This window comes from Manacus vitellinus, unplaced genomic scaffold, assembly GCF_001715985.3.
Source record: "Manacus vitellinus isolate BGI_N305 unplaced genomic scaffold, ASM171598v3 scaffold_19_pilon, whole genome shotgun sequence".
Classification (NCBI taxonomy): domain Eukaryota; kingdom Metazoa; phylum Chordata; class Aves; order Passeriformes; family Pipridae; genus Manacus; species Manacus vitellinus.
Genome location: NW_021939395.1, coordinates 5,688,092 through 5,832,270, shown reverse-complemented (window position 1 = coordinate 5,832,270; position 144,179 = coordinate 5,688,092). Strand labels below are relative to the sequence as shown.

Genomic DNA, 144,179 nt, shown 5'->3' with positions numbered 1-144,179 from the left:
GTATGGTGACCTTTTCCTCATCCCAAACATCAATTGCACTTGTGGTGGGGAGAAGGAAGGGCACTTGGGTCAGGCACAACGCTGCCACCTGTAAGCACAGCACAGCCAGGTGACGCAGCAGCTTCCCCGGCAGCCAGAGCACTGCTGGCACTGCTGCTGTGCTGCTGGGACTGTTTGCTTAGAGCTCACGTCTCTGCTTCAGGCAACACCCAACAATTAGGAGCCCTTTTCCGTCTGGAGATGTATTGGGGCTTATTTAGTTTCACCTTAATTTTCCCCATTTAAAAAGACTCAAAAATAGAATTCAGGTTCGCGCCACAGTCATGTGAGGAGATGGGTAAAATCCCATTCTCATTTAAGTTCAGAAAAAGGAACGGAAACTCCATTAAAAGCAGAGCAAAAACCACATTTACTCCACTGTGAACAGGATTTCCCCCTTAGCACAAAATCTTGCATTCCAGTGGGCTAGAAGGAGCTACTTACTCTCCCACCCAGCATCTTCGAGGGCCACTTGGAATCTTTATGCAACTGCTTTAAAGGATTAGGAACATATATGAGTTAATCACCATTTAGGACAAAATTCCACCTAAGCCTTTGAGAACCAGCTAGAATATTTGCATTTCCATCAACCAGCACCTTATTTTGTAGAAAATAAATGGTTTAAATGGTTCTTAGAGAAGCAAGAGTGGTATCCAAACTTTGGGTGTGTTTAAGGCCCTGTATTTCCTTGTGCGGGAGTAATACCATGGCCAGATAAACGAATGTATTTATTTGAAAACCTGAGAGGTGCCCAAGTCAGTTTTTTTGCCTGGAAAAAGATTAAAGAATACTTTTAATGTGGCTGATCATACTCCCAATGATAATTATTATTTTTGTAATAGAAAAAGCGTTCTCTCTTAACTACAGTACAATATTTTCTGATAAGTATGCCTGTGATCTGTTATTCTACCTAACTCAAACAAGGGAGGGGGGAAAACTTGCACAAACAAGAGCATGTCTGCCGCCTTCTGCCCACATCCTTTCATGAGAGCATACAAGCTAAAGCTAAAGCTCTTTGACCACATTTTAACTTGATCCCCTAGGATAACGTACCTAAGAATTAATTTTCTTTGATGCTGGGTTCATATCTTCTGGAGGCTGTGCTGAAGACAAATTCAGGCTGCTGCATTTAAATATGGGTTAAGTCACCTCTGATTGGTATAATCAGCTACGGAGGGGCCTCTTGAACGGGGATATAAAATAGAAACTTAATAATAATTATGTTAAAGGCCCAAATCCCCCTGAATTCAGCAGGCAGAGGACAAATGGCAGAGGGAGCATTAGGCAACAGCAACAGCTGTAGTAGTGCCCATGGGTGAAGCGCAGAGGAAGAACAGACAAGTCAGTACAGAATTACTGTCCCTCATCTGCAGGTGCATCCTTCCTAGTAAATCACAGTGGTTACCACTTAGCACATTAAATCCACGTTGATAAACATGGATATTTCCTATTAATACTTATGCTGATGCTAAGCTTTATTCATACAAGATGGTAATGCTTCAAAGCTTCTCTCTACTACTTGTCCATTCTGAGTTATTCTGTACACAGGAGTCGGGAATTATGAAGGTCAACTGTTCCTTGCACTGAAAGTTTCCACTTCTCCTCTTGGGCTTTACCCAGAGCAGATGCAATGGTAACATCATCACCTTATGGAGTTTTCAACATCCTGAGTTAGAGCAGCAATGACTGACTCCTGAACAAGACCCAGTGAGCTCCTGACCAAACACGGCAGAGGGAAAGCTGTCCTTGTCACCTTAACTTCCCACTATAACCCAGGGTGTGACCAGACCCCCAGGTTGGACATTTGGGTGACAAAGAACACACAGGTTGGGAAGGCTGTGCTGGGACAGGAGCTGCCTCCATCCATACTTTCCCATCTACTCCCAGCTACTGCCACTCACCTCCACTGTTCTGCCTGGACTGGGCTGCAGCCAGAGGGCTCCCAACTGCATCCTAATCTCCAGCCAAAATTGGGTAACAGGGTTGGAGAGTGGCATTTGGATGGCTGTGACTTGCAGGCACAAAGTAGGGCAGTTCCAGTGGCCCCACTCGCCCCCTGTGCAGCCTTGCTGGTGGGGAGACCTCCCTCAGCACTACGACCTGAAACAAGGGGCTGGGAGAAGCTACTGCCTGATTTCACTTTGTAAGGAAGGTAACATCTTCCTTTCCAAGACAAAGACCAGGAATAGTTTGACAGTTGGATTATAAATGTCAAGCTGTGGCTTTTCAAGCACAGGCTGTGCAGGTGGTTCTTTAGAAGAACTAAGCATCCTGATTGTCTTGAGGGACCACTGACAACACAACTCAGACACTGAAAAGGACAGAAGCCTGAAGCACAAGCCCCAGGGCAGAGCTCTCCAAACACCTCCCTTAATGGTCTTTTAGGATAAACAGGAAAGAAAATGTGTGTCCTTTATCCCAAGTGCACCAAAGTCAACAGGGTTCTTGGGTAACTTCCACTGTTTTCCACTGGTTTTTTTCTGCCTTTTTTTGAAAACACAGAAATCTCAATAAGTTCATGAATGCATAAAACAAGTGACCTGATATTCAACAGAGATTTTACCCAGGGAGCAGGATGGATTGAAAGCATCACATGTTGCTGAGGCTGTGCCACTCTGCTCATACCTAAACAAAAGCAAGTTAAACCGTAAGTCTGTGAGACTTTATCACTGTGTTTCTATCACAAAATGATACTGAAATGTGTCAAAAAATATTCAGAACTGCGTGGGATATTATTGCACTCTCTACTCACAGAAAAGCACATGGTTTTTCTGGGCATAGGGGAGGTGCTGAACACCATCAATGAATTGACTATGATTCTGGAAACTAGTATTATGTGTCAGATTTCGTCTACAAGCAGTGTTGCAAAAAGTCAGTCCTAATAAGTAAAAATGAACCTGTGACTAACCTGGTGAAATCAGGTTCTATTATGCAGCTCTAAGTGCATTTTTGTGTGTCTACAGAAAATGATTATACAAGACAGTTGAAGTTTTCTCATCTAAACAGGAATATCAAGATCAGTTTTGGTCAGGGCTTGTGAATGAAGGGCTGGGATTGGAGAGAGGAGCTGCCTAATGACCAAGCTTGTCATGAAACTCAGGAAATGTTTTGCAGAAGTTAGACCTGGGAAATGGATTGCAGTTTTTTCCTTTGGACAGCTTGTCTCTTTACTTGGCCCAGATATGATGGTGACCATGTGGGCGGTTATGTACTGCCACACTTCTCATCCTGACCCCAAACCTTTCATTGCACCCCTGAATGTCTTAGGATCAAATTCTTCTGGTCTTCTCCTCATCAAGAAACCCCCTTTGCCTTCTTACTCCAGGGGATCATCCATTTTCTCTGGTGAGCCAAGCAGCACCTTCCTGGCACATTTACAGGCAGCCAGATGAGCCTGAAGAGGTGAGTTTTGTTTTTTGTTTTGTTTGTTTTGTTTTGTTTTGTTTTGTGTGGATTTGGGCTTTTTGTTGGTTTTTTTTGCATTTAGCACAGGATACAAACAATATGGTCCTGCAAAGCAGAGCCCAGGGGTTCTCAGAGCACTGAAAAACACTATTTAGGAAAATGCTAGCTTACAACAAATTACTTTTCATTAAAGGAAAAGACTGTTTTTCTTTGGAGCATCATTGCTGTCGTAGTGATATCTAGTTCCCCTGAGTTTTCATCCTTCTCTTGTCCATGCAATACTTCTGCCTGCCCTTAACGCTGCTGGCGGTGCTAGTTTGCAGAATAAATCAATTCAACCAAGGAAAAAAACAAGAGCAAGAGACTTGGAAAACAAATTTTAAGAAGTTTTCTTGTAGAGCTTCAGTCCTTTCACTTGCAGAACACAAGTGACCTGCATTAGGCAGCACTCGCACAAAGCTCTACAAAAGCAGCACTCGCTGCGGGTTTGCTGCCCTGTCATCATCTCCTTCAGTTAATTCAGACACCACGCAGCACTACGTACATGGCACAGATAGTGTCACTAGCACAGCAACTGGTGGGTGAATCATAATGAAACTATGAAGAGGAAACATGTCACAAGCCGAAGGAAACACTTGCCTTTCAGTGTTTCATCTCCAGCAGAGTGCTGAAGTTAAGGATGCTGATGAGAGAAATAACTTGTGCCCTGGTCACTAGACAAAGCTTTTTATGCAGTTATTTACTGGTTCTGTTGCCATGGGAAATACGAATACTTGCCATGACAACTGAAGCACTGTGGCACACATTCCACTTCACACAGAGCATCTTCCTAATGACTCGCTCCCATTCATACATCCTACAAAATTCTGTGTCCAATTAAGTATAGGTTTTTCAGGCACAGTGATTAATTCTTCTGCATTTTATGGTGGGATATTTCCTGGTGTACAATATTATCTATTATTTGGTACTTACACGCCCCTTTCAGTATTACATCTGAAAATGCCTTGCAAAGGTAATCCTTACAAAAAACCTCTGTTTATTTTACAATGAGCAATTCAGGTAAAAAAATTTCCTGTGAGGTCCCACAGCACAGCAGGGTTAAGACTAGCATTTGCACCCACACCTCCTGGGCCAGTACCTTAGCATGGCTCTCACTGCAGGAAGATGGAATGAACTCTGCAGCCAAAAGCTGCCCCATCAGGGCAGACCAGCTGCTGGGGAAAACTTCAGCAAGCTCAGTGCATCTCTACCTCTGATCAAACAGGAACAACTCACCATAGTCCTCTCCTTGAACCCTTGTTTGTGGTGTACCTGGGTGGCTGCATGACTGCTGGACACCGTAGGCAGTTTGGGGATGGAGGGCACTCCCTGTGCCAGCCAGCCCACTGCAGGGAAAGGATTACATGCCCTGTAGCACTTGTTCCAGAAGAGGCTTCTGAAAACACCTTTCCCCATTCACATGGAGCAGTTGTGGCATGCTGCCACTGATCAGAGCTATGCACTAAAACAAAGCACACACAGTCCTTGCTGTGTTCATCCTGGTCAACCTGCAGCTCTAAACAACCTGCAAGCCCACACTTCCCTTTGGCAGATGTGCTTCCTCATGCTAAACCTTGTGTGGCTCAACAGGCACAGCCTGTGACACAGGGTGAGCAAACGCCACCAAGTTGGATGTAGGTTGCATTTACTTTATCATAAGAACTTACTGAAGCTCTGCCCTGCCTGGGCCAACTAGTGGAGCGTGGAGTTTTCTAAAGTTATTTGCCTTAAAATAATTTCTGGAGGTCAAAAAAAAGCCCAACGAATTGTGATCAAGAGTTATGAGTAACCTGAAACACCAAGAATGTGCTCAGAGTAAATATGTGGCTGAGAAAACCATTACCAACATAGATGATAATTATTCTGGCTATTTACCTCTTAACCTTGCCAGACATGTTCAAAAGTGCATAACAAGTGACATCTCTCCTTTATCACAAGGTTTAGCCCAGAGGGAAATTCTCTTCCTTTTAGTTACCGACGTTAATGATGTTGCTTTTGGCTTTGGATCTATTTCCCTACTTTAAAAAACAGCATTGACAACTTTTTTCCACTGTTTAATTCGTGTAGTCACAGTAATTAAATATGAATCTTCAAATATTCCTTGACATATTGTAGATTTATCATCAGTGAAACAGTCTTCTGCCCATTTCCATAATTGCTGCTGTTCAGAACAAAATGGTTATGTGCTGAAAGACTGACAATTTTCTCCTTTTGGTGAAGTTCTCAGTTGTTTGCCCTTTTGGCAGTGCTGTATAGGAATTTCATTTCATAATTAAATTAGTTTCCACTCACATATGGAAGCAATAGTTTACTTTACAATTATTTTTTTTTTCATTTTAAAGTGTTTCTTAAGATGTGGAATCCAATATGCACTGCAAGGAACCAACATATCCTTTAACAGCATCTTAGGAAATGCTGCTCATGTGCGGCCCCAAGTGAATAACAGAACCATATAAAGCACTTAGATACTTCAGTTGAATACAGTGGCCTTGATGGCCAAGAAAGAGTTTTGCCTGATCTGTGCCTTTAACCCTTCCTGCTTCTGTGGGTGGTAAATTTTGCAAAGAATTAACAGTGACTTCAGGCCTTTGTTCAGATTGAAAGGTTGGGGTTTTTCCACACTGAACACTTTTATGTAATCACTGCCCACCAGCTCCACGTGTTTGTTTTGACTTGTATTCCCTGGACAGACCAGTTTTGCACTAAAGAGGAAAGATGAAAGGAGAAGTATTTTGGGGCACTCATAAGTCCTGACAGGAGCAGCCCGTGTGATTTCCGTGCCTCAAAAAGTGCTGGGGTGACATGCTCTCCATCCCAACTCCCCGAGCAGGTGGCTGACTAAATGTTACCTACCCATCAATCATGCTGTTACACAAGCTGATCTAATAGTCTCTGCTTAACTGTTCACACATTTGTATCTGCTTAGAAACCTTTCTGGCTGTCTTCCCTTCAGTAAGTAAATATGTAGCTTCTTGTGAATAAAGTCATATCAGATCAAAGAAACCTCTTAAGAATGGCTGAAGTATGAGAACCAGTACAAAAAACTGCAGACAGGTCGAAATACTGAAAGTGATAAGAAGACCCAATTAGTTTTTTCACTGAAAATCAGTGTTTCATTCTAGGGGCCAGGTTACCCTTTCATCTATAAGGATGAGAAAGAAACAGGCTGTTCCTGTTGCAGGTACTTTCATAAATCCTCAGCAAGCACAGCCCTCTGTGTCTTACCACCCCACTGTTTCTGAGTGGCATGGGCACTGCAGTCACTCCTCAACACATCTGGTGTCAGTGCTGAGAACACAGTGCCTCCAGTGACAGTGGTGGAGAGGGAGAACAGAGGTCAAAAAAGTGACCATTGTGTTAGGAGGAAGTAAAGAGTTTTTCAAGACATGATTAAACCCAAACTTTTTACTGCCTGCCTGTTTATGCCCAGGACACACTGCTGGTGCCTGGGCTAGACCAACAGCCCTCCTGATTCAACCAGGCCTGCAGCTCCTGCCCTCCTGGCGGAGGATGCAGCATGTGGTCCCATGCAGATCCTGCATTCCTCATCACGTCTCAGTGTTTCATCACAGTCCCTGTGTGCTTGGAGAGCATCTCTTAATTTCACAAAATCAGTCCTCTTTGAAAAGCAGCTTCCATCACAGATTAGTGAGCATGAGACTACAGCTTTGGGGGTTTTTTGAACCTTCATACTTCAGTACAGAAGGTTTGAGCCACAGCTGGTGGTGAGGATGGGCAAGACACGTTTTCCTCTAAAAGAAGGACTTAGAGTTTGAGGTGCTGAACTGATTGACTTTGTTATTTCCTACTTGCCACAGGCAAAACCCACTGTCCACATGAACATCAGGTGCCTTTACTATCACTGACCAAAACAGTCTGGGGCCAGGAAGCAACCAAATGATCTCTGGGGAAGGTGTCCTCCTCCTCCCTCGGTGAGGACATGGAGATCTCCCTGGGCATGGCCAACATTCAGCTGCGCGTTTCTATTTCAGGTCTCGGCTGCTGGAGCTGGCTGGAGCAGTTGATCGGCTTACCTACTGTCCTGCCAGGATCAGGGCTTGAATGAGGGCAAGCTGGCTGTGACCCAACCCAGATAAGTCTAAGGGTGTGCTGACAGGCTAGGGAAGAGAGGGAGCTGGGAGAACTTCTGCTCTCTGTGACAATTGCTTGCTTTTTATTGTTCAGATTTTCAGACCCGGGGATCTCAGTGTACTGGCTTCTGCCCATCAATTAATTATGAAAAGAATGAAAGATGGTCTGTTTGCTTTTTTGGGGCTGCTTTTCTGGATCAGAACACTCTTCTGAACATGGGTCTTTCGAGTCATCTTTCCAAGTCATCTAGACAGTGCACTTCAAAAATCTAGGCTACTCTCATCACTGTGCCTGACCAGGAGCAATGTGAGCTTTCCTCCGCCCAGGCCAAAGCAGAGATTTGAATGTGCAGCTTCCCCTGCTCACAACAGCTGCAGCACTAACACACTGCACAGTAAATGGAAATAAGATGCAAAAGCATTTGAATCCTGTGCAGTGGGTGCTGGAAATCTGGTTATCCACAGGGCAGACTTCATCCCGAGTCTGACTGGCAGAGCTAAGGCATCCCAGATAGTAATTATTTGTCATCCTTGAAAGAAACATTTCCTCCTTTGTGTAGCTTTTCTGCTGCTCACAGCTACAAAGGGACAGCCCTTTTAGCCAGGCCTGTTGTCAGGGCACAAAGGGTAAGGGCTTTTAAACTAAAAAAAACATCAATTTAGACTACAAGTTTTTTATAATGAGGATGGTAAAACACTGGCAGAAGTTACCCAGAGAGGTTGTAGGTGCCCCATCCCCAGAAACATTCAAGGTCAGGTTGGAGGGGGCTCTGAGCAACCTGATCTACTTGAAGATGCCCCCGCTCAGTGCAGGGGGGTTGGACAAAATGACCTTTAAAGGTCCTTTCCAACCCAAACTATTCTATGAGTCAATGATCCTATGACTTAATGTCTCTGTATCGTGACCTTTCCTCATTCAAATGAGTGGAAGCAAATGAACATTTTGCTTGATCTAACAAACAAGAGCCCGGATGCAAATGCTAGAAACAAATACTGAAATTTTTCACAGAGCAAAACTGCCTGGGTGGGACTTGTGGCCTCCTTGCAGTGGCCTATTTAAGCATGACCTCTAAGGCTGAAAAGAGTTGTCTTGGAGAGTGTTTTGGAATAATATACACTGTTGATCAGTCAAGGTGAGACACTGAACTTTGCACAAGTCGGACACTTGTAAAAATAAGGCTTCACAATGAGGCAATACTTTTTTATTACCAAATTAGTATTGCTTACACTTCCCAGAGGGAGAGAAGAGGTATCCCTTCCCTCATGAGGTCTGATGGGGAGAGAATTTACCTGCATTCTCTTAAAATCCTCTCAGAATGGTAATAGAAGGGACCTTTGCTTCTGTGTCCTCATAAAACTTATAATGGGCAAAATTTTAAAGGGAACTAAGCCTTTGTGAAAATCAACTCTCTTTTGTAACGAGAGGAGAGAACAGTGCCATGAAGAAGCTCACTCTCTTAGGCTCCCCTGCATGTTGGAGCACTGGATTTAATTTTTTGGGACTGCAGGGCCTGAGCTGTATTTTTAGATTAGCTTGGAAGGTATAACCAAGATTTCCAGCCAGGCGTACGACTGCATTTTGTGTGCAATTCAAAATGGGAGAAATTAATGCTATATCCTTTGACTGAACAAAAAGACAACAGAAATCTTCAGGCAGAATTCTCTTTTTAGATCTACCTACGCTGTGCACAGTGATGGCAAAGAACAGCATCTTCTGTGCTGCTTGCAGGAAGAATGCAGCTTGAAAACAGATGCCCAAAGCATGTATCTTAGAAGAATATATTTAGCCTAGAAGTATTTCAGACTGAGAAGTGATCGTGCAAAATACATTTTCCTTGCCAGTATAATTTTAGTAAATAAGGAGGAAAATTTTATCCTACTTACTATCATAATCTGGTTAAAGTGGGAATGAAGGAGTAGCTTTGGGTGTGCATTAATAAGAAGTACTGTGACATTCAGTATACTCAAGCTCATAGATCTTAATTTCTGATTCGATGGAGCAGAGCTTTCAGTTTTAAGACATTTTGGGGGAAAGGAAGAGGTAAAGCCCAGGAGTTTGAATTTTTCTCAGTTAGTTTATCAGGTAGAATTTTCAACTAAAATTATCAGGTGCCAGTTTTCAGTGAAACATGATACATACAGCTTCAGAGGGCTGACTGTTCTGTTTGAAGGAACTAGGCGAGTGTGTGAAACATTGCATGCAAGAGATAGAGCTCTGGAGATTTTAGAAGACCCATCCTAAGGAGGGAAGGGAGAGACCCCTGAGGTTCATGCCAGCAGATACACAGGGTGCAGAGTGTTGCCTTCAATGCTGTCAGGACGTTGGGGTGTGCCCATCAATACCTTAAGTCTCTTCCCATGTACCACACTATTGTGACCTGCTCTTACCACCGTTCCAAATGGAGTGTTTTTTTCAAGAAGGGACTTCCAGATGTTGCTACAGCACCATAAGTTTGCAAAGTATGTAGTTCATTGCTAATGCAGGAACATATTTCAGGCACTGTCAAAATTAATCAATATCCTTCAATATGGGACGCAACCGGCCCAGACTGAGAAGTCTAATGTGGGCAGCCTAGAGCAGCCTGTCACTATCCTTCTCTAAAAGGACAAGTTGAGACCTAAATGCATCAGATGAAAAGTGACAACGTGCAGAGGATACTAGAGCAGAGTAAATCACAGAATCACAGAGTGGTTGGGGGAAGAAGGGACCTTTGGATATCATATAGTCCAAACCCCTTGCTAAAGCAAGTTCACCGAGAATAGGTTTCACAGGACCACATCCAGGAGGGTTTTGAGTATCCCTGCAGAAGGAGACTCCACAACCTCTCTGGCCAGCATAGCATATATTCAGAACAGTCTTTTCCTTGTGGTATCAATGCAAAGAGCTTTCTGTCTATCATATGCTTTGTTAAAGTCAGTTTTTCACTGGAAATAGCCACTGGCAGGATGACAGCCTACACTTCGCTCCTTAATCTTATTGGCACATATAGTTGGCCAGAGTTTAATTAATACTAGATTGATTCATGAGTGCAATCATAAATTATGAGAAAGTTCTAAGAAGGACTTGCATAGTCTAGACCCCTGAGATTTCTTATTTTTTGCTGTCCAAAATTTCTTTCTAAGTCTTCAAATATCTCTGACCTCACTGGGCTGAAATTTGGAGGCAGGATGACTCCATAAATGCATTGGGAAATAGTACTTAGTAATGGACAAACCTGAATCAATGTGTCCTCTCAGCTCCTTTGGGATGTGGGTTAGCCAGCAGAGCCAGAAATTGTGCAATGCCCTGGTTTGCCTGGCTGCAACACTGCCCAAGCCCAGCATGCAGGAAGGTGGCCATTTGTGCCTGTGCAATGGGGAGAAGTGTCCATTCTGAATCAAATTAAAAAACTCCCTCTCAGCACTCCCAGGGTACACTTGGTGATGACTGTGCCTGGAGGCTTCTGCACAGCTTGGGGAGCGGGTGGGACAAGCCTGGGAAGGATCTGACCCACAAGTGGCCTTGCATCAGGAGCGGTGCAAGTGAAACCCCAATGACAGCACCATCCTCTCTGTTCCACATCTGTGAGTGACGATACCACCAATGGACAGCACAGGTACAGACCTAAAACACAACCACTCTCTTCCTACCCATTCCCCTGACTGTGCATCCTAATGTCTGGTGGCAACTGTTTTTTCAATATTAAAGTGCATGCAAATATCCTGTTGAAGATGGATGAGACTGACTGGGGCCCAAGTACACCAGTCTTATGCACAGAAAAAAAATAAAGCCGGTTCTACCAACCAGCAGAGGTGATGGTCTGAATAATTCATTTAACTACAGCACAACTCTACAGTGACATGGATTTCAAGACAATAGTCAGTAATGTTTTGAAGGGCCTCCACGGCAGGGGAACTTGGGTTCTCTCTGTAAATCACAAGGGGCTGCATCCCTCAGAGGGCAGGGATGTACACTCTTCTGAGAGAAAAATCACTGCTTTTTGGAAATGTCACACATTACTTTTGCTTTTTCAAGCACACAAAGATATAGCCAGAGAAAGCACTGTCTAGGAGGCAAATTATGACTATGTTGAATAACTGTCTAGCCAATGAGATCTCCATAAACAGTTATTCAGATATGCCCTGTTCACACCTATCACCAACTAATTGCAACATGACTATAAGATCACCAGGACCGTATTGACATGTGAGGAAGTGATTATGAACACAGAGCTTCCTAAGAAGCAAGAGCTGTCCCACTTTTCACAATGATGTTGGAGAACAGAAATCTCTGCGGAGCTCTAATGGGCTACAGGGGTGAGCTGACAATAAGCACTCTTTAATTAAGCTCTTTGAGAAAGTCAGGCTCCCACTGGGCTTGTTGTGAGAGCAGCAAAGCTCCTGATTTATAGCAATTCAATGCCCAAGCTTCCTAATACTGATGTAGGACACCAAATCACCAAGACCTCTTCAGTATAATTAAAGGCAGGATGTGCTCCCGGCTGGTGTATCGCAGCTCTGAACGGGAATGCAGTCAGGTGTATTCTTGAGGTTTGTCCTGTAGCTTATATGGTCTGTGCTATATAATAGATTGCATTGATGATGGTAAAAGCTCACTTAATTACAAAGGGGGAAGAAGTAGTGATGGGGAGATTAATCAGGATCTTCTGAGTTCTGACTATGCCACAAACTTGATGCAAAGTTTTGAGAAGCCTGAAGTTTCTCGTTTCCTCTTTTAAGTCAAGTGGAAAAAAATAATTAGGCACACAGACATGCAGGGGTTAATTAGTTATGGCTTGATTTTCAGAAATGCTAAGGAAATTTCAACTCATTGCTGCTCTTTATCTTTGAAAATCAGGCCAAACAGTGTTATATTTCTTGCAGCATTTCTTTATAAAGGGTAATATTGCTCCTATAACCTATATCTATCTTGGCCATCTCACCAGTGCTCTAGGCATTGATGCAGCACATGCGATGTCTGGATTAACTGCTGCCTAAACTAGTGCTCAAGCACACAAAGAGTGTTAGATATGCCACCAACCTGCGTGGCCTGTGACCACCAGCCACTCTCTGCTGTCCTTACATGTGGGTACATGAGGTAGTGCTGCCAGTGTCCATGGCTGGGAGCACCTTTGAGCCAACCAGTGGCATGTAAGAAAGTCTGTCTGCCTTGAAACTGCCCTGCACTGTTCTGATCTCTGATGAGCCATAACGACCTGTGCAAATTGAATTGATTTAGGAATTCTAACTTCAACTTCCAGCCACTGACTCTCATTATGTCTTCATGTGCTAAACTGGAGGGCTTCCTGCTCTTAAGTGTTTCTTCTTAGGAATATTAGCTCTTTCTAGACTGCAGCCAAGTCAGCCCTAAACCTTTTCTTTGGTAAGCCAAGCTGATGGAACTTGTGGACACCTTCACCAAAACACACATTTTCCAGTCCCTCTGTCACTCTTGTTCCTCTGCAGCTTTTCATCCCCCTTCTTGAATTAAAGGAAGGCTTGCACCAACAGAAGTAATGTAACTTCATATCCCTGACTGTAGTCCTTCTAACTAATGCACTGTGACTATTTAACTGTGACTCAAAGTCTTGTTCAGAGTCATTACTTTCAATCCTGTGAGCCTGCCTTCCCATCTGTGTGCTCTGATGCATTACTCTCCATCAGTCCATAGCAAAGCAAAAGCAATGTGCTTGCCATAGGTAGTTATTCCCTATGTATTACCATACATAGGGAAGAAGAAGAAAGTAACTGCACAATTTGAATCACTATTATTCTTACTTTTTCATGAGAAAAACTGTGTCAATATTAAAAAAAAAAAAAAAGATTTCCAGTTTTCTACTTCATTGCAAAAATACTATAGGAAAGAGAATGACAACAACAGAAATATCTAAACACAATTACAACTCTCAGGGTCACTATTGTGCTGTGGACAGTGGGACTCCTTTGTGGGTGAAGTTACTCCCTCTGCGGAGGCCAATTTGAGGCCTTTGTCCCCAAAATTCTTCAAAAATAGGTTCCCTGCAGCAGGTAGGTCACTCTTTTACTCAGGATGGAATTTTAGTCTGTGTGCATATCAGATGAATAAGATTTGATTCAATGAAAGAGTCTGAAGGGAAATTTTTTTCAAGCTGTGTGATGTGCAAAAACACCCAACCCATCAAGAAGAAAGACATGAAAAAAACAATAGAGACACCAAAAGCATAAAGGAGGAATAAAGACATCCTTCGGGATAAGGCAATGGAACATGTGTGGGTGGAAAAGCACACCGGAGAGATATGGAAAGTATTCAAAGAGAAATTACTGTATGCCCAATGGTTATGTGTGCCATTGAGCTATAAATACTTCAGGACTGGAGACAAGGGTAAAATTTATACAAGGAAGTGGAAAAAGTCATCTGATGCAAGGAAAAGCTCTCTAAAAGCAAAGGAAAAATGACAAAATTGAGGTGGAGAATGGAAAAAAAAAAGACCTGTTATTGATGGGAAGAGAGCAGGACCAAAGACATGTTTAGTTTTTCCACCTACGAGTGTGTGTTTATTAAAATCTGACTGTTTGTAACCCTGGTGTCACTGTGAAGGAGAATATTTTGGAAGAAGCTTATTGCAAAGGCTTAGCAAGGTCCTTCAGAGCCACCCTGGCCAAACCTCCTGGTCATCCTGCCTTTCTCCCATTGCTCACTGGATTCACCACTGCCTCCAGCACCATCTTACACTTGGCATTCCTGTGAGCCCTGACTGCTGCTCTCCTCTGTGTTTGTTCAGCATCAAAGGGGCCCAGTGTCTCCATGTGCCTGAGACCAAGCAGAGCTTCAGATCACACCCCCAGTGCCCAGGCTGGCTCTTAGTACCTCCATCACTGATGTACACTCATTTCTGTTTGTCCAGCAGCATACCTGTCTATTGACACTTATAAGCAGGAATTTGATGTCCTCAGGTGATGGATGTGAGTGTACAAATAAAATGTTGCAAACCCTGTAACTACCAGTACACACTGAGAACCACGTACAAGACCTATGCCCAGAGGTGTGAGTAACTTCCAGCAAGGGTAATTATGCATTACCTCAAGTAACTCAGGTTCTCCAGGGCAGGATTCATTTCTCAACAAGTTCAGTTATTTAAGAGCTCAGTGCTGACTCCCAGCTAATTGTGCTGGCTTGTTTCTAGAAACAGTGGAGGGTGAGAGGCTCCTTCAAAGACTCTGGCTCCAACATGATGATGGTTGCCTGGAAGGGCCCATCTCTTGCCATGGACAAGCAGTTTGTTGGGCATGGCATGGGAGGCTGCCGGGTGACTCCAACCTCAGCGCAGAAAATTCTGTTTTCCAGAAATGGTTGGGCTGTTGTAATATTTTGGGGCTGTGTGTCAAGAGCTGAAAAGGAGTATTTTATAGAAGGGGTCGAAGTATACCTCCCAAACCCCCTCTGACCTACCACAAGCAGCTGTACACCGAAGCCCTGTGAGAGTTCATCCCAACAGGAGATGCTTTCCCACTGCTCTCATTTCACGATGGGCAAAGTACATCTGCACTCTGTTCCATCTTACAGACTCTGCTGGGTGAGATCAGCCCCCCACACAGAAGGGACATGAGCCACACGTGCAGTTGTGCTTTGAGAAGCGGGCACGCGAACGCCGAGCGCGACTGGCCGCTCCCTCCTCTGTCCTACTTGCTCTGCCGTGATTACATAAGCAGCATTTGCCTCGCTCCTACTTTCCCGTTTCCTCCACTTGTTTTCTGATTTTTAGGACACTCTTTTGCTCGAGTTACACTGACCTCTTTTGCGAGAGAGGGTACCATATTTTCTGACTAAAGCCTCATCTTTAATAATCCGGAACATTTACTGCCCAAGTCAATAGTTAGACTTAGGAATTCTTTTAATTAGAAAAGCAACCACTCTAATCAATAGTGAAATCTGAAAGCCCCATGTAACAGAGAAGCAGCTATGCAGAAATCTAGACCATCCACAGGCAAGGCAGAGACCTACAACAAGTATCATGCTCTTTTTCTCCTTTTCATTCAGCAGTGGAAAATATGTGAACATATTGCGGGGCATCCAAACAACCCTAAACGCAGAAGTTCTGCTTTAGTTATAGCGGAATAAAAAAATGGCAGCACCACTAAAAAAACTGAGTGAGTACCAGTTAATAAATTCCACAATGCTCCCTCCACTCTGGCCACTGTGGTTTAACCCTGTGGCTGTGGGAGACCGGCAGCAGCACAGTGGCTTATCTGCCTTGGCTATAGGAGCTTACCAAACCTTGAGGGTTTCCTTCTCAGGGCTCCTCAGACATGTGGCACAAGCAGCAGCTGATGCAACGGCACAGATAGCCAAACTCCTGCCCCAGCCAGCCAGCATGGTGATGGATTTTCTCTTTAATCCATGTCAGAGCCAAGGTAATTCAAAAACTATTTTATCAAGGATATAAGAAAACTTACCATGTGGAGGGCAGGGGTGAACAAGGGAGCAGAAGACGTGGTGAGGGGAGACAGGAGAGAAATGGATTAAACTAGAAGGTATCAAAGTACAGAAGATACAACTCAGTCCAGAGGTACTCTCCTCACCCCACTACCTATCAGGCAGCAGCACAGAGACCCAATGCATACAGGGCGTGTGGGTTGTGCTCTGTGTGCATCCTAGGTACGTGTTAGGATGCCAGAGGACTGCTTTAAAATCTACTTGTCACAGGCTCCTATGGAACAAAATCTGTTCCCCCAAGTTTAGGCAGAGCAGCTGCCAACCTCTCGACCGTCAAAGCTGAACACCAACACCAGGGATTTTGCCTGCAAGCCTTTACAGAGGGTGATGCTGGTTAGGGAGTGCTGAGTGCCTTTACACCTAGCCCAGCATGACAGTGCTTCTCTGCTCAAACAGAATGGAAGATTAATCAGATGTTAAAAATTACTATTCAAAAGATATTCTGTGACATAAATACCCAGACTCAGAGCAGAGCATTCAGCAGCATGTCCAAATCCCCTTCCTCTTCACGAGAGGAACAGAAACTGCTTCTCAAACAAATAAGAACAGGACTTTTGTTTTGCTTTGTTATGAATCAACTGATAATAGCAGACATTAAAAAAACCAACCCTGCTCTTAATTATAATCTTTCTGGAGCAACCAGGATGGCTTCAGATTATTTTACATAACTGTGTTAAATCCCCCCTGAGAGTTATTTGCCTCCTACACTCCAGGGTGCCGAGCTTAAAAGATGGCCAGTTATTTAACAGGCTTGTCAGTAGCTTAAAAATGTACCAGCACTTGCTGCAAAAGAACAATTGTGAGCGGGTTACTTCATTATCTTCACAGACCCTCTACAATGGGCAGCAGAGTGTTCTTTGATGTTGCATTTTATTTTGAAATGTGTATTGCACTTGTGTATTCAAATTGTGATGAACATAAAATATATACCTATATGGCCAAGGCTTGGAGTCTCTTATCAAGCAGTATTTGCAGTAGCAGCCTTGCAACAATTCACTAGTCAGCTTGCATAAAGACACCATTTTTTGCTTCTGTAATTTGGAAAAGGAAGGAACATCTTATTTTCCTGCGTCACCTTCCTAGAAAAAGAGAAACCATCTGACTAATGAATAGGCCAGTATTTTGTTGGGGACTTAAAAATGCAACTGGGAAAAAATGGCATGATTCATCCTCCACTGTGCTGGGATTTTTCCTTCCTTCCTTAATAAATTTATTTCTTTTGATTTTTGGTGTTTAAGGTGTGTTTTAACCACGATTCTCTATGTTCACCTAACATTAATGATGAAGATACATAAAGTGAGAAGAGAGCTGAATTTTTGTTCGTGGACTTTTAAGCCCAGTAACTTGCAAAAGTACACAGGTACAGAAGTAGCTGCAATCATGAAGATGGAAGAATTGCAGTGAGATGCAGCAGCTCTTTCTCAAGAGACTTAAACGTGAGATGAAGCCATTCCTCAGCCACCTCCAGCACCCTTGGGACTGCACCTATGGAGGCTGCAGTAGTCTTTTCTATTATTATTTTTGATGGTTAATCTGTCTGAGGGTTGGATGAGTGGCATCATGCTAATGGCAGGCAGCCAGCCCCAAGAGCAGAGAAAACTCTCCCAGCATTGACTCTCAGCTCAGGAATCTTTTAGTTATAACCATGACCCTGACTTCTTCCAGCAATGGGAGAGCTGTAAGGACTGGAGTTATTGCTGCTGGGCTTAGGGTTAAATCTCACACTGAGAGGTTCAGAGAAAGGTCTCTCTGTCTGTGCCTGATAGTTTCAGTCCCTTCTGCCAGGCCCCTCCACCTAGTAACCCCGATCCTGCTCTTGCACAGGGGAGTCACTTTGTGGAATCAGTGTCACTCCTCTTCAAGCCCTGGTGCTGGATTTCCTGTACTCATGGCAGGGTGGAAGGGAAAATACAGCCCTGAGCATGATGGTTGTAATTCTTACAACTGGAGACTGATGTGCAACCTTCAGCACTGAAATCAAAACCAAGCAAGAGGGTCCATAAGCTGGGCACTATGTGGAAAAACAATCTCCTGCAAACTGGCCAGAAAGGAGTGTAGACCTCAGACACTCATTCAAAACCAGTTGAGAAGGACAGAAGTTCATCATGTACGAGGCAAGACTAGACTACACGCAGTCAGCATCCCCGAGCAGCAGATGGACTCGGATGCTTAGCAAAAGGGTGAGTTGAACCTTGATGCAAACCCAACTGTATGGGAAACTGCAGGGTCACGTCTGCTGCCAGGAATCCCTTGGCACTGCAGCACTGCAGATCAGCACCATGCCTCCCTTCACGCTTGGTTGAAGCTGTTCAAGAGGATGTGCCAAAACATGGATCTCTAAGCTCAGAAGGAAAAAAAGTACAAGCAGAGTTCAAGCTGACAGAGAGACTATGCCACAAGAGCCAAGATGAACACCAGGACAAATGGAGGATGGGATGGAGTGAGGGCAGCCCTGTGGTGGCCAGAGGACCAGGCAGTGGCTAAAAGACAGCCCGTTTCTCATGAAAACTCTTTGCAGAGCTGGAGATGGCAGCAGTGGGCAGCACACTGTGCTGGCTTAGATGAATGGAAGAGCAGCACAGAGGGGCTGATAAACACACACTGGGACTTGCATCGTGATCTTGGACCATGCCAGTGTCTAGTCCCCACATCTCTCTGCATCCTGACCCTTTCCACGTACTGTGGACTGTGTCCGACTCTGGGCCCCTACTTGCCCAGGCTCTTGGGGCTGTGGGGTAGGAAAGAGGAACTCTCCTTCCCTCTCTCTATTTCTCTGCATTTGTAAAAATTTTCTTCTGAAATCATGTAAGTGAACTCATCTAGAAACATGAAACTCAAGTTTTCCGAGAACTCTTTGGAGAGACTGATTTCATGTTTCTGAGGGTGTAAATTTGGGCTTTGTGACTTCAGCGGAACTATTCTGAATTTGCCCCATATAGTGAAGCTGGCCATTTTTGAATACAAATAGAAAATATAACTATATTAGATACCTTCAATCCTATTTTAATGAGCTCTGTATTTCAGAGCTAGGATCAGTGCCTTCACTCTCTGCTGTTAGTATAAAACCTACATGACTATCCAGTATTACTATATGACAGACCTGACAGGGAGGTACAAAACTTCATCATAATTGGTGGAAAGAAAGTTAAAAGTATATAGCTGATGAACTTATCTGATTCACCCTCTGGGTTTGCCACTTATTCGGTTCAGGGGAATAAACATACACCCTTTACACTTTTAAGTACTTTATGCCCTTTCTTCCCCTTACATCAGTCCCAGCAGGGAGCACTGCAATTGAGCTGCCAAAAAGGAAACTTTGGAAAAAGTCAAAACAGACGATTTTAAAGCTTGAGCACATTAAAAAATCTACATTGTCAGTGTGACAGATTTGTATTTTTTAAATACAGCCTCTAACCAGTTTTTTAAAATATAATGGAGGAGTCCCAATTGCTAGTGGCAGCTCAGTGAGCAGGGAGTGGGGCTGTAGGAGGTACCACACAAGAGCACCTCCAAAAGCAGCCCCAACCAGCTGCCCCATGCTAGAACAACCTCACTGCCACAGCACCTGTGTCACCCACCACAGGGAGAAACCTGCAACTGGGGAAGTGATAAAGTGCCTGAGGAAATTTTTAATCTATTCTGCGACTTCTCCCAAGGAGTTCTAGCAGCATTTCAAAAATCAGGTCCATCTCTGAAACACGCTGCCCCTCTGTGTGGTTCAGCTGAGGCTTGGGTTTGAAATAGAGGAATCAATCCATCCCTCAGTGGGAAAGGACAAGTGGCCAGGTTGTCTCCCCTTTTGTCTGTGGTCACCAGGCAGGGATGGCCCAGGGAAGCCTGCAAAGGGACCCTCCCCAGGACACTGGCCCAGATCCAGAGTGCAGGTCCTGGGCAGCTGCTGTGCCAACCCAGAGAGGATCATCAGCCCAGGGCTGCATGCTCTTACTCCCCTGCTCATAAACAATGAGGCGGGATACACTCAAAGCACATACTTCATATGCTAATTTAGGCATTCACCTACAGTTCATGGGCCGCAAAGTATCTCCATTGACCAGACCTTGAAACCCTGAAACTGAGTCCATAGTAGGGGCTGAAGTTGATCTCTGGTAGCATGAAGGCTGTTTAAAAGTGCCAAGGAGAAAGAACTTCCAAAGGATGTCCCAAAATTATTCCCAGGGGAACCAGCTGAGATGAACCAACCAGCCTGAGGTGATTTCCATAGCACAGAAGGACTGCCATCTCTTCCCCAGCAACCAAATGCTACACCAGAAAATTAAGCTGAAATGTTCCTGAGCACTAGGCAAGTAGTGAAAGGTTAGGCAAGCAGGTGCAATTTCCATTGAAAATAATATATTTAATATTTATGTAACTTAAACTTTGCTGCTGTTCAATGGACTGCAGAAATTAAAGAGTTTAAAAAAAACCAAACCCAAACCTGCATCAAGCCATCTGTGCCTCCTGTCTGTTCAGCGTGGGGTAGAGTCTTAAAGAAAGATTAACGTGTGGAAATGGAAAGAACCATGTACAGAAAAATGCAAATAAGTGGCAGGACTGCAGAGCCAGAGCAGGGGCTGAGCTGTACTCTCAAGACAAATGGATGGGGCAGCTTTTTCCTGGATTGTCAGGAATCAACTTGTGTGTCAACTAAGTCTTTTCAGTTGCAAGTAGAGAATTAAGGGAGGGAGGGAATGTTGTTCTGCACAGAAGAACTGCACCTCACAGGCTGCAAACATCTCAGGGCTGGGTTATGGCAAACATTAGGAAGGATGCAGAGAAATATATATAAGGAATATATGTATAAGAAAGGTTTCCCTATAGCATCTTACAGTACCTAAACAGGGACACCACAGAGCTGGAGAGGGACTTTTGACAAGGGCATGGAATGATAGGACAAGGGGGAATGGCTTTAAACTGATAGAGGACAGGGTTAGATTAGATATTAGGAAGAAATTCTTCCCTGTGAGGGTGGTGAGCACCTAGCACAGGTTGCCCAGAGAAGTTGTGGCTGCCCCATCCCTGGAAGTGTTCAAGGCCAGGTTGGATGGAGCCCTGAGCAACATGGTCTAGTGGAAGGTGTCCCTGCATGGCAGGGGATTGGAACTGGATGATCTTTAAGGTTCCCTTCTAACTCAAGCCACTCTATGATTGCCTGAAAGTGTCAGGAAAACAACAGCAAGAAGGAAAACTCCCTGCTCTGAGCCTGAGCCTCATGGAAAGGCAAAAGGGGCAAATGACCCACAGGCACCGTGGGGCCACAGGGTGCTCACAACAGCCCCTTGCCAGTGTGGGGCTGATATGTCCGTGTGAATCACACCTCCTGCAGAGCTGGTCCTCCCTGCATCATCCATGCATTGCTATTTGTATTAACCATCCAAGGCAAGCCTCACTGTCCAGGCTACAAGAACCTGCCCTTAGTTTTTAATGGGGCATGTGTGGAAATAACAAAAGAACATTTTTACTTGAAACCTAAAGTAAAACTACATGAAATCTTTTGGTTGCATTTATCACTGAAAAGTAACAACTGCATTTGCAAATGGCACTGATGCTTAATTTGTCCCCTTTCCCAGGGAAGCTCTGACCTCAAAAATCCCCGAGGGTTTTAGAATCGATCAGGATCCGTATTTTCCAGGAGAATGCCTTATTTAAAAAGCATCTGAAAGCTGACTCTCAGCTAATCCTTTTGCAGCAAAAAGGCACCTTATTTCCATGCTTTCTTCTCTCTGCTGCTTTTTCTCTCTCCCTGCTATTTCCTACTCTATACTGTATATCCAAATTTTCTGATTCCTCTCTGTCCCCTTCTCTGTGGTCAGTTCTTAGTAAAAGGGTAAGTAAAGACATGGTTTTTTGTGCTCCTTGGGGAAGAGCAGACCACAGGAAAGAAAGAACTGGGTGAGTGAGCCATGCACCCCCTTTCCATCAGCAAGTGTTTGAACAGGATGGCAGCTCTGATCTCAGAGTACAGAAATACCAACAGCCACTGTCTGGAAAAAGTGAATTTTCCTAAACGCTTGGGCAAACCAAAGGTTTTGGAGCTGTTATTAATAGACTGGGATAGCTGGGAGAAAGCTCACTGTATACACTAATGAAAATGTGTCTAAGTACTTCGGGGCTGTAAATTTCTATTTTTAGAGGATGTGGGTAGTTAAGTAACCCCTGCTTGCTTCTGTCAGAGCAACAGTGGCAAATGCCCTGCCTACAGAAAACCCCAAGCCACAGAGGAATGAAATAATGTCCTAAAAGACTGAAACAGAGCCTTTAAGCTGAAGGAGACCCAGAGTGCAGTGAAAAATCCAGACAGGACAGGCACACATGGCTATGGAAAGTCCATCCAAGCCTATGGTAAAAGGCAGCAGTGAAGCAGCAGAAGTGCAGGATGCACTGACCTGGGGCAGGAGGTGTGGGGGAACTGCTTTCCTGCCAAAATCACAGCGGGCTTCTCTGGTGGGCACTGTGCAATTATTCCCATTGGGATTCAGACATGGAGCTGGAATTAATGGCCCTTCCTCAGCCAGCAAATGCCACAAGCAGTCAGAGCCCTTCAGTCCAAGAAGAGAAGGGCTCCAGCAGTCCTGAGCTGCTGCACATCTGCTTGGCCACAGCCCCCTGACCCGCACAGTCCCCCCCGAGCATGCCCCCTGCAATGCCAGACCCATTTCAAACCTTGTTATCAAGTAACACAAAATTGAAAGGGGTGACCAGCAGGAGCAGAAAAGAGAGTGATTTCTGTAATTTCAGGTGAAATATAGATAAAGTTGGCTTTTGTTGCCTCACAGCCCTGGAAAGAGGCTGTTCAGGGCTCACTGTGCTCACTCACCTGCAGAGAGCTCAGAGTTCACTGCTCCTTCACTGTGGGCTTTGGCAAGTCTGGGGTCAAGGCAACTACATTCTCCAAGCATTTTCAAACCCTCCTGAAAATGGTTGATTTGCCCAGTTCCCAGCTAACCTTCCTAACTTGGAGCTTCATGGGGGACAATCAAATAGCCATAAGCAACAGGCATGAAGATAGCCTGCTGTGGGCTCTCAAGACTTTTCTAGTATTTAAAAGGTAAGCACTCGCTGTCATGACCAAAACTCACCAAAAAAGTCTACTCTAGAATTCATTTGCCTCAATCACTTCCTATTCATAAGAACAACAAAAAAAACACCAAATGTATTTTGCTGCAATTGAGAAAATGTAGCTCATGCTCAAGCTTGGCTTTATTCACTTAATTCACCTAAGTAATACCATCGAGCATCTGGGGAGCTGCAGAGAGATGAGCAGACCAAGAGCTGACAAGAATCTGAGGATTTGATCTGTGTCACAGCTCTCTTCAGTCTTTAAAAAAGAGCCAAACATTTTATTAAGGGTGTCCAAGAGGATGCTTGTGATCCTTCTGTGTATAGTACAGGTGCTTTATCTTAATGGCATCTCTGTCCATCATCAGCTCAGACTGTTAAACACAAAAAGGGAAAAACACAAAAGCAGCCTGAGAAGTGTCTGTATGGATGGGTGGATAGCAAACCCAGAAAGGAAGAAAATTCAAATCTCTAGTTCATTCAAAGCAGAGATTCTCAATCTCCTCTCCTTTGGCACCTCCCAAAATCTGAAACAAAAGTATCCAGTGAGGAATTCTCCCTGTAGATATATTCATTATATTCTGATGTAAATTCTGCAAATCGCCTCCCATGCCATAGACAGATACTCCAGGCTGACTTGCATTTCAAACACCAGAGAGGAAATGGACATAGTGGGACCACTGACACCTCTGGACTCTGAGCAATGAGGTCTGACAGCATCATTCCTGTCTCCAGGAGCGTTGCTCAGCATCACCTCAGGTACCAGCAGGCAGGTTTGGGATTGGCCATGCTGTGGTGATGGAGGCAACAGGGCTCATGTCTCCCTGGGATATTTGGATCAGGCTCAACTTAGCTTCTTTAAAGAGTTTTACTACTCCAAGTGCTGGGGAGCAGATGGAGAGATGGAACAGGTCCAGTGAGTGGGTGCAGCACAAAGATAATTGAGGTGCTGAGCATAGAAGCAGCACGGATTTGGCATGTCCACCATTGAGCTTAGCAAGCAAGGCTGGATCCAAGCTTGATTTCTGCAAAAGTTCCCCAATGAGTCCATTATTCCTCTTGAAAGTCTAAGGTAGAGCAGGGTTTCTTCACGTGAGAACAGCTCACATAGCTCCAGCAGCCACCCTGCTCTGCACACAAGCTAATCTTTCTCCCTGAATCTGGGAGCTCAGGCAGGTACACCAGGCCAGTGCTCTCATAAAGAAATGACCCAAAGGAATTTGTTAGAAACTGCCCTCTACAAACTTCAGTTGTATTACCTATTGCCTTCCCTTGTTATAACAGGGGTCCTCCTTACTAACACAGAAGGAAAACACTTGCCAATTTTTGGAATATCACAATGTATTATAAATTTCTATGAAAGGGAGAAATCCCCAGCTCTCATGCCAGGCTCTCACGAAGCTAATGATTCTGGGCCAAAATTTTAGATCCTGAGGTAACATCTCAATAACTGTGGAGCTTACTGGAGCACAGGGACTGCTGTACCATGATTTTAATCAGTGTGAACTGCCACGAGCAGACCAACAGTGACGCCAATCAGTCAGCGACCTGGCTCACAGGTTCTGTTTGCATTTCCTTCCCGCTAGATAAAGGCTCTGCTGATGGATATGCTGGTGGTTGTCTGAGAGGATGTAAACTCTGATGAAAGAATTCAAAGCTCTCACAGATACTGAGAAAAGGGAAGTGGGAGATTCCTAGTCTTGCTGTTCTGGCATGCCATTGCGCAAATGTTCCTTAGGACCTCTATCTGGGAGTAGGTGCACCTTTGGAAACAGAGGAAAGAAGAGCAATGTCTTGCCACACTACAATATTTCCAGTTGGAGGGACTGAGATCTCTACCATGGAAAACATTGTTCAAGAGCTGCTTGGAAGTGGCAGTCTTGGCTAAAACATTCCAAGCAATTGGGGTTCAGTTGCGTCCTCTCCTTCCCTGCTTTCCATTTCCCCCCAAAACTGGTGATGTTTCACAAGAGCCTGAAGGTGTGGGAGGTGGGACCTTTCTCTAGAGCTGGGTGAGGACTGTGGCAGCAGGCTGGCTCCTGGGTGCCTGTGGTCTGGGGAGGTCAGTGCCAGGCTCACCATCCTACAGGGAAGGGCAGCCATGAATCCTCCTTGGTGGTCCCAGTGGGGTGGAGGTGGTGGCAGAGGAACCAGCCAGTTTCACTGAGTCACACATGACTACCAAGATGGGGCTGCCCAGCCCCTGAGAAGCCCCAGTTCCCATTGCTTAGAGGTGACTGCTCAAAGCACAGCTGCAAGTCACAGACCTGGGTTCAGCTCGCAGAGAATTTGAATTCTGTGCTTGACCAGCCATTGATAACAATGGTCTTTGCTGCTATAAAACTCTCTCAAACACAAACATCTGTGTGTGAACATTAGCATGGCCCGGTTTTGAGGACAGAAAAAGAAAATACCTCCTTCCTCACAGCACTTGTCACAGTGAATGGTAACTATGGAGCCTTTCACACTCACCGGCTGTTTTCAGACGGAAAAAAAAATAGATCTTAGCAGGTATAAATAAATGGGAAAGATATATATAATATAAAGGCTCACCATAAATTAATAGAACACAAACATGTCTGTGCCTGAATGAAAATGCAGCAATAAGTAAAGGTTTTCTTCGTTCTCTCCCATTTTTCAAATAATTATTGAAAATAAATATTTGGGGTATTTTTTCATGTGAGAAACAGAAAGAGAGGAAACCCATGCATCATACTTTATGAGCTATTATTTTTATATGCCTAAATAGCTGCTGTATTAAGAAGCCAAGAGAAAACAACTGTGTATTTAGTCCCCAAACAAACTCAGTATGAGTAGAGCCAGTGCTGGCTGCTCTCCCAAGGGTCTTGCTCCAACGTACTTCAGCTTTGCTTTGGAAAACCATCTTTAGGCAAGGAAAACACCACAGCCCCATGTCTGCCTGGCTGCTTGCCTGCCTAGAGACAGCTGGCCATGGTGCTAAAGACAGCAGGGAAGGGATTGCAAAAGACAGTTTCCTCCCTTCAAAAGCAAAAAGGAAAAGAGAGGAAAAAAATCCAGCGACCTAAAACCTGAAATGTTTAGGCACTGGTTGCTGAGTCGAGGCTCCTTTTGCACGGGTCACTGGACAGACATCAGATGGTAAGACCTTTTAATTGCTAAAGGCCTGGTCTGGATTTCAACACATGACACAGAGATAAAGGACTCTATATCCTATTATCAGTCCCCTGAGTGACTGTGGCATCTTGTTAAGTGTAACTATAGATTCATAGATCAGTATCCTGTGCATGGAGAGTATCATGAAACCACAGAACTTGGGTTGGGTTGGAAGGGACCTTAAAGATCAGCTAGTTCCAGTCCCCCTGCCATGGGCAGGGACACCTCCCACTAGACCAGGTTACTCCAAGCCCCATCCAACCTGGCCTTGGACACTTGCAGGGATGGGGCAGCCACAGCCTCTCTGGGCAACCTGTGCCAGGGCCTCATCACCTTCACAGGGAAGAATTTCTTCCTAACACCTAATGTAACCCTGCCCTCTGTCAGTTTAAAGCTATTTCCCCTTGTCCTATTACTCCATGCCCCAGCTCTCTCAGCCGGCCTCCATCTGAGAGGTGCTCCAGCCCTCTGAGCACCTTTGCAGCCTCCTTTGGACCTGCTCCAACAGGTCCATGTCCTTCTTACATTGGATGCAATACTCAAGGTGGGGTGCTACATGAGCAGAGTAGAGGGGCAGAATCCCCTCCCTTGACCTGCTGGCCTTACTGCTTTTGATGCAGCCCAGGACACAATTGGCTTTCTGGGCTGCCAGCACGCATGGCTGGCTCTTGTCCAGCTTCTCATCTACAAGCACCCCCGAGTCCTTTTTGCTAGGGCTGTTCTCAATCCAGTCTCTGCCCAGCCTGTGTTTGTGCTTGAGATTTCCCTGAACCAGGTGCAGGACGTTGCACTAGGCTTTGTTGAGCTTAATTAGGTTCTCACAGCCCACTTCTCAAGCCTGTCCAGGTCCCCATGGATGGCATCCCTTCCCACCAACGTGTCAACTGCTCCACACAGCTCAGTGTTTTCAGCAAACTTGCACTTGATCCCACTCCCCATGTCACCGACAAAGATGTTAAAAGCACTGGTCCCAATACTGAGCCTTGAGAAATGCCACAAGTCACTGGTCTCCATTGGACATGGAGTCATTGACCACAACTGAGCCATCGACCACAACTCTTGAGTGGGATCATCCAGCCAATTCCTTACCACTGGTCCATCTATCAAGTCCATGTCTCTCCATTCCAGAGAGCATGTATCTTCCTTGACTGGAAGCAGAGTATTATTAGGGCACTTCTTTGCTGTAATAATGGTTTGGAAGTTCCAAAGCAGAACTCTTATATATCAGGCTTTGATATTTTTACTTTCATGTTGCAGCTGTTGAAGTGGGCTGGGAAGCTATTTGTGCAGCAGGGATGAAGAGCAGACGCAGATTTCTGCTCTTTTATGTCAATTTCCACCTCCCCCAAAGAAAAGGATAGGTAAAAGAACTCACGTAGTGCTGTCGTCATTGTTTTTCAGAGAGAGAAATCAAGGCCAGGCACAGCTACGGGCTTTGCATAAGATCACATCCCAAAGCAGTGCAAGGGCAGAAGCAGAAGTGAGCATGTGTGCTGTGGCAGCACTCTCTAACCAGCAGACCATCACTTCCTTCACTAACCCTGCAATAGGATGGGGGAAGGCAGGATCAAGCTTCACAGTGCCTGCAAACTCACCAAGGACTTGGAGCACAAGAGAAAGCTGTGGATCTTCATACGGGTCAACTTCCAGGACAAGTTTGCTCTAACACGATCCCCTAAGAAATGAGGCCAGCAAGGACTAACGGTGGCTATTTTGCATTTTAAATGCATGTCTCTCAAAGCTTTAGAGCTTCTGCTTCTAAATAGACACCAGATTCTGCACCAGCATACATCAGCACAGCCCTGCTGAAGGCAACAGAGCCATGTCTACTTTTATCAGCTAAGAATCTGATCCAGCCTTCTAAGAAAGAGGGTGCACACAGGGGGTGAGCTGTTCATCTCCTAGCTGCCTCTTGTAACACTGCTTCCCACACCAAACACTTGGCACCTCACAGGACTGGGGTCTTTGGGGTGAGGCTTAACATATATTCTCTGGTAGTGGCTGAACTGATTGCCAGCAGAGAGGGAACTGTAAGTCAGCTGTGATAACCAGGGCCCTGCTGAGCTGTCGCCAGTGGGGAACCTTTGCTGCTCTGAGAGGTTGATAGTCTCATAAATAACAGGTCTTCTAAGAGGTGCTGCAGTTTGACTGCATTTCATTAAATGGTGAGAAAATGAGCTGATCCCTGCTTTGAAATACGGACATTTGTGAATTTATTAGCTGCATTACTCACCTCGCCCTTCTTTGAGCAACACAGTTCTCCTCCAGTTGCAGAAAGTCAGATATTCTCAAGTTGTGGACAAGAAACATGAAGAGGCCAGTGCAAACCTCAGTGCTGAGGGTGGCCTTTGCAGGTTGCACGGACCATTTTCTGGGAGTGCTGCTGATGCGTTGTGATGAGATGCCATTTTAGCTCCGCAATGAGCACTAAGTGATGTTGTTCCTTCTCTGTCCTGCTGCATCTGGTCTGGCAGCAGAAAGCTCTCTCTGATTGAAGACAGAGATTTTCAGAGGTGCAATCTCTCTGAATCCTGCCTTTTTTTTTTTTTCTCTCTTTAATTTCTTTTAGATGAGTTTTCAGGAGCACTGAAAGCTCGATGAATCACTTGACTGAATGGCCCACATAGTTTCCTCTTAAGTCAGCTTTGGCAGTGAGCCACTGAGCGTATTTTGAGGCTTTGCTTTGAATAATATTTTTGTTGGTGAGATTATTCAAATATTTGAAGCCAGGCCACCCATCCCACTCTTTGCACTTCACCAGAAGGAGGAGGGCTGCAGTATCAGGATTAGAAATCTGGGCACAAAGGCACTGAGCAAGAGGAAAACTTGCCTCCAACTCAAAGGAATTTCCCTTTGGATATAAGATTTTATGTCCAGCTGCAAGGCTGGGCAGTCCAGCTGTGTGCCACTGGTGTTAATGGCAGCCAGAAAGGCAGGCCCAGAAAGGGCTTGTGCCAGCCCTGTGGATAGAGCAGCCTTTGCTCATGTCTTCACACTCCAGTCATGGGGTGAAGGAGCCCATGGCAGCAATGGGACAAGCAATCTGTTCCCAGGTTGCCATCACCCAGCACACAGAGACCATGGGGTCTGATGCTTGGGGCAGGTACAAACCCATATACAGTCTGAGTCAGCTTCACCTCTGCAGTCATAGAAACATACAGTCATAGCAGCATTTAGGATTCGGCTTTAGATCTTTAAGATTATTGAGTCCAATCGTCATCCTCCTGCCCCTGTGCTCCTGCTGGGAAGGAGACTGTAATTCTTTGTCAGGTTTTCCACCCTCAGCCTGGCACTTTGCTCCCTTTCAGGGATTCAACGCTGTCAGCAGCTGCCCTCTGTCCTCATGCCCTGCAGCACAGTGTTGAGCTCTGGCTTTCAGGAGGCTAAAAAGGACAGAATGCCCGCAGGGGGAGGAACTAGTCTTGGACAAAACAGTGCAAGCAGCTGGGGGTCATTTCAAATTGGTGATAGCCAGAATCAAAACATCATTACTCCAAAATTCCCTGTTCTGAGCTAGATTCAAATTCTGCAGATATCTCAAGGGATGTTCTTCAACACAACTCTGGATCTGGGAGTAAATTCTCCTAGTACTGAATTCTGTGTGAGCCCATGTCTTCACTCTCCAGTGAGTTTAGAAAGTTTTTTGGATTCAAGTTAATAATTTAAAAAGGATGGCCTTTTTTTTTAGCCACTGGATTCCAATTAGCTTTACTTTTCATTTCAAAAAAGGAAGCCACCATACAGCAAGCATCCTGTGAACTGATAATCTGATGCAAGTATAGAAGGACAAGTTCAATCAAACCCATCTCGCTGGTTTGAAGCACTGCTCGCATTCATTTTAGACTCATTTCAGCGTGGCAGGTCACAGCAGTATAAACATCACGGGAAAAAAAAAAAAAGGCCGAGCTGGCAAACAGTCAGAACTTGCTGTTCCTGACCCAGTAACCTACTTTTTGAGCACCACGTAACATGAAAGCCACCCCTAGCTCAGACTGCGACGTCACCTCTTACTTAACTTTTTAGAGGGAAATAGTGGGTCCAGTTGGGAAGAGTTAGACCAGATATGGTTATCATTTACTTCATGCTGACCATAAAATCTGTTTAGGTTAGACAGGAGTACAGAGACTGGTTTCTAACATCAAGTCCTTGACAGCCACCATCTGAACCTGCATGTTCCACGCAGCAGAGTTTGGACCTGAGAGTCCATCGTGCTGACACATGGAGCAACCTTGAATTTTGTCCACAGAACCAGTGCCACCGTCAACATCACAGCCACAGGCAAAGAAACTGTCCAAGGGAACACTTAATGAGGGACACCTGTTTTACCTCTGCAGCACTGCTTTAGCTGTTTTCAATCCAGCTCCCTCAGCCTGCCCTGATGTGGTGTTCAGAGAGCAGCCTTTAAAGACAGGGAAGACTTAAAGACATCTGTGACCAGCAAAAGCTGCTCTCCATGCCTGTTCTCCCTTCAACAGGGCAACAGCAACAGCCATCAACACCTAAAAGTCTGGTAAAACCAAAGAAGACTTCTGTGAGTGCCAGGGTTATCTCAGCACAGCCCTGACATTTCAGAGCTTAATGAAGCCCCAGTCCAGAAAAACATCTACAACTTCAAAGCATTTTGTTTGCCTAAAGCCATCAGGAGTTTTCCCATCAAAACAAAAATGGAGATGGACTAGGGTAAAGTTTTCAGGCAGTTTTCTACTAGAAATTAAAGAGGTACAGAAACAGAAATTATATTTATCCAGTGCTCTTTGCAACTAAATCTGCTGCAGTGAACATCCTTAGAAATCAGTGTTTAATACTTGCCATTAAGAAGCAAAAGTTAAACTCAGGCTTAACTTTTGAAAGGATTAATATTTTACTGCACATCAGGGAAAAGAAATAAGAGTAGTAAGACAGAGTGAGCGACATTAGAAAGTGAGCTTCTAAGAGAAATTATGGGAAATGACTCTGCTGGAATATGCCCATTTTTGCAGGCAATTACTTCCACTGTATCTCTCAGCTGAAACACACACACACAAAATAGGAAGAGGTGGAAATGAAATTACTTTTGGTTGAACATTCCAGCTACATCCAAAAAGAAGTGGTTGAAATAACCAGAACAAAATGTCTTGGAGTTATTCCACCTTCCAGCTGGCTCAAACTGACTAAGATTTTATTTCTTTTGACACTTGGACTTCCCCATTGCAGAGCAGGAGGGGACAGAGCACTGCAGTATCTTAAAAATTCTAGCTACATTTTCTTGCATCATCACAAAGAATTTTCCCACCATTTTTTTTTCACCAGCAGTTTTAACTTAACCTAAGATTAAAAACATATGGATGTATTTCACTTTGGCTGGTATAAGAACAACACAAAAGTAAATGTTCTAATAGACATAAAAAGTAATTTTTCTTTACTACAATGTCTAATTTAGATCTCTGAAATTGTAAAATTAAAATCTATTCTGATCCATACTTAGAAAAAATGCATCTCTAGCAAATTATAATATCTAACCGCTTATTACACAAAAAACTCAAATGACTGTATTGTAAAAAAAATAAGTGCCTAATTATGAAATCCCAATGATAAAGACACCATTGTCATGAAAACATCTGGGCTACCAGCCCCCCAGAATGCATGAAATTTCAATAGGCAGAGCAAAATCAGGAGGCAGATGAAAGAAGAGTTTTAAAGAGGTCCAGAGAAAAACCATCACCCACTGCAATTTCTCTGTCCGAGTGCAGGGGATGGCTACAAACAAACCAACCAGTAACAACCTATTCACAGTGGCAGAGCAGCAAACACGTACGGGGAGATGAGGGACAATTAGCAAACACCATGCCTATTCTTGCATAACCTTGGAAAAAATACACATCTACTCTACTCTACTCCTCTATAATGACAACCTGGAAAAATATTCATTGTATCAGGGTGTTAGAAAACCATTTATCAATCTGATGCCTTAGAATAACAGAGTTGACAACACGAGCATAACAGCAATCAGAAGCATTTCTTTAGCATTTAATTCACACCAAACATCATTTAAATTATACTTGAAGAACAAAACTGGAAGAGGAATAGGAATGAAGGAGGAGGAAAGGTCAGCTACATGCAAATGGAAGTATTGAGAAAGGTAAGAGAAGTTTGACTGTTTAAATGGCTGATCTTGAACAAGAAATCTGTTCCTTGTTGTTAAGCCTGTTGTAAATGTTATGTTAATAGAGAAGTTAGTGGCTATGCACATTTTAGCTGCTTATAAAATGATGAAAACTCTTCTTGGAAAAAAAGAGAGTTACAAACACAGTGTTATCTCAGATGTGAGATGCTACACCAAAAGGACCAGAGAAAGCATGAGAACATCTCCAGTGGACTTGGGGATGCAGTCTAGGGAGAACAGACTTTGCCTGTGAGCCACATGTGGGAGGGACCTCTCTCAAAGGAGGGCTTTTCTCCTTCCCTGCTGATCCCAAGCCCTCAAGATGTGTACACCTATCCCTGACACTCAAGATGCAGGTGATTCCAGGGAAGCTAATGAGGACTCCTTGTTCAGATAGTGAAAAGTTCACAGGGCAGCATTCATAGGGCTGACAGCTCCAGTAAGGTGTGATTTCTTGTCTCTAACTAGAGCTCCCATTGCTGGCAGTGACTTTTCACCATGGATCAGGCTGTACCTTGGAATCCCCAATGGAAACCTCATGTGTCAATAATGTGCAAGGCCCCAGAACCAGACTTTGTGGATGAGACATCAGAGGATAATGCATCCCTTATAGGATACGACGCACTGGTTATGGGAGCGATTATAGCGCAAACGGCACCAAAAGCACAGTAGCCTTCTCACATGGTTGCCATCTGTGGTTCTCTGCTAAAGGTTATATCAGGACTCTATTGTAAAATGCTGCTGGCTGAGATTTATAATTCAGTGGACAGCCAAGTTGTCAGCCAAGGAGTCCTTCCAAATGAAAACAGCTCAGTTGTGGGTATTCTGCTCATGTTGGATATTTTTGATCACTGACATGGTAAAATCCACAAAGCAGCGCCAGCCTGTGCATCTGATATGTTTTCCATAAACAGCTCTGCACAACAGCCAAACTGATGGAGTTATTCATCTCCTTCAGTCTCAGGTCTGACTGTCTGCACAGTATTCAGATGAAACTCACTCCCTGTGCAAAGGCTCACCATGAATCTGTACAGCACTTAATTCTCCCCTAAGCCTGATATTTGGGCTTACAGGGGATTTAAGAAGCGTGTGTGCTGCAGAATGGCCTGCATGATACCAGTGAATAGAGTCGCATGTGCTAGGAAAAGCTTTCACATCTCCTTCCAGAGAAGCATTACTCTTCTGCCAGGTAAATAAAGATATGCCTGCTATTTACTTTCCAACACATATTGCAAAGCTCATGTTAATTAAACTTCTAAAACACACAGCAGGATGAATCTTCATTGACGTAATGCCAACAAATTGTATACGAACTCTCCCCTGCTATTTACTTAGTAAATATTTGCTTGGAAAGAATAACTTGCGCTGCCCTAGACAAAGGACAAGCCAGTTAGGGTGCTGGAGCCAAGAGCATCCTTTCTGCTCTCCTGGGCTCCAGAGCTGAAACTCTAGGATGCCCTGGGTCAACTTACACAGAGTTCAAACATCAGGCAAACACACCAGGAAGGAGAGAGCCAGGATAAGGCAGAACAAAGACCTCAGGGTTTTCCCTAGGTTGTTTATAGGTTGTAGCATGGGGGTATGTCTGTGGTTGAAAGGATGGTCCATCTCCAAAGCTCAACGTAAATCACAACAAAAAAGCCTCCTTTTCTTTGCAGACACCAGCCCTTTAAAATACTCTGCAGCTCTCAAAATCCAAGCACTAGAACCTAGGAATGTTCGGTCTGTTACTTATTTACGTTTAGGTGAATTTCTAAAGTATTCCACATACGGATAGATTTCTAAAATCTAGTTTCCAAGCCCTAGTTACTCACAAAATAAGGCACAAGAAATCCCAGTTGACCCTTGTTTGACATTTACATGATGCCCTTTAAATAACTCTGGTCTATTAAGGCACTTGCACTGTTAGACTATGCAGTGACTAAATACCCTTTTTAATGGCAAAGCTGCCTCTGACTTCAGCATACAGAGGTTCATCCCTAAAATCCCATGAAATGTCAATCTGTTAGTATCCTTCTCATTATTAATATACATATATTTATCTTTAAAGTAGATGGACTGATTGCACAAGTTGTCCAAAAGAGAAGTGTCTTCTATTAGGGAACAGAGCATGAGGCACAAACACTCCCAAAATACGTGACTCATGCTGGCAGGCTATCACAGCCCTTTTCTGACTTGGAACCAACACAATCTGAGATCTTTTTTCTTGGTGTCAAATCATTTTATTTCTTTCCAATTCTCACTGGCCAGCTACAACTCAGTTCAGACAAATTTCAAGAAAACTGCAACTATACTAACAAAGCCTCTTAACTTTCGCATCGACTCCCTGCTGAAGCATGTGCAGAGATACATACCAGCAAAAAAAAAAAAAAAAAGGAAGCTTACTTTAAACTGAGATGTTGTTCAGACTGTCATACCTGTCTTTCAAATACGGATTAGATAGCACTGCCATCCTGGACTAGAGGGTCTGTGACTTTGTTAAAGTTTCCAAGTAACAGTCACGGTGAATTGCTTTTAGTTGGTTTCTTGCCTTCTGTGATCCACAGGGAAAATGGACATATGTAATGATGCTTATCAAAACACTATACTCTATACCTACATCTGAAAGACAGAGGCATTACTATTGCTTCCTCTACATGAATAAGATAAATACGGCTTATAAGAAGGCATATTTACATAAGTTTTGGTGACTCATACAACAGAGAAGCCTTAATGCACGTTTTTCTTCTCCTACACGCTGCTGTGTGCTTAGTGCTTTGTCTGGAACTATTTCACAGAACAATCTCTTAATGGCCCTTTTTTCTTCCATACAAGAGCTGTTTCCAAATACCAGTGGTAGCTTCTGTTCCAACAGCACTGTCACCCAGTGCACTGTGACTGAGCCTTTTTTCAATGCAAATCCATTGCAACCCACCAAATTTCAGCACTGGTGAATGCAAAGTGAATTCTTCATTTTGGTGCTGCAATGAAAAAAGAAAATACAGTCCTGTATTTCCTACACAGCTGAAGGCAGTTCTTGCACCAACTATTACTTGATGTTATTAATTTAGCCCCTTATTCAGCAAGTGCTGTAGTGAAACCTGAGCTCATGCTGAGGTCCATCACTGTTCAACAAAGTGCTGCTGCACAAGTTAAAAATTCAGTCACAGCTTTTCACAGCTTTTGTGTTTCAGTAGTTTTCCTTCAGCAGAGGCAAGGTTGTAAATGGTACCCATGTTATTTCTAATATGGCTCAGTTTCTTTGGTTAGAACATTTAAGAAGGAGCCTTAACCACAGCACCCAGCTTAAAAGGATCAAACCCAACCCAGCTCTCCTCCCCCAAAACAACCAAATGAAAACACCCAAAATAAAATTAACAGCTTTAGCATGCATTTATGGGTAGCTGGGGGATGTCAGACTGTGAGAACTGCTGCAGAATACCCTCTTGTAGAGCCCAAAGAGAACTTACAGTTAAGCAATCAAGACGAAGCCAAGCTGCAGAACTGTCCCCCACAACACACCAGCGGGAGCAGTGCCCACCTTCCCCACTTTCCAGGAACAAATCCTGGCTTGTGTAAACACAGCCGTGCTTGTGAGAGCCAGCAGTAGCTTACATGAAATCAGAGTAAGTTCCCTTCTAATGATGATAAAGATCTAGACAGGGGAAATGTCATTTAAAACTAAATTCCTCAAAAAAACCCAACGCCCACGGCCAGATTCACTTGAGATAAATAGTATTAAACTTCCAAAAAGTGGCTCAGGACATCCAAACTGAAATGCCTGAAAAGGGCCCAGTTCCCAAGAAATCTCTTGTTTGGAGTGCTCTCCATCACTGTTCATGCATGGTTCCCAGAAAGGCCTTCAAGGTGGATCTCCTGTCTGGTAGGTGGGCTAATTTGGGGAGTATTTTTTAGGCATAAATGCGTCATTGGATCTCTCCAGTGGCAATGCAACATAACCTCATAGGCCTCATAGTAAAGAGTCATCTAAAGAGTATTCAAAACCTTAGACTGTCCATCATCTCCTAAGTAATTGCTAAAGCCATCGAAAAATCCCCACCCAGTTCTATGGAGGTGAAGACTGCAGAGAACTCACAAACAAAGTGTATAACTCTACCAGAAAACACTTTCCTACCTTTAAAAAAAGTTACATGTATTCATAGATACCATTCCAGTTAGAAACGTCTTCGTCTTTGGGAAACCAAAAGGTAATTTCAACATGTACTTCCTCCTGAAGATAAAAATAAGAGTGCTGTGATGGTAACAGAGTATTTTTCAACAGCCTCTATAATACAGCTGGTTAAAGCTATCAATGACGAAGCTTGATTTCCAGTAAGACACAACAAACTTTCTGAAATTCAGTAGGGTGATAATGCAGGTCCAGTTTTGCTATGTTTAGTGGTCAGTAACCAAAACATATCCCAAGGTAAGCACCAGAGGAGCCGGGCATGTGCTTTCCCAGGCCTCCACTCTGTGACCCTGTTTCCCTGATGCTATCGCTGTATCCTCATTATAACACTTCAAGAAAGAACATAAACATCTTCTACATTAAAATGCTCTTGACTTTTACTAGCAACCTGATTCAGCAGCCCTCAGGGCGCACTTTCATGACCAACTCAAGCAAATCCTGCCCTTGAAAAGGCACTTCTGCCACTCCCAACCTCCTTTGTGTGAAAAATCACGCTTGCATGGTTGAAGGATTATGCTTGGAGAGACATATTAAAAAGATCAGCTTTCAGCTACTTTGCCATTACTGTGCCAATGGAGCAGAGATTGAAAGGAGCAGAATATAGAACTCCCTTCTTTGGTCTTAAACCAGTTTCTCCTGAACTGTTATTCTTGGCAGCAAAGCCCGTTGTCTATGATGGTCATCAATGAGCCTCATGTGCTCCCTGCTATCTGTAGGAAACGGAGGGACCTCAGCTCTGTATCTTGGAGGCATGTGATTGTTGTTGGCGTTGGTGGGCTGACTGCCAGGGATTCCACACTGAACCTACAGCCCTGCCACTAAGTGATTTTAATAAGGCATTTAATTTGTCTCCCATCTCCATTTCCTGATAGCATTTAAAACCACTTTCTTGTCTTTTTTTCTTAGGCTTTAATTCTTGGAGTCGTGTAGGCACATCTCTACCTTTGACTGTTGGGGATCTCCTTGTGGGGAGCCACAAAGCTGAAGGTCTCCTGAAGCTCATTCCAAGCATATTTTGTACAGCCCCATCACTTCAAAATGCATATTGTAAGTTACAGCCTTCAAACTTTATGCACAATCTACAGTCCCAGCTTAATACAGCGTCCCGATCTCACGTGGAGCTTCTCCTGCAACCCCAGGAAAGACCACAGTACCATCAAACAACCTCCACATGTGAAGCACTGCACAGGGGACAGGACAATTTGAGGGTAATGAAGATATTTTTAAAAACTATTAAATGCCACTGAAGATTAGTTGTTAAAAGCAGATATAAAGACCTGTGAAGAGGAAACTATTCACAGCCTTCAGCACTGAGTTTTATTGCCCCATAAAGTTCAGCCCTGTGCCCCATATGCTGCAGCATTATCTGAAGAAACTATATCTACAATCTAATGTTTACATGTATAAATACTTCTGTAGCACGAAGGTTGCCAAAGCTCAAGGAGCTGATTCAGCAACAGACTTAGTTTAATATTAAGCAGCACTTCCATCAACATGATTATTTATCTACTCAAACTCAAGGAAGTGCTACGCACTTTGGCCAAATGAGGCCAAAATGGGGGATCGTTTCTGAAAAACATGTTGTGTCTTGTGATGCACGGGTGTAGTTTCACCTGTAAAAAGGGAGGGAGAAACCTGGGAAAAATACGGTGTTTTCCTACCACAGAGGCATGAAGGGACAGTCACACCTAACATAGCAACAAGGAAGAATGACCTAGGGCTGAACGTCAGCGGGAGGTGGCGCAGGAAGGTGTCAGCAGAAGTTGGTACCCACACCTTTCTTCCTCCCTCCCCAAACCCATCACACAGCAATCGCAGAGCCCACAGGTTGCACTTGAACTGGTGCAGGTGAGGTCACAGTGGGGTCTCTAGGTCAGGAAATGGCATCTTGCTGCACTGGAAACAGAAAGAGATCACCAAGATCCTCTTTGTGTGCTACTTCCCCAGCTCCCACCTGTGAAAGCTTTGCTGAGAGTCCAGTTCTGCTGACAGGGTCTCACAGTGTTCTCCTTTTCTGTATAAGGAAATCCTCAGATTTGGTTGCAAATCTGTGCTGCATTGCTAAGAAATGTACAAAGATATGTTTTCTGACAAATTCAGTGTCACTTCTGTTCCTCAGCAGTCCTATTTTATCATTACTCAGGGATGAGGGTCTAGAAGCCCTTTAGCAGACACACAGATGGACTTTATTCAGCAAAGCTGATGCCTGTTCTGCTTCTTAGCTTTCTTTGTGCCTCTGAGACAACAGTTTCCAAGGTACAACTGCGTTCTTGAGAAAAGCAGACTCCACATTTCACTTTGGGTAGAGCCCTAAGGTGGATTAGACTGTCATTCTGCCCACCTCCACTGCATGCTTTAAGCAGCTTACTTGCAATATGACAGATTTAGCAAAAGTGACAGTTGCTTGCTGTCCAATATCATTAGCTAGCCCTGCCACGAGAGCTCAGACATGGTGCTCCATCTCCTTGTAAAATCAGCTTATTAATAAACATACAGCCTGGCACAGTATTTTCTGAAGCAGTGCTTTGAGCAGGGGGCTGCCCAATCCACCCAAAGACTCAAAATCAAATTCTAGCTAAGATGAGGTCAGAACAGAAAATAGGTTCAATGGACTGCCATGTCAGAGGGACTGGGATAGCTAAGCATCTATGCTTACCTTGGTTACTCATCTATGCTTACCTTGATTACTATGGTCCTTGAGTCTGTGAAGGGAATGGCAATCTAATAAAAAGGCTACCAGAGTCAATGAAAACAATGCAATTTATTGGTCTGCCTCAGGCTTAGCTGCCCAAGGTATCAGACAACATCAGCACGTCTTTTCCCAGTTGACAGGGCTCAGCACCTTCCCCAAGGTAACAGTTAAGAGCTGGACTACTCTTTCAGGTAGGCAGAGAAGGATACATGCAGAGGAAGACCTCTGCTTCCTAAGTATAGGTGTTTGTGTTACAATATTACAATGTTCAAACAAGTTTGGTATTAATAAACTATGTTAATTCTTGCAAAAAATACTTCAACTAGGAAGAAAATTGAGTCAATCAGATTCTGGCAAACAATACCATTTATAGCTAAGTCTACCTTTTATTATAAAAAGTTCAAGTCAATGAACAGAACCAGTTTCACTGCTAATGATGTAAAGGTTTAAACAGAACCCCAGGTTGTAGGGGGACCCTTTAGGATGCTCCTAGTGCTGTTCAGGCTCTCTGCTCCTACTAGTGCTGTGGCTGTATCCCAGGCACACACACAGCAGCCTGTGGAAGACAGCCTCCTCCTGGCCTGTAAGTGAGGGGGGTTTCATGTGCCAGGCACCATCAGAAAGCAAAATGAGGAGTTTGGGGAGGAGCAGGGGTGTGGTGGTGCTGCTCCTGTTCTGGACCATTTAGCCAGGGAATAGCTCTGTGGAGATCCCATGGCCCCTGCCCCAGAGCAGTCTCCTGCCCAGCCCCATGGAGGTCCAGTCCTGCCCCCTGGCTGCCTCTCATCAGCTCTTGCTGGCCCCGGTAGCTGCCCTGGACCACACCACAGAGCCCTGTTCTAAGGATGTTAACAAAACAGGGGAAAAAAGTAAAATATGTGTACAATTTAAAGGCCAAAATCATGCCAGGGTAGACAGACAGCAACATGAACACACCCACCAGCCCACTCAGCTCAGATTCTCTGTTACATGAAGTGCTTCTACACTGCTTGGCCCAAGAATTTCTCCAGGACTTTTCTTTACCTACTCTTGTAGCAATCAACGCACACAAACATTTACAGTTCTCAAGTTTCATTCACAATTCCAAAGTTTCTTTTTTGGGCTTGTCTCTGGATGTTGCAGAGGAAGCAAACTACCTGCAGGTACCTTTGGTAGGATGGCTGTCAACTAATAGATGCAGAGATGCTGTGCATCAGCCCCGTGCTGTAACACAGTGCCATGTCTCTGCTCTCTCAGAGACAGCACTGTTCTTGCAGCTGCACCAGAGAGAGATGCTCAGTGGCATTAAATTATTGCCATGGGGATTTTCCTAGAATGGGTGCCAATGTCAGGAAGTCAGTGCAGTCCTAATGACCCTTGTCTGCATCAAAATAACTCTCCTTCAAGAAGCAAGTTACTCCTTGGGCAAAGCACTGCTCTTGCTGAGGCATCTGGCTGGTAGGAGCTTTAACCAGGCTAAATTTCCACTATGGGAAAGACTCAGGAGAGTTGCTGACACAGTCATATCCAGGCAAGTTAGTGACAAACAACACGAGCCACATCAGCCTGCTCAGAGAACCTTTCATAGAGGGGAACAACTGCCCAGTGTCAGAGTTCAGACAAACTTGGAGCAGCTTCGCCAATAGGAGACTTGCAGTTGGACTGCAAATCCCATCTCTGCACCACACTGTAATGACATTTTAAATTTTTTATTACCATTTCATAATGGTAATTAAACACAGGCAAGCACACAGAGAAGTCTGCTTGATATATAGGGCAAGGCTCACCATGTGCAAGCGGCAACTGGGACCCTGTGGGCTCAGCTATGGGGCTTCAGAAGTTACAAAGTCACCAGCACCCCAGTGATCATGTATGAAAAACTAGGCAGCTGCATGATATTTCTCTACCTATTGTCACTTATGGCCTTCTACTTAGCCTCAATGATGTACCCAGTGCTCAGGGGCTTGCAGCATTGGATGGTCTAACTCCTTTGCTGTCTTTGCCGTTCTGGGGGTACTGCTGCGTTGCTGATGCACACAAGACTAACTCTCTCCCTCCTGGAAAGGAAAAGCAGAGGTTTCTGCCCATCCACCTCCCCAGCAAGACAGAAATTAGCTCAAGGAGGCAGTGGAACATAGTTTTTGAGGTGTGATTGACTCTTGGCTTCTATGTTTAAGTTCCCAGCAAGGCTGCCTAACACTTCTAATTATTAGAATGATTTTTATGATTATGTGCATTTAGCAGTCTTTGTCTCCGGGCCAGTCCTCTGCTGCTTCTATTCCAATACACCCTATCCCAGAAGTAGGGAGCCTGGTAGACTGAAGCTGAGCTTTCCAGCCCTGGTGTGACTGAAGTTGTTGTGGTTCAGTTTTAAGCCAAGGACCAAACTGGCTGATTAGCTTCCAACCACCTGAAGCCAGCTCACATGGAGACAACTAAAGTGGATGAAACAGAGGCAGCATAACCCCAAGTATCTCCTTTCCTCTTGCCAAAGCATAGCACCACTTGGAACCTCAATATAGTCTACTGCTTCTGGTTTCTACATCTGGCATGAATGATGGGTGATGTAGCACAAGTGAGGGAGGGACAGGATGGTCAGGAGAGTGCACTGTGACACCATGCTTCGGGTCCTGAGAGTCCTGTTGAGGAACAGGTCTAACAGACACTAGTTTTCAGCTGCATTGCTATCCCAGACCAAAAACAAACGCATTCTGTTTCGGATTAAAAATTTAAAAAAAAAAAAATCAAACCAAGCCAAAAACCTCCACCTCTTCTTACACTCATCTCCTCACACAAGGGCCACAAAATCAGCCAAGGACCAGTCAGATCTACAAGACTACCAGCCCCAAGCATGCCTAGAGAAGGAGAACAAAGATGAAATAGGATGTGGGCCCCGGCAAGCTGCTATTCCAGCTGAATATTGTAAGGAACAAATGCAAAAGCCAAAGTGACAGGAATTGTGGCATCAAGTAAGTACCTTTTAGATTATACAAAAAAAGAGTCTAAAAATTGAGTACAAGAGATTCTCAGTCCCAGGGGAATATGAGCCTGTATCTCATACTAAGTGATTTTTCTGTTGCACAGTTCATTTTAGGACAATGCTCACCCTCACAATGCCAGTCCCATGGCCTGAGGCTGCTCTGGATTCAGGCACCTGACTGTTAAGGAACAAACACTTCTGTTTGTGAATAATTCAGATCTCTCGCTTATTTAGGTCCATTTAGTCTGTTTCTCACTGTTTGAATCTTTTGAGCTTACAGCTAACTGGGCTGTGGATGCACAGCCCCACTCTGCAGCCCTTCTGTCTCTGTAAGGGAGCCACTAGTTTCCCCAGTAACTCCTCCATACTTTAGGCACATATGCACTTGCAGTGCAAACATAACCCCAAAAGCTCAGGCATTCTCTTTGTTCATCTTGCTGCGAACCAAGACTCATTTCTGCTCTGAGAGGCACGTTTGACAGTAGCTCCATGAGAGTGCTACGCACACGAGTAGCTCTTCCATGACAGTGGCAAGCACATCCAGATCTATAGTTCAGTCTTAAATCAAAACAGACGTGGATATCCAGCACCCATGGACACAGTCATCCAGCATGCACTCAGCAGTCAACACAAACAAACAAATGTAGCATTTGCTCGGACAAGCAAATGTAGCAGCTGAGCTGCAAACAGGCACAGCTCTGCAAGTGCAAGAAACAACAGCAAGTGCAAAAAACATCAGCAAAGCCCCAACAAGTTACATTCTGAATAGTGCCAGCATCTTGGACTGTTTCACTGCCTGAGCACAGCCTTCTCTCACAAAGTGTTATTACCAATATTAAGGGAAAGCCATTGTGGCTTAAGCACAGCTTATTCTTAATTGTGTTTCAGATATATTAGAGGAAAACAGACAGACAGCACAAACAAGTTACAGAGCTGTTTCACAAAGCAGCAATACCCTAAAAGGATCTGTTTCAGGCAAGGTGCTAACTGTGCAGAGTGGCCGTGTTTGATTGAGGTACCGTCGCCTGCACTCACATCTCAGCCCTGGAGCTCATTTTCAGCACCGTACACACGCACACCTGCGTGTGCACCCCGCCACACGCCCCACCCCGAGGAAACACGTCCCTGACTTACCCTTCAGCCAGCCAGCAGCCCCTAACCCTCTGAAAGCTCCTGCAGAAGAGTTGACAGAGTTTCACCTCGTTACCCAGCGAGGGCGTTATATAACCGGCACCGTTTCTGCAGGCGGCGAGGATGCATCCCGCGCGCATCCCTCTCCTTCCCATCCCACACGGACACATCTCCTAACAACCACGGCGAGCTCGGGGGGGCAAGGTGGGCTTTGGGGTACTTGTGAAAAGCAAAGCTAACGGTATCAAACAAAGTTCAAAGGGTGTCTGACGTTTATTAAGAGGCATTGCTACTATGAAAGGAAGCGGTGCACTAGTATAATATGTTCCTTAGACTGCTGAATGCAGCTTGGCCTAGATTTTCCTGTACTGTTTGATGTGACCATTCATGCAAACAAGAGTAAAACTTTCCCTTTGCTTTTAATTAAGCAACAAACAAGAAAAAAAAAAAGGAAAGAAAAAAGTGACACATACAAAAGACCTTTTTTTGCTGTCATCTGGGTCTTCTGGGCTACTGTCAGATGGAGAATATGCAGGAATCAGCCCCATTGATTAAACTATTAATAGCAGCAAACAAACAGATGTGCTCAGCCAAAGACAGGACAAACCCCATGCCCTGTACATCTGGACTACATACAGAAAAACCCAGTATTTTACAAAAGGCTTGTTTGTTTTTTTGCAAAGAATTCTCTAGCACAATGTGCAGAAGCAAAGCACACAGCATTTTAATATGCAGTAATTAATATAAATAAATAAATTACTGCCTTTTCTGTGTTCCCACGGACAAAACCTCGCCAGTTTTCAGAACACAACTGAAACAATCATAAACAGAATGTGGTTTGTAGTCATTCAGGATATTCTGGTGTCCATGAATCACTGGCAGACACAGTACACAGCACACAAATGCATAGGGGCTGTAGCTTTAGGACAGACATAAAACTCTTATGTAAGCCATAATCCTCTCACAGACTCCTTATTCAGTGCTTTTAAGAACTGCGCCGTAGCAGCCTGCTGGCATCCCAGTGGCTTTTAACCAATCTGAAAACAGGGAGACTCCAGTCCCAGCATAGTCCCCTCCCTGACACCAGTGCTACCGTCGGTACCGGGACTTACCTTGCAGGGTTTCGGGGTGCAGAGCATCGCTGTTCACTAATATTTTGGTCCTCCGCAGAGCTGCTGCTGTTGCTTCTGTGCTGAGTGAATCACCAGGATTAATCTCCTGCAGAGTTCACTGAGGCTAACGATAATCAAGTTAAATTTACACTATATGATCAGAGTTTAATTAGGTACTGTTATACAACTCCTATTAATTAAAGTGGTAATACCCTTATGAAATGCAGATGGGAGGGCGGGGCTGTGGTCAGAGGGGGCTTGGCCACTCAGATGGTTTCAGGAAAAAGCTCCATTAAAATGCTCTGTGTGTACCTTTAGTCACCTGCTTGCCTCTACCAGCAATCAAGATGAAACAAAAAGCTCCAAAAAACCCATTAGAATCCTACAAAATGTAATAAATCCAGAAGATTAAAGACCTCCCACATGCTACGCTATCACTCTCCATTTACACCAAGAAGCAAGAATTCCATTTTAAATCCCAATGAGCCAGAGTCATTATTAGCTTGCTCTGCTCAAATTCCTACACAGAGAAGTCTCAGGTGATAGAAGTCAACTACTTTGCACTGAGATATTAACTCACTTGAAACCAAGGCAAGTCTTCATAATATCACAAAAGTAAGTTTCTCTTTTCCTCCCCTAGTTTCCTCCTCTGGATGACCTGTTGTGTCAGGGCATATGCCAGTCCTTGCTTTTCATTTGCTTGGTACCATCACAGCCTCCCCCTGGCCATGGACCCCCCCATGCCCCGGTGCCTCCTCCTCCCTGTGCCCCTGCAGCACTTGCGGTGCATCAAGAGAACACTGTGGGGAGGGGCAGCTGATCTGAATCCCCTGATGAGCTACTTCGGCTGGAAACTGGGATGTCTCTGCCAACAAGGTGCAGCTGGGGAAATGCTGGATCTCGAGGGGAGGAGCAGACTCCAGCATTCAGTGCACAGTAGTGTCTGCATTAGGAGATGTGCAGTGTGTCATTCCAAGCCCGAAGTGGTCTGTGCTTTTGGTAAATCCTGCCTGAGGTACCCCATAGAAAGAACAAAGCTTGTGCCATGTGGCTTCCATTAGCATCTGCTACATGGGCTGCTGGATGGCTTTAGTGAAACCTGCCAGAGATCATGTGCTGTTACTGCTACTAACGTGGAAACACCGAAACTCTGGCCTTGCACCCACATGGTCAAAGACACAAGTAAGGGTCTCTTCTTCATTAGGTAAAGTAAATCATCAACGCAAAGGGTGAGCTTGTTACCCAGAACAGATGCTGCTCTTGAACAGACACCTGTATGAGCCTCCTGCACCCAGGCTCCCTCTCTGCAAAGTGCTCAGTCTCAGGAGAAGCCCTGGCACTTTGCCATTGCTGCCACTGCAGGTAATTTAATTAAAAGCCCAAAATATGGGAAGCACATTTCCTTCTTCCTGTAGGATTTTTCACCCTCTCTCCACCAGACAGCAGCAAACAAGTACACCTCAACACTCCCACATAGCACAAAACACACGTAAAACTAGCAATATGTTACAGTAGATTGTACTCGACATTAATTACCAAGCTCTACCGGTATAATTATCTCATTAAGTTTTGGCCCTTTACTAAATTGACCCTTTACAAAACGGCCTGGAGGGCACAGCCGCAAAGGACTGAAGAGCAGAGCCCTGTTCACGAATGTCATCTATGTCCCACCCCACAATTACAGACAGTCAAACTGTACACGAAGGAGTTACTTTGACCAAATGGCAATTTCAAAGCAGCCTGCATGGCCCTGCATGTGTACTCAAATCCCCCCTCTCGGTCCCTCAATGGACAGCTCTTTTGGGGACGCACAGGAACTGTGGCAGGAGAGGAATAGGATGGTTTCCTGACAGCTCCTTGCTCTGTAGGCAGACTGAGGTGGGCCCCAGGCTCATACGTTTCCCTCACGGTTCAGATGTGGATGCTTTAGAAGACTCTTAATCTCTCCTAGTGCTGGGAGTTCCTAGCCAAGACTAGGAAAGGACCTTTGCTTTTCTGGAAGCACAGGGCTAGCAGAACACCTCAGATCCTTTGCCAGGACTTTTGCTTGATTTAGGCACAAAGGATTCACTATTCCACCTCATTCCTTGTGTATTCCATCATAGCTGGGACTAGGACATCCCCCAGAAGGGATGCCTCAAGGACCTCCACATTCTCACCTCAGCACAGCAGTGCTCTGAGAGGAGAGGCACCAGGCTCTGGCCAAGGCCTTCAGTCCTTTTTCTGCTGTTGTGACACTTTTCGGTCCCTCGCTGCTGAGAACGGCACTTGTGACACACTAACGGGAGCGTGGCAGTGCTCCTGCAGCAAGGCTTTGATTTAGGAAGCAGAGCTGCTCAGCCCACTCTGCTCTTGCTGATGTAGTGACCTGGTTTTGTCAAGACTGTTTTTCTCCTTTCATCTTTGATGTCATTTTGGAAGGCAAGTCATGAGATTTTCATGGAGGCATTGACTCAAAGTTGGACTAAAACAAAGCCATCACAATACAATTATAAATGAATGAGGTGCAATTTCCCCTTAGAGGATTATTACACTATTTAGGGTTCTAGCACATTTATTTCCACAGTTTAGTAATCACTTTCATGCTTCTCATCGGACTATAATCCATTTATATTTTAATGTAACAAGTTACAAGGATTATCAGCTCATAATAAATATGCTCATCCCCTAAAGCATTTAAACAGCCCCTACACTTTGTAAAGAAGATCTTGCTTAATGAGCAGACGCTTACAAATGAATGAGGAAACTAATACCGTGTTATATGGAACACCATCAAACTGAAAAATACATGCTGCTTAAATTACTTTTCTCTGAAATTGAATGTTTTTCAGCACACATATATTTACTTTGAAATTACTTTTATCATAAGGGAGGCTTTGGAAGTCTCCAAGAGTGCCTTTTGCTTTGGGAATTTGTTTACCTTCTTAAGTTTGGAATATTACATTCGGTCCACGCACAGGATTATGTCCAACCAATACATTACTCATGAAAATCAAATTAAGAAAAGCTGCTGATAGCATCTAAGGGAAATGCATCCAAAACAAAACCCCCCTGACTTGCACTTAGGTCAGTCCTAGTGCTAAAGTGTCCATGAAATGAAATCCACTCTGTTACAGAAATGTAAAAATCTCTCTTGGCCTACTGGCCTACAGTCAATCACAGTATTTTTCTCTTGCAGCTGTCTGGAGATGGGGTGGGAGAAACTAAATATTACCTGTCAAACTATAAAGACATTCCTTGCCTATTCATACAGCTGCCTAATACTGTTTGGCAGGATTGTCTCACCTAAGCTTCTGGTGCTTGCTGCACCTGCAACCATAATCCTAACTGAGTTGTAAGGCAGGAGTGTGAATCACCTTCTGGAGCCTTCAGTCTTTGAGTTCAACTCCCCACTTCTGCCATGGTGGAGTTTCTTCTTCCTCCCCTATGCTGTGTCTGCTCAAAGTGTTTTTCTCCATTAGAAAATGTGAAGTTCATGGTTTAGGTTGCTTTCATCCTTCATTCTTGCAGATCCTGTTAAGCCTTTGCTGTACAGATCACAGCTCAATCCCATGCACTTCTGCAGGTTCATCTATCAAGAGCTCCATTCACAGCAGCATAATTGCTGTGGAGAGTTCCAGGAAAGCAGAAGTGCTGCAAAATCTCCAAAACCCTTTAAACAGGAATCCATAGATAGTCTGGCCTTAGTTGGAGTTATATAGGAAGGAGCTTATAGTTCTGGCTGGACATGTCTATTGTGCAGCCTCTGTAATTACAGCGCGTCCCTCCCACCTCAGGGGAAGGTGAAGGGAAGGAATACGTGTGAAGTTTTTATTGTTTCTGGAAAATCAATCTCATCAATCTTTTCTTAGTTAAGTACCAGTCATCTCAACATCCGCAAGGCAGAATTTCATGTGCAGTGTCCAAACAGGAACAAGCTGATGCAGAGATCGTGAAATTCTTTCTGGACAGCTTCTTCTTTTGCTGTACCTCTTCAGACTTCACTAAAAAGGAATACTTGGATGCTCAGAAGACCTTTCTTAGTTTAAAAAACCCAATGCAAAATCCCCAGCTTTGCAGAGAAACTGGCTATTTTTATACAATGAATTGTATTGATAAGGCTCTCTCCTCTCAGCTAAACCCCATTGTCCATCCACACCATGGAGCTGCAAGGCCATTCCTCATTTTAGCTTTAAATAGGCTTGGCTGCATTAATATGGAATCAGCTCCAGCTAAGGGTGCCTTCTCACCACATTGGTGAGAACAGCAACACCGAGTTGAAGTACCTGCACCCATCCCCATGCTCTACACTTCCTTCTTAGTTACACCAGCACTCTGCAGGATTGTTTCAGTCAGAATGAAAATAGAGGGTGTTTTCATCTGAGATCAGTGTAGCATCTTGTACATCCTGATACTCTCTATGTGCAGAATTAACAGGCTCAAAGACAAAGTATTACAGGTCTCTGCCTTTTGCTGTTTCTTCATATATCAGAGCCACAAATCTTCTGCCATCACCATGAAGACTTACAAGCATGCCAGTCTAGGATCACTCCAAATGTGGGCAATTAATTAAATCCAATGCTGTTTTCTTCACTTAGGGAGCAAACTTTGCAAAGCTCCTTAATGCCCAAAGAACAGTTTTACTGTGGCAAGGAATTTTCCTCTTCTGAACTCCATGTTCAAACAAGCTTCCTGGCGAGGTAAGCACAGGCTGTCTTTTAATACAAACACAAAACTCGAATTTAACTTATTAGCTGGGGGAGGAATACAGATGAGGGCTGGATGAATCTCATGAGTCATCGTTTTTGTAGGATAAAAAGCAAGCTTGTCTCAAAAAAATCAATTCATTTGTTTCTATTGTGTATTGCAGATAGAAGTGCTTAAATAATAGAAAGATTAATAGAAACACTCCAACCAATTGTTCTAGAAAAAATGAAAAATAGCTTTTGGATTATAAAAGAATATTCTTTAAGTACAGAAAAATAAAACATTTCAAATGAAATAATGTTTTGGGAGAGGGAGACAAATGCAGATTAGTCATGCTTGAATGTACTTTCCCAAACAATACACCACTTAGAGCTAAGACTAAGACATGAACATACACCAAGGCATACGTGAAGAATTAGGGTCTGCATGTTAGTTTAATTCCTTTATCATTTGCTCACTGATGTATTCTCCCAACCCTTCCCCCAGATATACTGCACCCTGACCACTGAACTCATTCCCAGCTCAACCTTTTGGGCAAATGAAGGGTTGTGCTCTTGAAGTGTGAAGTAGGACAAAAGCACAGAGCTAACACCACTGAAAGGATAATGGAATCACACAGTTCAAGTGCAGCACCAGCCTCCAGTGCTGTGCAAATTTCAATGAGCCTTTTTTATTACTTTAAGATTTTAGAAGGATGTAGAAGGAAATGATGAGGCAGAGAAAAGGTGTACCCGAAAGAAACCCAGGAAAGTCTAAAGCCAGCTGAACAATGTCAAGAAAAGTGCTGAAAGAGGGGTTTAATGGAATACTCAGAACTCAAAAAGAAGAAAACTGTGGGCTACAATGTGAGCTGCACAGACTTTGAAGAGAACATCAAGCTAAGCAAAATTAGGTAACAGTCCAAGTAGCCACTGATTCAAGATCTCACCAGAAACAATCCCTAGAAAATCCCTGTGGATGGATGGAGGTGAATGGCAGATATTTTTGGCAGAGCAGTGGGTAAAAAAATTCAAGTTGCAGTCACTTCCCCCACCTGCCCTCCATTTCTGAACCTGGGATCTGCCACAGCAAAGCAACTCCATCTACCCCTGAGTCAAACAGTAGCAAATTAGTTCTGGTGCTGTGCAGAATTACCTGCTGTGATGAATTACCTGTTCACTCTTTGAACAAAGTCCATAAAAAGCACACAAAAGTCGTTTATCCCATCAAATTGCAATTTGGACCATGCAGCCAGAGTGCAGCTGACCCGAGGTGGAAAGTTCACAAGCCACTCAGCTCTGCTTCCAAATTAATCCCTTGCATAAGCTTTATATAAAGCAAACACAGCATTTTGGCATGGACAAGCTTCTTGACGAGCTGCATCCATGATGCATTCCCAAGGGACTCTCTAGTATTTCCTTACCAAAAGGCTCAATGTAGTTTTCTTTCAGAGCTGGACAAGTGAAGGCAGCCTGGATCCCACTGCCAACGCTACTCAGTGCACTTACACGTTCTTAAGATTTGTAATATGCTAAAATAAAACTACATTTGACTACAGAGTTGGACTATTCTGAATCTTATAAGCAAATGACAACACAGAAATATGCTGCTGTTCTGGTGTTAATTACTCCACCCAAGGCCTATGACAAATAAATACCTGATACAGGAACTGTCTATAAAATTGGAAATTTTTTTCCTCTGACGTTACCGATGTCATGCCTCAGGTATCAGAGCTGATAGCACAAACAATTCCGAAAATATATGGGTAGGAAAGGAAAATCCCTACCAAGTGGTATAAAACCCTCGTCTCTCCCTACAAAGCTCAATGTAATCTTAACTAGGGATCACAAGAGATGTCACACTATAGGAAATATTTGCTTCCAGAAGTATAACAGTTTAGAAATAAATGCTAGATAGGAAGAAAGGAACTCACTTAATCTAACATATCAGTCATTATCATGCAGAGAGATCCCATTATAATTCACATATAAAAAACAAGGTCCAGTTTTCATTTAGTAAAACTGGGAGCTATGTTAAAGCCACTAAGCACTAAGATAAACAGACGACTCCTCTAAACACAGGGCACACAGAATTCAGTGTCTACCCAGCAAGTCTCAGGGATGTTGGCCAACAGCAATCAAAACAGTTTTAACACCCAAATCATCAGAATCACCTTTGGTTTGGATTTTCTAGGGAGGGCACACTTTACACTGAAGAAAAAAACACTGTATTGCAGACATAACACAAGCTTGTAAAGGAAAGTGCTCTATCATAAGGCTTCACATTAAGAATTACCCAATGCTTGCTAATTCTGTAGGAATTATTCTAGGAAAGGGCTCAAAGTGTGACATGGTTTGAGAGCAAGGTGGGTTCTTTCTGTCTTCTCTGTATCAGACATAAACCCCCCTACATGTAAAAGACTCATTCCCTTGAAATGAGCAATATGAAGCATTCCAGCTGTGAAGCTAAACTTCCAGTTGATCTCCAACATCAGCAGAACCATGTTAATGACTCAAGCATGCTAAGAGAAACTGCATCTCGAGGATGAAAAACTGCAAAGGTATTAAATGGCTCCCAGTGGTGCCTGCAGCAGGGGCCAACACCCACAACAGTGTTTCTTCTTAAACTTTGACTTGACTGCTGTTACTTTCACTCATAAATCATCCTTCAATTAAAAACAGTTTTAATTAATAACATATCCTCTGTGCCTATGCCCTGGGCCATTTCCACTAAAACTATTAAACCATGCTGTGTCATATGCCAACTATAAGCATCAACAGCTTTTTTTTTTGGGCCTATGAGTAGTTTGTACTGTTGTAAGAGCACCTGATCACCCCTCAAAACACTGGGCACACAGGGGAATCATCTCAGCAAGAACAAGCCATCCAAAGCCAGTAGGAAAAAGAGGGTTGTGAAGCATGACAGCAAACCAGCACCAAGAAAACTCAGTCCCAGGTATTCAGCCAGACAGTCACCAAATTAACTACTCAACTTTCCTAGCTCTTCATCCTGGGCATCCTTCCCCACAAAGCTTCCCAGTCAGTATCCCTGCCTTTTGAAACAGGACGCCCACGGGCTCTGTCTCTTGGTTTCAGAACTGGGAGACCAGCACCTAAAAAGCCACTTTCTACAGAAATCCACATGCATTTCCCCCATCCTTTTTCTTACTGCTTCAGGTTCAAACAGAACTCAATTCCCAAGAGTTTACCTCCATCTCATCTTACTAGACCTCATCATTGTTACCCAACACCGTGATTTGTTTCTAACAAAGAGACTCAAGCTCTATGCACCATTTGAGAAATCCAGACACTGGCATGTCTTTAGAGAAGAGAATGACTCTGGGGGCCCCGAATCACACAGCAATTTCTTCTTCTTGCAAGCCCCATTCAAGCATCTGAGGGCCTCCTCTTGGCAGTGACACAGCAAGCACTGCTTTCTGTCAACTTAAACAAGCACCTTCTGTGTTTCCCTTAAACTGACAATTGATTGGAGCTAATGAAACATTGAAGTGGCAGTTGCTCTTTGGTATTTTTAAAGAAAAATTTACACTCCAAGAGCTCGACCATGCCCTGAGAGACGACTCAGAACCAGTAACAATCCTGGTTTGTACAAGACAAAGTGAAAAAGTGTGTCCCAGATCTCACACAGCAAAGCTGTCAACCTACAAATAACTTTAGCTGCAAGTTAAAAATGGAATTAGCTCACTAGTTTGTATGATTTACATTTAATATTTCAGATCAATGGTTTTGCATAATCCCCTGGAAAGCAGTGGAATAAACACTTCCAAACAAAGCATATGGTGCCTCAGTCATCATGTCTCAAGCCAGGCTAGCACATTCCAGCCCTCACCCCATCTCCCCAAATCACTCCTTTGCTTCACAGGACCCCTTCCTCCTCTTGCCCCATGGGCTGCAGTTTATCTAAATTTCATTCATACCCATATTAGGCTATTTTGTAGTAATACATGTCTGGCTCAGTTTGCTATTTAAGAGCCCTTTGCTTTCCCATCTCTTACTCATCCCCTGCCTGAGGCTCTCAGCACACCCTGTCCCACTGCGTGGGCTGTCAGAAGCCTAAGCACAGTTTCTTTAACTACAGTAACAACTGAATACCATAATACAGCAGTCTAAAAGCCATCAAAATTGCAATAACATCAAACATTTTACTGTTCACCAATGCACTGAGAACATAATTTTTCATCCAGCACCACACCTTCCCTCACTCATCACAGCAATCAGGTAGCCAAGCCTGCCCTCTAGTTTGCCCTGCTGCCCTTGCAGCGTGGCAAAATCACAGCCTAAACCTGCCATCGGCCTGAGAGAGAAAATAACATCTTTTGGGAGGGTCGGTTTGTTGTTTTTGTGTTAGGCTGTTTTCCTGGGGTTTCGTGTTTGGTTTCTTTAAATGTTAAGTGAGAGTTATTACTAGGCCCTCTCTTACAATGCAAAAAATAGGTAGGCAGTGTTTTATTTTGTTTCAAATGTACTATCAAGACTGCTTCCAGTTCATGTACCTTAATCAACCATTCATTCTACAGACTTCCTACTCAGTGCTGGCAGGTAATAGTGATTTAAGTCAGGCATCCCTAAGCTCAAGCCAAAGCTGCTCACTTTCACTGACCTGAGTGTCTGCAGAGCTGTTTCTCCCACATATTTTCATTCTTCTCTCTGGCTCCAATTGCACAGGATTTTTTTTGCTTTCCAGAGGCGCTACCACTGCCGCTGAAGGGCTCGGCCTTGGCCAGTGGTGGGTCCACCTTGGAGCCAGCCAGCCTTGGCTCTGTTGAACCCAGCAGAAACCTTCCAGCATCTTCTCACAGAAGCCACACTTGTATAGCCCCTGCCACTACCAAAACCTTGCCACGCAAACCCAATGCAGTACAATATTATTTAAAAACACTAATACAATGACCATTAAACAATTTAAAAATTGCCATGACAACTAGCTTTGACATTAAGAGGAACATCCAACACATGAAAGGAAACTCTCAACCTAAAGAGATCACAGCAAAACCCTTGAATATATCCTAGTATTGGTAAGGCATGACAGGAGCCCCAGTAGGATCTCTACTCAGTGTTACTTTCTCCATTGCACGGCTGCAGTTTCTGTTCTTTGAGCTCCCCAGACATGATGTAATTCCACCAGTTAATGGACTGTTTTCATTGCACTGTTCACCTGAGTGGTTGTTTCCACTCCCAAGCACAGGCAACATCAAACCAGCACCTGGCTGTGACTGTGCAGAGACTCAGGCACTCCCTCTTATCTCAAGGAGAATGTTGTGGATCAAAGCCTTATCTGCAAAGATCTTCCAATGTATGGATTAATGCTCAGCTTGTTACCCCCAACCACTGAGACATGACAGTGCCTATACTTATCGCAGAGGTCAAACTTCTCAGATTTTTGTAGTACAGCTATAGTAAGGAAAAAATCTCCCTGTTATTTCTAGGAAATTAATTTATTGTCTAGGGATTCTGCTATGTTAAACATAAAATACATATAGAGCACAGAACCCAGCTAGTAAAGAACAACAGGTGTGCTCCCACTGAAATAAACACCTTAGAGTTCTAGAACATTCAGTTTTTCTGTTACTGTCTTCCACACCAAGTAAACCTCAACATCCTTTTACCATAGGTTTAACTGTTCATTTTTTCTCCACTGTGAGCAGTGCTACATATTTCCTTTATGCTGTTCTATATATATTAAACACATTATTCAAAAACTATTCAGCACACGTGCTTGTTTACCAGATCTTGTATTGCAGGGTAGTTCTTTATTAAAAGGAAGTATTTGTTCTACAATGCACAGTTCATACACTGGAGAATGGGAAGCCAACATGCCCACATACAAACTAACTTTGTGTTTCAAGTACTCAGACGATTCTTCAGTTTGCTGGCAGCAACCTGCCAACAGGGGTCTGGATGAGAAAAGTTAACATGTCAGAAGCAAAGTGTAAAAGTTGATTTGCATTAGTGTGCCATGGTGTCTATGCCTGTGCACACCTGGCACTGGGGTGGATAAGAGAGGACTGAGACTTGGTGACACATTCCTCAAACCACTGGAGATAACCAATTTCTGTCTCATTTATGCCTAGGTTCTATCATGGACATATGCAGCACCAAAACCAAGCCAAGCCCCATATTATGCAAAAGACTTCAAAAAAAGGCTAAACCAATACCTTAATCTGGAAAACTCAAATTAACAGAAGAACCTCAAGCACAACAGCTTAACAGCCATTATCAGTGTTAGGAAAGTTTTATGCCTTGCTGGAACCTTAGGAGAGTTTTTTATCCAGAGACTAAAAAGCTTGCTAACAGCACAGAAGTGGAATGAAATTCGGGTTATCCCACAACACAAAAAATCTCACTATGGTTTGACTAGAGAAAGTTATACACACAACCAAGGAAGAAAGAAAACAATCAACATATTGTATCATTTCACAGTGTACAAGTAAGTATTCATGAAGAGAAGGCAATTTTCTATGTGGTCACTCTTGTGTTCTCTGCTTCATAAAGGACACCATTTACAGATGGATACAGCTTGTTTCTCTTGGTCCTTCCCCTGCCATCCATTCCAGCAGCTTATAGCTGTTACTGACACTGCTTTACCACAGGAAATCCAACTGCATCCTTTAGCAAATATCAAGGAGATACATACCTGTGTAAAGACATACAAAAAATATGCTATGCCCTTTCCTTTGTATCATCAAGATAAAGGGAAATTGAAGATTGAATTTTACACTGCAATAAAAAATATATTTGAAAACAAACAAAAAAGTTGTATTTCACATTAGAAAGACATCACCTGAGTTCCTAAACAATTCTGTTTCTTGAAATTACTTCTAAACTCAGAAATGTATTAATTACACCTGTCCCACTGAGCTGGTTTTGGCTGGGATGGAGGTAATTTTCTTCATAATAGCTACCATGGGGCTATGGTTTGGATTTGTGCTGAAAACAAGCACACTTGAGTGTGCAGCTTTTGCTTTACCTATTAAACTGTCTTTATCTCAATCCATGAGTTTTCTCACTTTGCTTTCCTGATTCCTCCACTCATCCCACTGGGAGGGCAGAGTGAGTGAGCAGCTGCATAGTGCTCAGTTGCTGGCTGGGGTTAAACAACACTCCCCACAAATCAGGAAACTATCCACAGCAAAGTGAAATTCAATCTTTTCCACTATAGTTGGACAGTAAGTAACGCAGCTTTTTTAACTAGCAATTTAATTCCTTGAAAATGTAATGCTTGCTTCATGCCAATGTTATTTCAGAGGCAAAAATAGCTACAGGAGTTTTCAAAAATATATAATTATTCCATTCTAATTGCAGGTGAAGACCTCCTCAGCCTGATGTAACAGAGGCTGGCTAAAGAACAACTTCCATCAACATCACAGAAAACAAGGGTACACAGGCAAGATGAGCACAAGTCTTATTTCAACCACAGCTGAGGCACCAGCCTCCTTTTGTACACGTGTATTATACATTTTGAAGAACGCTTTTCCTTCAGCTCACAAAACCCCCTGATTTACAGTCTGTAGACACCAGATGACATGATCTTCGTTCTAGTCCTGTTTGCCTTCCCGCCACTGCCGCGAGCCCTCGTTCCACGCTACATAAACAAAGAGAGCAAGCACCACGTGAACAGTAACTACAGCCACGATGGCAGCATAGAAATAGCTGTCTCTGTCCGACATTCCTAAGGAACCTGGGAAAACAAAGAGAGTAAAGAATATCAGTTATTAGGAACTCTGACACGGCAAGTCACAATTCTTCCTAAAGGCCAAAGTTACAAGTGCTCCTGTATCAAAAGACTGAGCTCAAAATGATTCGTAGGAAAGAATTCACCGTGATAGTCAAAGGCCCTGAAACTACTTTTGGAACAAAGCAACACTGCAGTGTTCAATGTTTAAGATAAAATACCCCGGGATTTGATGTCAACAGCTTATCTACAACATTTTCTGCTGCTATCTTCCAGCACCAAATAAACCTCAACATCCTTTTTTCCTAACGCTCTTTGCGGGGCAGGAAAATGAGGGGGTGAGGGGAGGGAAGAAGGGGGAGAATTCTGTAATTTATTTGCCACTTTAACAGGAGAAAACAGTGGAACAATTACATTTAGAGGACTGTTACCTTCTATATTTAGACCATAAAACAGTAACTCCCCACCAGCTAAATTACATGAACACATCTCATATGAAATAAGCCTTCAAATATCGGAAGAGCAAACACCAAAATATTGTTTCCCTTAATTAATTTAAGAAAAACCCAACAAAATCCCCCAAAGAGCAAACCAAAAACCACACATTACACCACTCCAAAAATACCACCCTTCAAAGACAAGCTCAATCCTTTCAGTGCTGACAGATCTTGTCATTAACAGTGAAGTTAAGGCTCAGTTTGCTACACTTCAGATAAAAAAAAAAGCTAAAAGGGATCTTGAAAGTTACTTAACAAGCTTTGAGCCTTCTGTGTACTACATACAGCAGTACACACCAAAGAGAACGGCCTTGGAACAACTCAGTTTCATACTCACAAACTGCTCCTAAAAGCAGCTGCCTTCTCCCTCCCTCCTCCCCACTTCTGAAGGAGATAGTACTGCAGGAGAAAAGTATTAAAGCCTTGCAGAATTGAGACTACAACATGGCTAGCTGTTCGAACAAACAGTTAAAAATCCCTCTTCCTTCTTTTTTTAAATTAAAGTTCTACAAGCAACCACATTCAATATCTGAAATTGCATATATGAATTAACTTGTTTACACTTACAAATACAGATGTTTTAAAAAGCAAAAGAGAAACTCCACAAACAACATTATTCTGCCCTGAACACATGATTAGTTTGCAATACCTGCAGGAAACATATCCCTGATGATTCTGACAAAAGTCTGCTGTAGGGTGGTGTTAGATACCCTTTAGGTAAGGGGAACAATGCACCTCTGTGCTATATAAGCCACTGCATAACAAACAGCAAACACTGGATTGCAGATCACAATGCAGGGAAGGATGCATTGACCATTTATATAATTTTCTGTTCTAATTAGACATTACGGAACCTTTGGTCTGCAGAAGGAAACAAAACAGGAAGAATAAAGATGCTATTACAGGATTGTGCTTTTCCTCTTTTTTTGTAATAATAATACTAATTGGCAGAAGCAGAATTACCTTCAAATACATAAGCCTTTGATGAAAAATATAGCCCAACTGGTAATGTAATCATTAGAGCTGTGAAGAACAGAAGCGTTCTTAAAGTTGATGTTAATGAACCCTCATTTCTGAAATAAATAAGAGAAGTTACACACAGAAGAAAGTCACAATATACACACCTGAAACAGGACAAGAACTTGTCCCAAACCAAAGCAAATTACTGTTCAAGAACTGAGTAAATGTACTGTTTAGAAGCAAAAGACTTGGGATATGCATTTGTTTGCTGCAATAAAAATGAGAGTATTCAAAATGATGTAATGATTCTGCCAGTCAGAGCTCAAAAACAAGATTAAAAACAATCGTTAGATTTTTTTCCCTGTTACTGCTTTGCAAGCATTAACAACTTAGGGGAGTTATGTTAATACATTTATCAGTATACTATCACATAATTATTAAATATCTAATATCAGTCACATGCACTTGTCACATGACAGTTTTCTGCATTAAAATTTGCCAAGTTCATTTCTTTTTCTTTTTTTTTTCAGTAACTACAAGTCCGGGAAAATGACAAATTCTACAGGCTGGGATATAGAGGGAAGTACACAGAATGATTTTAACAGTTAACTACTGAAAGTTCCCTTTTTTGGGGGTATTGGTCCTCTACTTAAAAATAAGTTATCAGCTTCCATTAAGAAAGCTGGAATAACTGTAGCAATACTCAGAACATGAAGCCAATACACTAAAACTTCTTTTGCCTTCACAGACTTAAACCCAGAGAATCACTATGAAGGATTATGTTCTTGGTAAGGTCTCCCTGAACTTGATCTGCTAGAACAGGTTTTATGTTTACAAAACACCACACAGAGCTTGTTTTGTGTGTGCTTCCACCAGTTCTCACTCACTCTGCCTGGCTGACCACATCATTTTATGCTCAAGCAAACACATCAGCCAGGCAATATCCTTGTGACTTTCAAAGACACCCTGATTCAAGGGCATGTGTCCTTAAGGGCTTTGAAACACAAATATGCACAAAAGCCAACTCAAGCCAGGGATACATAATTCTTAAAACTCCCAGGCACCTTCAAAGCATTTTTTGCATAAGTAGTTTCGAAAAGTTTTATCGAGACATATCTGTGCCATAGCACATTGCTTGAAATCAGTTTTAATCTTGACGTTTCTTTGGAAAAAAAGTGGAAGTGGGGAAAAAAAATTCTCATCCTCTGACAGTCACGTGCAGCCGCGCACAGCTCGTACACTGCAGCCAACAGCACTTCCTGCCGGCCATGTGCTGGTCATTTAGGCAGCATAAAAAAAGAAGGGCATTCGGAATCTTTTCCTTTACTAGCGTTTGCCTCGGGGTCTCGGGAGTGGCGAGCACAACTCCACTCAGAATCTTCCTACGGAAATCAGAAACTCTTCTATCAGCACTTACCCACAGAAGAGTAAGATGACCTCCAGCTTATTACCAAAGTTAAAAACTCCACTGCTGACAAATACTTTTCATATACTGACATACTCTCACCGCTTTCCCTACGCAGCAAAAACAAACATTCGTGTGTAAGCTCAGCCCGGCTCGGAGCTCAGCCCGGCTCGGAGCTCAGCCCGGCTCGGAGCGGTAACGCTGCGGCCCGGCAGCCTCCACCTGGGTTTCGGGGGGACCCAGGCAAACCCGGGGTCTCCTCCTCTCCCTCCCGCTGCGGCCCTCCACCAGCCGCTCCCGCCCCGCGAACGCTTCTCCCCCGGTCCCCCCAGGAGGCCTCCCGGCGGTGCCGGCCGCTCCTCCCCCCGCCGCGGCCTAGCGCGCAGCCTCCCCGCATCTCGCCGCCCGGCCGTTCCCGCCGCCGAGCCCTCCCCCTGCCCGCGCCCCGGCACTCACGGCCTGAACTCGGCCACGGGCACGGCGCTCCACGGGCCCGGGCCCGAACCGCTCCATGGCGGCCCCGCCGCGGCCCCTGCGCCGCCTCAGCAACCCGCGGCAGCCAACCGCGCTGCGCGGAGGGGCAGCGCCGCTGTCGCCATAGCAACCGCCGGGATGGCGCGGCCTAGCGGTGGGAGGTGGGAACTGCAGCGCGGGGAACCCCGCCGGGAAGGGGAGAGATGGAGGGAGGAGTGGAGGGATGGAGGGATAAAAGGATCGAGGGATAAAAGGATCGAGGGATGCGGAATGAAGGGATGGAGGGATGCAGGGGTGAAGGGATGAAAAGATGGACGGATGGAGGAATGAAGGGATGGAGGGACAAAAGGATGGAGAGACAGAGGGATGGAGAGATGGAAAGATGGAGGGGTGGAGGGATGGAGGGGTGGAGGAACAAAGGGATGCAAGGATGGAGGGAGGCAGGGATACAGCAATATAGGGGTGAAGAGACAGAGGGAAGGAGGGACAAAGGGATGGAGGCATGAAGGGATGGATGGATGGAGGGATGAAGGGATTGAGAGATTGAGGGACTAAGGGATGAAGGGATGGAAGGATGGAGGCATGCAGGGACAGAAGGGTGGAGAGATGGAGGGACTGAGGGAAGAGGGGATGGAGCAATGGAGGGCAGCCTGGGGTCTGGACCATGGCAGCAGCTTCTGCTGGGCTTGAGCAGAGTTGACTCTACAGAGAAAACCACCCTGTGCAGGTTCTCTGCCAGCTCGAAACAGCAGCGCAATCAGTGCCACTGTATGGGTGCTTTCCTTGAGGGAGATGGAGAGTGTCTGTGCACAGCAAAATTGCCATCAGATGTCTTGGGTAAAGGTCAAGGCTTACCAGCAAATGGCAGTGGTCTTGGAGCCAAAAAACCTCATGGAACTGACACATTTTGATGAAATCACCAGTACAAAACACCATAAAGGAAATAACACAGGGCTAAGGCATTTGCTAAAAGGAAACTGCAAATCGTCTCTACGTGGTCCTGCTAGGAGGAGGGTTTGTTCATTTAAAGGTTTCCTGCTCTCCTGGCACTAAATTGAAATTCCTTCTCCAGACAAAGAAAAAACTTCTGGTCAAAATCTGAGAGAAACAGGTAATAACTAACAGGTGCTGCAAATGAGAGACTAAGGACTCAGGCAGACTTCACTCTCCTCTAGCCTGGTGGGCAGTAAGCATTTCCAAGGTGATACTCTGTTCAAGCTATTAATTCATGTTCCTGTTGAAGCTACTCTGCTTAAATACTCACCAAGGAACTGACTTGAACACAGCTTTTCAACAGAAGCCCAGAGTGTTACAGTCTCTGCTATGAAATCAGTCTCATTTTCAGGGGAACTAATTGGTAATACTCAATGAACAGCTTTAGCAGGAAACAAAGCCTTGCAAGCTTCCAAACAAAAGCTCTGGAAGCAGTTGAATTGACCTTGCCATTTAATTAAATCTCATATACCACAGCAATAACATATTTGCCCCTTTTATGGGAAAGCCATGTTGCTATCTTCCCACTCAGCCATGCCAAATCTTAATTGTGTGAGTCACTAACTCCACACATGACTCCTTCCTCATGTTTTCCTGCAGTGTGCAGATATCCAGCATTCCTGCAGCCCAGCACGGTGGCCTCTGCCCTGCTTCTTGCTGCAGTGCCACACAGCACAGTGGCCTCTTCTTTCCCTCCTGGGCCAGCATGGCATCCTGCTGCCCTGCAAGAGAAGAAATACGAGAGGGTTGTTTTCCTTGCAATCAGTAAGATCAGGAAACAAGCACTTTGTTCTTGATGGTTCCTGCTGTGTGCTTGTCTCTCAGACCTTACTCAGAGTGAGTTTCTTCTGCCTGGGCTAGAGGCAAGGGACACTAAATTGCACTGGCAGCTGTAGTGTGTAAAGGTGGAAGGCAAGGAGCAACACTGTCTTCAGCACTCATTTTCTGCCCTCTGATTCTGCATAGTGAGGCCTTTTATTATGTTTTCTCCAGTATATGTGAGAAAGAAGTTGAATGTTGTTAGAAGCATTTTTTTTCCCAGCAATGAACGTAGCTTGGCTGGCGACTCTTTCCTGCTCGTTCAGATGCAGCACAGCTCAGGCAGTTCAGTGCTTACAGGGTCAGGTCTGGCTCTTGTGGTCACACTTTCACTGTAAACCAACCAATTTTGTGCTCTTTTAAAATAGAACAGTCCTCCTAATGTTTGATTCCACTGCCAGCTGAACCAGTAAGACAGTTTGCATGAGGGGGGCAGAAGAGGGCTGGTGTGGACAAGGGGGGTTTTTGTAGCCCCTACTCAGTTGGATGGGGATGCAAGGAGGGTTTGCTGTGCAACACTACTTTAAACCTTCCAACTAGTTCTTCAAAACATCTAATTAAAATCAAGCTAGCCACTCACAAAATTCCACAAACCTGTGGGAGCAGGTTTTGTTTACTCAATGAATTGAGTTTATTTCTCAATGAATAAAAATAATGTATCAAAAAAATCAGTGAAGTTAAGTTATAGTTAAGATATAAATCGTATGATTAAAAAAGTATGAATGTGGATGCGGAGAACATTTAATCGCTAGATGATGTTCTTTCCACTTCTGGTTTGACTTTCCTGTTTGTTTCTCCAGTAGGAAAAATAATGACATAAGTCAGTTTAATAAGAAAAGAACAAAACATGGAAACATAAAAGTGGAATAAGTTTCACATCGTATAAACTTACCATAAAGATGTGCATAAAGGATTAGAAAGTAGTGAATCTCCTAAGGCTGAACAGTCCAAGTCATTAACTTTTAATATAAAATTACTTCATATCTTATCACACTAATGCTTTCATCTACTAGACTTATAATGATTTTGCTGAATGACTTCCTGTATGTTCAACTGCTTTTCTTTTGCGAGCACAGAAAGGAAATACAAAACTATTAGAAAAATTTTGCAACTGTGAGAGAAAAATAAGCTTTTCATTTGTGTTTTCGTGTTAGTTATTTAAGACTTGGAGCATACAAAGTTTTGCCTGTTTGCTTCAGGTTCGATACCTGAATTCTGAAATTTCAGGCAGACTACAGACCTGTCTTACCTTCTGGATTATAGAGCAAATACAAAACTTGCCCTTAAGCAGAAACTGTGCTGCAAGCACAAGAAGCTGTCAATTCCGAGACTAAATATCTGCTTTTCTAAGACATTGTCCTCAACAACATTTGCCAGGAGATGCTTGAAGAATATAAAAAATAAAGCCAGCCCCTGCTTTTTTGGTGGTCTGTGTCTCAGCAAGGGTGCAGAGCAGGTGGGAAGGTGCCTGCTGAAGCAATACCATCTAGTGGCAGCTGGAGAAAGAGAATGCCCCCAACAGGACCAGTGCTGTAAATGTGAAAACTGAAGAGATGGTATCTAAAACCAAAACCACCTGCTTGTGAATACTTCTTTTTTCAAGATTTGTTTCCATGGTAATATATCAGAAAGGAAGATGACCAGAAAAGGAGCAGAAGCAGGGAATGGACTGTAGTTACTGGAACCAATAACAAGCTCAGTTGCATGGCCTGGTCTAGCAGAAGTGCCAAGTGATCCAAGGGTCTGGCTTTTGAAATTACATTTCCCAGCAGCAAGCAAGTAGTATTGTGCAGCCTTAGCTTTGAAACTGTTATCCACTTGCTTACAATTAGTAAGTGTTTGTACATGGTTAGAGCTTAGCCCCAGAGGAGATGGGGTAGAAGAGCAGGAAGATGTCAGACAGGGTTTTATTTCAAGTCATGGTTTGCTGTGCTAGGGGGAAGGATATATAACATTTATGACTGGATATGCAGTGTAGTGGGACAATTCCTATATAAGAGACCTGGCATTTGTAGGGAGCAATAAAGTCTTTTATTACACCATCTGATAGAGCTTAGACAATTGTAGGGACTGTAAGTCGCTGTTGCTGAATAATGAGGACTTCTGTGCTAGAACACTGTGGGTTTTTTCTGTTGATCTAATTAGAGATGTTAGCTTTTCCTACCAACCCCTTCCTCTTTCAGTTTCTTCATGTTCTTGACTCCAGCATTACTGTAAATACTCTATTTATCTGTTCTGTCAACCTCTACACCCCAGAAAAAAAGAGGTAAGTTTAATGAAAGGTAAAATGAATGGATTGGCTGACTCTGTTTAAAACTCTTTGTGATAATCCAGGCTGAAAGCCCAACAAGCATAGAGCATGCTGCATAGTTGCCCACCCAGGTGCTGTGGAAATACAACCACAGTAACATCAATGCTTGGGTTAGCAAAGAAGTCATTTATCTAAGCATTATAGGACTAGATTACCTGTTATTGCACATTCCAGGATAAGTTAGAGCAAAGAGTTTAGACACCCCTCTTAGCTAATAGAGCTCAGAAGTCTCACAGTGTAATTTTCACCTCCTGCTATTACTGCTGTCATTCTGCAATGAAAACACTGGGCTACTGATGAAGTGGCTGCCTTCCACAGGCATTGTGAAATACCTGAGGCACCTACATTAACAGAGTGGGAAAGGCTTCATTCCCACAGCTGATAGAAGTCAACTAATATTTACCAATTTCAGGTGAGACTCTAGATACTGAAAGAAAGAGAAATCTTTTTTTGTAGAGGCAAATGTAGTAAAAGTTTTACATGTTACATGCAATTAAACCAGAATGAGACATTCTATACCTCTGCCCAGACAAACAGTGCTGACCATAGAGCAGATGTTGTAGAATTCTTTTGCAGTTTTGGGGGGGACGGTACTTTTCCAAAAAGTAGTGTATATTAGCACAAAGCCCAGAAAACATATCTCTTTACCACTGCTATTTGGGCTATAGTTAGCTTTGGAAAGTGCAAAAGGTTTTCTGGAAGATGGAGAGTTATGGGGTGATGTTTCTGATGGGCTCAGCCTTGACCAGTAGCAGGTTATCTCGGAGCCGGCTGGCATTGGCTTTGTTGGACATAGGGGAAGCTTCTGGTATCTTCTCACCCTGTAGCCTTCTCTGCAAAAACCTTGCCATGCAAACCCAATGCAGTACAGTATGATTTAAACTCTAGAAGACTTAAAAAGCCCATTAAACAATTTAAAAATTGCCATGACAACTAGCTTTGACATTAACAGGAACATCCAACACACGAAAGGAAACTCTCAACCTAAAGAGACCACAACAAAGCCCTTGAAATACAATAAATCTTAGTATTGGTAAGGCATGACAGGAGCCCCAGTAGGGTCTTTACTCAAGTGTACTTTCTACATTGCACGGCTGCAGTTTCTGTTCTTTGAGCTCCCCAGACATGATGTAACTCCACCAGTTAATGGACTGTTTTCATTGCACTGTTCACCTGAGTGGTTGTTTCCACTCCCAAGCACAGGCAACATCAAACCAGCACCTGACTGTGACTGTGCAGAGACTCAGGCACTCCCTCTTATCTCAAGGAGAATGTTGTGAATCAAAGCCTTATCTACAAAGAAGATCTTCCAAAGGATGGATTAATGATGTTCAGCTTGTTACCCCCAACTGCTGAGACATGACAGTGCCTATACTTATAGCAGATTTTTGTAGCTAACCAATCATAATAAGGAGTTATTAATTCCTAGGAAATTAATTTATTGTCTAGGGACTAGACTTATTGTCTAGAACACAGGACCCAGCTAGTAAAGCATAACAGGTGTGTTCCCTTTGAAGTCTACAACTTGGAGTTCCATAGCATTCAGTTTTTCTGTTACTGTTTTCTAGCACCAAATAAACCTCAACATCCCTTTTCCATTAGTGTAACTCTCTTTTCTGGGGCAGGAAAATGCAGAGGTGGTGAGCTGGATAATTCTATAATTTATTTGCCACTATATCAGGATAAAACAATAAAATACCAACAACAATTAAATTTAGAGAAGTTCTACCTGTTCATTTGATGAAAATTTGTTCCTTGTTTGTAGCATGATCATGTGTGCAAAAAATTCACGTCCGATTAATATGACACAGTATTGTTTAGCTAAGGCAGATCACGAACACTGTCCACCTTTGCTAAAATGTTTAGTCACAAAGAGGAGATCAATTTTTAGTTAACACTAGAAATTTTCCAAGAAAAAAATATTCAGCAAGTACAGAACAATTGGGCTGCTCTAAGTGCCCATAAAAACCATAGAAAACTAGAAGTGTTTCTACATTTATATCCAAACACAGAAGCACTAAAACCATTCATTTAGGAGTGTAGGGGGGTCTTCTCCATTTATTTTGTGTTAGGCTTTTATCTTCCTTATCTGATTCTCTAAGGAATTTACCTGCACTTATACTAGAAAGCCAATTAGGGCTGAGGCACAGGCATGAACTCTACCTGCCATCATCCCCATTACATCTTTGCCAGCTTGCTCCTGGAGTGGGTTTTCCTTTGGCAACCAACACTCTGCAGGCACCAAGTGGGGACAGCTGGGCAGCACTGAGTCCCAGCAGGTGACACAGAAAAAAACCCTGTTCTCCTGCTGAATTCACAGGCACCACTGGAAGAAAGATGGTAGGTAGAGGAAATGCAACTAGGCAATACCTTGTACCATCAGAGCATGTTTTGGGGTTGGCTCACTCAGCTCCATGCTGGGACGGATGTGGCCAGGGCTGCAGTGCACTGGGAGCAGTAGGGAAAGAGCAATCCATAAGTCTGAATAGCAGGGGATTGTGCAACAAACATTAAATGTGTTCCTCAACTCCACCCGTACAAATAAACTGGAAAAGCAGTTGTTCCCTGGATAGATCTAGAGACACATTTAACAGAGGACGGAAACATGCACGGGTTTTATGGCTTGAATAATGTCTGCTCGTAAAAAGGCTGTTGTTTTGTGCAATGGGAACTGTAATACTTTATGCCTACTAGCTCTGGGATGACAGACCTTTTCCTTCAAAAGATACCCTCAGCAGCAGGATTGCAGCCTTCCCTTTCCTGCAGGTGAGTGCTGAAGCAGCACAGGCCCTCGGGGTCTCGAACCATCATTTCAAGAAGGAATTGGACCGTGTTTTACCTTCATCTCACAGCGTCAGAAACAAAATGAAACAAACCAAAACCCCACATACTTAAAAAGGATACCTGAAAAAACCTGATATTTGTAAAAGTGACATGGTGAACAAAAAAATTACTTCTCTTGGCAGATGTGTAATATTACGGTTACTTCACCTACTACTAACATTAAGTCCTTGAAAGGACAGTACAGGGGTAAAAGTACTCCATAAGCTCATTCCGGGACATAAATGCAAATTTTCTGTTCTGAAATGCATATGTTCTGAAAATAATCCAATTTATGAAATAAAGACCTCATTTTGATTAGATCTCAAAGTCCCAAACTCCTTTAAAGTTAATTAATTAATTAATTAGAAATCAAAGTTTTCTGGCTCTAATCATGTCCTGGCAGACCTCTTGCCATCTTTTTATAACCAGAATTGGGGAAATCTTTGTCCAGGTGCTGTAAGGAGCTGGCACTAGAAACTGTAGATCTTTAAGAAGTTATTAGTGGAGCAGTCAAACCTCCAAAAATTCAGCTAAATATTTCTAGGACCCCCATTCCCATATCTGATACTAAAAAGCCTGCCCAAGTCATAGAAACTTGTCCAGATTGAGGCAAAGGAGAGACTTAAACTTGCATTTTTCATGTCATGGTTATGTGCATGAGATAGGTGTTTTTTCCCTTTAATGAAAGGGAATCAGTCTTCTGAGGACTTTTTACTTGAAACTACTGTGTTGCTGATAAATAAGTAAAAGTAAAGCAACTGGGATAAATGCATGTATTTAATTATTGTTTGCCCCTGTTTTCTGTTGATGCCCTTGAAGATCATTTTGCATATGCGAGATAAAGTTATGGGCTTTGTATATTTGTGTGCAGGTGCAAAACATAGAAGATAAGGTGGAAAGAACAGCTGCTGTATTCAAAGCAGCCTTTGCAGTAGTCATTGGTGCATTTGAGTAGTCACCAGAATTCAAACAAATAGTATTACCAAGTGAGATCCACGAGCCAGCTGTGTCCACACTGTATAGACAGACACACTGGGAATTAGGATAAAATAAAAATCACCCTGTGTGGCTGACCAGTAAAGAGCATGTTTTAGGGAACATTGTTTCCATGTATCACCATAGAGAAAAAAGAATTAAAATTGTCTCCACGCTCCCCCCAGAAATATCAGAAATACAGACTTCAGATTCTCCTAGACACTGCTGGATCTCTCCACTTCCTAAAACCTTTGGCTTTGTGGTGGAAGCATCCACTCCCAAAGCTTCAGCTTACCTGCAGCTCTGCCGTGGGCAGTCAACATTCTGGCACAGGCTGAGTGCAGAGGACCCACAGGACTCTCAAGCTAAGCAGAGAGATTTGGTTTAGACAGAAGATTGATAGATACAAACACATACAGACACATGTACTTTAAACCAGCAATAAAAAAGGCAGTACTTGGGAGTAAATAATACTGTATCACAACAATTAGTGATATTACTATATGACTGCATTGTGTGGGAGGATTTAAAAACCTGTAATTTCATTGTTGAAACAGTCCTAAAAGTGAAGAATTTCTGATAAGCTTCACAACATCAATTACATGAAAATTGCTTTCCCTTCTCCCTGCTCCAGAGAATCTGTATGTTATTTTCATTGCATTGACACAAAAAATAGTCCCTGTTCGTCCTGTGTCCTGGAAAGCATTGCAGAGATCCAGCTCACTAGGCCATCCACACACCAAAATTTATAAACTTTTATAAAATTACCAGCTTTTCCACCATCCTGTTACATGCTATGCCATCCTTCAGTATGACAGTGATGCTATTTGCATTCTCCAGTAAAATGAATGGTAATATTCTAATAGCCATACAGGATGCCAGCAGCTTATGATATAATCCAGACTTCCTCAACTCAATTAACAGAGTAACTAAATTTTAACTGACACTGTGGCTTCAGTTCTGTCCTTTGCATTTGGCACCTTAATTAGCTAATAAAATTCTCCAAGGCCAGCTACAGAGACAGGAATTATTTGTTTGGATCCTGTACTCACCCAAAAGACATTTATAAATCCAGCCAGAGCCTGAGTTCAGCTTTCGGGTGAATGAACACTTCTCAAAGGCACCACGAATGCATGTATTTAATTTATGCATGTATTTAATTTACTGAGTAGCACACTTCATATTTTCTCCACCAAGGATGGAGAGGTGCAAGTCAAGCTTCTCTCTTTACCCAGCTTTCCTGTTAGGCACAAGGAGGAGCAAGTCACCAGGAGATGCTGCAGAGTGAATCAACAGCGTGTCCTTGCTCTCAGTGAAGTCTCTCAGTGAAACACTTTGCCTAATCCAAAGCACACATGCTCGCTTTGCTCCAGGAGAAAGGCAAGTACAGCAAGTGTCACTGCACAACCATGTAGTCAAATATCTATGGGGATGGTTCATTTGTACATCTTAAAAATGCAAATATGTGTCTGTTTGTTTTTTAACCGCAGAAGGGGTATGGGATATGAAAATCTGGAGCTCTGGAGATTTTCATATCTGGAGACATCAAAAAGAGGGGAGAAAGTCACCACTTCCTCTGCACACCAGAACTGGTGGTCCTCTCCTTAGACATGTGGAACCACCACAACTCCTCCAAGACCTCACCAGGGACACAAGTCACAGCCTTTAAAACTCACGTTGGGAAACAGCTTAAGCTCTCGGAGGGTGTCAGGATTTAGACTTAATTTTTTCTGATTTTCTACATACAGTAGCACAGAAAAGACAAAATACTCAAGCCTGCCACTGGAGACCTCTTGGTGAACACAGGGACAGATAGGGGATCTTTGGAGCAGCTCTCCAGCAGGCAGTGAAGGACCGTGATCCACAGACTTTGGCTGGACGGGGTGCAGTCATGGGGAGATGTGAAGGGGGTAAAGCACCCTGTGTGCTGCAGAGGCCAGTATTTCTCAACCTTTCCTTTTGACACGATGGCCCCTCCTTTCAGGTGAAGGCTTCTCACTACCTTTAGTCTTTTCAGCACACAGGCAAATACATCAGTGCTCCTCTGTAATTGTTTTGCATGTAGGGACCTGTGTGTTTTGACAAGCTGCTGAAGAACAGGGAGCCTTAGAGGACCTGGAGGTGCAGAAGCCTGGGCAGGATTCTATTTGCTTTCCACTGTCGTAACTTTCCATTACCTCACGTCTCTGGCCCATGACAGGCACACACTTCTGCTACCTATGTGAAAACGAGAAATTACCCCTTTACCTCTGCCAAGCCTTTCACCAGGACACCAAAGGACTGCTACCCTTTCTCCCCCTCATCCACAACTGATCTGGCTGCAGCGAACAGCGTACACCTCAGTACATGGCATACAGGGCATGGGAATGTGAATGTTAGCTCAGTGGTAGCTCCAGGCTGGTGATGAATGTTTCTGTTTCACTGACATCTACCAGTGATAAAGCAATTACTTTCTAAATAAATAATCACATTTCATTGAGTCTCCCTGACTCTTTCTTGCAACGAGGTGTTTTCGCTTGCTGGTCTTTCCTTTGCTTGTTACTCTTTCTGCTGAGACTGATAGGAATTTGGCCTTTCATGAAACCTTATGTTAAGACATGGTGACTGTTGCATACAGAAGAGAAAAGATCTCATTTTCTGGCCAATTTTTCTTCAGTTTAGAAGGACCCCCTCAAAATTAATCTAAAACATTGAAAAATGGGTAAGTGTGATGTAACTGTGGTTGTCAGCAAACTCAGTTAAGGATTAGGGTGTTCCTTTCACTGCTGTGGCATAACTGCAATCTTTCCTCTGGTAACATTAACTAGCAAATCCTTGCGAGTCTTGACTTTATGTGCAGACTCTCGCTGCTGCTGATCTGCTCCTGAATATGCTTCAGATAGAGCTAGCAGGTTCCCTGTCAGCTGTAGCTACCCTGGAGCTGGTTTTCCAGTTATTTGAAGGCAATTAGTCCTTGGTCATATTACCACTCACCAGCTCTCCGGTAAGCCTGGAGCAGAGTGACTTGGCTCACAGTTGGACTTCCCCAGTCCCTTCCCTATGTTAGACATTCAGAATCTGCACATTTTTAGGGTTTATTTCTCCTATAAAGGAAAATGCATAATGCCATGGGGTTTGCTTTTTCTTTCCCTTCATGGCACCTGTAAAGGCTGCAATGTCCCATTCCCCCCCAGAGCCCAACATTGATAATCATCTGTTTTCCTCCCCCCTGAACAGCTTCATGGGACATGAGGGATACAGAGCTTCCTGAGGAGCGGAAAAACAAGGTCCTCCTCAGAGAACCTCAGACCTGGTCCTCATTAAAGTCCTTTCTACATAGTACAGCAAAGAAAACCATACCAGAAACTTCCCCTCCAAGATCATCGAGTCCAATCCTTAACATAACAGTGACAAGTCCACCACTAAACCCTGTTCACAAGCACCCCATCCACACGTTTTTTGAACACTTCCAGGGATGGTGATTCTACCACTTGCCTGGGGAGCCTTTTCTAATGCTTGACCACCCTTTCAGTGAAGAAATTTATTCAGATTAGGTTTGAGACCTGATGGAAAGAGAGTTGCTTCTAAGAGCCTGAGCAATGTGTCCAGTGCCATCACAAAGAAGAGTCACCTCTGCCTGCCCAAACAACTGCATCCTGTTTGCGCTTCCCAGGCTCAAATCCTGCTGATGCCAGGGCTGCAGCACGTTAGATAACAAAATCCTTCTCGCTCCCATACCCCTGAGCAGGGCTGGAGGCAGCTCCGGAGCTGGCACACTCTGGGGCTCCTACAGCCACGGCATTCCCCTTCCCGGTGCTGCCCTTTCCCGGAATCCTGCCCGGGAGCATGTCTGCGGCCGGCTGCTCTCCGGGTGGCAGCAGCCCCTAGATGGAGCTGCGCAGCAGGGAATGAGCACTCCGCCGCCGAGGAGGCCCCCCGGCACCATCCCACCCACCCACCCGTGTCCGCGACCCCCCGGGCTGCGGGGTCCTCTGTTCAGCATCGCTGTGCTGAGCCCTCAGATCAGGCTTGGGTGGCCGTGAACGTCTGGCAGCCCTGGGTGGGAAGGATGACTGGGTCTGGGGTTTTGTTTAACTCTGTTTCATTAAACCCCTTGTTTTTAAGCTGTTTCTAGAGGCAGGCTGCACTTTTCTGAAATTATTTTGGTAGAGGGGGAAAGGCAGCTGAGCCATAATCAAAGAAGTTTATTTCTGGCTATTAAATGGGAAAAAATATGTTAGTTTAATTGCATAATATTTCATAATCCAGCAACTATTTTTCATTTTTAGGCTGAAGCTTTGTAGTCCTTACCTGTTCTACTCATCAGTGAACTGTAAGATACCCAAACCCTGCGTTTGGGTATCTTACCCAGACCACAGCAGCACCTTTGAGGACCCAGCTGCCAGCAGAGCCCCCAGCCCATGGCTGTCCTTGCCCTGGGACCGTGGGTGTTCGGCACAGCCATTTCTGCAACGGACCTGGGGCATGCCCAGGAGTGCCAATGAAAGGCTGGACATGAATCCAGAAAGAGCAGATTGATGCTCACATCAATCCAGGCTTCACTACAGGTAATTATCCTGTATCTAAATTATCTCTGTGTTTTGCTGGAATACTAACACATTTCTTTTTTTATAGAGTTAATGTTTTATAATGGAAGTCACAGACTGAGCTCTGAAGAATCTGCATTAGCACTCTCTGTCAGGCCAGAGTCTGACCTAAAGGCCATGAAAGCAGGGAAAACTGGTGTTGCCTTGGGTGAACATTGGCAGGTTGCTACAACTACACTGCAGGGGAAAATTGTGCTCTGCATTAGCAGTGTGAGAGCAGCCAGCCTGAAGGTGACAATTTCACAAGACAGAACATCTCATCTACCCAGAGACGAGGTTGGGTGTAAACACCCTTCTCCTTTGATACACAAAAGCATAATTACAGCTCCTGGAATTGCTCTAGCAAGAGCACTGACTTTCCCCTGCCAAGAATATGAAACTCACAGGAATGCCTTTTTCTTCTCCCTTTCTTCCATAGATGATGGCTAGAAACTCCCTCAGATATGTATTTTTTTGCTCAGCACATGCCACTTCAGATCGGTTGGGCTGGATCCATCCACAAAAGATGCTGAACAGTTGGTGTTTAGCCCACACAAAATCCTATCCACATCCACAAAAAAAGGTCTTCCTCTGCTTTTCTCACCTACAGGACTCAATTCAGCTGTATTTTCAGAACATGCAGAAGCCAGAGAAACAACTCTTGTCCTCAGCTCATTTACCCAGATTCAGGGGTGGGGTGGTCATCCCAGACTGAGGAGAAATGGGCTTTTCTTTTGGGATACACCACTAAAGTACAATGCACGCCTGACTCCTGGGGGACTGTCCCCAAATATCCAGCCACAGATGAGCCCAGGATGGCTATTCTCTCAAGAACTTCTCTGTTCTGTTGACTTTACGTGAGGTAAAGTCCTTATTGCTTTTAAACATCTAGTGTATCACACAATCCCCAAGCAAATCTCCAACCCACTGAAAGATTTTTCAGAGAACTGAGTTTAGTCTTACAAGTGTGAAGGTCTAAAGATCACCCAGAATGCAATGGAGCCTTCCCAGGCACATCCCAGTAGCCCTTCCAAGTGTCACATACCCTCCTCTGTAGCCACCTCCAGGACAAGAGCAGAGAAAGGAGTAGCAGTGCTGGAGGGGAAGATTGCACGTCCGGATGGTACACAGTGGAAACCACTCCTGAAAATACAAAAAGCAGAATGTGTAATCTGAGCAGAGCAATGAGAGAAATGAACCTTTATTTTTTTCCCTACTATATGGTGATTGTGAAATTTTTTTATAATTACAAGTGATGAAGGTGTTGTCATGCCTCAGTCAACAGGCCGTGCCCCCAAATACCTCAACAACAGCCAAAGAAACATTGTGTTCTGCAACTCAGGTTTTAATTTTGCTGCCTCGAATCCCAGTACAAGTCTGGGCTGGTTTTATGAATTCTGATGATGTTGCAGCCTAATGTGGCAGCCTGATAGATGCAGACTGAAGGAAGGGGGGATTTAATAGCCCTGGCCCGAGCACTGAGCTGGTAATGAAGAAGGGTTGTTATTAGTCGTTTGCATAACATAAAAAGGAGATTCAGATCCAGGCTTAATAAATTCTTCTTTGTATGAAATAACACAGTTATAGCCACTTCTATAAAAATGTCAAAGCCTTTATATGAAGTAAATGTTCCTTCAGAGCATAAAATACAGTCCTACGACTCAATAAAAATCACTTGTGTCACTACACGGATTTCTTTGAAGGGTCACTCACCAGGCGAGGGGTGTGAACTGAAGCATCACTCTCCTCACTTGGGGTGTGAGACAGCACGGTGACAAGAGCTAAAGTTGGGGTGCCAGAACTAAACTGGGGACAGTGAAAAGCAGGCACAGAGAAGCAATGCCCTGGGTGTGGACCTACTAAAAAGGCACGCTGCTTTTTCTTGGTGGTGTTTTGGCCCTGAGAAACTCTAGGTCATCACCCAAGATTAGTGGGCTCAGAGGTGGGTCAAACCCCCAGCCAGTGGGAAGTGGATGGATTGGGCGGCCGGGCAGCAAACAGCAACCCAGCACTGTGCAGTTGGTTTTGGTACTGGGCACAACTGACAGAAGACAGATTCAGGTATTCAAAGACAACTAGTGATGCTCCATGTGGAAAAAGTCACTGCAGCAGTGGGGAAGGCTCAGCTGCAAGCACCCTGGCTGTGTGGTAGTGTCACAGGAGCCTCAGCCAGCTGCTCCATGCAGTTTTCTGTCTGGCATTCTCCCCTTGGAGAGCTGCACATGCCCCATACTTGGGCCAGTGCCTGTCTGGGTTGATGTGCAGTGCACCAATCCCTTCAAGCACAGCTCCTGCAGAGTGACAGGAGGTCAGTGGAGCCCAGGAGGCCTGGCCATGCCCTGCAGGGAGCCCCAGGGTGGCCATCAGCACTAGCACAAAGGTCCACGACCTTCACTCATCTTCTCCTTGAGCAGCCCAAGGAGTAGAACTCTGTCTGAATCACAAATAGCAACTAGTTTCTGTTGAAGACAGATACACTTTTCATACTTTGAGATGTTGAGACTCAAGGATCATGGTGACCCTGGAAGAGTCATCACACCGCAGCAGGAGTGTGAGTGCTATTTCTCAATGAACTAGTTGAGGTGCCAGCAGCAGTGTAAGTGCAAATTCAGTGCTCCTTCTGGGTTATAATAACCTCTGAAAGGGTACACTCAGCTGCAGAGCAGCAAGCAGTTTGAGGAGGCATACTTTCCTTCCTATATATAATCCTGGGTGCAGAACAAGCTTTGCATCCTTACTGTGCAGACAGCCTTAAAGTCCTGATCCTGACACAGAGCAGTGCCTCAGGGCTGTCTGCTTGAAAGGCCCAACTTAGACTGGCCTAGGAGATACAGGCTTATCGAGAAGAAGTTGGCTAGTAAAGTCCTTTCAGAAACTATGTGTACTAAATTCATGCTCCAGGCAGCTTAGAAAGTGCCTGTGCTCCCTTCTTTTAAAAATTAAATTGTCATTGTAGGGACACCCATCCTTTCCATCACAGGTAGAAGGGCTATGTAACTCCCAGCTCCCAAACTACTGGTGCTTGCAGAGGGATATTCCCTTTAGCAGATGCACATGTTCTGTCCCAGGGAGCTGTGCCCTTGTTGCTGCACTAGTACAGACCCTTTCCTCCTTAAGTGCTTTAAAAGCTACTTCACCCTCTGTCCCCTAGAATTTTGGCAGAATTTAAGGCCACACAAAGAGAACATGGTTATCTCATCTAGACCACCGTCACGACCTATGGCTGGGATGTGGCCAACTGGAAAGCAAGTCACGACTTGCTTTCACTTTGTTTGGAAGCGGGCAGACTGTGTCTAGCTTTCTGCCACACACAGAGGCCTGTTATTACATTCACAAATATTCAGAAATCATGGGGGATTCAGGTTGTGGTTCTGCAAGATGTAAGAAATTTGTTTTTAGTCTCCATCAAAAACACCCCAGTCACACAACACAACCCAGTGGCCGGGTACCAACCCAACCAGGCAACGCAAATCTGCTCAAGACTTTCCAAGGAGTGACTTTGGAGCAGGAGATTTCATCCCAGATCGAATACCAGCTGTGCCCCTGTAGCCAGCATAAAGAGAAATTAGCACACACTCACGTAGCTATGCTCATATGCAGACCCTTGACCATGGACAATGTTCATCCAGCTGGAGATCTGTAATCCTGTGGATCCAATACTTAATTAACTGAAAATTTCCAGCATTTTAAGTTCTGCTCCCACATACTACACAGAGTATCATGCATTTCTGTGTGCTTATTTGCCTGAGTTTGGGCAACTGAGGAATAATAGTCTGAAATTTGACACAATTTCCCTAAATAATCCCACACTACAAAATGCTGTGAGTCAAAGTGAAGATTTCCAGGCTGTCCCAAAGCTTGGAAAAGCTTCTTGGGCAAACTGCACAGCTCCAACGAGACACGTGCTCCTGATTTGACTGAAGGATGCTGAACCAGTAATTTTCTCTCCTGCATTTTCAAAAAGAATATGTATAAAACCACACACACACGTAACCCATAGCTGTGATTAGCACCACAGTGATAAAGCAGACATTCCTTGCAAGAAAAGAGGAGAATAGAGCAGTTACGTACACACTGACTTCCACATGCATACAAGACATCCTCCTTGAAGGGGGAATTATGGTGCATGGGGAGAATAAATCATCCCAGGCATATCTGGGGATGTCCCATGCTCCCTCAGCACTCCCTCAGGAAACAGAATGTGGAGAAGCTAAAATAAATTGGAGAGATGAGCAATAATTTATTTTCCCGTCTGGAAAAGATAATTTAACTACTCAATTAAACATTGCCTGAAGCCATACTATTAGAGTTGCACATCCCATCTGTAATACAGATGGATCTTGCTCTCTTATTACTGGTCTTCATGCTGTCTGGTACTTTAAAATTCTGGTTTAATTAGATGACACCTTCCACAAATGCTGAGCTATTGGAACATAATTCAAGTAGTATCTAGGAATTTTTGCCATCCAAGAAACCTTCTGTAGGAATCATATGTTCTCATATCTCTGACATATAAGAGCAGATTGGAAGTAATACTGAATAAACTGATGCTATATTATTTCTTACTTTGTGTTATTTTGAAGCACAGTGCTTCAGTCTGGGGTCTTTTCTCTCATTTATCAATGGTTTTCACCTAAGATCATCCACAAATCAGATAGCTTTACAATGTATTTTTCATTGATTTTTCTAAAGTGTTGATTCAATATTGAAATAGATCATTTTAATACTGAATTAAGGAGCAAGTATCCCCATTATGAGGAGATTTCATTACGATAGCATTTATTACACCCAATTATAGCTGTCTTGAAACTATGCAGTTATTTGGAGAGGTTTGTGAGCGATGCATGGATGGGCAGGCAACTCTTTCATGGGCAGGGACTTGTATGAGTGGAATACTTCAGAAGTGCCTGGCAATTCCCCCAGTCTCCTTGCCACCCCTTTGCCCATCTGAGCCCACAGCACAGCAGGCACTTCCCTGGAGCAAGTGCAAACCCCGCAAGTTTAAGGGATTAAAACCCACAAAGCCGCTCCTGAAAGGTGGAAACAACCAAGATCCACAGACTTGGGGATGTGGCACTTAGGGACATGGTTTAGTGATGAGTGTGGCAATGCTGGGTTAAGAGTTGGACTCGATCATCCTAGAGCTCTTTTCCGATCTAAACAATTCTGTGAATCTCTGACTTCTGACTTAAAAGTTCAGGGGAACTTACATGTGATTGAGAATTTTGCACCACAAATACAACTGAATGAACAGGAACTTTTTGCTTTCATGTGAAAAGCTCTATCTATCTCTCCAGCAAGGAGAAGCACTTTATCCCTCAGATCCCCATGGCATCTCCCTAGCTTAGTGGGAATTTAGACAAATATCAGTTTATTTCCTGGTATGTCGTATTTTTACTAACCATTCTAGTCTAACAATTTTTGCCAGGATGGGAGAGTCCCTTGTGCTGGGAGCTGTATGAACACAACACAAAACCAGTGTTTTATATGTTCCTTCTTGATAAAGACACTGTAACTTTGGGGAAAATAGAAGGATTTACATGCACAATGAACAGATCTCCTGTGATCACTGCTCCTGGATGTCTTAGGTTAACTAGTCAGCTGGGCTATCAGTGACATCTTTAAGCATGAGAGCAGTTTTCTTTATCCCATTTTATCTGAACTGCTATAACTACAGATTTTTTTGTTGTTGTCCAGCTTATTTTTGTAACTCTATTAAATTCTTTACCTTAACAGTGTCACCGTTGGGTGTGCAGTACACTGTGATTTCTTTATATTGTACTACTTTTATGAGTCACAGGAAGCACTGAGGGACAAAAAGCATAATTGAAGGTGTGAAAACATCTATACAGTCTATGTGTACTGGTCCCTCTAGGTTTTATGAAATCCCGTGAAGATGAAGCCAAGGTTGACTTCCCTCAGAGTTTTAGAGAGAGTTGAAAAAAAATGAATAAAAAATTTCCAAAAGACAATTCCTTCACTGTTAGATTTGCACCAGAAACTCATCACATATATCAGATCCTTGGTTACATATGCAGATGTTTCAGCCATATGCAATAACATATGGCACGTTTCTCACAATAACTAGTCTTTTTTTTTTCCTGTGTAAGGCTACAAAAACAAACACAGAGTGTCTCAGCCTGCTTAGGACAGAGGGGGTATCTCTACTGGCTTCATCTCCCCCCACCAGACTAACTGCCCACCAGCCAAACATTGGTTCAGCTACCCCTCACTCTCCAGTCCACTGATGAGTAAGCTAAACAGTCCTGGGCCCAGTATTGAACCTTGGGGGACACCACTAGTGACAGGTCCCCAGCTAGATCCTGTGGCCCTGATTAGGACTCTCAGGGATCTGCCAGTTCTTAGTCCACCTCACTGTCCTCTCACATCTTCTTCCCTCACGGTGTGTGGGTGTTTTGTCCACCACCACAAGTTTGGCCATGTTATTAGCAAAGGAAATTAGAAGTAGGCACCTTTAATCTTGGTCGAACAGCCTGGTGTTTGATCACAGTGTCTGGTGCCTCTGCTGGAAGGTCAATAGCAACAAATTAAGTGCTGCTTAAGCTCTACTGATCAGATCAACTCCTCACCCCAGATGTTCCTGTGGCAGAAGAGCCTGGTTGCAAATACCAGCTCACCTCCTTCCCAGGTGCCCTTTGGCAGCAGTCCACATGTTGAGAGCCACCAGCTTCACAAATCTCACCAAATGCAGACATTTCTGTGTCTGATTAGCAACCAGTTTTTGCATTTGTTAAAGTTATTCATAGGGCAGAGAGTTTTTTCTGAGTGCTGGAGGAAAAATTGCTAACTCAGATGGAATTCAGTACAAGCACTTGAGATTGAAAAGGTCATGGCTGTTAGACTGGGCAAAATTTATTTCTTTTTGGTTATAACAGCCACACACATGGAAAGAGAAACTTCGGGGTTCTGCCTGACTTGCAAGGAAATAAAGACACAGATCTATAAGACATTTTAAGCTAATAAACAAAAAAGTAGATCAGCATGCTTGATGGCACAGGATCGGAGAGAGATGTTTCAAACTATTACAAAATTCCCAAAACAGAGAAATTTAGAGCAGCTGCTGAAATGGGGAAGGGCTTTGGGGAAGGAATTTTGATTTACAAAACAATTATGAAATTTTATGCTTTTCTCAGCCCTCGACATGCATTAAAACTTTGCTAGCTATCCTGGGGTTAGAGTTTCCCACTTGCTCTATGCAACTTGCAACATCAACATTTCAGTCAACAGAAAAACAGTTTGACAACTCCTTAAACACAAAATTGTCATTTCCAGTAGAAATATGAATGCAGCATAAGCACAGCTGTAAAAACCATGAATGTTTGAGAGTTATAATCTTCAAAGTACTGCTTTCTTCACTGCGAAAAAGGGAATGCTTTACTTACAGACAACTTTGTTTCCTAAATGCCTGTCTGAAGCAGGAATTATTCAAATAATGTGACTTTCTGGAGACACAACTATTTCAGACCTCTGCTGGAAGTTTTTTGAAGGAAATGTTGGTATTTACATGTAAGAAAGAATATTTGTTTGTGAGGGAAAAAATAAATAATCAGATACGAAAGGATAAAACCTGTTTATTTTCAGGTTCAGCTTCTCAGCTCCTTGTCTAAATAAAGATTCTGCTGCTCTAAAGGAACATGATTGTGAAGCCCTGAACCTCTGCCTGCCTTCTCTCTCTGATCCCAGCAGGAGAAGTAGCTGTTGAGGACATGGGAGCTGTGAACCAGTATTCCTCTTATTTGAGAGATATGGACAAACACACTTGGTTACAGAAACTGGACAGTATCTCCAGCTGGTCCCCAGCCCCACCTACTCGCAGGGTTCAGCCTGGAAGGAGCCCATCCTGTTTGGCTGAGCCTGCCAGCTCTGGGATTATTTTCCACGACTCTTTTCAAGGGCCAATTCCTGCTTTGAGCACTTGTCGGGAATAATGGAGTTCTGCAAGTGCCAGCTCCAGAGCACACACAGAGCTCTTGGGGGGAGCAGAGCTGCAATGCCAACTCTGTGCCTGATTTAAAATTATTATTTTACTATTTAAACTATTTAATTTTTTTATGACCTAGAGGCTTAGTAGTTTACTGTGCTAGATGAAGAATGCCTCCTTCTATTGGAAAACAGAGGAAAAAAAACCCAAAGCCACACATTTCACTTTTCTCCTGAGTTCCTCTTGGCAGCTCTACAGCTGCTGCCTTACTGAACATATGTACTAGGGGAGGTCAAGTTTATCTCCTTTTTCTCCTCAGGAAAAAAACTCCATTCCTGGCCCAAGGTCTGGCCAGCTTTTGGGTACTTAATTTCAAGCTGACCACCAAACCACTATCACCCTTCAGCCCAGGAGCATACATGCCACAGGAAAGAGGATGATGTGAAGGGCACAGGAGGCTGAATGGCATCCAGGAAAATCATCCAGTCCTCTGGAAGAGGGTGATAGCAAATAGAGCAACAGCTGGCAAGAACAGACCAATAAAAATGTGGTGTTGGGGGATGAGAGGGGAAAAGATGGATATAACAATCTGTGCTTATCCAAGTTTGGCAGCTGAATCACATATTCTGGAAAAGATAAAAATACATTCAGGCTTGAGATGCCTCCATGGGGATCTTACACCTGATGGAGTGACAGCAAAGAACTCTGCTCTATGGACTGCTCTGGGCACAGCGACAGGACAAAACTGAAATATAGGCAGTTTTGTTTAAAAGTTAAAGCTTTTTGTTTGTTTGTTTGTTTTTACTGTGAGTGTAGTCAAATACAAGAACAGGTTGCCCAGAGAAGTTGTAGACTCTGACCTTGGACATACTCAAAACCCAAGTGGGGATGGCACAGGACAGCCTGCTCTAGCTGGTTCTGCTCCGAGAAGGGCTGGACTGTCCCATCTCCAGAGCTGCCTGCTCACCTCAACTATCCCGTGACGCTAAATTAGGTGACAGCCATAGACAGCCTAAGAACAACTTCTTGCCTGGTGTGCATGTGCTGTACCACCTTTTGTCAAAACATGGAGGGCACCCTTCACCTCTACTTAGACAAAGAATAAACTTAGTGAAGGACATTATTTGCATATTGAAAAAAAACCCTTCCACATCTTCAGTGTGAGAGACAAAGGCTTCAGAATAACCAGTGCAAAAAGGGACCTGATTTCTTCAAACAAAACAGCTCAAATGAGTCATCCCATATTCCTGGCACAAACTGCTGCTAGCTCTTGGATGTTAAGTGAGATGGGCAGGATATACTAGGCAGTAGCCTGACTGTACATGAATTAAGAGATGGATTTGGTCATGCCAATTATTTTCAGAGATTAGCCTTTGCAAACACACTTTCTACAGCCAAATCAATTGCTGGCCCTGTTCAGGCACCCTTATTCTCTCACCTCTTCTGTCACCTGCCATCCTTCAGCAAAGCAACCAGCCTCTTCATATGCTGAGCTCGTTCAGTGATTTCCTCACCTGAATTTTGGTTTCCACCTGTGTCTCTTTGCAAGCACACCTAGCACAGAGCTCCTATTTGCTTTCCATGCTGCCTGCTGTATTTCAACAAACTGAACCCAGAGCACACAAAGGTGAAGTCTTCATTCCGGGCAGGACAGAGACTTGACATATTTCTCTGCTTACCATCAACCCTCGCACACTGATGGTGTAATAATTCACATTTTGTCATTCTAGAACAAGAACAAAACAAGTCAATTGACCCCTGTTTGACTCTAAATTGTTTTCTGCATTGTCAAAACACACAAATTTAGAAAGATAATTACCCCACTACTTCTGAATGACAATCTCAAGTTGAACTATAAGATCTCCATGGTCCATCTATGTCTTTGCAGCTGAACTTGCTCCAGATGCCCACAAACCAGAAAGGCAGACAACCAGGAAGGCTTCACTGGGCTTGTGCCTCTACCTCTCACTACAGAGAGAAAGGGCCAAGTAGTACCCCCACCCTCAGAGGCAGAGTGGGTGTGAAAGCCCACGCAGGCTGGATGGGCCTTGGAGCAGACACAACCTCCCACAGCACTGCCACAGCTCATCCACAAAGATCAGCCTGACTGCCCTGTGACAGAGCAGGAAGAACAAAGCTGGAAAGCAACCACCTGCTGAGACCATCTCCCCTGGAAAACTGCTGGAAAGACACAGGCTTGCACACTCCAAGCACAACCATAGGGCACTGAACTTTCATTATCTTACCTTCTACCGAAATGTGAGGGGCAAGTCTTGTCCTCTTGGGTGCAGGTATTGGATGCTGCTGGCTCAGCTGATCCAGAGGAGCCAGACTGCTGTGGAATTGTAACAGCTTGAAGGGTCAAAGGCACCCCAGGACACTCAGGGAGCCAGGAGTCCCTAAAGTGCCACTATAAATGTCAGGACAGAGTAGCCCAAACAAGAGAAACTGTGGCCCACAGGCAGAGCTCACCAGCCACAAATCTCCCACTGCCCCTACCTGAGTGAAACTAATTTAACAAGGAGCAATAGGGGAATTGGCTGGGTCCCAATTAGGCTAATTAGGGCAATGGTGTGAATCAAGCAGGTAGTGAGGAAGAGCCTGGCCACTTGGAGTCATATGGGGACCTGACAAGGGTTAACATCAATGCTGCACTTGAGTGTTTGCTTGAAAATCCGTGTGTGTCTCGCTAGTTCTCTGTCTTTCCCACAGGGATTTGGGCTGCAGTAAACCCAGCCCTTCCTCTGAGCACAGCACAGCACAACACCTCTTACCACGCCTCTAGCAATGCTTGTTTATGTGATCTTGCTATTGCTTTCTATCCAGTAATCCCTCTTCAGTGTGGTTTCTGCAATGGGTTGTCACCAAGAACTGTTCATTCTATCACCCTTTTATTGGTAAGAAAACATCACGTGCTCTTTCACAGGTTTGTCAATGTGGAACCCAACCTGCACACACTCTGTCACAGTAAGAGTGCTGCCAGGAGCCTCTGTGCAGGTCACTGCAAGCCCTGAATCCAGCTCAGTATGCACAAAGCCATGCCCAGACTCCCATCTTCCTGTTCCATACATGGCTGTGCACCTCACCTGCTGTAAAAGCCCCAACCTGACATGGTCTCTATCAAAAAATGCAGAAGTCAGAGACAATAAACCACTCATGGAACAACTATCAGCCCCAAAATCTGTACTTTTAGCCTCAAAACACAGTCTATCACCAGCTGTCACTTTGCCTTACTCAGAGCTCACAGATGTTCAGTGTAATGGTACACATTTAATATAGATACATATTTCCCTTTGTTTTTTCTATCATAATTGTAGAACAATTAGAAAATAATCCAGCTATGTTTTATTCTAGGTCAAGGCTAGCAGTTATTAACATAAGTAGTTATGATATGTCCTCCAAGAAAAAGCTGGCCTCAATTCAGTTTTTTTCCAAATCAGAAACTGTGTTATTTCATTTCTTCTGGATCCACGTGGAAGCTAATGCAAGGTAGTCCTCTCTATTTACGTTTCTTGATTTAGCTTATACCATTATATATTAATGTAGACTGCCACTTGGCCAAGGCCAAGATTTAAGGTGTAATTGTGCTCTCCTCAGGTTGCTAATTCTTCCCTGAGTGCTCTTGCTAGTACTGCACAAAGCAGGTGGTTAATCACACCCCAGGTAACAGGTCTCAGGGCTCCCAGGGATGCAGCCACTGTTGTTTTTGTTGTCATTCCTGTGCTTTTTTTTTTTTTTATGTTTTAAGGTAATGTAGCAGGGTCAGGATGTGGAATACTGCAGAGATTAACTAGGCAATTCATTGTTGGACACACAGCTAGAGAGTGAACTGTTGAAAACCAACACAACCAGTGGTAATCTCTGATGTAAGATCTGAGACCAAAAGCTGATTCAGGATTTCAGAGGAGGAAGAAATATTTCTCAGACTAATAAGCACAACACTGGCCTGGGCTCTTAAAACATCTGAAGCCCTGTAAGCTTTATGTTCCAAAAGAAATATCTGCTTCTGAGTTCTGGAGCTGAAAAGGCCAAAAGGTGAGAATGTCCCTGCGGTGAGCTGCCCACACAGGGACAGGCCATGGGGCAGGGTAGCCAGCAGCTTGCCGATCCTTCACACACAGGACCACGTTTTGCAGTCAGAACATCAATGACATCAGTATTTTCCTGCTGCCCTTAGATAGATAAATAAAACTGTACCCAGTTTCCTTTTTTTTTTTGCATTCCTTTGCTCAATTTTTTTTTGTTGCTGTACAATGGAATTTTCTGCTCTCTTTCAATGGTCTTAACATTTAATTACTTAAATCAGAGAAATGTTTTTACTTCTCTGTTAGATAATCTGCTTTCTTTGAACTGTGAGGCAACGCAGAAATGTCCTGTGGGGAACACCAAGAGATGATAGGTCAGATGAATGCTACAGGGTGTAGCTTTGGGATCTTTTGCTGGGACTTGCCCACTGTCCTTAACTAATGAGTGACACGGGAGAGACCATAACCCCAGTGTCATGAGGGGTTGAGGGACCCTAATGTCACCATCCCTGGAAGTGTTCAAAAAACATGTGGATATGGCACTTGAGGACATGATTTAATGGTGAACATGGCAGTGGTGCTGGGTTGATGGTTGGACTTGATGTCTGAAAGGTCTTTTCCAGCCTTAATGATTCTGTGATTAGAAATCAGCTCCACTTTCTCCTCTAGTAATACCTACTGTAAATGCTTTTGTTTTATTGTAGGCTCTAATTATCTGTTTTGGTTTCATCACTTGTGTTGGTGATGAGTGAAACAAATGTGAGATTGTCATGTTCCAATGCTCTGTCAGCAATTTAGTCCTGATTAAAATACATCTGTGTTGCAAAACCAAGATAGCACTGAACCACTCTCTCCTTTAGCTCTCAGAAACACCACCAAAAAGTGTCCAAACACACACTGCCCACGGAGAGCACCTTCCCCATCCAGTAAGAATGCACATCACTCTCTTGCCCTAGAGCCAGACATTTAAGTAGTTACTGAGCTGCAAATAAAATCCATAATGGCTTTTAAAATGTTGCTCAAATTAGTGCTTAATTATGTGCCCTCCTCTGGGAGGTCAGATCACGTGTTTATTTAAATTGCTCCTTCTGAAAGGCTTTAAATGGCCTGGCAGTCTGGACCACTGAGGTCAGTGGGAATTTTGATCTGAGAAATACAGAGAGCTGGAAGTACAAGCAGATGCCAGGAATCCCTGGGAGGGGGTGTCCCTTTGTGGCCATTGATCCCCTGGAGGGACTTGGTCTCCTCAGTGGGTGAAGCCCTGGCCAGGTGTGTCAGGTGAGTGGTCCAGCCCTGGCTGCCACATCCAGGCACCACAGGAAGGGCTGGGGAGAGGGAAAACTTCCTCTTACCTTCTCATTCTTGAGCTGCCTTCTCTGGGAGCTATCCAGGGGATCCTCTCCCTCAGCTGGGGTGCTGATGTGTCCTCTTCCCAAGGGTGTGGAAAGAGGGTCCTCATGACTCATCCATTTGCTATTCTCACATCTCTGTAATCCTCAGATGGACTCTTCCCCTCCTGGCTGAACTGGCACTGCTGTGTTTCACAGTAAAAGGGATCAGCTGCATCTGTCAGGGTGTCAGCAGAGCATCACACGCCTGGGGGACATTGATTCTGAAGAATGTACTTGAGTTCCAACAGAAATGAAGGAGCTGAAATGCAGTATTAAGCTGCTTGTGTCTACCATCAATTCACATTAGATGTAGTCAAGCTATTGACTTAAAACCTCAATTCCCCTCTTACGAAAGAATGAAGCTGGAATTAGGAGAGGAAAAAGAAATCTGCATTTTCATGAGCCAGTGGCTGTGATTTTTCCGTGAGCTGATGAAAACTGAGAGGAAAGCACTGCAATAAACCAGGAGAGGAAACAGCCCAGTCATGAAGTTGTCATCAGGAAAACCTCAGGCAAAGGTTTTACAGCCTCTGCAGATCTGCTGTTGCCTCTCCAGTGAGAGGCAATGAGGTTCACACAATCCATGAAAAGACATCAAGGTGATGGCACAGAATTAAAAATGTCTGGAACACTGAGCAAGCTGAGGAAAGATACCTCAGATGTTCCTGCTGCCAGTGTCTGGACAGGCCCCTGCTCTTGGCAAGGAGGCTGCCTGCTCCTTGCCTGGTTTAGGTCTGTTGGGATCCTCAGAGCTCTGTGATGATGAAGTTTCCATGGATGCCTGTAACTGAATCCTTATTCCTCTTTTCTCCAGAGTGTGGGTGGGAAGTTTTAATAGTTGTGACAGCATTTGGGGTATTGGTCCTTGGAAAATGATCACCCCACAGTGTTTGCAAAGTCCACCAGAGCTACCCATTCACTTGAGTAGATTATTCCTTTAAAAAACCCTATGACCTGTATTCCTGTTTTATGTTACACTGATACTGATGTATCTAAAATGTCTATATGCTAACTGCTATGATTATTCCACATAATGGTATAGAGCTTTATACTTATTTAATAGAAAACCAAAAAAGGTTCCAAGAAGACCCCAGTGGAGATATGTGTCTCCCAGTAAACTGAGGTATGACTATGATTTATTCAAATTAAATACAGAAATAAAGCCAAGAAAGTAATCAAAAGCATATTTAGTGGGCTGTCAGATGATTAACCAACATGTTCACAGAGCCAAACCTCTATATCAGTTTTTTAACTGGTTCATTAGTTTCTCTTGGCATGAACTAATTTACAAACCTCTAGCTGACCTTGACATTTGAGAAAAGCGAATTCTGACAACTCCTTTATTTGTATCAGGGAAAAAAATATTTGTCAGGTAGTAGTTTGAAATAGGGATTCAATTATTATTGCTTTTTTCCCCCCTTGAACTGGAATTACAGAATGAAAACATCGCTGTCCTCATACAGCACATACAGTTCTATGAAAATGAAATTGCTGTGAATTAAAGGAACATTTAATGCAAGGGATTCAAGTAGATTTCTTCTATTTGCCTGCAGTGACTAGTTATTTCAGAATGGCTTGGTTATGAAACTTCAGTCAGACGGAGCACCGAGTACGGAGCTCTGAAAGTACAGGAGTAAGTTCTGTACAGGCTCAGAACACTTCTCACCTGTACTAATAAAAGTGTCAATTGTGCCCTGTGCTTGTAACTTATTGAAGTGGTATAATGCTGGTTCTTTTCCTTATCTGAATGACACTCACTGCTATTCAAGGTAGTCTGTGCCTGTTACAACTAGACCCACTACTTGAGCTTTCTTTTCACGCATGGTGGTATAAAAAACTCCCCAGAAACTATGAACTTGAATTAAATCAATTTAATCCAGCCTTGGTCACTACACTCTTGGCAAGCATCTTCTGCAAACACTCAGTAGGTAAAGTTTCGTGAGAATGAGTCCAAGCAAAAACTGTGCTTGAATATATCCCATGTCCAATTTTGCCTTAGATCAAACCCTACTTTACAGAAAACAGAATATTAGGTAGCCTTGAGCAATGCTGAGTAACTTTCTTCAAACTTGGGACTTAATGCAGGACAGCCTGCCTACCCACAAAATTGAGTTTTTGCAAAACTAGGGCCTAAATTCTACAGTTGTTCAGTTTCTGCTCACATTAGTTCATATTAGACCTATTTGACCATAATTATTTTAATCATCTTGCATTTGTTATATTACTTTGATAATATAAAATCATCTTATATTAGTTTCTCATAAATATAAATTGCATTAAGAAGCCAAACTCTTCATTTCACTTAAGGTTCCTCTGTGACAGCATTACGCTTCCCTATCTCATAATTTACAAAAAAATCCAGGCACTTATGAACAAGAAAATTAATAATTAAGGATATAATAAATCATATATGCCAACTTAATAAACACATTAAAAAGTAGAAAGCACATTTCATCTCAGTGTAACAACCCAATTAAAATTTCAAGGGTAGCTTATGGTTGGAGGTGGCATTATTTCTACCTTGATGTCTGTGTTATCCACGGCCAGGCAGCTGTCAGAGCCTGGAAGTTGGGGGGCTTTTCTCCCCCTGCCTCAAGGGGCTGTTGAGAAAACATGGGTGATGTGTAGGAAGCGAGAGGTGAGAGCAGGGCTCGATCTCTCTTCTGGCTTTAGTATCTCCCTCAAGGACCTGTGGCAATGTCCTCACCTGCCATTGCCCTGAGCCGGCTGTAGATGAGTCTTTGAGTGTTTCTGGGTACACAGGGCCAAGTGAGGACATAGCAGAGCAGGCTGGTTTAGGGCACACAGCTCGTTTCCCCTTTCAGGGGGACATTGCAGCTTTCCCAAGCAGTGTGAGACAAAAGGCAGCCTGGCAAGCATACAGAGGGTTTGGGACATCATGAAAAGAAGGAGGAATATTGCCTTGGAAAGGCTACCAGGAATTGTTTTGAATCTACCGCAGCCCTTCATAAGTCTCATTGCTATTTTTAGATTAAAAAAAAAAAAAAAAAGTTTCAGACTCTTAGAAGCAAAAAGAGTGGCTAAAGAAGCTCCATATTTTGTTTGAGGTATTTCTACAATGGAAAAAATATATAAATTTATCCAGACAAAGCTTTAGGAAATATCATTGACTAATATACTTCTTAGGTTTAGCAGAATTACTCTTTAATTAAATCAGATGACTGTCACTCACTGAGAGCAGTGAAGCAGGAATATGCAAAGTACCTCTCCTTTTTGAACACGCTGTATGAGTTTCAGCAACAACACACTCATCCCCACGGGCAAACAAAAGCACCACTGCACACTGTGATACCAACGCTGCTGCGATGCACTGCAAGGGTCCCTCTCACTTATCTGGGAAGAGACTTACATTTTAACAAGCTGCTTGAGGCAGAAAGAGCCAAAAACATAGCTCCTGTTGGTCGCTGTGGGAGCTGGGGCTGGAGGGCATGGCCAATATCTCTGGGCCAGGGTAATGTCTTGCAAGAAGGAAGAGGACAGAAGCTGTAGGAAATCTTTACTGGATCCAAAAGTTAGTCACATGCAATAGATGTCTTTGTCACTGCCATAATAAATTATAGAGACTACATTCTCCTTGCACTGATGAAAAGGATTTCTTTTTTTATTTATTACTTTTGAACAGTTTCATTTTGCTGCAACAAATCACTCCAAGGCAGACATGGTGAGGACGATCTGCTGGCTAATTTCTGCCTTTCACAGGACTGTTTGGGACAGCTTTGAACAAGAGTTTCCAGTTCTGCATGATAAAGCATTCAGACTGAATTTAAAGATGAATCACTTTGATATCACACTTAAACCTTTTAAAGAAAGCTTGCTAAAAAGATTGACTGATGTGATCACTCCTAGGCAGCTGGACCATATTCCCACTTAGCAATACAGGTACAGTTCCAGTAGACACAAGAAGAGAAAGAAAATTAAATTTATGGGATAAACCTTTCTTTGTTACCTCACCACAACAACCCTCTTGGCCTCTACCTCAAGCCCCCTTCAGAAAGGAGCCTGAGCCATACACGTGTGCCAGGGTGTGCTGCCCATTTCAGAAACATTATTTTGGAAAACCCAACCAGAGAAACCCCAGATGGGAACCCTGATTGCTTGCACAGGGCAGCCATCCTCAACAGAATCTCCTCTTAAACATTCATCTCTCGTAAGCCCTTTTCATAAGCAGATGGAAAATGAGAAAGATAGCCAAGTGTGGCTTTGACAGCACAAGAGCTTATTAAAAATGATGGGGAGGTTACAAAGAAAACCACCTTATTAAAAAGAAAGGACAAGTCCTTTTGGGAGCCTGTCACTGCTCCTAATTCATCAGCACATTTCCCCTTTCTAAAGCAAAGCTACCTCAGCCCTCCTCAATGGGACGTGGTGCTCTGCGATGGCAAAGGGCTGCTGGATTCATTGCCTGGAGGTGGGCAACGAGTCCCTCATCCTCAGGCTGGCACTTGCATGGGCCATTAGCTCAATGAACCTCTGAGTAAATTGCAGCCTGACCTAGAAAACACAGGGACCACACAGCAGCAAATAGGTGGTAGGAGGGATGGGAAGGCCACTGTGTCCTGTCTCGCTGTGTGTGGTCAGAGCAGCACCAAACCCAACCCCTCCATGCAGAGCTACAGCCTCAGCAGCAGAAATGGGAACATAAATAACGTTGTGGCAGGCTGAAGGAAAAGTGCATAAACTGTTTAATACTTCTCCACAGGCAGGCTGTGAGAAGCTTGGATGACCAACATCATCTCCAGAAGATTTTTGAAATGAGTCAAAGTAACCTTATACGGTTGCTGAGTAGGGTGGGAAAGAGGGAGCTTCACAGCATGCAAAGCCAAGCCTGTCTATGGCTGCCTGCTGATCCCTGCCTCCTACTATCCCTCCATGCCTGGGATGCCTACATTGCTGATGGCGATCCTGAGACTTTCCAAAATGAGACCCAGCCAAGCACATTTCCACTTCCTGGCCACCAGCGAGGGCTCACTCTTCAGCCTTCACTGCGCCAAAATCCAACAATCCTGCCAAGCAATTTTTCGCTTCCCAGAAATTTCAAAGCACTTTAATTAAATTCTGCAAAAAAAAAAAATTAGCCTTGGAAATCCTTTCTGGTGCCCTTGAACAGGATCAGTTTTGAAAGGCTGCTATTTTATCTCCTCATTTGCCTGCAGTTTTGCTAGCCTGACTTAGACTGCCCCATTCCATACCTGCTCCCAGCCAAGGTCACGCAGCCCAACAGTTTAGCAGGGCTGTTGATTACTGCTGATGCTGTAACAACTCAACCGTTTCACCAGCTGCTTTCCAATAACTTCTGTTTTATCTTTTTCCCTTAAGTCTACATTGGGTTTTATTATTTTTTTCTAGTCTCATAAGCTGCTGCAGGTTAAATACCTTTCCCTCTGAATCAGGCTGTAGATCACACAGCAGAAGTTACCAGCAGTTATCAGATAATGCACTTGATCAGCCAAACGCTGCTCTAACTTATGGTTTCTGACAGATTAGCCACCATAAATTTTAATCACTCGGAACTACAATCATGCCAAGTTGGCCTTGAGCTGTGCCTGCACCCTGGGAAGGGATGACTAAGAGCAGTGTTTGAATGGTGTACACGTTTCAGAAGGGTCTTTTGGGAACAGGGGAATTACAGCCTTTACCTAAACTTGAAGATGTCATTTCTGAGATAGAAAGGGGAAGAGCAGGGAGGGTGTTTGCCATATAAAATGCAGATTAAAACCATATGATTCAAGCAAGCTCAGCACAAAGTCCGATGGTGTCCAATGGCAGATGCCAGCACAGGGACTTAGAGTTTGGTCCTGTCCAGCCACAAGACTCAATCCTGTTCCAAAACTAATTTACAGCTTTTAATCAAATGAAGCAGCTTCATTTCATTCAGTCCTCACCTCAACTATTGCAGTAACATTTGGTTTTTTTAAAACCAAATCATACATTTCAATTAAAAGGTATTTGGGGTTTTTCCAGGAGCTTCTGTTGGGTGTTGTTCAGGTGAGGAATCTCTGCCAGCATCAGAACAACATTCGCCCTTTAAGCCCCAGGACCCAGTATTTGGGTCCCTGCCCAGGTGCCAGGACCTGACATTTCCATAGGAGCACTGCCAGCAGGATCTGGAGAAGATCCTTAGGTGTAGGCTATGCAAATATTTCCAGCTCCTGTGCAGCTGCCAGAAGCAGCATTACTCACCCTCTGGTTAAATCACAATATTGTTTTACCTCACAGTACCATTTGAGAGCTCACATGAACCTTTGGCAGATGGCCATTTCACATTTCTTCAGTGCCGTAAACATGAAATCTGTCTGTTTGCTCTTGTTTCAGGCATAATCCCTGCAGTTTTACACCCTGTTCTTCTCTCTGGCATTTACATACACTCACTTACAAAAAGCAGCAGAGTTTAGTCTCAGGACATTATATTCACAGCTTTCAGCTCAGTAGCAAGAACTGTAACTTTCACGATACAGAGACCAGTAAACCTGTAAGGAGCCTATACCACATTATTAACTGCTACATAAACCTTACATTGCTCTCAAGTTAACTGAAAGCATCCTAAAACCTGGTGTCCTTTATGAAGTTTGCTCTGTTGTTTACTAACTGTGCTACAGTCAACGGGATTATTGGGCCTTTCCCAGCCCTCTCCCAGGGAAAAACTCTGCTGTGTTTCCCAGAGAGGAGGGGTGAAGCAGCCTCAGTCATCACACCCTCGCAGTCCTTAGGGCCATGGCTGTCAGCACAGCAAAACACTGCTGCTCTCCCCCAGCCCCAAAAGGCTCTCCCAGGAGCAGTTTTCAGCCTCAGACTCACCATCTGCCAACAAACATTGCTGTGCCTGTGCACAGCTAGATGTGCTAACACCGCTCTAAAGTAAATAAAAATAAAATCCCATTTGTTTTCTAACTGATAAGCTAACTCATTTTCAGAATCGCTTCCATAAAATCCAACCTGTGTAGGGGCCAAAGATGGAAAACATTCAACTGAAACCACCTTCAGTGTGATTGCCAGGCTGAGGAGTCACCGCCCTTGGCTAAAGCCCACCTGGCTGTTACAACCAGCTCCACAGTTCTGCCACAGACGGTCAATTAAAGCACCAGGCCTGAGTGGGAAAGAGTTTTCCAATCATATTGCATTTGAGACTTCGAAGATTTGCCACATTCCAAAAACGTTCAAAAACTTCTGTGAACTGAAATGTCAAAAAGTTCAAACTGGAGCCCTGAAAAATCACTGAACATTTTGATTTTGGCCTTGGAAGTATTCTTTTTCTTACTTCAAAAGTAGCAGCATTATTATTTCCATTATTTCAAAACAATTCTTTTTAATTTAAATAGCTGCCATTTGTCCCACACACTGTCTTAACATCTGAATAATAAAGAAATTTCAGAAATGCCAATAATCTAAATAGCTCACAAGCTTTATATTTTTAGTTTGCAGAGATTAAACATTCTTCACATTAATGAATCTTCTATGTTTTACTTCAGTTCATACATTTTCCTCCCTTAGTGAATAGCAGACCTCTCAGAAATCAACACAGCTTGTTAGAAAAAAGACAAAATGCCTATTAAATTATCAAGTGCATTTCTCATCAGAGTGCAGCCATCGTTCTCTACAAAGAAGCACTATAGCTTAATTGACTTCCTAGAAAAAGCAATGTTTAGGCAGATGGTACTGAGAATCATCTGAGTGTTATTCTTTAAATTGGTGTAGTTAAGTGATGGGGACGTTTTGAAAACACAGGAAGGCAACAGTGGGTGCATCACAGAGGCTTCGTGCCCGGCGTGATGGGGCTCAGTGCCCACAGCGAGACATGGAGCTGGGCAAAGAGCAGGGACTGCTGGATCAGATCTGGGGACAGAGAGGTCTTTGTGTAAATATGGTAAGTGAAATTTATCAGAAAAGAAAAAAAAATTCCTGAAAAAAATAGCTCGATAGCTTCCATCAAGCTATCAAATAAAAATCTACGAAAATGGATTCCTAAGGATCTGAGGGGGTATGGAGCTGGCAGGCTGTAACTGAGCCAGCTGAGCATCCCCGAGCACCTGCATGTCCAGTTCAGAGCAGGGCACTCAGAAGTTTGGATGCTGGTGCAGGAACCCAAAGCAATCCCTTGAGAAGCCTGCGTGTCCCTCTGCCAACATACAGAAATATCCTGAAGCATCTCCTGACAAAGAACAACCTCTTTACTGCTTGTTCTTCTGAAAACTGGAGGTGCTGCAGAGGTAAATTAAGATTTAAAGCAGGAGAGTTAAAATAGAAATCCTATTACTGAACTTTCCAAGGCTCATTCCTAAAGTGAATATCAATACTCTGCTCATTAACAGACTTCTGTGGAAACAAAGCCCATTTGCTTCAATTCTTTTTAATTTCACTCTCGTTATTTCGGTTGTGCATTCAAATTATATAAAAAATAGAAATAAAAATAAAAATAAATCCTGAACAGTTCTAGGCTTGTGACTTTTGGAGAAGTGCTGATATTGATGATCATCTCCAGAACTTTTTTCCTGTGATTAAGAAAATGAAAAATGTTCCTTCAAGCTACAATTCTATTAAGAAGCTTTTCAGAGTAGGAAGGATCCCTACCTTTAAATTATTTAGACTTACTCTTGCTGGGAAATTGAGCGGTAGAATCAATGATAGGTAGAGAAGAACGAGAATATTTTAGGATCAAGGGCCATCCTGCCCTTTTTCTGCCGCATTTCACTGCTGAAGCTGCCAGAAGAGCCTGTCAAGCAACTAAGCACGTTGCTTAGGACTGTCTCCCTGCAAAGCAGAGAGGAAATCCTGTAAATGGGATTTTAAGAGCAGTTGGAGTCAGACTGCAGCTGCTGAAACATTTCTCTGGCAACATGACAGCCTCAGTGAGCGTCAGGAGATGCACCCAGCCAGCACAGGAGCTTAAGCTGGGAACTGGTAATGCAGGCAGGGTTACTGAGACAAGACAACCGGTGGCTTGTCTGGTTGCCAAACCACCCATGGCTTTTATGATGTGCCAAAACAAAGCTTTTAGAGTGGCCTGGGGAGCAAGGTGGGAAGGACCCTGGAAATTACTCCAAAAATCTTCCTCCCCAGTGCACTCCACAGCAGCTTTGGCCACTCCAATACAAGTCTGCCCGGATAAAAGCCACACATGGCTTTGCAGTACAAAAGTTCAGCTACCTGGGTTTGCAAGATAAGGGCCCAGGCACAGATTCTTCTTCAGATTGGATGTGCTCTATGTGTTAATATGTGGGTAAACCCAGCGCATTGCAGTCAGGTCTTGTGGGCGGATGCTGAAGGCTGCTGGATGCAGGTTGAGGAACAGTGGGAGCAATGCAAAGCTTCCCTTGCTGGAGCAGCAGCCAAATAGGTCTCACTGCTCTCTGCTAGGATGGATTTAACAGCAGTGGTGCCACACACTCTGCCCCGCAGTATTGGAGCATGCACCACAGCAGGGAAGCAATGCAAAAGATGACACACTTTAAAAAGCCTCCCTCCCTCTGCAAATCTGCCTGGGCTGTGGTGAAACATCAGAGGTGACTAAAAGCTGGCACAGAAGGCTTAAAACACCTTTTTTTTAACCTAGCTTTGCCCTATCTACTGGTGACGCTTACAGAGTGCCCATCTATGTCAGAGGTCATGGAGTCTTGGACGGAGATTGCCAGGACCTGACATCCAGGCTACTTTCTTCATCCCAAACCCCAGCAGGCAACACTTGCCAAACAGGGTTTTCCTCAAACAGGAGCTCTCCCATCTGTGACAGCAGTAACAAAACACAGGAGAAGCACCATCTGTTCATCTAGATGGGTACCAGCAGTACCAATCCTCACCACAGCAGTTGTAGCCTTTAATAAATACATAGAACTCTTTTTCTAAATATTGGAAATATTTAGCCACAGAATAGCTATTTCAGCAGGATTTATTATTGTTTATGTTGCACCAACAGCCTGCCTTCCTAACAAGCATCCCAGGCTGGTACCACAGCTTGTACAACAGCGTTAAGTGAGTCCTGTAACAAATCCTTAGTGCTCAGCTGCCCACTCCTTGCTCTGTGCCCAGGGCAAGTGGGAGTGTAAGATATGGTGAAGGTGCTCCTGCTGCAGGCATCCCCACCAGCAGCCTGTAGAGGAAACAGTCCTCTCCAGAAGCCTTCCCCTATAGCTTTACAGGCTGGATCTCACAGGCACCTCACCTATCCTCAGCCCTGCATGTACAGCCTTCTCCAGCACCACCTTTTCTTTGACCCCAGCACTCCCATTGCAGGGAAGTTGGATCATTTTCTAGTTTTACAAGTGTCAGCAAATGCCATACAGGCTGTAGTTATTTTGGAGTAAAGAAAAATGAAGTCTCATCCTAAGCTGCCAGGGGTGCTGTCTGCATTCAGCCTCACCGGCCAGCCAGGAAACAGAGCAGAGTCTGTCCTGTAGCCTTGTTGCTCTCTGGAGTTTCTGCTCACTGATTTTGGCCTCTCTGGAGTTGGCTGTAAGACAAGTACTGTTTTAACGTAACCTTTCCTGGCAAAAGCAATTTGCCCTGAATAGGAATGTGGGATTAATAACCTAGCCTTGCTTCCTGAATCTTCTCTAGAAACCACACATCAAAAGTAGTCTCTGGTAGCACAGAGAAAAACAAGTATGTTGAGGGTGTCACCCCCAATCATTCCATAGTTTGGAGCAAGTGTGGAGCATTACTGAAAGGAAAGTTGGGTCCCAGCACCCAAAGCCAGGAGCCGTGAGACCAGCTGTGCCCTCAGAAACTGCTATTTTTCTTGCTTTGCTGACAGATGGTACCTCAGTAGCTCTTGAAATAAATAACATTTTGTTGCCTGAGCTACGAATGCTGGCGTGAGCTTTAAGATAAAAAGAAAATACCCACATATGGAGCTGTGCTATGAGTCTGCTTTTAAAGACACTGGAAATTACCAGGGAAAGGGAGGGCTCCAAGTGTTACCTTTCCATTGACAGTAGCAGGGATTGCTGAATGGGGCTCTCTCATCTGACAGATGCTGAGCAGGGCTGGTTCCACGAGCACATGATGGCTGAGCAGGGCTGTATCCACCAGCCTGCTCACTAATGACAGACCCACCAGATCAGTGTGTGGGCACTGCCTCATTGCTGTTTTAGTCAATAAACCCCACTGGGTGAAACTACCAGCATGTTTATCACAAATAATATTTGACAGGATGAAATTAGCACATAGATGCTCTTATGTTGGTTAATGAGGTCTGAAATATCATCCTATAAATCATCAACAACAGCCACCCGGTGACAGACTGACAAAAAGAAGAGCAGACGGTTACAAGGCATGCACACCACTGCAGTGACAGGGGTTTAAAATAGCAGCGTACCTTTACGCAGGACAGCCCTGATCAGGAAATAATCAGGTGTGTTCCCTGGTTGCACAGCTGCCCTTTTAAGCAGACATCATGCTGGGCAGCTGGAGCACAGCTCAGAGCTGCTGAAGCCATCGAACTTTCCACCACATCCAGGTGCAGCACGGCAGGTCCTTCAGTTGCACTGTCGGGTAAGAAAGGCCTGGTTATGTTGTCCCTTCAACAAAGAAAAAGAAAGTTGCATTTGCAATGGTACAATAGGTTAGAGCTGGGTTTACAGAGTTCAACAGAAAGACAAGGCTCTGTGTGCTTTCCAACCCTGACTGGGCAAGCACCGAGGTTATCGTTCTATTAAAGTGCCCCACTTTGGTACCTGCAAAAATAAAGGAAAATCATGGCCAGTCTGAAATTGTTGAACATTTACAAGAAATGAATACTTTAATTTGCAGTATTTATCACCCAATAGAATCTCTCGTTCTCGTGATTTAGGAGGCAGTCAGGCTTCCTAAATGTACAACTATTCTTATCCAAGGTTTATGGTAAACACAGCAGGAGTGAGTAAATTATTACAGCAATTTACATTTACTGTCCAGTATTTTTTATTTAGGAAGTAAATCTACTTGGAAGACCACCACAGGTAGCAGGAGAACAGGAGGTAAGAGCATATGGGAGGCATCACAACCCCACCCCACCTCCTGTGTACAGCTGAATCACAGTTGCAAGCACATCTCTGCACACAGTTCTCTTCATAGCTGGGCTTGTTTTACAGGCACACACATCTCCTGCTTTAGCACCCAATTTACAACATATTCAGTGTTGGGAACAAATTCCAGGATGCTACTTATTTATTGATTTTATTTATTTATGACCTCCAGTCACTACCTGGAGTTGTATCCAACTATTCTAGATGGCCCCCTCCAACCTGCCCCTCCTAGCAAGCATCATAATCTTTTCACAGAGGGTAAATAAGCCCCTCCTGACCTGTTTCCTCACTCAGACAAGCACTTTTCCACAGAAACAGAATATTCTTCCCTGTAGGCTGGGTTCTGAGAAAGGGGTATATTGTAAACATTTAATATATGACTAAACACTGTGTAAAAATTATATCCCTAAGTCTTTTCTCACTGCTGCTTGGCCTGTGCTTTAAATTATCCTACGATGGAGTTATAAAATATCCATACATATTCAAGCTTCTCCTAATTTGTAACCTACTACAGTCTGCTGTATCACTGGGGTTTTTACTTCAGCTTTAACAGTGCTCATTTGGTTTTCCCACCTATGCAAATGTGCTGCTAGCAGTTCACCTCGCCCCTGTCATTTCAGAATTTAGTACCATTCTACAACAGTGTAAGATTTGCTGTGGTGAGGGAGCTGGGGGTGTTTATCCTGGAGAAAAGGAGGCTCGGGGGGACCTTATCAGTCTTTACAACTGCCCAAAAGGAGGTTGGAGTGATGGGGCTTGGTCTCTTCTCTCAAGCAACATGCAATAGAGCAAGAGGAAATAGCCTCAAGTTGCATCACAGGAGGTTTAGATTGGATACTAGGAAGAAATTCTTCACAGAAAGGGTTATGGAACAGGCTGCTTAGGGAAGTGGTGGAATCATCATCCCTGTAGGGGTTTAAAACCCATGTAGATGTGGCACTTGGAGACAGGGCTCAGTGGTGGACCAGTGCTGGGTTAATAGCTGAACTTGATGATCTTTTTCAACCTAATTGAGTTTATGAATGTTGACAATAACAACAGCTATATTTACCTATTCCTTGCATTTCCCTCAGTACTTTGGTATTTTAAGTCATGTCAACTTCAGGAACAAACCCTCTAGGCTGGATGCTGCAAGTATTTCCCTCAGAACCAAACAGGAAATGTAGCAGAATGTGTGCAAATTACTCATATTCACCAAGGAAATAACTGTGTCCTGAAAATTTGGGATGAAGAAATATCTCACCTAATAAACAACACTCATTTCTGCAAAAAAAGAATAACCCACTGATGCATTGCATTATTTCAGTGTAAGATTATAAATGCTGTCCCCACATTATGGGAAAGAAACATCATTTCAGGTTTCCAAGAGCCAGCACATTACAGCAATGCCTGTGAATATTCCTCCTACTCAGTGAACTGGGAGTTAGCTCTGAAGGAAACCAAACATAACCAGGTGTGTAAGAGACTTTGTCTGTACTCTGAGTGTTGTTTGAAGCTCCCTTGCTTGGCACTAGTAGATAACAAGAAACTTAATTAATACCAGCAGTTACAGTAAACCTCAGAGACTTTGACCCTGGAGTTGATCTTAAGTATATAACTGCTTATCATACACCAACAAGCTGATCAGACTTCTCACATGAACTACCATAGAAAAACAAGAAACCTAAGAAGAAAATAAAAACGTGTGACATGTAAAGCCACTGCTGAAGTGTAGAACTTCAGATAGGGGCAGAGCTGCAGAAGACCAGGTACATCAGTCTCAGCTGATGCAACTCTGTGTTTGGTAATCCCCTGGGAAAGAACTGGCATGGGAAATGCTTGACAGAAAGTGTGTGTTCTGATGAGTTCATTTTGAGAAAACACGGCACTCGGGCTTTTGGGACATAGGTGGGAACTAACTTACAGTGCCAGGGGATGCTTGGACTCGTTATGGTAAATGAATTGGCAGCAGTGGCAGGAAACATCTTTGAAAAAGCTGGGCGCCGGTTCCAAGTGTGAGGCATAGAGCAGAGAATGTGATCTGGTCACATTTCTTTTACATCTAGACATCAAACTGCCTTTCAGCCCAGAAACAATAATAAATTTTGCTCAGTTGCTTGCTCTGTTGATACCACCTCATCACTTCCAACACATAAAGTGCAAGTGATGGCTTTGCTGCTGCAGTCGCTATCCTTTTACAGCACTAGTTATATGTTATATGCTGTAAGATTAACCTGCAAGCATTCACTGAGAGTCTCTTAATGCAAATAACCCACACCTTGCAGTTATTCCATGAAAAATATTACATTTGCAAAAAGATACAGGGCTTTAAAACATTGTCACAGCTTGCAGTCGATGAATGCAACATTTTTCTAAGTCAGCCTTGTCATATAAAGCAGACACTACATTCAAAGAGACAGCAGCCTGCCACTGTTAGTTTTAGAGGTAAAAAAATAGGAAAATTTTCCTTGATGTAACACTGGAAAGGAAGAGAATTCTGCTCAAATCACCATTACTGTGCATGCAGTAAGGGTAATGAATGGCAGCTGCACTTCTCACCAAGGTGTACCCTCACTTACTAAACAGAGTGCTGCAGAGATCACCCAGCTGGCACAGAGAGGATCTTTGCTTGGCACACAGAATGTGGGAGAGTGCCTACTTCCCACTTGCCTGGGATTGGGAAGGCACAGCCTCAGTTCTCACACCTGGGATGCCACTGCTGCAACAGGCCTGTGATCCCCTACCTGTCCACTGGTGTTTGGGATGTGCTCTGACATCACTGGTCCTTACAGAAGTCTAGGATTCAATTCTTCCATCTGGCCTTCACAGGGCTTTCCAAGGGCTCCATCCCCCAGGACTGACCACTGCTGTTTTGCAAAAGCCACATCTCTAAGTGTTTGATCACCTAACCCCAGACAAGCCTTAAGATCACAGCAATTCTCAAAGCTGCAGTGACTGCATCTGCTAGTGGGGAAAAAAGCAATTACTCCAAGCACACTAATGGCAGAATGTTCAAGCTGAATATTTAAGGAGTTTAAGAAGCTTATCAGGGATCTCAGTTGTGTGACTTGTTTTCAAATTTCCTCTGTAAGTCATGTGTCAAAAAAAAAAGGCAAATAAACAATGAAAAAGATATTGAAAATATTATTTCAGTCAGCAGTAAAATGAAACAATGCAATGGAAGATTAATTTCCCCTCAGAGCATGCTGAGTGATGACACAAATACTCATTTCAAAAGATGCAAAAGGCATTGTGCCCCAAAAGATGGAGCATGATTATGAGTGTAATGGGTTGTTTAACTTGATAAAGTGCCAGTTTCTAAATAGAAACTGTGCTTTAAATATTTAATCACATTTTGAACAGTCTCCCATTTTTTCCTTGTCTAAAAACAGACAACAAAAAATTACATTTTTCTTTAAGCATCCAAAAATGTTGATACAGTAATTAAGCAGGAGGAGGAAGATTTAGTTAAATGTAAACCTATTTGGGTGCCTTATAGTCAAAGCAGAGAAGCTTCAGTGCAGATCCCAGTCCCTTATTAAACACATGCCACCCGATAATGGGATTTGCCTGTGCCTTTTGACTTTCCAATGGCTTACACACCTACGAGTGAACATGTCAGAGCCTTTCCCTTGCATCCCCATGGATCCAGTGTCTCACACCAAACATCAGCGTGGTACCACTGCCACAGCCTGGTGTCCTCTCACTGCTCTTGCCCAGAGAAATGAAAGCTCTAGCCTGAGGCTGGCAACAGGACATGCCAAACAGGCTGCATCCCACTGTCTGTGCACTAATCCCACCAAGAGGGGACCCTCTGCCCCCCATCACACCCTCTACACTGCTGCCCTCTCCCATCTGCTTTAGTCTCCATCAGTATTTCACTCCCATCTCATCTACAGCCCCCAGGCAGCTCAGGACATCCCCCGGTTGTCTTTTCTTCTGCCCACATGAACATGGAAAAATCTATGTATTTCCATCAAAAGATACTGCAAACACTGAAAAGAACTAGAAAGGAGATGCAAACATTCCTTTTGGAACCCAGGCCAAGGCCACTGGCTGCTACTTTGCCACCTTGAAAAGGACAAGGTAAAAGGGGGATGGCAAGAATGTCTGAGGGCCCCTCCAAGCCACAGGGAACCCCAACCTGCCTCTAAAGGATCTGGGTGCCCAAACACTGTGGGAGCAATGAGCTGATGGCCCAGGAAAGGCTCCTGGTTGCTTTAGCTTTGAACCCACCAGGGTTGAATCACCCAACCCTGACATGCCCACACTCACAATGTCACTCTGTTGTCCCCTGTCAGGCTCCGACCAAGGACCAGGGTACATCACAGTAGCCCAGCTCCAAATCCCAAGAGGCCTTTTCTTATCCAAGTATTCTGCCCTCTCCAGTTGCCACCTCCCATGAGAGAGAAAAGCTGCTGTCCTTTTCTCTTTTTTTTTTTTTATCCCAAGGCCACAGCATTGCACTTTGAAAGAAGGAAATGCCTTTGTGGCTGGATGTTTTACATCCCAATGACAGATTGCAGATCCCTGACTGCAGCAAGCCAGCGTCCCCAACACGTGCCTCCAGCCCCACTCCGGCAGAGGAGGGATGGGAACAACCCCTCCAGCAGCCACAGGGCTCAGCTTTTTGCAGAGTTGGGTCCTTGGCAGCCGGGAACAAATTAACATTCAAGTGAGTCTGTTTGGATAACAGAAAATACAAAACCTCCACATGGCAAGTGATCCCTTTTAGAGCAGCATTACAAGCCTGGCAGCTGTCCAACTGGCACAGTAGCTCTGAACAGCGAGCACACACCACTTAGCTGGTGATGTGTAAAGGGCACCTCTTAACAATTCCTGCCTTGAAAAACTGTCTTGTGAAATTTTCGAGCTTGGGTTGTATTCATACATCACCCAAATCTGCTGTATATCATTCAGTGCAGCTATTAGTTCCAGGCTCTAAATAAATCTAGCAGCTGTGTCACTCACCAGCAGTAACAGTGTGACACTTCTCTTTTCAGTTTGCCTGTTTTCCCTTCTTTTTGGCACAGAGGGCTGGTTGATGAAGTTATGGATACTTCCTACAGTGACTGTTTTTGCATCCTTCATTGTTTTAGCTGTCAGAAGCTCTCTGTATCTGAAGCTATAAAACTCACTGCATCTCCATCTGTAGATTAAACTTTCCTAAAAGCTCCCTTTTCCAATCCCATTTTCACTAATTCCCTCACTGAATCAAACTCCACAGTCAGCTATCTGAGGTGTGCTGTTCCTTTGTTTTATCACAGAATATCTGAGCCAAGCAATAGGTACCTCACAGCCCAGTCTGACTTTTCTTGAAGGGACCTCTTGGGATCATCTCTCTCCTCCACTGAGTTTCATGGGCATAAAGGAGCCAATCCAGATGGAAGAATCCTCCTCAAAGTGGTTGCCTCGAGACAACATCTCCTTTTCCAGGTGCCAGAACACAAGAGAGAGTAAATATTCATCTTGGAGTCCCATGTAGATTTGACTTGCCCTTTACTAGGGGCTACCACTTTTAATTTTAGACCTGGCAGTTCTGTGGAGAGGCATACACAGGCACAGAGCATGGCAAATATGGCTTTTCCTGCAGGAAGATGCAACAGGAGAGCATCAAGCACAGCATGGCTCCTTCTCTGCCTCCCTATGCTGAGCCCAGTCTCAGCTCTCCCTCTAGCACCCTTCCACAACCCACAGCCATTGCTCTGCAGGGATAATACATGTGAACTATTTGTTGCTGATGATGGAAGCAACAAAAGGGAGATGGATTGCAAGGGACACTCCAGACCAGGGTGTCAGGGCAAGACAACCCCAAGGCAGAGGGGACAGTCCACAGCAGCCTGCCCAGGGCAGCCACGCTGCTGGAACAGGGCAGTGCAGTTCAGACTGATGCACTGTGCAGCCCATCCCCTTTGCTGCCAGATGAGTCTTGCTCTTTCCCAGTAGGTTTTGCTTGGCTTTGCACTCCCACTGCTAAAAAGCAGAGTCCTTGGGAATTTCACAGATCAAACACAATCAAAAACCAAGCAACCAACCCAACCTCCAGCAGTAGTTTATTTTCCCTGAAAAGAGGTGGTGAGAGGGATTTGGGACAAATTCGAATTTCATTGCTGTCAAAGGGCTGCAGAACCCCACAAGAGCACCCTGCCATTTACAGAGGAATGAGAAAGAGCTAACATGCATGGGCAGAGATGTAACTCACCCACTCAGGTGTGTGATGCAGTCATGGAGAGTAGCTCTGGAGACCTCCAACCCCTGGAGCATATGGACAGAGGGAACCATCATCATTTAGAAAGGCTGCTGGGAGCCCAGGAACTCCAAGCAAGGAAATTGGAAGCATGTTCTTCTGTAGGTCAGGTTACACTTACACTCACCATACTCACCCCATTGATAATAGCAAGGTTTCCTGCAGGATAAATTCCTGATTTGTGTGAGCTAGAGAGACAAAATCTTCCCCTCATGTTTTTTTTTTCCATTTTTTATCTTACTGGGACCTTTTTCACTTCTGATCTCATTGCTTCTATTCTGGGGCCCATTATTTTCTCTTGGCTTGCAGCTGTCCTGACAACAGCCAATTTACAAGATCAAAAATGCAATGTAAATGAAAAAAAAAATAACAACTAGCAATCTGAACAAAAGAAAAAGTCTAATGAAGCAACTGTATGCAAATAAGCAAAATACTGAACTACCTTACTGGCCTGATCGAGGCTAACAGGAACGTGTTGGGAACAGTCAGAATCACTTGTGTTTGTAGACATTCAAGCTCAGGAGGAAAGTTTATTGCAAGAGCTCTTTAGGAATGGATTTAGAGCACAGAGAGGGTCACACAGGGTAGTGGCACTGATAGGACACCCAGGTCTGGGTACACACAACCAATGCAGAAGCCACTCTGCTGGGCTGGGGAGGACTGAGCTCCTGGGGAGGGCTGCCTGCACAGCTTGGTCCCAGGCTGCACCACCTCCCAGAGATGGATTTACTCCTGGGACCATATTTGAGCTTATTTAGCTAAGTGCATCAAAAGTAAAAAATAATAGATAAAACCATCAAGAAATGTAAGACAAAATTAGTTAGGATAAAACCTGTCTGATGGGTGGCATTATAAATACTTAGGAATAATCACAACCCACCCAAGACTATTTTCAAAGGAAAGTAGCTCAGCTTTGATGCCTTTGCAGTCCAAGGACTTTGGCTTTTTGCTTAAACTCCTTCCATTGTGTTTCATGTTTTCTCAGGGGGAAACACAGGCATCAGAAAAACACCCTTTTTAAATAGGCTGCAGCTGAAGAGATGGTTTCATCTCCCGTGCAGAGATAAGAAGTGCTTTGCTTTTCAAGAGGTTGAAGTAAACAAAAATCAGCAATCAAGGGATTCAAAGTGCCCAAAGAGTCTTTGCTCACTGCTTCTCAGCACTGAACAAGTTCTATTAAAACCAAGAAACCCAAACCAAGCCACAACCCCAGAATCACAACAGACATTCAGGCAGTCATGCTGCCCTGTCTGGCTACTAGAAGAAGAAACGACATAACAAGAAGAGATGCTGAAGTGTACTTTTCCCCAGGCAAACAAAAATAAAAGCTCTGTGAAAGTCACATGCAAGACCTGCACCCTGTGGAGTGCAGTGAGAGCACTGCTTGTGCTCACCACTCCATCTCTGCTCCCCACAGTCCTGTATGATGATGTATCAGGAGCCCCAAGGCTTTGCTTCCCTGGGAGGGTGGATGTTTGCCTCCATTCCCCTGCTCCAGAGGCATCTTGCATCTCCCTCATGAGCTGTGACCATTGCTCACCCTTCTGTCCCACTCTCCTTGTGGTGGTGGAGGTCTGCTCCTGGCCCTCCAGTGTCACTACCTCCTCCCACATGACCTGACCATCACCACAGCCCTGCTAAGGAGGTGGTAGAGCCAACAGCACATCCCAAGGCCACGGGTGCCAGCCTGCCCACAGAAGCCTCCAGCCTCTGGCCCCGTGGAGCGCTCAGACAATTCCCAGTAGCCCTCCCATGAACCACCAGCATTAGGCTGGAGGGCACACACGGGTGAAGGGGCAGGGTGATGGCACTCGAGGGCTCAGGGGCAGCTCTCAAACACTCAAGCAAGGAGCAGACTGTGTCTCAGGAAGCACTGCACATACTTGGCAGGGGCCAGAAACACGCTGGCCACAACACTTAACTTATCAGCAACAGACAACTCTGCAAGCAGCCTGCAGACAAGCTCCTGCGTAAATCACAGAGCCTCAGGCAGGGTGAGGGGACCCCATCCACAAGGTTCAGGGCAGTGAGGTGCCTTTTCCCAAGCAAGGAAGGGATGCAGACAGCAGCAGCAGGGACAGAACAGCCCCAGGAGCAGCATGCTGGGAGGAGGTATCTCAGAGACCTGCCTGCCATCGCTCCAATCCTGCCAGAGGTAGACTCTGGTTGCTAAGTCCAGCATTTGTGTTCTACCTTTGTATTTTCCTCAGGCTGGCCATATTCATATTTCCTTCATGGAAACACGGCACCCAGGTTTGTCCCATCTCCTCACAGTGTTTCCACATGCCTGGTAAGTTCATATCTCACAGACAAACCTCAGCCACTGCTGCAGACTTACAAGCCACTGCATCCAGACGGTCCTGGGAAGGCAGCAGATAGATACAATCCTCTCACTGCTGTAGCACAAAGGCTACAGAGTAAGTCAAGCCCTGCTTTATCATTCACCACAGAATCTACTTCTGCATCTTGCAATAATAGATGGACTTTGATATTTTTCATGATCAAATGGATGTGTCATGCAGGACCCTTTTAGATAAAGGGACTTTCAATAAAAAGTTTTTTCTAGTCCTGTAAATGATGCCATTATTTGAAATAGTAGAGTTGCTAGCAAACCTTTGTCGATCAGCATTTAATGAACAAGAACATGAGAAAACTACTACCACAATTATCTGCTGTGGTAATTTTACCTTTTCTAAGTGAATGAAAAATAAAGTGACAAAAGTTATCCAAAATTTTAAGTGAAGTCTTGTAGCCCTCCCACAATTAGATGATGCTACAGTTTCCTTTGACTGCACAGATGACAAGAGGAGGCCACCCTGGGGTGCACCACCACATGCCTTGCATAGGCAAAAAGAAAAGAGAAGCAGTTTTACCTACCACAGGATGTGGGTACAGCTGTTTTGGAGACAAGGACCGGACCTTGTCTTCACCAGCATCAGTGAGCTCCAGTGAAGTGCCATCAGGTCAAACCTGGTGTGTCAACCAGAAGAAAAATATCAGCTCTATCAGTAATCTGTGGTCAGAGTCAGTCCTCTGTGTGGCAGGAGGGCCCATGTTGGCCCAGAAACACTGCAAAGCTCCCCAAAGTACCCAGAAGAACAAGAACATCCCCTTCCAGCAGCATAGGACTGTGCTAAGCTGGAAAGGGGTCAGTGAAGGGAGTCTCCTACTCAGTTGTGGCACCTGTGATACAACATGAATTAAAGATGACTACACTGCTGCCTCCCAGGAATGCCACCATGGTTATCAAGGCAGTGCTGCTGCAGCCAGCAGGGCACCGAAACACTCCAGACTTCTGCTCTGCAGTGAAGTCTATAAACCCAGTGACCTGACACTCTTTGACAGGCAGAGGAGAAGACATCCAGCATATTGAAGCTGTTAACAAGAGCCATGGAACAACAAACAGCATCGTGATATGAAATTAAACTGAAATGCAATAAAAGTCCCACACGGGAAAATATGCAGATCGACCTGAACTTTGTCACTTTGCTGAATTACAGCACACTTGGTGACAGGGATTGCTTTTCAACTGGAAAGTAACAGATTTTTCTCTCTGATGTTGCTGAAATCTGGACGTAAAAAGCAGGTTTTTTGGGAAGTGACAGTGGAAATACAATAGAATTTCTAGAGGACATCTCTTCCTTTCATTCAAAGGGATATTGGTTTTAAGGAGAATTGAAGTTTTAATCAAAGATCTTTCTCATGTTTGTCAAAAGCAGGGAAAAGTGACAACCGCTTGTTGGCTGTTGGCTCATGCTGAGCCAACCCTTTGAATATTATTCCAGTTGATTAAATTTGCATTGCTAATAGAGGAGAAGCCATATGCCTCGCACACCTGTAGAATACAGCTCTGGCTTGTGAAAGGTTATTAACACACTATTGTGTTCTGGCGAGGAAGGGTTTTATCAGAGAGGGATGAAGAGCTGCTGGGGGTGCAGAGAGTCTCCCATTGCTGCTCCCCTTCCACACCATGCAGGTGCTCCCTGCATGGCTCACCCCACAGCCAGGTACAAAAGCGTAGCAGCAGGAGAGAGGAGAAAACTGCCTTTCCCTGGGCAAAAGCCTTTCAGCTTTAGCAGGGAAGTGTGTATCAGGGCAGCACGAAATCTCACCTAGGAAAAAAAAAAAAAAGAAAAAGAGCATGCGAGAGATTTAAATCTTATGGAATGGCTTATAAAGATAATGGAAATGCTGTTCCCTGTCTGGCTTCAGCTTAGTTTTAAATGTCTTCGGTGGAACTGAGGAGTTTGTTTTTCCCATTGTCCAGTTAAGGATTTTGTCATCACTAGAGATTGCTGAAATTATTGCTTTCTCCTTCAGGTTATATTAAAAAAATTAAACAGACTACTCCTACTCCCCTTAAGACTCTGTAGAGGGATTTTATCCTGATTGAAGCGTTAAAAATTAATGCCACTCAGACAAGTCCCTTTGGATTCTAAAGACTGCAGCTATTGCCTGTCTCCTCCAGGTATTTCAGTCGACATTATCTGTAATTAACATTACATGTCTTAGCCACTGGCTTTTTGTCAGAGAATTTTCAGCAGTGTAAATGGGAGCCAGTCCTGCCTCCTGTGAAAACCAGCCTCAAATGCCAGGCAGATCTAGTCTTGTCCTCTCTCTGGCGTGCAGCCTTATTAGCAATGAAGCAAACACTATATTGAGACAATTTTGTGTGCATATAACTTTCCAGACTATGGATTCTGCTAGGAATCATCTCCTGATACTCACTCCCACGCCTGCCATACCCAGGCTCAGAGACACCATTTGCTTTTTCCACTTAGAAGCTGTTGCCTGGGGAGAGGACAAAGCATTCCAGGAAACCCAGCTGAGCTCACTCTGTGTTCCATACAGGTGGGAATGTGTTTGGTCTCAAAATCTCTGTCAGGAACTCCCATCCACCACCTAAAGAGCCCTGGGCAAGCATTACTTTCACCAGTTATCAACCCCACCGACCCAGCCCTAGCATTTGGGAATTACAAGTTTCACTCTCTCCTGAATTTCCAAAACTTTATTGAGCTAACTGAGAACCCTTTAAGGACAGCCAGGCATAGAAGTTCTTCACAGCAGTGTTGCAGAAAGCGTGATAAAGAGACAAACACGAGCTGGTATTTGCTCACGGGTATGTGTGTACATTCTCCTTATTCCATGGGTAACTTTGGACAGCCAGAAGGATATAGAAGCCTGAGTGCATTTTTTCCCAAAGCATGCTGATAAATTCTGATGCAGAAAAGAGGATCCAGCAGGACAAACACTGCGATTTGTGCAAAAACATAGAGGAAATACCTGCTGTAATGAGTTCAGGGATGAGTCCAGGTAGCAGCATTTGAAGCACAGCCAAACAGTGCTGGAGAGCAAGACTAGAGTGGCTCCCACCACGGGGACTGGGAAGGAGCCCTGTGAGGCAAAGGGACATGGGGAGGGAGGTGCAGTGGCTGCAGATGCCTCTTCTGGCCCAGCATTTGTGAAAATCAGTGCTTCACTGCAAATACCTAAGGAAAAACTTGGTACATGGGACCTTTAAAGACTGAGGAGGAGAGCTGCCTTATGTCCTACCCATATTAAGGCATATATTAAACTGCCTTGGTCATCCCTGCACTGGCTGGAGTGAGGTGGCATTGGTTGCATCCTCTTCTGATGTACTGTGTTGGTCCCTTTCCACCTGCATTTCTCTCTTGGTTTTAAAAACACATCTGCATCAAGACAGTTACTTCCTACTGTGATGCCTGGAATCACAGGTTGTCTTAAATAAAAGACTTTTTTCAGAGCTGGCAAGAACACTGTTACTGCAGTCAGTTTGTCAGAAAGTTTCATTTGGGTTCATTAGCAATTTGCCGGTTTTAATTCCAAAGCGATTTAGATTTTGATAAAACTTGCTGTCAATTGCTCCCAGAAATGTCTGAGGTGATAATTGCCATTTTTAAAATATTCTTCATGGAAGCTTTCATTTCAACTTATTTGTCAAATTATGAGGTGCTTTTAAAATCGACAAAACATTTTTCTTTTTTTTACATTTCTAAAACAAAAATGTCTGGGACAACAGACAGGACAAGGGAGGCAGGGCTGGCATGAAATTGCTTTAAATAGTCCAAGTTTTTGACCTTACAAGAGACAGAAATGTCAAACCCCTCAAAATTATTAGTAGGACAAGAAATCAAACCACCCAAAGGAAGCTATATTGATGTCTCAGTGTCCATGCAGGGTTCACTGGAGCATCAGCCACAGTCAAGAGGATGTTGTTGGCTACCTGCTTTTCCTAGAGTTCAAATGACTGGGCCACTCAAGCACAGCTGAGATGCCTCCTCCTGTGACAGCCTAGCCCAGCAGCCAGCATGGCTCAGGAGACTGATAGGGATGCACAGGCTATTCCTGTTGTCTTTCCTGGAGCTGTAAAAGTGGCTGTGTGGTTGGAAAAGGCTTGGGCAAAGGGCAAGCAAAGGGCAGCTCTGCTCAGTGTTGAGCAGGGCACAGAGCACAGATTCCTACCAGCAGCTTTATTCTAAGCTTCCACGGTGTTTACTCCTTCCCAGGCAAGAGAACAACAACCAAGGAAAGCAACAATAGCCACATAATTGCATTATTCTGAAAACAATCAACTTTCTTCGGTAAAGGAGTATGTTACTAACATAAACATACAGGACTAAGCGCAAGATTAGGCTCCAAGGTGATGAAAAATGTGCAAGGACTCGAAAACAATTCCCTGCAGAACAACAGAGCCTTTTCCAGGCTCAGCACTGACATCCCACATCTGGGACAGCTCATTAAACACCACCTACAGCACAGAGCAATGCCTGAGCTGGGGACAGGAGCAAAAGCTTAGTGGAAGACAAGAAGTTGGAGAGGTAGTCAAGGTGAACCAAGACAGTTCAAATGGGGTGGGATGGAGAAGCCATTGGCACAGGCAGCCTTAAGAAACAGCTATCAACGCACAAACACATCCCTTTAAAACCAAGGCAACCCCTCCCCAGCCACACTGCACAGCAAGCTCAAGGACATGTGGTGTGTGAGCACACAGAGCTCTGCTCTCTAACTTGGAGAGGACCTTGAAGGCTCTGTTTAAATTTAATTTATAGACAAGAAACCCAAAATTTCTTAAAAGAGCACATCAATAAATTAGCTTCAAATTCTGCTGCCTTGTCAAGGATTAGCAGTTTAATCCATTTCAAGTATGAATTGGGAATTAGAAAATAGTGCTGAGATATTAATAACAAGTAGTTCAGTGTGTGCCCTTAATTTGCTTAAATTTAAAAGGGCTGGTAGGAATTTTTATGCAGTGGAGCTGAGCAGAGAGCATAAAAATGTCTTAATGGCACAACATACCTAGAGTTTCTGGGCTAAAACTCCGTTTTTCTACTTCTTTCTACATCAGACATTTGTTGGCTGAACTTGTTAGTAGCTGAGGTGTATATCAAGAGGAATTGAGTCAGTATAATTGACTGCTGTGGACAGAAGTAAACAACTGGGCTTTGGCAGCAGACTGCACCTTCAACTTTTACCTTTAAACCAAAGCATCCTATCTTGCTCCTCTGAATCTATCAGCAGGCTTCCCAGTTTGACAAACTAATCAACTTGACTAACTAGTCAACTAACTTCAGTCCCAAAGGCTAAAAAGCCCAGTTTTCCAGAAGGGGCTAAATATGGTGTCTCTACAGCATGAATAACAAAAAGGGATCTACACTTTAAATTGGAGGTGAGTCTGAAACAGACATTCTCATATGACATGAAAACAATTGTTTGCATCCATGCAATGCTCCCTCTTTAGTCAAAATGTGCATTCAAACATGTAATGTAAGGACCCCTATATTCTGCACATATGAATGCTGTTAATGCAGAGTGTGTCTGCATAAGTTATGGTATACACAAGGATAAAGAAGTGAAATCCTACACATAAATCAATTTAAAGGTAAGATTGATCCGGGGTTAAGGGACTAGCCTTGGGTTTGGAACACCAGGGCTCACCTCTCTCCTCTGTAGCTAAATGTTCTCACAAATGAATCCTGCAGGCTCCTGCAACCCACTTCTCCTGCAATGAAACAAGGTTACAGAAATGTTGCAGCCCAGTCCAGAGGTTGTTGCAAGGGCAAGCACTTCCTAGATTGGGAAAATTCAGCTATGTGTATTGAACAAAGGATAAAAAAAAGTGTTCATTTCATATGTAGATAATTTTTTTTAGGAAAACATTTCCATGGGGCAATATACACCCAAGTTCAGGAGATCAGTTTTCTCCTAAATTCAGCAGATTTTAGCCTTGGCAGATTGACCACTCACAGACTAGACACTGACACTCCCCTTTTGGGATCTCCACACCAACCTTTGTGGAAATTCATGGGATGTTTATTCCCAGCAATGTCAAAGGAGTCACTTTTTCCATCCCTTTAAAATCGACATACAATTTCCAATTAGCCTTCAATTAAGTGCTAAAAAACCCCACACTGTGAAAGAGAAACTATGCTAAACTTGCTAATGTAACAAAGCCAGTAGGAGACTCTAAACATACTTCTCCACGAGCTGCAGTGAGCCAGCCCTGCATGCCCAGGAGCGGCAGCATCGATCCTCCTCGTCCAGTCCTGGTTCCTGTCCTCTCAACTCCAGGCACTACAACAGTCCATGCTGAGATCTGTATAGCAAATGTGGCATTGTGGGTCCTCTAAAAAAATAGAAAAAAAGGACCACTCAAATCTTTTACAAGCCTGGAATCATTTGCAAAATCACTCTCCTGGTGCCATATCATACCATACACCTCATACACCCCTTACGTGTATTCATCTACACACATACTGGCTGAGGATAAGCTTTTGAGCCTGTGTTAATCCATGTTTTGTCTGTGGGTGAACAGCAAACAATGCAGGGCCAAGCCCCAGAGATCTGCCTAAGGTCTCCTTGTAAATCCTTCTGTCACCAATGGTTGTTGTCTCCAATCATTCACCTCCTCTTTCCATCAGCAACTGGGAAGGCAACTGAAGATGTGCTTGAATAATCAGAAGTTGCCTGTTGGACCCCATAGGACAGAGTGTCAGGGTCAGCCCATATACAGGGTACTCACACATCCCTTAATACCCTTGCACCCTCTCTTTGCACATGGGACCCTCCAGCCAAAGTGCTGTGCTTCCAAAAGCAGAACAGGTGGGGATAAAGAAGGTAAGATACACCAAAGGGCTTTTTAAGTAATTGTCAGCACCTCAGGGATAAAATTAACATACCCCAAGCTGTCCACAAAGCCTGCTCTCTAGCACAGCCCCATATATCATCAATTTAATGGGTGTTAATGGGCTGGTGCCTTCAAAGCTTTTCAATGAGCACAGATGTTTCCTTTTTGACAAACCACTTTGATCATTTATGCTACTAGTTATTTTTAATTCAGAAAATGTCATACTAATTGTTTGAAATGTGCTGTACAACAGGGCATGGTATTGTTGATTACCTCCCCTAAACTTCTGCAAAACAATGAGCAAAAGTTTGGTCCAGGTATGTAAAAGGGATATGCAATTAATATAAATTGTGCTGTAAGCTAAGGTTCACTTTTTCCTCCCAGATAACAGTAGATGTTATTAGGATAAGTTGTGCAAAGACGTAGAGACAAGACTCTGGTATTATGGTCATAAATCACAGTGTCTTGACATAACCTCATTTACAACATACACCTCGTTCCCATGGCCCTTGCACAACTAAAGTGAAGAGAGCAGAGACCATGTTCATCAGTAGATGCATTTCAGTACCAGAAAACAGTCTTCTTTTTTTCTAGGCAGAATGACTACAGTAGAAATCTCATCATGTCACATAGTCACTGTACATTACATCTATAATCCAAAGTTTTTCAAAAGCTCAGTACATTTTCCCTTTTAAAAAGAACTGCTGTAGTTTATCTGGAGCATAACAAGTAGGGTGAAAAAAAACAAAGCTAAATCCAACAGCCATGGATCAACCAAAACTACTTGTTATTAAGAGCACCTAATTTGATGCAAAGTTAATTTTTTGTGGTTTCCATTTCATCAAGAACAGAAAAAATATCAGTGTTTGTAACACCGGACAGTTCAGCCATCCATCAGCAAAAAGAGCAACCGGCTCTGTGCACAACGCTACTCATAATCTCTGCCATAGACCAAGGCAGGTCGAGTGCCTCTACACTCCCCCTTGCTTAAGACTTCTCCTGATCTGCCTTTACTGCCCAGCAGGGTGTTTGAGTTCTGAGCTGGAAGCACAGCATGAAGAACATGTGGACGAAGTGATAATGTTCTGAATATGTGCCTCTCAGAGCACAGCAGACAGGGGCCACTCTGGTCTTACAGAGCTGCCAGAAGAGATGCAGGTGACCAGAGAAGTAGGTAGAGAAGGATGTTTAATGGTCCCTCCAAGAAGCAACACCTTGTTCTGGACACGTACTTCCACAGGCAAGAAGTCCTGGATGAAGCCCATGACTCCACTGAGCTGGAAAGCAGAGTGGGAGTAGTGTTTTTTCTCATGTCTTAGGGCAGACAAAACTACCTGGAACAAGACAGTGAAGTTGCTCCTTATCAAGGTTATAGGAGGGTTTCTGTGACACATCAACTCCATGCAAAGTGGGACAGACAACTGCCTCAGGTACTCCATCAATAATGCTGGATGTTGGTCAGGAGATGAGCTCCCATCATGGGATGTGCAAGACTGCTGACTGGTTCCAAATCTTTTCCAGATAATAAATTGTTTTTAAGTAAAATATTCCTGACAATTTAAGGTGGTTTTTTTTTCTGCTAAAATTAAAGGTATTTGTAGTATTTCCTATCAACCACTACATATGTTTTGCTAGGACATCTTCGGCTAAGATGAAGGAAACCACAAAAACATTAGGAAATATGGAAAGAAAATTGTTAAGATGATATTTGTCCTCAGTTTGACCTTATTTTGGAACAGGCCATAATAAAGTGAATCTTTCAAAATAAAGATATAGGTTTTAATTTCTCCTAATTAAAAAATGTAGCTGTAAACAATCTATTTAAATGAAAGAGCTTTGAATAAACGTGGGGAGGAGGTGCATCCCACCTCCTCCCTTCCTTTGTAACAGGCCAAATCAGCTTACTGCACTTCCAGGTTGTTGACATTATCCCAGAAGTAATCATGTTGCTGTCTCGCCAGGGAAGATTGATGCCTATCTGTGCTGACAGACATGCTGATGCCTCTTCTCCTTAGGTTTCCAAGGTTATGGTTTGACAGTCAATTAAAAAGTTCTCTCTTCCCTGACAAATTGTTGGGCTCCACTGACTTCCTCCACTCATTCCCTTCCCATAAAACACTTTCACCTTCTCCCCTTGATCATGGTGATTTTATTGGAACCCTGTTTCAGCAGCCTGTTTTTGGATGACTTTCTTCAGGCTCTTCTGTACCATGGAGGAACACCATGGCACCCACAACTGGGCACCTCTCATGTCTCCTGCCAAGCTGACAGAGGAACACAAACCTCAGAGCTGCTCTCACACAGTCCCAGCCACACACCACGAAATTGCTGTTTCCCTGCTGCCTACACCAACCCTGCCAGAGAGGGAGCAAGGGGGGTCCATAGCCAGGGTGCTGCCCTTGCCCCTTCCTGCTGGTCACTGCAGCTCGTGGCAGAGTTGATTGCCACCTGTAGCAGGATGCAAGAGATCAAACCCAGACAGCATGGGAGATGTCAAAGTTGCACATTCCCAGCTTCATTCTTCTACCTGTAGATGGCATGGATATACCTCGCTATCTGAAGCAGCTCTCCACTCCTGCTCACTTGCTTAGTAAGCAGCATTCTAGAGATCAGCACTTTTAATTATTAAGTACTTTCTAGTGGGTGAAAGTAGCTCCCACCAGATGGTACAGAACACCTATATGAAGTATCTGCTTGGAACACCAGTGCTTTTAAGGGCATTGAAAGTAATACTCAAATGAGAAACAACTGTAGGAACTATTGCACTTGGCTTTGCTAGGATGTCTTTATGCAGTGAACAGCAAACAGAGTTGCCCACAGAGTGAAAAACCAAACCCAACACAGTTCCAAGGAAACAAACAATGAGGAGCAAACTGTCTGAGCAACATCCAAGCTACACAAAGTATAGGGCTATGCCTGTGAACTTCATCCACCGAGACATCCCTCAGCAAATACTACTGCCAAGACAAGCTGTAGGAGGCTGTTCTCAGGGGAAGCCGCCTATCTGGCTAAATTTGCAACCATGCCTGTGCAGCTTTAGGCTGCTTATGCAAAAAACTATTTAATTCCCTCAAGGTTCAGAGTGGTGCTTAGTGAGAACGACAGGAAAAGTCAAAAATCCTAGCAAGTGTGACTGCAAGAAGAATGAGGTGCCCTTCCATTTCTACAACTCCCAGTAACCCTCCCTCCATAATTTAACCAGCTAAAATGTCTTCGTAAATCAGATCCACAGCATTTTTCTCTAGGTACTCCTGAAAAGTTTATCCTTAATGTTAACTAAAAAACACTTCGATTTTTTCCCAAAACCTTGCATTTGACTAAAATGAGGGATTTACTCCATGCAGAAAGCAAATCTCAAACAGAACTTAATACCTTCAGATGAGAACCCCCACGAAAGTGGCTCTGTGCCTGCAGGGAGCTGGAGGTTATCTGTAAAAACCTGCTTGCTGCAGTGACTCTCCTCTACAGAAAAATAATAATATTAATTTTGAGGCATTTTGTTTAGCTGCAGTGTTCAGAAGCCATTCCTGCAAAGGCTTCTCACATGGTGCCATTAGCACCTACTTGCAATGCACCAAATTAAGTGTGTAGGCAGGACTGGGGAGAAGTGAAGTCAAAATAATTCATATGTGCCGCTACCTAGGACACTGCTTAGACGACACAACAGAAATCCTGCACACAGCTTAATACTTCTCACAGTCATTTCAGTAAGATGCCAAAATTTCTCCCTATACTTAGAACACCAAACTCTTCAGGTCTCCCCAACTCCTGACTTGGACAAGTAACCTCATCTTAGAGCAAGAGCTGTTTGCTGAGAGTGTACCCTTATTTTATCTCTCCCCCTACCTGAGGGCAGCTCTGCTAGTCATTGCAGAACATATAAATCACATACCCTTTTGGAAATGAAAAAGCATTTGAAATCTGGGCTGACTTTACACTGTGGACATGCCAGAAGTTAGAAGAATTAAGTTGGCGAAGAAACAATAAGCATTAAATCATGCCTGCATTAGGAACAAGGGCTCACTCTGAAAGAGCTATTACTATGTTGTTTTATTTTCTGCCTCTTTTTAGAGTTGAGGAAGGGGGCAAAAATGACATTAAAAATGACAGAGAGGATATTTTAATAGTAGTTTCTGTATTTTGAGCTTTGAAAACATACCCATACTCTTCAATGGGTTTGAGAGATGCTAACCTTCATTCTTAAGTGACTGAGAAGATATCTTGTTCACATTCATAAAAATCCTGATTTACTCTGGGGCATGAACCATAATGGACTCTGTTTATGCTTTAAGAAAGATGAAATGAAGCAACTAGCAATGCAATTAACTTCCTTCTAATGAATAAGAACACAGAGAGACAATGTTCTAGATACTACATGTATTTAGAACCCTGCACCAAAATTCAGCCTGGTTTAAAATAGAAAGCCACATGGGGAAATGGGATGCGAGCACAACACCCCTTTAAAGACCTGTGAAATATTCAGGGCTGTTTTTCAGCCAACTAAGATGTTTCAGTTCAAATCAGAACATTATACAACAGTGCCAGAAGCAGGGTTTTATCTTGTGTACCTAGACTTCATATCGATTTAATCAAGAAAAATTGGTACTGCCTTATAATTTACTATATCTGAGGGTTCCATAAATATCTCTAGTTTGTGTTATGCTATGCAAATTATTAAATGAACATAGAAATGAAGACAAGCCTCTCCAATATGCTCTAAGTACTGAAAAGAATAATTAAATTTCATCTTAGCTCTGTATTTTGATGCTTAATTTGTTAACTTTTAATACCAAAACAATCTCCCCCCCTCCATATTTATAAATCATCGTCATTCTCCAATTCTGTCCCTCCTAAAGATAAGTAATGGCACAGGCCATTGTCCTCTGCATTCATTTAGCTGAGAACTGGTTCCTGGCTTTATTTTTAATCTCAGTTGATCAGTGTTTCCACACTGCCTCCCTCCCTGCAACAAAATACCCATCCTAATCTGTCTGTCCAAAGGGATCGTCTTTTTTGCTCCATTGCCTTCAGCTTCTTACAACCATTCCAGTTCTATCAGACTGGATTTTGTGAAGAACATCTGCTTTTCTGGAGGACACACTGTGATTCGGCTGAAAACACCCAGTGAAGATAACTGCAGGTCTGCTTGGGAGACTGGAGCAAACATCCTCTCGGTACCTTCACTGGGAATATTGCCAATTAGGGTCTTACAGCTTTTTGTCCATGGTCCTGTGCATTTCTGAGCACTGCTGCCACATTTCACACACCTCTTGCAGCACTGGCAGGGTGCTATTATAAGACAGCCAACAATCAGTGTTAATCTCTTTGAAGGCTGAACACACACATGGGATGCAGAGGTGTCTCACCTTGTGCAAACACATGGGGAATAGGGATACAGGCTCTTTAGGAAGGACAGGCAGGGGAGAGGAGGAGGGGATGTTGCTCTCTGTGTCAATGACCAACTGGGGTGCATGGAGCTCTGCCTGGGGATGGATAAGGAACTGACCAAGGGCTTATGGGAAGAGCGACTGACATCTTCTACTTGGACTTGTGCAAAGTGTTTGACATGTCCTGCACAACATCCTTGTTTCTAAATTGGAGAAATATGGATTTGATGGATGTGATCGGTCTGGTGGAAGGTGTCCCTGTCCATGGCAACAGGGGTAGAACTAGATGATCTTTAAGGTCCCTTCCAGCCTGAACCAATCTATGAGATTCTGTGATTACTTATGCCACGCATTCATTTTGACACTGGATCAACTGCAACTGGAAACATCATCTCTTCTATCCCTCAAAGCTCACATTTTAAATATGTTTGGCCAAGTTGTCCTATCATTCCCCTAACAGAACAGCAAAAAAACTGTCGTTGGTTGTTTTTTTTTTAAATGACACTATTTTTAGTAAGGTACAGAGAGTCCTTTGGGTTCAGCCATTCCCCACTGCTGCACGTTTTTCCACCCTCAATGCAGTTATATCAAAACAACACAAGTGCTAAGGGCACAGAAGGTCTTGACTACTTGGGGTGAGCCAAGCTGCAACACATTTACTTCTTAGACAGACTCAGTTATTGTGCCTTGTGATGTTTACAGCTGCACACACAGGGCTACCCTGGGGTTTCTGAAGGGCTTGACCAACATGGTCAAGGCAGCTATTTACCAGGGGCCTACAGAAGGGAGGCAGTCCACCCCTGGTGCCTCCTTCTGGATTCTTAATGCCACAGAGGTGACTCTCATTGCAGTCAAACTTACACCAATATCTCAGTCTAAGTAAATTTGTGGGAAACCAAACAGCAGTAATTGTCTCCTCAACCATCACCTGAGTCTTCCCTGAAACTGATAGTCTAAAAATGTCCCAAACCCAGCTACAGGCTGCTGTGAAGAAATAACATTTACCTTTAGGGAGTTTTAATGGGAAAAAATGTCAAAACTTGGAATACAAGCAAACTTATAAAGTTGATAAGCTGGAGTTGCCAGAAAAATAAAAGCTTAGAAAAACTACCTAGAGAAAGCTGACATTGGCATTTATCACTAATACTCCAGATCAAGGGACAGCTGTGAAGTCCATGAGCCTCAGAGGATCTCTCTTGCACAAGGGTCTGTAGAATGAGAATGAATTTCATTGCACCTGATCATTTCTGGGTATCACAGAAGAATAATTTGGCTGAAGAGAGATACCTACAGGCAACAGTTATTATTCCACTTCCCCTGACACACACTAGCATCCTGTAGTGTTGACTTCTGACAAAGCTTGGAATGCTATGGGTGTTCCAGAAGGCTGGAAAGAAATAGATGGCCAGAATAAGCAGATGGACATGAACCCATAATCTTGCATGAACCCAAGCAAAATCACAGGAAGACTAATATGTTACACAAACACAAAAGAATGAAAAGATAACACAACTGAATGTCCCATCCAGATAACTCTGTTGCAAAACCGCCAGCTATGGCTGATAAAGATCATCATGTTAGTTCACCATCTTCTTCACTTAAGTGAACGACTTTATGACTCCTTGAGTTGCATGACATTATGGTTTAAGATTAGTATAGATACATCAGTGTAGATCAAAGTGAATTGAAAGACCATTAACTGATAAATCACAAGAAGCAGTTGTAAAATCATAAACCCACTAACACTGTGAGTTGAATTCAGGCAAGTCACTCTTGATTTCCCAGTGAAAAGGAGATTTACACAGAAACAGATACCACCAGCTGGCAGGTAGCAGTAGGCTCATTAGGCCTGTGAGCTCCAGGCCAAAAAATGAATTTCCTATTAGATCTAAAATGAAGATATCATGCCTACATAACTTGGTACCTGATCCAATCCTTCTGCAGAGCAACGGACACTCATCAGTCTCTCCCAGCTGTGCTGCCAATGAAGGAACTTCCATAGAATCTCATTTCCAGGTTTATAAACTAGAAAAAAAATTGATAAACAATTTCCTGGCCATACCCAAACGTCTGAATTGCAACTTTCACAGTAATTTCTCAATCCACTATGAATGTATTTGCTACTCGTGTGAGTGTTAACACAGCAGGAATAATAATCCTGTCCTAACCAACACTGCTGCTTCTCATTTGCAAAAGGGCTGATGGACAGAACTGAACATGCCTCCCGACTGCCAAAGCTGCATGACACTGCAGGAAGCCACTCTGCCTTGTCCTGCCTGTCACATTTGGGATGTGGACACGCTTGTGTGTGAGGAACACAGCTTTCCAAAAAAACCCCACCTCATTAAGGATTTGTTTATCCAGCAGAAGTTGGGGCAAATCAGAATTGCCCAATGCTGGAACATCAACAACACGTATTTGACCGACTCTCATGTTTCAGCTAACCACATCTTTCCTGAAAAGGTTTCTTCCTCCTTGTACCCCAGGACGTGCAGATACAAACTACTGAGCAAAAACATCTGACTCGATGGCCCTCAGAGCCTGTCACCTGCTGGGAGACTCCTCTGTTACTCATTTAAATGCTGTGCTGGATTCTCCCCACAGCTGCTTTGTGTGGAGCCATCCAGAAGCACCCAGAACCAACCAGGAGTCTTTACACAGCACAGGAGCTCATCTGTCCAGGAGGTTTTGGAGCCCAGGTCAGTGCTGTTGCTCACACACAAACGTGTCCACATCCCAAAGGCGACAGGCAGGACAAGGCAGAGTGGCTGCCTGCAGAGCTGTCTCTGATATCCTCAGGAGGAGGCACTGTGCAGATTGCAAGACCTGACCTGTCAAGAGCACATCCAAGCTTTAGAGGCACACAGTTTTACCAGGGGAAAACACCTGGGGCCAGTAAAGGCTCTGATGATAACTCACTCCTGTCCTCCTTTCCTTGTCTTGCCCACACTAAAATCCCACTGGAAGCTGAGAGTAAATTCAAGTAGCCCTCAAGGAAGAACTAGTTTTACCAAAAGAATGTGACTTGTTAAATCTAGTTAAAATTTTTAAAAAGTAGCAATTCCTGGCCTGGAGCAATTCTACACCTAGCCTGGAGGCTCACATCCTTGATCCCAGCAGGACAGTACAGTGGTGCTGTTTTTAGAAAACACAGGGAATCATATAATCCTGCCTCAGCAGGGAACAAAGATGAGCCATGCAAGTACAATCTCTTGGACACCAATTGATACTCCACACATATCTGTCCAGACACAGCCTAGCAGATCCCTTATGGTAGTATCCCTCTGTCCCCACTTTCATCTGGCAACTAGTCTTTGCCAAGAAGTCCTGATGATTCTGCAGCTCTTGCACTACCTTCAGATCTGGAAGATGACATTTTCTTTATGCATGGTCCTGATAGAAACAAAGCCTGTTTTATTTACCAACAAAAACCAAAGAGGCAGGAGTCAGAGCCACTACTGTGGAAGAAAGCAAATTCAGCACACAATTTCAATTACTTGGGTTAGACAACTGATTTCCATTACTGCTAATGGGATTTATGCATCTATTTGCCTGGGCATGGTACTGGAAAACTGTGCCTCTTTCTGACCCCATAAGTTTTTCTTCCCCATAAGGCTTTAAAAGAATAGAGTAAAATGCAAATAAAATTAATGCTGTGTTAATCATTGCCTTAGCTTTGGGCCATTAGCAACGCCTCTGCTTCTCTGGAATCGTGCATTTTATTTTCAATAGACACCTCACCCCACTCAATGATAAAGCCATTGTCCCAGGTACTCTGTCTGCTCTGGGTTTATATACTGCCCGTACTGGCAAGTTCCCCTTTCATACCTCTCAAATACTTCGAGTTCCTTGGCTTTGCCAGATGTCTTGAGGGACTTTCATTCCTATTCTTGAATTAATACTGCATGGGAATCTCTTGCCTCTGCTGTTTCCTACATGGAAGGCACAGGTCTGGAGGAGCACTCATCCCCGAGAGGTGCTGAAACAGAAAGCCTGCTTGAAAACACTGTGCTGTCACTGATGCTCAAAAAGCTCACAATCATATTTTACAGTGGTAAGAAACAGTTAAAATTTTAAATGCAGCAATGAAAATGAGAATGTCAACACCTCTTTGTCTCTTGGATGATTTCCAGACTTGTTCTGTTTATTTAATAAGAGACCATGACATGGCCACCTGTTTAGCAAAGTCTCTGCAAGCCTCCTGCTAACCTTTGCATTTCATTTTTCTTAAACTGCTTACAGACATGGAAGGGCTCAATCCCAGCCAGAAACTTGGGGCTTCCTGGTAGTTTTAATGAAAAGGTCAAACTGAGAAAGGAGTGACTGTGTGCTGAAGCAGGTGGCAAAGCTCACAAGAGCCACGTCCTGCATGGACGCAGCACGGAAGGATGACGTCAAGGAAGTTGTAGAGATTTTTATTCTTGTTGCTCAGTTTGGTCATGTTGTCACACCAAGGAATCTGTGGAGCAGGTACTTCATAATGGAGTGTGAGGGGGTGTTAGGATTTATGAGTCGGATAAAGTGGTTACAGGTGAACTCACATGGAACAACAGATCTCTACAGGAATCTCCCATGAGGCTGGACTCCCACACTCCAGCTGCTGACAGGAAAATAGCTTTGAAAAAACACCATCTCCCGTCTTTTCTTTGACTTGTGCTTCTTAGACACAGCCTTTCCCCCCTTTCTAGCCAGTTTGGTCACTCCAAGAGCATTCTGACACCTTCAATCTCTTAAAAGTACTGAACCGTTTTCATTTAAATGTCACTTAAATGTCATTTAGATTAAATTTATGTTTGCAAGACACAACATCACTCCACACTATACTATGTCCACTACTGATGGAAGTTGCCCCCAGTGACACACACATTAGGTAGGTGGTCCTCCTGACTCCACTGACCTGGGACATCTCAGCAATCGTGTTCATCCTACAGTTTACCCTGGGATCTGTCAGAGGGCATAGAGAGACTTTTCCAGTTTGTTCCAAGTAATAAGCCAGCCTAACTTGGCCTTCGTGTAACAATCACAGCAATCAATGCTTAAGTCAATGCTTTAATAGAGCTGAAAGTCACACCCCAGATCTAATAAAGAACCCGAAATAGCTATAGGCAAAATTGCAACAGCCTAAATACCTGCTTAGCAAGCACAGAGAAATAGAATAGTTTCTGCCCCAGCTTGTACTCCAGGTAAAATTATATTTCCAGGGTAGCCAAAAAAGCAGAGACCACATCTTTGGCCATGGCGTGTAGAGAAGCTTCTTGCCCATCTGTCATATGTAAATGGGGTGTGGGCTCCTTGGAGAATCAACTCAGCAGCAAACACTGCAGGGCCTAAAGGAACCTCAGATCCTACCAGCATTCCTATGGCCCCCATCAGAGCACAGCAAGTGCAGGCATCAGATCATAACTTAAGATTAGGTTAGTGGAAATAAAGACTGTTGTTATTAGTTTCATGCAGGTGTTAGAGACTCTTTCTGCACTCCAAAATAGATTCTGCACAAACGGGCTTTAAAAGTCCTCAGTCTTCCTCACACTCGTGTCCTTCAGGTCACAGAAATCACTTTAAAGTCAGCAAGGAAATAACACCCTGCTGTCTTCCGACAACTAAATGGGGCATACCCTAGTGCTGTCAGCAAGATTGAATGTAGCCTCTGTGCTCTGTGAGACCATAAATCCCTTTATTGGCACAGATTACGAACCTGATTGCTTGCATACAGATTAATGCAGCAGCATGAGTCCTCTGGGTGACTGCTGAGCAGGGAAAGCAGGAGGGGGGAATTTATTTGCTCGGAAGCTTGTGATATTTATCTATCAATCACGAAGGAAAAAACATTTCATGAGCTTAATTCCAAAAATATCTTTGCATACCGAGAACAGAGAGCTGGGAAAATTACCCAGATTAAAAAACAGAAAGGAAGCAACCCCACAGTTGCACATATGAAAGCCCAAATTTGTGCCACCTGCCCAGGGTCAGCACACCCTGACAACACACCTGAGGTCTCCTCTCCAGCCATGGGATTTCCTTACACACCTCACTCAAGTAGAAAGAACAGGAAGAGCATGGCTGAAAGAGGAGAGGTAACACATGACACAATCATTCGTCTTCTTGAGAGCCTCAGCAAATTCTTTCCATTTCCATTTTTAATTCACCACTAAATATGGTGAATTAAAGAAAGACAGTGAAACTTTTCTTCTGGCAGGAAAGACGACGGAGCAGCCTCTCCACATTTTTAACTCTGCATTGAATGATGACAACTGACAGTTTATCACCCATATTTCATGCTCCTTATCCAGGCCCTGCCTTGCTGAGGCCATTGTCCGTAGGTGGCAGGTGAGGGTTGCAGTCCCTCACCCCGGGGAGGGGTCCATCCTTTCCCACTGCCCACCAAACCCCAGAGATGCTGCTGCCATTGATGACAGACCATTTGTGCACAGCTGTTGTACCACCAAGGGGAGCCAGGTCCCAGCCCTGTGACACACTGCACCCAAAAGGAAGGGCCACCATTCAAAAAGTTCTAGCTACTTCCATAGACCCCACAGAGAGCCAAGCCAGGAGCTCAGGACTTCTCTCCTCCACCAAGAAGCTTCCAAGAACCAGGGACCTACTGCTCAACCAATCCAATTTGAAGAGCTATCTACTTAGTGAAATATTGCTCTGATACTCGAAAGCAGGTAGGTGCCTGGATGGCACCCAAGTCAACTTGGGGTCCCAGACCTGGTCTGCCAGATGCCAACACTTTTTAGTAGCTGGATATACTAGCTTGGCACTCCCAGGAAACTCAGTCCCCACTTTTGCTGGATGCAGTGATGCTGCATGGGTGGACTGGGGCAATGTGCATGGGCCTTCTGGAGCCACAGCACACAAGACCAGGATGATAAAAGGGAAGAATCTGTTTGGAAGGACTTGCATGGATCTTCCATGCTCCTGAGTGCTGCCCCCTGCTACTGCACACAGCCAGGCCACGTGCTTTCACAGCAGCAGAACAGCTCCTTGATTTCCCAGAAAGTAACAAGTTATTCCATACTTAGAGCAAACTGGTGCCTAACACAGCATTTGTGGAACATAGCAAAGCACTCTGAGGGTGGGAAGAGAGTCCTCTCGTGGAAGGATGGTAACTCTGTGACCTATGCATTTATGATCTGGGCTCCCATCATACTTCCCAAACCATACGTAGAAAACCCAACTAAACAGCTGTCAGGATGTGCTAAAACAAAAGCATGTTCCCTGTCAGTTTTCTTGAAGTCAAGGGATTTAACCCTTCCTTTCTCTTGCTCTAAATTGCCCTTAAAATAAAACCACAACCCGTAGAAATACAAGTAGCCAGTTTAACATGCAAGTGTGACATTAAAAACTGTGTTCATTTTTGTAGACAATAAACATATGTAATTAGAGAGATGCATTTCCTCTTTTTTTTTTTTCTTGTGTTTCCAGCCACAAACACCAAGTGTCACCACAGCTCTCCCTGGTCCCCCTCTGCAGTTACAGGCAGGGTCAGCCCTCGAGCCCTCCAGCAGCCACGTGCTGCCGTGTGCCCACGGCACGAGCGAGTGGGGCGCTTGGACATTTCACACACAGCCAGTGAATCCATTAGTGCTGGATCAAAGGTTGCATTTTCCGCCCTTGCACGCACTGGAGCACGAGAGGCACACCCACCAAGGCTGCCACAGGCCTCATTAATCTTCTCAAAGACGACATTTCTTGCAAATTTCCTTGTTCCGTGTCCTGTGCTGGCGGCAGGCAGGGCAGCTCCCACACACAGCCACACGTGTTTGCCTACACTGTAATTTCATGAGTGCCTTAAGCTGACAGAAAGCATCACTTAAAGCAAAGAGCTGGTTCCTCTCTGCTCTTGCCCTTCCCTCCTGCACTCGGAAAAGCAACACTGGAGGACTGGTTTAGATCAAAATTGGTTTTTTATTGCAGGTTGATGTAGACTTCTAACCAAGTCCTGCCCCCTGCATAGCCTCATAACACCCCTGCCAGTGCCAGGGGAGACCAAGGGTTACAGGGCAGGAATGAGCAGCTCAGGCAGTGGAAAAAGGACTCTGCAGCATCCCCACTTTGAGTTTTGACATTAGTTTCAGCTGACATTGGCTGCCCTCACTGCTGGAACAGATACCCCAGTGACTTACCCCTGCATCCCAGCCCATGTTTCCATCATTGTCTTTGTGACAGCACTAGACTGCCTGAAAAATAAACAAAATGCTTTACCTTCCTTTACCTTTTGTCCAGCCAAGACACAGGTGTTACCCTCAAAGTAGTAATTAAAACACAGCATTAGGCTCAAACACATTATTCCAGCTGAGATGCTGCAAGTCCAGAGGCTCAAAGCCTCCCAGGATACAAGTCCAATACCAAGTTTTTCCTCCTGGCACTAACCTGCGTGAGCACAATACACCATTGGGGTGGAGCATCCCTTGGCCCCCTATATTTGCTGCTTGCTGGGCTCTCCCATTTGAGCTGCTTTACTTCATTTGAACATAAATACATTAGTGAATCCTTCATTTCATTTGCTTTGCAGACAGGGAGCAGGCTCAGGCCTTGGGGCTGGAGAAAGCCACATCCCAGTGGGTCAGTGAAAACCAAGCAAGTGTTGTTCTTACCAGAGCTCAGGCAGCTCAGGATCTTTCAGCATCAAAGGGGTCTTATCTGCTCACAGAAAAAAAAATAAATGTGCTAGCCTTGGCCAAACACTTTGCCAAAGAGCATTGATAAAATCTTACAAAATGAACTTTCTAATTCATGTTAGCTTGATGGACACCACAATGTTATCAGCAGAGCCACCCTCCAGGCTTACTGCCAGCAGATGTACTTGGCAGCAGGAAAGTGCCCTGGTAGCACATCCTGCACCCCGAACAGATGAGGACACCCATCACACACTTGTCATGACACAGGAGCCCAGAGACCTTGTAGGCAAACAAAGAGCAGTCTGAAGATAACCTCTTTGGAAACACACCGAGAGGGATGTGGTTAATTAGCCCAAAATAAGCAAACTGATTGAGAAAACCAAAGTAAGTACCCCCAAAGCTGTCACACCTCACAGCTAACACCACCAGGGGCCAGGAGAACAGGAAAAAGCAGGAGTTGTTTAGCTTTGTCCCCCACGTCATTTACTTCACTAAGTAGCTCAAGACACCCTCCCTCCAGTGTCTGCATAGCAAAAATGCTGTGGAGGGAGATGATGTGTGCAAATACCTCTGTAATTGTCTGTTCTGGCTCACACACTAACGTGATCACAGCGACACCCACCCCAGTGGGAGAGTGAGCTCAGTTATGCAGGTGTAGGGAGAGGAGCTGCCTCTGCCCAGCCCTGGCCTGGGAGGAACAGTCACAGGGAAGGGATGAAAGTACAGCAGAATTAATGAAGAGTAAAGTACTCGTTTAATATACAGTTTCATTTTTCGTATTGGCAAAGTAGTTTTGTGCATTTATTGGGGTTGCTCCCAAGTAGATAATTTCTGCTTTGAGAAGCCTTCCTATAAATTGACTTTTAGGGTCTGTCTAAACTCTGAAATATTTCTAGCTCCTTTTACAGCCAGTTCTGCCTAAATGAATTCTAAAGTCATCATATAGATTTCAGATAGTATAAAGCATGCAGGCAATCTTTTTCCTACCCTATGTTCAAGGTAACTTTGAAAAGTCCATTAGAGCTAATACAATAAAAATTTTCAGATCATCTGTAGTCCTGTTGTGCTGGTTTAGGCTGGGGTAGAGTCCATTATCTTCATAGTAACTGGTCTGGGGCTGTGTTTGGGATTTGTGTTGAGTACTGTTCCTGAGAAGCACTTACACAGAGACAAGGTCTTTTTGGCTCCTCACCCCACCAGCAAGAGGCTGGGGGTGCACATGGGGTTGGGGGAACACAGCCAGGACAGCTGACCCCAACTGACCCAAAGATGCCAGCTGGGATTAAACCACAACACCTGTACACACAGGTCATTACTATGGCTTTATCATTAATTTAGGTTATAGTTTATGACCTGTAGAGGATTCCTCCCACTAGGTAAAATGTAGGTCAAATGTCAAATAAGCAGATGATTTCCTTTCATGGTTTACTGACAGTTTCACATACATCACGTTTTCAAAATGTATAGCAAGGAATCAACATTTCTTGTAGCATCTAATTTCACATTAAATTTTTAGTAATTAACAACTAGAGCAGAAATAAGTCTCAGGTAATTCTTACCACTGGAAGGCAGAGGTTTATGTCTGATTCTTTCCGATGGATTTTCCTTTAAGTGACCTAAAACCAGGAGTACATCAACCTTCAAAACTTTCCTCTAGGTTTATTCAAACACAGAAAGACTTAAGAGATCTTTACCCACCCAGCTTTGGAATCATTGCAAATAAAACAATTAGGAAAAGATTTGGATTGCCAAAGCTGAGATCCAAGCAAGTATTGACTTAACTGGTGAGAAACCACCATATTCCTTCCTTTAAACTAAACTACAGAAGGCAATAGCTAGTGCCAGGAAAGATGGGGACAGCTGCAACCTGACTACTGCTTGAAAGAGGAGCTGAGAACAGGCTATCAAAAAAGGGCTCCCATCGTCACCCACATTCATCTGCATCTTGTGATTTATCTCACCATGTTGTGATCTCAGGCCTGTGGCCCCAGCCTACACATGCTGATTCTTTTCCTGCTCTGTAACTCACTGTTCCTTTCCTGCAAAACCCCATCAGTCAGGAGGAGCTGGGACCAGCACTGAGTTGTATTTACTAGTTCAGCAGCCAGCTCCTGTGGTTGCTCCATGTGGGCTGACTTGAGACTATATTTAGAGCATGAAATCCCTCTTACACCTCTATAAATGCTTCCAGTGACTCATCATGGGGAAATTAGCAGCCCTATACAACCATGAAAACAGAGAAAAGGATACTTTTGGGAAAACTGCCAACACTTTTTCTCCAATGGGAGTTTTAATTGGCACCAGCGTTTGTGTTCATTTTGATCCACGCTCTTCTACACTCAACACCAGGATTTAAGCATGAGAAGGCGTAGAAACAGTACAGATGAGGCATGTGACCATGAAAGCCATATGGGAAAGCACTGATCCCTTCTCTCTCTCTAGTATCAGCCTGTACTTATTGCAGTGTCTCTCTTTGCAACTCAAGGTTTACACAAACTCAGCAGAGAGGGTATTTTCAGCCAGTTAGGAGCACACAGACAGTCAGCTGCTGCACCTCAGCTGATAGGCAACAACACCCGCTCATGCTCCGATGCTGTAATTTGGAATGTGGCAGGACAAGGTTCTGTCCAAAATGCCACACCCAGGATGGCAGACAGATGCCATCTCAAGCACTGATGCCAGCAGGAGGCAATAAGACAAGAGAGCAAAAAGTCTGGTCCTTGTCCCTTCACTAGGCATGGATGGATCTGGGGGACAGCATCACCCAGAGCCTCTGTGTCTGTCAGCCACACCAAGAGAAGCCACTTGCTGGAAAATGCAAAGCCTTTCTCTTCAGTTCTGAACTGAGCAGAAGCTGTAGGCACCATCCACCTCTGCTGTTTCAAAGTTCTTGAAGAAGAGAATATGTAGAAGAATATGGAAATGAAAACAAGCTTGTCAATAGTGGTGGGCGACTGTGTTCACGATTGGAATCAGTTTTGATAGCAAAAAGACATTTTGCAAGCAAATAGTCCATCTTGCAGTCCAGTACATTTGGTTGTTTTCCAAAATAAAAAAAAAAATGCACTGAAACAAAGCTGCAGCATAAGCACTGTCTGTCCTGCTTGCCCAGTAAACAATAAAGATGAAATCTTACATGCCATTCAATTAAATACATGTTTAAGGATTACAGCTATTACAATTTGCTGGATATATAAACGTGAGATTATTTTTGGTTTTGTTAAGTTTACTTGTGCTCTCCCTCTGGATTCCCTGCCTTATCATGCTGGGTGTAAAGAGAGGACACCAGGAGCTGGTTCTCCCACCTGCCCTGTAAGCTTGGTTGTGCCTCCTCTAGGCTGCATTTGCTTCCTTCTCTGCCCTCTCCTACTCCTGGTACACGTTCTCCAAGAAGGGCTGCCAGCCTGGTGCCCTGGCCAGCTCATGTGTTGCCTGTGGATCCTAGAGGGGTCACCATGTAGCCTCATCTGATATTCCCAATCACAAGGTGCTCCCTCAAACTTTTTCTTTGACTGGGTTCAGGCCCTACAAAGGGAAGACAAAAGACTGATTGCATTGAGTAGTTTCTCCTCCACATCCCAGAAAGACAAGGCAGGACTTAGCTGAACACATCCAGAAAAGGGTTACAAAAATCAACCAACATTTCTGAAGCATGCCCAGAAAGCCAAAAATACAACTGCCTTGTCACAGAGCAGGGGCAAAACAGTTCCACCACAACCCATGGGACAGATGACCAGTGCCCCAGGACTCTTCCCCCACAGCTCTGGAAATAAAGGTCTCAGCTTTTCTCTAGAAGCACAAACAGGAGGTTCATCTCCCTCCAAACATCTTTCACACAGGCAGTTTCTTTCTTCCACAGCCTCCTAAGAGTCTGAGAGCTCTTGCATCTCAAGCAAGGGCTGACACAACTTGTTCTGTTTCAGCACTGCTAATAACTGCTGAAAAAAAAGTCTTGGGGAGGGAGAAGAATCGTGTGGAAACTACCAGTTGGTATCATTCAGTTTTTGTATGGTGGGAATCTAACTGGCATTTCTCAGGGAAACTTGGGCTTGTCATAGTTAACACTTCTCCTCTTGTTAAAAACAACTTAAATCAACCTTACTAGTTACCATCCATGGCTGGTTGATTAAAGCAGGAATCAGCACTCCAAAAGGGCAAAATTAAATTAAGTAATATTCATCTTTCATATGAAGATTTATTATGGAAATGATAATTTTGTTGAGTTGATGCCCCTTTTCTGCTGTTCATTTTCCCCCAGATAGCTTGCTGTAAGTATCAAGGCTCTCTGAACCTACCATGGTGGGTAACACCATCCAGTTTAATGCAGAGAGCATTAGGAATTTAGTACAGGAGATACAGCCACACTAAAACCTCAGTAAGGGAAGCTTTAGTATTTTTGAATATATGCTCCAGAGGTATCAGAGTTCGGAGCACACTTCGCTCTTCCATCACTTCCCAGCTATTTCACCCTGCACTAACTGCAACAACCCATAACAAGGGAGCCACTCCTGTGGGCTATGATCCATGCCAGAAGCCTGGCTGAGACTGTGGAAAGCAGCAGCTCAGGAGACAGGATTCAGCCCCTGAAATTACTTCACTAACGTTGCTGATAATAATGAGCAGACACAGACGATTAGCAGCTGGGGAAAAGCTCTGTAGTTTCATTCAGTCCTCATGAAGTTAAGAACCCTACAGTGAGAAAGTCTCTCAAAAACAGCTGAGTTTGTGTTTGGGTTTTGTTTCCCAGTGTGCAGAAATTAGGAATGAAATACTGCTGTAAATCAGGCTGTTAGAAGAGCTCCCCCAGCCCTTTACTCACATCAATCATCTGATTGCCTCCAGTGAGAGTGTTTCCATGAGTGAGGACTTTTGGCAGGAGTAAAGTTGGAAAGATGAAGCACTTGCACATAATGACAGATTCATGGAATAATATGAATATTTATACACACTGGCATGGGAGCACTAAGCTACCCATACAATTATTTATGTGCTGTGTTCAGACATGCCATTCATCTCAGCTATTCTCAACTGAGCAGGTTTGTGGCTCACAGAGGCAGCCGACACACACTCGACCACGCTTTGCTCCAGTTTGTACCAGCACCAATTCCATGCTGCAGCTCCTGCAGAGCGATGACAAGGCAGTGAAGGCAGATTTCCCCCCAGCATTACCGCAAGGACCTTCACGAGCTTTACTGGCTGGGTATCTCCTACCCACAGCTCTGCTTCCTCTTTGCTTTTGCATGAAGCCAGAGGGATTCCCCCACACCCTGACTGGCATTCCTGAATGACTCACTGAGGCTGAGGCCCCAGAGACAGAGCTTCAGAGCACTGTACTCTCTCTACAGGTTTTTCCATGTGGCAAACATCTCTTTTTCTGTGCCAAAGCAGTATTTTCAAGAGCCTGGTGTCAGCTGCAAGCAGTTAAGCACAGACTGCAGACCTGGGGGGCCAGCTTGCTGCAGTGCGCTACAGGAAAAGAAAATATTTTGAAATTGTTACTTCTCTAAATCAACAGGAGTGAATCCACCAAATGCATCGTGAAACAGCGGAATACAAAGGTTACAGGAAAAAAACTACAAGATATGTCACAGGGTGATATGAGCAGGCACAGCATGGAAATGGTGTGGATCTCCTACCCAAGAAAAGCAGTCTGAGAGAGGCATTCACTAAGGTGAGATAAGAAACCTTACATACTTGTGGTAGTTACTGAAGTTTTTTCCTACCTGCAGTATTTTTCTTTATGGAACAGAAATCAGCAGAGAAATACTCCTAAGCCCATGGCATGGGTGGCAGCCCAGAGACTCACATACTGCCGGAGCTGAACTGTGACCTCCTAAGCCCAGAGTGCTAGAAAACAGTGTTCCCAGGGAAGATTGCTTTCTAGCAGCATTTCCCCCTTCTCTAAATAGTACTGCACCCACAGGCTGCCAGCAGTACTAGTGTGAGGGAATCACAGCCTGCCCCTCTCTTGTAACACCTTCCCCATTACTCCTGCCACCTTGCACAATCAATACTAATTACAGCCTCACTGTCAACTCTGCTAGCAAGGAGTAAAATGGTGATGATAATGATGATGGGGTAATAGAAACATTCATCCTGTGCACATTGGTAATCCAAACTCACTCATGTGTTCCGAAGGCATTAGGGTGGATGCGTTCTGAATCCAGAGAGATTCCAATCAGGCTATGGAATAGCTGTGTGAACCATTCTGACCATAACCCCCCAAAGTTAATTAAAACATCAAGTGCTTCCAAACTAGTGGCCTGTAAATAAAACGTTTTTCACAGGCACTCTCATTCATGAAAACATGGGAGACAAACTGCATCAGTAGCAAGGAGATATCTGCCATTCCTTGAGGGGAAACAAGCCCAGGCTCATCCTCCTTCAGTGCCAAATGCTGAACAGAGGTTTGGGAGCATGAGATCCAGCACCAGCATCTCTGTGGTGAGACTAGAAGATTCTTCTGTGTAACCCCACACCTAGAAGCATCCAAGAAGACACCTGTGGTAAGCAGAGCAGGTTTTCCTACCACAGGGTGATCTGAACACTGTCACCATGGGCAGGCCATGTGCAGGGAACTAGTGGTGTCCTAAGGGCACAGTTTATCCCTGATTCTCACAACACCTTCATGGCCACAATACAGCATAACACTCTGAGCCCTGCAAATCTCATACACACACACAGTTGTCTTCTCTAAATCATTCATGCCCAAAACCCAAACACAAACTTTTGTGAGCGTTTGACTGCCAGATTTATCTGTGCAGAGCTCATTTAAGTCACAATTCAGACACGTTGGGCTTGCTTCCCCCCCATGCTACACATACCAAACTCAGATGCTGAATCAGCAGCAATTAGCAGTGTGCTAAGCAGTATCCTCTGCTGACAGATTAAATGCATCAGCACAAATGTACCTATGGACACCTCACCACTTGGTGAAAGACATGGGGAAAGTTGGTCTGTGTGCCCAGCAAGGTCTGGCTCTCAAAACACAGCATTTAACCAAGAAAAGCAAATTGGCAAAGACTGAAAATAGGTTAAAAAGCCACCAGCAAAAGTTGTGCTGCATGGTACAGTCTGGAATAGAGCCCCAAGTGTCCCCCAAATCCATTGCTTTCTGCTCCATACCAAAACTCAATTTATTATCTTTCCCCTCTCACTGGGGAGAAAATTTATACAATACCCAAGCAGGCCTGCATCACATCCAAAGGCACTAAACATACAGAACGCTGCTTTACCTATCACAATGCAAATTATATCAGCCATAAGCCATAAAAGAGTTCATTTCAAACGACAGTAATTTAACAAAGTTATTCCAAGGAGAACTAGTGGCTATATTTGTTTTCTTTCTGATATTGCAATAGCAAACCATGCATGAAGTTTATTAAGCCATGCTAATTGTCTTTCTGTTCTAGTACATTTTAGCCATATGGAGAATCTGGCTGGCGCTCAAAATACAATTTATTTGGGGAAAAATATCCTGAAAAGCTTCAGCTGCTTCAACTGTTAATTTCTTCGACAATGCAAATAATACATAATCAAAATGTCAGCCTGGATGTGGCACAACGTGTTGGAATCCATCAGAGAAAGGTAATTTGCAGAACCCGAGGAGATACACGTAGGAGAACAGCTGAGTTCACATAAAACATTTGCAATTAACCTGAAGGGTTCACACTCACTGGGGAGAGCAGTGACTGTGCCCATCCAGATGCACATGCCAGTGCTGTGTCATAGAGAAATCCCTACAGCAGCCAGGCCTCTGGGTTGGAGTCTGGGAATACTAAACCTGTGGGAAGAGATCAGGGTCCTGTTCAGATCCTCAAGTCTCCTTTTCATCATGACCTTGGGAGAAGCCCCAGAAAGCACAGAGCTCATCCAGGGACACAACCCCTGCCCTGGGTGTTGGGCACTGAACGGGAGACTCAAAGGGAAGAAGGTTGACACTGGAGTTACTGACACTATTTCCAGGAATTATCAGTTCAGAAAGCTGACATGCAGAAACAAAAGCCTGGAAGAAGCCTTCTCAGCATAGAAAACTCCCTAAAAGTTACATGCCAGTGATTTTTTTCAGGTGGAAATCTATGTCAGGTGATAAATTCTCATTCAGCTACAGTTCACAAGGGAAATTTCAGAGAATGCTGTGACTGTAATAAAGTTCATCACTATAAACTATCTTTCTTTAACTTTCCAAACCCTCTCAACCATACAACAAATCAGTATCAATACTCAAGATTTGGATTTCACAATCACTTCCATGCCTTGCTTAATGATTTTTCATATAGATATGATTTTTATTTCATTGAGGGATGACACAACATCAATAAATTCATTCCAAGAAACATTTTTACATGCCATGATTTTTTTTCCCCATCCTCAGGGCACGTTGCTCTTGTGCTGCTGTAATTCATGCTACCATTGGAAACAGTGACTTTCAGTAAGGTTAGCTGTAAAACAAGTCACTGCTGATAGTCTTATGATACAATCCAGTTATTTATGAAAAAGGAGATTTTATTTTATTACTCCCTTCTAGCCTAGACAATAAAGTGTAATGACTTGCTCCTGGAAGGAAGACACAAGAGCACCAAATCATGACATAGAAGATACAGTTAATATAAATGATACGGTGAACTTTAATTTTTTAATATTTAAATATTAAAATAATACTGAGCATGGATTAACAATTTATGGTTGCAGGTTTCTCAGCTTTTTCATTACCTGGCTCTGAATCCTCAAAACAGCATAATAACTGCTGTATTATGTAGTTCTTCATAACTCACGGATTGCATAAGGTGAATATTAAGAACAAGGTAAAATGTACAAAACACCCTACAGCAAATTGTCATCTAGGGGAGCTTGAGGAAAATCCATCCACAGACACAGTGCCATTACCAACTGTTTTAACTGTTACTTTGAAAAAGAGAATAGAATCCCTCAGAAATGGAGGGTAGGCTGTATCAAAGAATTCATCCAGATTGCCCAAGGGGGTGCTTTTGGATGAGCACCACAGCTGTGCCTGGAAGCATGGCCATCCTCCACCAGACCTTGTCAGAGCCTGGAGGAAAAGTGATGTTTTCCTACAAATACAGCATGCTGGAAGATAGAAAGGGTGGTCTCCCACACCTCTGCAAAGATATCTCCTGCCAGCTCCTGCTTGAGCACGTCCCACTCCACAGCCTCCCGTCCAGTGACTGGAAATACACTTCCCTAAAACATGGGGCTGGAAGGCCTTGAAAAGTGGCTTCTGCACCTTCATCTGTGTGAGCTAAAGCAAACCAGGCCTGCTTCACACCAAGATCCTACCACAAGCTCTACCTTAAATTGCAATAAACTACTTAACACAAATTGTAGTTGGAGATTACACAATACTGTGGCATCAAAAGTCGTGGTGTTTTGTTGGTTTTTTTTTATGTGAGGAGTTATTTTGGAAAATACCACTTGGGGATTTAGTGGTGAATATGGTGGTGCAGGGTTAGTGGTTGGACTTGGTGATCTTAGAGGTCATTTTCACCTTTGTCATAGAATCAAAGAACTGTTAAAGAGAAAATAATATCAAATCTTTTGCTGTTTCTCATTTTTGACATGCCTTGCCATATGACAGAATAAGGATTTCCTCTAACACAAAAATCTGTGCATTGTTACTGGACCAAGATAAAGTTGTTCAGAGACCTGGCCAACCTGACCTTGAACGTTTACAGGGATGGGGCATCTGCCACCCCTCTGGGCAACCTGAGCATCTCAGCATCTACAAGGGCAAGGGACTTGCAGTCCAAACCACCAGATATGCATAGAAGATTCCTGGGCAACCTCCTACTATCTTGGCTAATTTCAGTTTTGCTGCTTTTCCTCACTTTTGGCAACCCTCAAGCCCACCTGCACCCTGTGGGTGTCATTGCACCACACTCCACCTCATGCCTGTGTGTCCCCACCAAAGCAAGGAGCTGCCCTGGGATGCTCCTCTCCCCTCTCTGCCCTCCCATTTATTTCACAAATTACACATTCAAGTGAGAGAGGGGTTTACAGCCCTAGAATTTTGCAAGTGGTAAAGGTAAGCTCTAATGAGGGAGAATCAGAAATATTTTTGCATCAAACAGCAATTATTGAACATGCTGCCTTCTGAAGATTAAAAGGGAATTAAAAAAAAAAAAAAATTAATACACCTGGGCTTCTGCATTCAGCTGAGTCGTAAAACTCTAAGAATCTGAATTAGCCTCATTTTGTCAGGGAAGAATTTTTTATAAATATAGTTTATACGTTTTAGAGGCTTAATCTGGACATCCACATGAAAGGCTGGAGGGGAAAAGATTTAAGTGAAACATCCTTTCAATGCCTCATTTCTGGTTGTTAGCCTTTGGAAATACAGAAACTAAACAGCAGCAGAGATAAAAGAAAGGCAAGAAAGTCCTCATATGTCCACCTTTACTAGCAGCACGCATCAGCATTTTCTCACCTGCACAACTTTCATTGCTATTTGCATTCTAATTTGTTTTGTGTGGTTAATTGCACAGTCAGTGAGGCACAGAACTCAGTAGCAACCTGATCATCAGAGATGTTGGCCCCAGGTTTATCTTAGAATATAGGTAATAAAATTTAAAAAATGAAATAAAAAACATTATTATTAAGTTCACCTACTAGTAGTGCAAGAAGACCTTTACCTGATGCAGAATCAAGTGTGAAAGAACAAACTCCCAAGATTTTTTCAGCCTGAAATAGAGGAGGCTCCAGGTAGACCTTATAGCAACTTCCAGTACCTAAAGGGGCTACAAAAAAAGCTGGAGAGGGGCTTCTTACAAGGACATGGAGTGACAGAACAAAGGGGAATGGCTTTAAAATGACAGAGGGCAGACTCAAATTAGATATTAGGAAGAAATTCTCCCCTGTGAGGCCCTGGCACAGGTTGCCCAGAGAAGCTGTGGATGCCCCATCCCTGGAAGTGTTCAAAGTCAGGTTGGATGGGGTTTGGAGCAACCTGGTCTAGTGGCAGATGTCCCTGCCCATGGCAGGGTGTTTGGAACTAGATGGTCTTTAAGGTTCCCTCCAACCCAAACCATTCTGTGATTCTAAGGCTCCACACAAGCTGAGCTGTGGTAATCATGTGTGCTGCTCTTACTCCAAAAGAAATGGGGGGGGAAGAGGTTTTTAAGTTGCTGTGTTGAGGAGAATTCCTTACTGAGTCATGTCAAGATGAGACAGAGAAGCTGTAGAAAAGCTACAAACTAATGCCAGATTTCCTTCCTCCCACTCTGATACTTTTAGCTGTAAGGCCATCTGGTAAGAGGCATATAAAGCAAATTTTAACTTGCACTCACAACACAAGCATACTTGAAAACTAGATTAACTATAGTCCATTTAAGTTCACTGGAGATGTACCAACCACTAAATTAGATTGATCACCACTAATCTCCATCTCCATCACTGCTGGTCTCTGGTTGAGCCCAGGGAAAGAACCAGTAGAGCCAAATGAGAAGAAATTAAATCAAGAGTTTGATTATATTTCTTCAATAATTGTTAAGGAACAGACTGGGAGAGCAGGCCACTCTGAGCTTCCAACTCCTTGTGATGAAGCTGCAGAGAATTAATTTGCAGAAAGTTAGTCCAAAATTTTGAACCATGACTAAAAAAGATGATTTCAGCCTCATTAACCCAGTCAAGAAATTCCTTCCAAGTCTGACCCTTAACTGCATTTCAGTAGAACACAAGGATCTCTTATTTATTCTGCCTCAAAACAAGACATCCTGTACACTTCAGAAAACAACTCACAGATATTCCCCGATTGTCAGGCCCAGAGGTTTTCCTTTATACTCTTCAATCTATGTGATTCTCTTTCTTCCCATGGCCAAGTTTCCCTGTGAGCAAGGTGAGGGTTCAGACTCCAGATCTTGAATAAACAGCACCAGGATCTTTATCCAAGACCTACTCAGGATTTGCTAGGACTGGGTGCTGTTGACTGACAGGCACAACCACACCAGTGCCATTAGTTACCACGAGCAGTTAAAAGGCTTCAGTAGGGCTCCATCTCTGCTCCTATGCTTGTTCCTGTCTACTTTGGGCTGAGAGCAGGACAAACATCAAGGAGAAGTTGCTTAGGTAAAAAACATTACAATACCTATCCATCCTTCCATGTACACAGCCAGTATCTCTCTCAAAGAGAGCATCCTCCACCACCATGAAGCTGCATCCATACCTGGGAGCAAAACTGTTTGCCAGCCTCAGAGCTCCCAGAGAAGGGACTCCTCAAGGCTTCCCTGAGGATTAAACCTTGCAAATCAAAAGCATAAGTATCACTAAATGGACAAAAGGGGGGGAAAGACAAGACTTCTCTCATTCATGGACTAAATCATGCTCCTGACTACACTAAAAACTTGGGGACAAGTTTACTTGGAGACAAGAGTAGTCTAGGCAAGAAACCCACATCTTCAAAATTATCTGGGGAAAAAAATTTTATGTAGACTTTCTGAGTCACACTTAGCTCAGGCACTCAACATGCAATCCCATTGCAAGGGTCAGGTCAGAGCCACCAGCAGTTTGTGGGTGACCTCATTCAGGTTGTTCAGCTGACTCCTTTGTGGTCCCTCAGGAAAGAGGAGAATTTTTACCCTACTTTCTTCAGATTAACTAATTCAAGCCTGTGTCTGACATACAGTGGCAGGATGCAAACACACAATGGATTTATACTACAAGGCATTCACTTCACATGTTCTGCTCCTCTTATTGTTTTTAAAAAGAGCTGTTTAGTCTACACATATCCTCTCTACTGTACAGGTCATGAGTACTCCACAGAAAGAGGTCCTGCAAATTCCAAGCAATGGAGAAAAGTTCTGCATATTTGTGACAGTCAAATGTCAGTTATCTCCCCTGCAACAGAAAGGTCTGTCTGTGCTGAAAATTTCCATAAGAAAAATGAAGCTACTTCCTGATGTTTAAATTCCTTGCAGAAGAACCAAGGGGAAAAAAAACAACAACAATAGAACAATAAAATGTGTCACTGTTGATTTACATTAACCTCACTTTTTAATCACTAGGGCATGATCCTCACCTGCTGAGCCCAACTTGAGCACGATGCAGCCTTTACACCCCAATCCTAAATCAAGTATCCATGAACAAGCCATGCCAGGGAACACGAAGTGTCCTTATTTACCGAGTGATTCAGGGGTTAAGTATCATGGGTCAATGTAGTCTTCATTTAGACACAGCTTTCTAGCATTAATAGCATTTCTCAAAAATATTATGTTGATTATTTCTACGTATCGCTGACCCTGAGCCATATCTTTATTTTTCAGCTGCCTTCCCCTTTGCTACTGCTCTATTTCCTTCCTAAGTTTTCAAATAAATCCAAGTCATTGACGTAACTCAGGCATTTTGAGGGCAAAACAACACCCACCCTTGATCCTGATCCAGAAGTCTTTAAAAACCATACTGAGGTCAAGCCATTAGGATTGCTCAGCTGGCCAGAGAACCATGTGGAAGGAGCACCCAGGTGCTGAACAGCTCAGAAGTGCCGTTTCTTAGACTACAACAGCTTCTGCTGTGGTACACCAAGGGCCTCAGCACCTCCCAACACCAGTTGCTGAAGAAGCTTTCTCAGTCTAATAGAGCAAAGCTGGATTTCACTTGTGTAGCACTTGTAAACATGAGAAAAAATAAAAACTTAAATGCCTCTTACTTCAAAAAATGATGTATGAACCAGTGTTCAAGGTTTAAACTCTGCATTTCCAGACAATTCTCTTCCTTCCTTCATCTCAAGGAAAAGAAAAATTACCCTCAGGGACTCTGCATTTGACATTTCTGAGAGATTATCAGCACTAAAGCCAGAATCTAAACTGATGTCAGATTTTACGTTCAAATATTGCTGGTCTCTGCTTGTGTCTTCTAGCTTTGAATTTTCAATATCTGCCTTCAGAAAGACAGATGCCTGGTGTCATTATTAACAATACTCTACTTTGAACATGATTTGAGCTGTTAAGGAGAGAAAGCTTGAGGTATCTGTCAGGTAAAACACCAGAGAGCAAGAAAAGCAGTAGCTAGTGTTAAGAGAAAACCAGAAAATTTGTAATTTAACAGTAGTTAGAAAATAACAGCATCCAACCCACATTGTAACTAAACACCCCCGTCTCCAAGAAGATATCACTATACAAAATTTTTAGTATCTTTGCTATTAGCAGGGTTACATGTGCAAAGCTGGTTATGAAACAGCAGCATTTCAGTAGTCTCATATCTCCAGTATTACTTGCAAGTTACCTAAACCTGCAACATTTTTTGGTTTTAGTCATCTGTCAATCTTCGCTTCACTACCTCTAGTAATTAAATAGGAGAAACATTAACCTTGGAAAACTGCATGAAGTGCAAAACTGGCCAAGTATTTTGGCAATTTAACTGCACTTTACCCAGGGCAGTTAAATAAACTGTGATATCCATCACAGAAAGATGTGACTATCATGCTGGACAGATGTTAGAACAGATCTTTTCTGCATCTGGTAGATGGATTCCATGCTTCACTCAGTCACAAGCCAAGATCTTGGGTAGAAACAGCAGGCTGACATTAGGTGAGCTGAGCTCCTCTCAGCTGATCCCAATTCATGGCTTTTCTCAAAATCAGCAATGACAATAATTCAGAATTTCATACACTAAGAAATTCAGCCAAAGAATAGTACTCTTATTTGCAATTCCATGGAAAAAATACAGTTTTTCCTATGAAATGTTTTAGGAGCATCTTCCAGTTACTTTTGCTGAGGCTTTAACTATCCAGCTCAGATACACATTAAGCCTGCTGTTAGCTGGCCATGTTACAGCCCATGGGCTGCTTGCCAGGACTCATTCAGAATAAAGCAGTCAGCAAGTGCAGCTTTAGACTGCATCCCAGTGTGACCTGTCAACTGGATTGCACTACCACAGTGGGATAAGATACTGGAAGAAAATTGTCTCAGGATAAAGCAGTGGTTCTCCCAGGCCCAGACATGAGCCCCAGCACTCAGGGAGCTAAAAGCCCCTGGGCCCATGGCAACCTGTGCTGCCCTCAGCCATGAAGGGTTTGCTCTGGAGCTGCCCTCTCCCTGCTGAGCAGTGTTACCCAGCTATTCCCCAGAAACATGCTGCTGTTCTGGGGAGAGCTGTGTGCTCACAGCAACCTGCAGCAGCCAAGCCATTACTGTGATAACATCCAGGTTATCACCATGTTTCTGGTGCAAAAGCATTCAGCTCCCCACAGGTCACACCAGGAGGAGGCAGTGAGAAGGGAGACACAGCTTGTAGGAAAAGCAGCCAGACCCCAGTCTGCTCTGCCTCATCTCCCTCCATCAATCCCACTGACTGTCCTTTCCAACAGCTCCACTCACTTGCTCAGGTCAGAGAGAGCCCAACCCTGGGTCATGTGTGGAAATCCAGTCCCTACTGTGCCCCTTACTCAACTCCAACAGAGATGGTGCTGAAAGGACAGCTTTTGCCATGATAACTTTCACTTGAGACTGCACTCTTACTTAAAAGCAGGTTTCTTGCCTGTTGGTTTTAATGTGGTATTAATTGTTAAGAGTGGTACAGGCTCACATCACACCATTACCTGCTGCCAAACAATGAAAAGCTTTTATTTCCCATTGCTGAAGCTGTTAACATATGGATGGAAAATTGGAAGTGCCCAGACAACTCCCTCAGGTCTGTGCTCACCTGTTTCAAAAATGTAAAGAAGCAAGGCTGCACTGTCACCAGAGAAAGGTTTTCTCATAAATAAGGATTAGATCTTTACCAGTGATTACACCAATTCCTTGGTGATCAGTGGCATAAAGTCTGGTATACTTGTACTACTGTGATTCCCTGGAAATGGGTCCAAGTCACATGGGGCTTCACTTAGAATAGAATTGGCTGCCTAAGGGTTACAAAGAACACATTTGTAGCAGGTTTAGGTTTTTTTCTTCTCAGCTCTGTATTCAATATTCTCCTCTCCTGCTGGAGCAGTTTGTCTGGTATGAACAGAAGCCATTGGGAAGATCCTTACGGAGCCATCGATCTGCTCCTCTGTGTTCCAGAGCTCAGAGCCACTTGCTCTTCCTCCTGCTCCTTGGTGCCTCTTACCACAGCATCTGCCCCATGAGGCTCAGCTGCAGCACCATGGCCATGCTCTAAGGGATGTGTTATTTAGCACCTACCTATCTCTGCCTGAATTTCACTGCTGCATCTCAAGAGGCAAGATGTGGATTCATGTTGGCTGACTTCAGGTACTTCACTTCTGCTTTTTCACAGCCCTGGCAGTGTCCCACTCAGGTAGCTCAGGTGTTGGGAACAGCAGTGACCCACAAGCACAGGCTAGATCTGACCTGGGGGGCAGCAATGGTGCCTGCTGCACAAGTTACCTTCCCTAGAGAGAAGATTGCAGATCACAGTCTCCCCAGTGTCTCCCATGGTCTCACTTAAGTCAGGTTACTGATTGCCGCTTTGCCTTTTGAGACATCTGATTTTCCACGTGCCTCACTGCAGCTCATGTCATATTCCAGACCTAAACTTTAAAAACCACAACTGGCACAAGCCCAGCCCCGCAGCTGGCCTTCAATCCTCATTTGAAAAACACAGATATTCCATTCACCCTGCAGAAGCCCAGACATTAAAAAAAATGGGAGCCATTATTTGCCTTCAGCAGACTGCCACAGTACTGCCCCCCGAGTGTCATCTGTGCAAATGGATTATACCAGCCTGCTTCCCTGGAGCGTCATGGAGCCTCTCTCAAGTGTTTTGTGCTCTGAAAGGCTTGTTTACAAGAGTTTTAGTCTGAAAGTTCAACAAGAAGTGTGAATTCTAATTAAAGAGATACTCAGATATTTCTTGGAAATTCATTCTCAAGCTA

The 144,179-nt window shown here is 43.9% G+C and overlaps 1 protein-coding gene and 1 long non-coding RNA gene across 2 annotated transcripts; both read right to left on the bottom strand.

Annotated features, from left to right (window-relative positions):
* Positions 1 to 54,822: 54,822 nt before the first annotated feature.
* VMA21 (vacuolar ATPase assembly factor VMA21) lies at positions 54,823 to 61,007 on the bottom strand. The gene is given in 5 exon segments (XM_029959186.1): positions 54,823 to 56,784; positions 58,239 to 58,348; positions 60,097 to 60,125; positions 60,127 to 60,262; positions 60,970 to 61,007. Coding segments are annotated over 5 exon segments (456 nt in total). The 3' UTR covers positions 54,823 to 56,641.
* Positions 61,008 to 61,437: 430 nt separating this feature from the next.
* Positions 61,438 to 129,052, bottom strand: LOC108639327. The gene is made up of 4 exons (XR_001920387.2): positions 128,917 to 129,052; positions 97,288 to 97,489; positions 73,646 to 73,743; positions 61,438 to 61,829 (listed from the first exon to the last, which is right to left on the bottom strand). It is a non-coding gene; the product is annotated as an uncharacterized LOC108639327 (long non-coding RNA).
* Between the last annotated feature and the right edge of the window lie 15,127 nt (positions 129,053 to 144,179).